Source organism: Lepidochelys kempii, chromosome 6 (genome assembly GCF_965140265.1).
Source record: "Lepidochelys kempii isolate rLepKem1 chromosome 6, rLepKem1.hap2, whole genome shotgun sequence".
NCBI classification, from domain to species: Eukaryota; Metazoa; Chordata; order Testudines; family Cheloniidae; genus Lepidochelys; species Lepidochelys kempii.
Window position 1 is genome coordinate 51606822 of NC_133261.1, and position 115802 is coordinate 51722623.

Genomic DNA, 115802 nt, shown 5'->3' on the forward strand with positions numbered 1-115802 from the left:
AAAATGTTGTCTTGAAATAAACCTTTGGTCATTTTACCTCAAAGAAAAAACCTGGCTTCTATAAAAGCTGGCCATTAAAAAAAGTACTCCTTCCCCAGAGCACAGGCCACATAAACAGGCTGTGAGCTGAGGAAGTATGCATTGAATCCATTTCCCTGGCCATAGAAAATCAACACACTACACAGTTGGTGTGTTTTTTCCCTCCTTGAAAGAGAGGAGCTATCTTTGCTGACAAGTCCTCTTTCTAGCTGTGAATGAAGGATTTAGGAAGTACCAGTGCAGAGTGCAGTGACATCAGTGAGAGAGAGATCATTGTCCAGTTGTTAGATCGCTCGACTGGGTGTCGAGAATCCTGGATTATATTCCAGACTCTGCCCTTGGAAGACCTTGTCCAATCACTCTTCCTCTCTGTGCCATGCTTTCTCAATCTAGGAACAGGTATAATACTTACCTAGCATACCTCATAGTGAGTGAACTCGGAAGGCCTGGTATTAAAGTCATGAAGTCAAAGGGAGGCTTTCCTAAGGAGTGCAGAATCAGGTCCATATGTCAAATAAGTTTGTTTGGCACTTGAAACATAGCAAGGAGGGTACAAACGCTGTCATCAGTTTCAAGCACAGTACATTACAGTACACTGAGCCATTTGGAAGTAAAGGCAAATTTTTTTTATAGAAATTGTGAAACTTTTGTTAGTTTAATTTTAAAATTGCTTATCTTGAATACTTAGTTGGAATTTAACAAAGCAATTTTCATGAGCTAATTAAATTAAAATAGACTGTTATGACTACTTATTATTATATGTTTATACTAATTGGTTACTATATAATTAATGTAAATCACTTTAGCATGGATAATTACACTTTTATTGATCCATTAAACCAGAAGAGTTTGATAACACATTTGAAAGGCTTGTTATTTACTTAGTATTAATTTATTTGGCATAAAAAGGACAGTGATAGCAAGTTAATTAAAATCAATTAACTGATTAAAAAAAAAGACATTTAAGCAGAACAATGTGTGACAGGTAAATTAATCTGGTACATGTAATTACAGCACCAAAGCACTACAGTTTGTTGACCCTTGTGGCTGATAGCATGGGTTCCTGCCAAACAATCATGGGAAGCAAAGGAAAAGATTATATGCAACTTCTGCACAAAGAACTTTGCACTTTAGGACCCATCTAAATTTACTGTGTCTGCCACTTTCTCACTGTGGGGAAATTCATCCCTATACAGAGGGACAGCAAAAAAGCTATGCACCACATAATACTCAAATAAGGCTTATAGGGTGCATAGACTTTGTGATGGGTCTCTGCACAAGGGGAGAATTTCAATTTATATGAGGTTGGAGAAATCATTTAATTTTTGTGCAGTTCAGATTCTCCATCAGTAAAAGAGGGTAATACTACTGATCAGCACCACAGCAACTTTGTGAGGCTTAACTTGTGAATGTTTGTAAAATGCTCTGAGATTCATGAAGGAAAATTTCTACAGAATTGATTGTTTTATTGCTATAATTACTCTTGGAAGGCATCTGTCAACTGCATGTTAAATTACAGTGTCTTTTCCTCATTCAAAAACAAGACAAACAATATACTAATCAGCATGATAACCATTTATTGTGTTTTAATAAGCGATGGAAGGAAGCCTAAAGCATGTACTGCCCACAAGGGGGGATGTGGTGTAGAGAACCGCTGATACTTATCACTGATGGCATATCATGAGTGTACTCAAAAGCATTTGCGATGGACAATAGAAGGACCAGCTTCCTCATATTCATCTTTGCTGATCCACATTTGCTGGAAGGTAGACAGGGAAGCCAAGATCGAGCCCCCAATCCAGACGGAGTACTTACGTTCTGGTGGTGCGATCATCTAGAAGGGGAGAGAAGTGTAACATTTTACGAGCAGAGTAATGAGTAGCTCACACAATAACATCTCGTCTGTGCAAATTTACTAGGTCAAAGCCAGTTCTCCATTACAGCAGTGCAATACCATTGAAATAAAACATCCAACAGCTAAAAAGCCAGTCATCTCTTCAGCCTTGCAGCTGCAGTCAGAATTATTTCAATGTAACAATTTGGCTCCTGACTATATGGGCCAGATCCTGAGAGGAAGCCAATGGAGTGGCAGATACTCAGCACTATTCTGAATCAGACCTGAAGATGGTAATGAAAAACGGGCAAGGACCAAAACAGTCAGCTATCTGCAGATTGCCAGGGGGTTTTAGTAACTTGATCCACATTGAAGCCAAGAAAGTGCTCATCAGCTGTTTATTACATGTTATCTAGATGAAAAACAACCACTTGCTATGCACGTACCTGGGTGTCCCAGCTAAAATCCCTAGATGGCCTTTCCTTTAAGGTGTGTTGTAGTGCATTAACGTTCTTTGGATGCATGTGGGCCAATATACTTAACTAACTGACTTTCAAGTAAGTTGAGATTGCACGGAACCTCACAGGATTGGGCCCCATATACTTTTAGATTTTCAAAAATGATTGTGTTTGGGTGCCCAATTTGAGACACTTTAAAGGGGTCCTAGAGGGCAGGTGCTCAGCACTTTTGGAAAATCAGGCCCTAATAAGGTGTCTCCAGTTGGGCCCCCCCAAATCACTAGTAACTTTTGAAAATCTTGGCCCTAGTTGTTCATTAAGATTTAAATGAGATGCTTATTTAATTAGATTAAGGCTAAAGAGTTGTGCTGCTGCTTGTAATTATTCCTATTTCATGAGAAAGTTACCAGAAAAGTTTGATTTAATGAGTGTTTGATTTGGGCAGCATCTTGTAGGGGGTTTTGTTGCTGTTTAACAAACCCAGAGTTGGTCCCCAGAGCTTTAATATCTGAGAATAATTTTTGGCACCCTCACCCAAGTCAAAGTTAATTGTTCATCTCTTCTCAGTGTGATCTAGTAGACAAGGACCTGGACTTACTGCTTGACCTGGGTTCAATTCACAGCTCCGCCCCGAGCTGCTGTGTTACCATGGGCAAGTTTCTTCACTTCTGTGTGCCCCTATTTCCCCTCCCACCAGTTATCTGTCTTGTCTATTTAGATTGTACATTCTGTGGGGCACGTAGTGGAAAAGTCTGATGACAGCTGGCCTAGTGGCCTCATGGTTTCTGCCAATTCGGTCATCCCAGAGGGAGCTCAGACTGCAGCCTCAATCACCCCTCATGCTCCAATTGCTCCTCCAGAGATGGGTCACTACAAAGGAGTGGGTGGAGGGGTGGGGAACAGTGCAAGATAGAGGAACCTGGGCCTACCTATGCCATCAAGTCCTGACCCAGGGTCCTAGCGGTTTATTAAAGCGTCCAGCCCTGTTACTGAGCTACCTCAAATTATGTTTTCCCCTGGGTCATTTCCTTCTAGTCTGGAGTTCCTCAGTTGGAGGCACGGTCACTGGCTTAGCAGACTCTCTTTGGTCTCTTAGCATATGTCTACGCAGCAATTAGACACCCACAGCTGGCCCATGTCAGCTGACTTAGTCTCATCAGGCTTGTGCTAAGGGGCTGTTTAATTGTGGTGCAGACATTCAGGCTCGGGCTGCAGCCCGAGCTCTGGGAGCCTCCCACCTGATACGGCCCTAGACCCCAATCCTCCTTTGGTTTTTGCAGCTCCATCCTCTCCTGTTTCTCCTTCTACCTCTTTGGTTGTTTATTCAGTCTCTCTTTTGATGGGTTCTCTCTTCTCCTATTTCAATTTCCATTAGAGTCACAGAGGGCTCTGTTGTTGGCTCCCTCTTTACACTGTCTTTAGGAGACCTCATTCACTCACACAGTTTCAATTACCATTTTTATGCCAATATCTGACAAATCTGTCTCTGAATCCTGAGTGACATTGATAAAATAAGGAAGAAAGGTTAGATGACTTGCCCAAGGTCACAAAAATCCATGGCACAGCCAGGAACAGAATCAGCTGCAGTAGCTTCCAGTCTTCTGTTCTAAGCACTAAACACTTGTTCTCTTGTGGTCTGATTTCTTAACAAAAGAAACTCGAAAAAAAATCTGTATAAAGTGCTAGGATTACCTTAATCTTCATAGTACTTGGAGCCAAAGCTGTGATCTCTTTCTGCATGCGATCACCAATACCAGGGTACATTGTTGTTCCCCCAGAGAGCACATTATTAGCATAGAGATCCTTACGGATGTCAATATCACATTTCATAATGCTGTTATAAGTGGTTTCATGAACACCTGCAGATTCCATTCCTGTTTGAAAATAATATTTCAATACATTACATGTATATGTTTAGGAATCCATTTCACCTATTTCTTTACTACTGTCAACATGGAAGGATGACTCATACAGATCAGGGTCAATGGTCCCTAAACATACTGTATTTGCTGACATAGCTCCCTTAAGAAAATTCCAGGAACAAGCTATGAGATGCTGGGGGGTGGGTGGGGTGGGAAGATAAAGATAAGTGCAATTTTTTACCTTCCCTGTCAAATCCGGGTGGGAACAGGATTACAAATGGCAGACATAAAATAGACTTGAAAAGAAGAAAAATTCTCTCCTACTGTGTTCTAATGCTTGGGATTTAGATTGCCTCAAGTATAAATTGATGCCATCATTTAGCAAACAAAAAAAAGAGCAGTTTGAGCTGTTCCCACAATAGTCTGCTGTTCCTGCGGTCAAGTATATTGGTATTAGCAAGAAGTAAGACCCACTCTCAACTCCAGCTGGATAAAACGATTCTTATAAGCCAGTTTGAATAACTGGGTAACATGAAAACACAGTAAAGCCCACTTATGGTGGTGATATTTTTCCCCCAGAAGAGATACAAGGAGTTTCCCTGTGACAGAGTACAATTTACACAGAGTCATGCTTTCAAATAATTCAGAACTCTCATTCTGACACGGACTTGTGTGCCCAAGAACTGCTGGGCATCAGTGGTGGTTCTGCTACTGTGTATCCTCAAATCCCTTAATCTTTCCACATCCCAGTTTCCACAGAGGCCTGCTCCTGCTCCAGGACAGGGGCTCAGATACCGAGATGGGGGCTATACAGGTGCTTCAATGGACAGACTTGTTGATAGAAATCAGTGAGAGTTTTACCACTTCCAGGGAAGCAGGACTGAACTGACTATGGGCCAGTCCTGCTGTCATTACTCAGGCCTCGTTGCTGAAGTCAATGGGAGGAAGGCTTGAACTACCATACACTGAAGGTGGATTTTGACTCTGCAAAGGGTTGTAGATAAACTACTGGAAAATAATAATACATGGGTTTTATACTCTATAGCTTGCTGAGCTGAAGACTAGGGAACTGATTGTGGAGCAGAGGCAGCATCTGGATGAGAAATATTTTTTCTTACATTCTCAGATATTTATCTCACCTAGCACTAATGTACAGCTGTACTGATATCAATCCGTCTGAACTGGAAGCAGTATCTTCTCATGGTACTAAAGTACTGGCTGGTAGGCTTTGGTCTTAGTCTGGTGAACTGGTACAGGTGTTTGACACAAACATGAAAAATCACTGTCTTAGAACCCTGGTACTTTCTAGCCTGATAGGCAAATTAATATATAGCAAAACCACCAGATCTGTCTACATTTTCCAAAGAGTAACTTCCCCATATATCAGAGGGGCTGAGCAAACCCAACTCCTGATGGAGTCAATAGAAGCTACAGGTTCTCAGGACATAAAAGTATCTATATTTTAATGTTTCCCTTACAGTTAAACACAACATTATTTTCCAATTCAGCCACGCCCTTTGCAAACACCGCCCAGGCCCACCTATGAATGAAGGTTGGAAGAGAGTTTCTGGGCATCGGAATCTTTCATTCCCAATGGTGATGACTTGCCCATCAGGAAGTTCATAACTCTTCTCGAGAGAAGAGGAAGAAGCAGCTGTTGCCATTTCATTCTCAAAATCCAAAGCCACGTAGCAAAGCTTCTCCTTTATGTCCCGCACAATCTCACGCTCCGCTACAAACACCCAACAAAAAGAAGAAAGAAATGTTATTTTAAAAAAAGGATCACATTAATTATATCTTTTATCAGCATTCAATATGGCAGCCAGAAGACACTCTCGGGACAGATTCCATCACACGTGTGCGTGCGCGCAGGGATGCAGTATAGTCTAGTGGATTAATCACAGACTTGTGACATAGGGACTCTTGGGCTCTAGTTGTAATTCTGACATTGACCAATGTGTGGCCTCCAGGAAATTGCTTAACATTTCCATGCCCCAGTTTCCCCATCTGTAAAATCATGCTGATTGTGTCATACTTCCTTCTAGGGGTATTGTGCAGATGAATTCATGTTTGTGCCACCAAACCTCCAACAAACATCACTAGCCAGAACACAATAGTAAAAATATTGCCATATACTAGTTCCCCTTGGGAGCAAAATGGCTGTGACAATACATGGACAAAAAAAACAAAACAGCTTATTTATGTTGTACATTTCCTGCTCAGCCTGCAAAGCACCAGCATCCTGGACCTTAGAGATGGAAGAAGCCCACTAGCTCACACTGTCTATGTCTCTGGCCTATCGAGGGTTGTACCTTGCAATGCAGCTTTGGTGTAGCAAATCACATACACACTTGAAGTCCAATATGACACCAAAAAGAGTTAGTGTGCCCATGTAAGTTGCATATGGAAGGCATCTTATTACCAGTGGTGACGAAAGAATAGCCTCTTTCTGTGAGAATTTTCATGAGATAATCGGTGAGGTCTCTCCCTGCCAGGTCCAGCCTCATGATGGCATGGGGCAAAGCATAACCCTCATAGATGGGTACATTGTGTGTGACACCATCCCCAGAGTCCAGAACGATTCCTGGGAAAGAAAAGGAAAAGCTTGGCATTCTCAGCCAACATAGAACCCACAACTTCTGCACATTCTAAGAGAAAGCTGAAACAATAATAAAAGGACTTTGTTAGGAGATGTTCATATGATAACCCCTTTTGTCTTCATTATAAGTGGAGCTCTGCTTGTGTGTGGTGGAAATTGTTAGCATACACAAAGAAGCAACTGCCTTTGGCAAAAGCATGAAGCATTCTGCAATTGTACTGTATTGTTCTCTCTCAACTGATGCGAATGATAATGATCTTACATTTATACAGAGCTCTTCATCTCAAAAGACTCAGAGCACTACATGGACTAAAAATGATGTAAAATTGCACACAGAGATCATCTCATCGACAATTAAAATACAGCCTCCTCAGGGCTGAACACAGCAACTGTTTAACAGTGCATTGCATTGCACTGTGTAGTGTTGCTGCACTTTAGGGCAGGAAGTGAAGAACATCTTTTCCATTGAAAAGTGGATGAAAGTTTCCAATATTAAATACACACAGAATGGAGTCTTTTAAAGGAATCAACAATTTGCCACAAAGGTTGATTCCCACAAACGGGTGATCTCTTTTCACAAACTAGACACGGGGTGGGCAAACTTTTTGGCCCAAGGGCCACATCTGGGAATAGAAATTGTATGGCGGGCCATAAATGCTCACAACATTGGGGTTGGCGTGCAGGAGGGGGTGAGGGCTCTGGTTTGAGTATGGGCTTCGGGGTGGAGCCAGAAATGAGTTCGGGGTGTGGGAGGGGGCTCCAGGCTGGGGATTAGGGTGCGGGGTCTGGGATGGGGCTGGGGATGAGTAGTTTGGGGTGCAGGAGGGTGCTGGGACAGGGGGTTGGGGCGTGGGGAGGGTCTCAGAGTGCAGGCTCTGGACAGCGCTTACCTCAAGCAGCTCCCAGAAGCTGCAGCATGTCCCTTCCCCGGCTCCTATGTGGAGGCATGGCCAGGTGGTTCTGCACTCTGCTCTGTCTGTAGGCACTGCCCCTGCAGCTCCCATTGGCTGTGGTTCCCAGCCAATGGGAGCTGTGGGGTCAGTGCTTGGGGTGGGGACAACATGCAGAGCAGAGCCCCCTGGCTGTCCCTAGGCATAGGAGCTGGAGGGGGGCCAGGTCGCTGCTTCCCCAGCTGGAGGGCCAGAGCAGAGCAAGCCCCAGACCCCATTTCCCAGTAGGAGCTCGAGTGCCGAATTTACATGGCTGGTGGGCCGGATCCTGCCCACAGGCTGTAGTTTACGCACCCCTGAACTAGACTGAGGCACCAGGTTGTAAAGCCAGATGGTATTTTCAATTTTTTTCAAAATGTACCAAGGCCTCAGTGTTCCTGAAATATAATTTATGGCCTTAATACTTGATCAGGTATTAAATGGTTGTCATGAGGGATCTCTCTGCTAATGCTAATTATCTCTTCACAGCAGACTCTGAGTTAGATAATTGACAAGTATAATGTTTAAACAGGATATTTTCTTATAATGATTCAATAGTATTCTTTTGTCAGGAACATGTTTAATGGTAAAGATAACATGGAAATAAATAAAGTGGGGATTTGGAACATGAGTTGGTTAAGTGTTTGCTTCTTTTATCTGATGTGCAGTTAAGTGGAGTCTCAAACTATATCGTCTTTCTCTAATATAAACATAGGTTATATGCTCCTCAGAGAAATTCTCCGATACATGAACAGGTAAAGGGCTAGTACTTTTGGAACAGAAAGAGAAGAGTTCTATTCTTGTAATGGCCAGGGCCATGATATGCTTGTACAGTATAGGGCAAGCATGCAGTTCCTAGATGGCTATAGCTTCTTGACAGAACATATATAGTGTGTCTATATCAGCATACATGAGAGAGACAGACAGTAAGACTGACACCCACAGAAACTCACCAGTGGTTCGACCAGATGCATATAGAGATAGAACTGCCTGAATTGCTACATACATAGCAGGTACATTGAATGTCTCAAACATGATCTGCAATTAAGAGTTTAGGAATCTTTAGGCTATACAATCAGGAGCATTTGAAGAGACAATAAGTCTTCCCTTAACTTATAGATCACTTGCTAGTGCAGATTTATACCCAGATAACTCATCTCCCCAACAACCTACTAAAATTAATTTCATCCATTCACTGCTGTGTAAACAAAATTCTGTGTCAACCCAAAGGAAAAAAATAACCGTAACATGTATATTTTATCCCTTTAAAATATATTCAGATTATAAATAGGATTTAGAACACAATGTAATTAATACGTGTTTGAACTTAAAAGTTAATTATTGTTGTGTCAAGCATTTTCAGCTGGAAAGAAATATTATTTAATGATGTACTTTTCCCAGTAATATTACTCTTCACATAAATAAGATACATCTTGTAGGTAAAGTTCACCCACTAGTCTAAAACAAAAAGGAAAATAAATTACATACATTTTATATTGTTTCTCTTGCATTTTAATGTTACTTTTGTATTTAAAAGTCTGGGTTTGGGATTTTGTTTTTTTTTTTTAACCATTAAACCCTATGCATCCGCCCTCATCCTGGTGTCAAAGCACCATTAAAAATATCACAAATTTCCTTTGTTTTCCACACTTGTTTCTCAAGAACTTGCAATAGCAAAGAGTTATAAACAATATACACTTCTATGGCCCACTTCCTCTGATGATTTTAAAGCTTTATTAAGCTGCACATCATTCCAGTGAAGTGGGTGTTGTTATATACAATTTATAGATAGGGAAACTAAGGCAAAGAATGGGGAACTAACTTTCCCAAACTCACAAATGTAATTGTAGCCATGTTGGTCCCAGGATATTAAAGAAACAAGGTGGGTGAGGTAATATCTTTTAGTGGACAACTTCTGTTGGTGAGAGAGACAAGCTCTGTGGATCTCGAAAGCTTGTCTTTCTCACCAACAGATGTTGGTCCATTAAAAGATATTACCTCACCCACCTTCTCTCTCCAAACTGACAAAAGAAGTTAGGGGCATAATGGGAATGGAACCCAGGAGTCCCGACTCCTAGTCCCTGCTCTAATCACTAAACAAGAATGACTCACTGTCTACCTCCCCACTCTGATAAAACCTTCCCAGCTGCCACCACTTCCCCTGAGGTATTAGACCCCGAGGCCCCCAAGACAAATGATACCATTTCTTCAAACACTGGCAAAGAATGTCCCTAAAGCAATGCACTCACCATCCCTTTCCTACAAACTGAGAGCACCTCCTCCTTTATTAGCTACACTTGCAGTGTTCTTGAGTTCTCTCCTGATCCAGTTTTACCGGGGGGGTGGGGGGGGCAGCACACTGTACTTGCTTAGGGTTTGATCCAAAGTTCAATTAAATCAACTGAGTCTTCCAACTGATCTCACTAGGATTTGGCTTAGGTCCATATTGGGCCATATTCAGTGTGGCAGGCACACGGAGATGTAAACTACACTTCCATCTCTGTGGTAACCTAGCCCCTTGCCCTGGAGGAGGATTAGAGGGAAACACAGGTGAAGTTCTTCTATAAGTACCTATAGCAGACATACCCATTGCTATAGTATCAGAGAACCTTCTATGTTCCAGGGCAGATCTTCAAAGGCATAAATGACACTTAGGTACCTAATGTGCCATTTGCATCTTAGAAACTATGCGTCTATGTACATACCACAGGTTCTCCCTCAGGTTTGCACCAGGTGGAGCAGCTTTAGTTTCCAACTGGCCTTGCTAGGATCTCTGCTAGTGAAGGCTGTTTGGGGCAAGCACTGATAACATGGGTGCATCCCTTTCCCAGTCAGTGCTTCCCATGCTCCTGAGAGCAATTTGTCCCCCCTAGTGGAGGGAATGATATGGCCACTTTCCATCATTACAACTTCCCTCCCGAACCTGTACCTACACCAGTGGGAGCCAATGAAGACAGATGGGTTAAATTTAGACTCTTGATTTCATATGTTAGCATCTCTGCAAAGAGACTATGGTTTAAGAAAAAGATTTGTTCCTTTCAGTGACAAACTATATTTTAATTACTGGCATTTCATTTCCAATTAATGACTTAATGTAATAAGTGATAATCTTTTTTTTTTTAAATTGAATTTATTATCACTGCATAATGGCAGACACACACTACCAGGCATGTCTTGCTGTGAAAGCAACAATTGTCTGGTTGTTGAAAGCAGCTATCTTGATCATGTTCTTTGCAATACCTCTTTCTTTGTATTACCTCCCAGTAAGGGGCTCTCTCAGTTCTTATTGCTTAATTAACTCATTTACATTGTCATTACACACATAAGGGTCATATTAAATGTATACCAAAAATGTGCATGAAGGGAAATGCAAATCCATGTCAATTTTTTCTTGGTACTGAGCGTGTATATATCTATATTTGTGTTTAGTACTGGTGACTCCGCACTCCAATTTTTGAGGGAAGCAGTATGGCCTTCTGGATGGAGTGGTGCTCTAGAAGACACAGACCCCTGAGTTCTAGATCAGGCTCTGATGCCAATCTGCTAGATGGCCTGGGGGCATGTCGTACAACAGAAAAATTTTCAGAAGTGCTATCTAAGTTTGGATGCCTTTAGACCTATTAAATCCCCAAACTGGCAGGGAGAATCCCATTTTTGAACACTCTGTCCCTGGTTCCTGAAATGCTGTTTCAGCTGATACCACTGCAGAGCTGCGGGCAAGATACCCTAGGCTGTGTGTCAATGCTTAGAGCCTAGTCCCCAACACCCACATTTACCATATGGCTGGAGTAATGCCTCACCCAATATGTAGGGTATCGCTCCAGCCACATGGCAGTGGGCAGACAGGCTGGGAATCATGCAGGGGGCTGGATTAGAGGGAGTAGAGGGAGAATTTGAAGCGAGAGCTAGAGAAAAAGTAGAGAAAATCATGGTTTGATGTGGAGCCAAGGAATGGATTTGGTTGGAAGGGAATTAATGCAAATAACATATTGCATATTCAAATATTAATATAACTCATTACATCATGTGGATGTGTGTGTGATGACTGCCGTCTTGGCCAACACCGGGGATTGAACTGGAGACCTCCAGCAGAGTTAAAGGTTTAAGTCCCTACAGCCCCAGCTACAGAGTCTGGCTCTTTAACTCCAGTTGTAGCAGACTCACATCATCTGTGGAGATGGGGAAACACAAATCATGCACTAAGCAGTGAATTACATATTTCCTCTGGATGGAGAAAGCTCAACCTGAGTGTATAAGGCCTAAAGCAATTTGAATCCTAGGCAAGTCCCCACTTACATGACAGCTGCATCTTCTCTGATACATTGGGGTTTGACCTGACAACCCGCAGAGGAGAAGCAAGGAGTCTCTACAGCTGGAGCTAAAGAGCCAAACTCTATAGAGGGATCAATAACAAACTCACATCCTCTGTGATTTGGACGCAGAATGACACATAACACACCAACCAGCTGATTACACAAATTCTCCAGATGTCCAGTCCTACATCCTTAACAAGTACATGCTTCAGTTTCTACGTGCCCAAAACCAGACACTTAAAGGCCTGAGTTTCAGAAGTGCTGAGCACTCACAACTCCTGCTGAAGGCAACGAGAGGTTCGACATCCCAGCCCTACTGAATATCAGACCACAGTTGTCCAGAGCCAGGCATCTAAAATGAGAGACTATTGTGAGAATGTGGGGCCTAACCTCCTTACCTCACATTCCCCAGGAGAAAAATGGGACAATGCAACAAACCACCCCTGTGAGGGAAGATTACTTAGGGTTTGTAAGGCACTTGAGAAATATGAATCACTTCCAAACGTAATAACTAAACATTTTCTTCTTATCCACAGAAGAGGAACAGCATAGGCAGCAGAAAAACAAGCTTTTCCACATGTCCCAACCAATGGCCATTGATCCTACCATGGAGGCACTCCCTACAGGAAGAAGGGGGGAGTAGCATATCTAGGACCGTTTAACTTTTGGCTCCTATGCTGAAACAACCTGTGCAGCACAGCATTAACACAACAATATCCAAATTGTTACCTGAGTCATTTTTTCCCTGTTAGCCTTAGGATTTAAGGGGGCCTCAGTCAGCAGCACAGGATGCTCTTCTGGGGCAACACGAAGTTCATTATAGAAAGAATGATGCCAAATCTAAAATGAAAAGACAGTTTAGGGCAACATTTTGCTGACTGCTTCCTTTCTTGGTGGGTCAAAACTGTGTTGAAAGAGGCATTTCTCATTTCAAATACAGTTTCAATGAATTTTAAATATACTTGCACAAAAACATATGCAGGACAGGACAAATTTTGCTGTTGTTTTTAGCTGAAATCAATGGGTTTGCAGGAGTATAACAGAGTAGATCTGGGGCCAAATTCTATACCATAGAATCTTTTTACTTGGGATACCACAGATAGGCAGCCTATCATCCTTATTAAGTGGCTGTGCCCATTAAAATCCAGATGCAGTAGCTGACCTAAGAATTGGACAGGTATATGAGGGAAGGAATTCTTCATTCCAGACTGCAAAGCTGCTCCATGGCTTCTATGGTAGCCAAAGTGTCCCCATCCATGGGGATCAAGAGTCCTAGCTCATGTAGGCTTTATAAATGAAGTCCAATGATTTCCACCATCTTTGAAAATCAGACGACTAAACCTGGACCTGAACTCAGAATTGAATTGTCATTAATTCTACAGTAACTGGAGTTTATTTGCCACATAATCCGTAAAGCACTTTGAGATCCCTCATGGTGGACAGTGCTATCTATATTTAGCAATGCAAGCTTTGACAGTCCTTCAAGGCTTTGGTGACCCTTGTCTCTCCAATGTGTTCTCCAGCAGCACAGCTCAATATCTGTGCCCACTTTAGGACCTTCCTTTAATGGATACTCCATGGAAGAGTTATAAAGCCCATTAGATAAATACCAGGAAAATCTTACTTGATAGGAAATAAAGAAGCATTATCACCTCGGGATATTTATGGCTAAACTGGAGTCCTCAACAGAAAAACGTTCTATAGGGAATAAACCTGTGCTCAGAGGCCAGAGTGGGATTTAAGAACAATTTCCATCTTTTCTGCTCTAATATTTGGAATTCCCCAATACATTTTGCCTACATCATCCGCAGCACTGAGAGAGCAACATATAAATACAAGGCAAAGACATCCTTTCATGTTTTCTTGCCTGTGAGGCCAGGAGAAAGGATTGGTCCTTTCTGTTTTCTATTTTTGTGTTTCTAGGTTAAGGAAGAATGTTTTAAGGTTTCTTCATTGGGATTCTGGGGATCCCAATCTAAAACTTTTACTTTGACCAAATTCCAATAGATGTAAAAAAGCAGCTTTGCCTAAGTTAGGACTTCAAAACTGGTCCCAGCACTCTGTAAATGCAGCAGATAAAGTCAGTGTATTTCTAGATCACACTATCAAAGCTGAGGAATAATTTTATATGCATAATAATTTGGAAAAATTAAAAAGCCTCAGCAACCTATGACCGCCTTATTATTGCCAAGACAAGACCAATCACCACCTTGACTGTTCCACTAATGTATTGTACAACCTTCCCCATAAGTTCTTTGTGTCTGTTCTTTTATGGAGGCAGGGATTGTGCCTTCTTTCTGCCACACATTGTGGGTGCTACCCAAACAAATTAATAATGACTCAGACAAAATGAAATGAAGAAAAACACTCACCTTTTCCATGTCATCCCAGTTAGTGATGATCCCATGCTCAATGGGGTACTTCAGTGTCAGGATACCTCTTTTACTCTGGGCTTCATCCCCAACGTAACTGTCTTTTTGACCCATTCCTACCATAACACCCTGGAACATGTAGTTGTCAAAAAATTAGTGTTGTATTGTGTATTTTAAAGGGACACATCTTGAGAAAAAAATCACATTTTTGTCTGAAAATGTTGTACCTACTCTAGTTATCATCCTTAGTTATTGCGAAAAGCTATAACTGAAAAGTTAGAGAGGAAAGAATATTTCTCTATTTTCCACTTTTTCTTGCATTTGGCAGTGCTTTGTGTAAAGTCAGTTTCATCATTACCCCTTTTTCTCTCTTGTTGAAAAGGCCCTTATCCACACACCAAGAGAGATGAAAAACATTTATACAACATATTTAAAAGGAAGTTTTTAAAAATACTTTCAGACATATTATTTACATGGGGCTGTATCCAACCCTGGATAGTCTTTTTACATTTGTCTTGATTGTAATAGCCACTGTATCTTGTTTGCCTAAGGTAATGTGAACAGCATATTTGGGACAATATTATTCAACTGCCATCAAAATCTATTCCATGTGTAGCTGGATATTCATTAATTTCATGATTTAGGAGATGTAGTCATTGAGCTGCATGCATTTGTGTAACTTAAAACTACATGCTAACTCTAATGATTAATAAAACTCAATGTGCAAGACAAATAGCTAAATAATATACCATGTTTTGTGCATACAGTATTGCAGGTTTTCAGTCATCATGTTTTACTTACAGCTACCAAGACACATTTTAGTTTTCAGGAATCTAACATCCTGACCTTGAATTCCATGCATTCTTTTACTGAAATAAGTAAACCACTTTTGACAAGTAGAAGAATATAGTCTACATTTTGTAGCAAGCACTCAATTTTGAAAATTATTAAATTGTTGAAAATACAGATATTTAATTAGGGATTGGTCCTGCTTTGAGCAGGGGGTTGGACTAGATGACCTCCTGAGGTCCCTTCCAACCCTGATATTCTATGATTCTATGATATTTTCTTTTAAAATATATAGAGAGGACATTTAAGCAGTTAAAAGAAGCTGCTAGCCACAAAATTACGCTTATCAGCCCTGCTCGGATTGATAAAGGGATGTTATTAAGGACTTTAATTGGAAACTTAATTGTCTCTACCAGTGCTTAATGTAATGATAAATGGATCTTATCTCTACTATAAATTTGGTTGCTAGTAGTATTTATGGTCTCCCAGCAATATATTTTTTTTTATGCTAATAGTCCTCTATCAGCTAAGGATCATTAGTCATTTACCCTCATAGAAGGTTCACTAGTCACCTAATCTAGGATTTAAGGTCCCAGGGTTCAGACAGTTTTATAATGGGAGGCAAAAAAAGGACTATCAATGTCATGTTAAATAACAATGGTAAATCGTGAGACTAGATGGATCTTTCGTTTACTGACTGGCAGGCAGTTTTATAAAGCTGAAAATATTTACAATGAAATTTTGAAGAGATCACTGCTACACCCACTCTTCATGATATTGAAGCACCAGTTCAGTTTCACTTGTGCACATGAATACCATTGAAAGGGCTATCAGAATTCTCCTGCAGATCAATAATTGACTTTACAGCCCAGCAATACCTTTTCCAGAGAACTGGCAAAAATATTCCAACAAGGGCAAGATAGCTTACTCCCATAAAACCATTCAACTCAAATCTTCAGTTTCTAAACGCACCAGTGTCCCATGGAAACATGTGAAAGTTTGGCCTCCCTTAGAACTGGATCATTGGAGAGGAGGGATCTCAGACAAATCTGAAAAACTTTGGTCTAACTTTTTAGAAAACTTTGATTAATTCCTAGTGGATGAAAACCAAGATATGTCTTTCCTTTTCCTTCCCTGCCCCCTTGCCTTCCTTTCATTTCCCATTCTGTAAATTCTTGTCTTTTTTTTTTTCTGTTCTCCCTGATTTTGAGGGGAAAAAACATGAATACAATAATTTTTTTACAAAAGAACTACAGGCTCAGACCGACATTATGCTTATATCATATCTAACACAGTTTTCAAGGGCGGTATAAGAGAAATAAAACCTTTGTCCTTTTGGAACAACTAACCTGGTGTCGAGGACGTCCAACGATCGATGGAAAAACAGCCCTTGGCGCATCATCCCCTGCAAATCCAGCTTTGCAAAGCCCAGAGCCATTATCACATACAAGAGCAGTGGTTTCATCTTCATCACACATTGTATCTCACAGTTCTAGGCTGTAGCAACAGCAACTTACTGCAGGTGGCTGGGGGCAGAAGCAGCTCTTGATCATTTAGAAATTACATTGCTGTAAAAGAGAGTCTTGAAAAATAATCCTAAACAGTGAAGACTACCCTAAGATCCCAATCTAGCAAAGCACTTAAGCATACGTTTAATTTTCAGCAAGAGTAGGTCCCATTGAAGCTAATGGAACTACTCATGCGTAAAGTTAAACATATATTGAAGAGGTTTGCTAGACCTTTTTCCCCACATCCAAAAGGCAAACCTTTATTTCACATGACCTCTAAAGCAAGAATCCAGAGACATCCTGGTGTTATTGAATGACCATTAGCCACATTCAGTCAAGGCAGAAATGTTCATCTCTCCCTGGCTATGCCAGGGCTGAATTAGCTATTCTAGATGATCCACTTTTCCTGGTACTTGGACAGTTAAGACTGAATTCATTTTTTTCATATTTTATATATATGATTTTTCCTCTCTGTTGATTTTCCTCTCTGTTGATTCAGTTAAGACTGAATTCATTTTTTTCATATTTTATATAAAAGATTTTTCCTCTCCGTTGATTTTTATATATATATATATATATAAATCAACAGAGAGGAAAAATCTTTTTCAAATTTTAGTACTTCAGATCAGCATGGCTCTATGGAAACCATAGAGGGGGGTTGTTTGTAACAGGTAATGACTGCATTCAAACAGATTACTCTGAGATGCTGTTTTGGGAGATTTTTTAGCACTAAATTGCAAGTGACAGTGTCAAAGTAACATGATCAATTGTACTAAACACCATTTATGTGGTCTACAAACATTTCGCAAATTCCCCTTCTCCCCCAGCGTGTAAGAGCCAATTTGAGAAATGAATGACTAAAAATAATCCTCCCACAAAGTCGCAGGAAAGCGTTTGCTGTGTGTTTTTAAATGGCAGCTGCTCTGTTATGTTAAGTGCTTGCTACAGGAACTATTCTATATTTGTAAATGGTGAATTCCTTATCAACGGGGCTATTCTAAGAAGTGGCGTGGGACATAACTGGCTCAACTAGCCAAAAACAATTTGACTCCAGCAGCTCGCCAACACATCGGGTGAAATCCTGGCCCCATTAAAATCGATGGCACAACCCCACTGATTTCACTGGATCCTCGATTTCATCTATAGACTTCTGTTTGGGAATCTCTCAAGTTTACTTTTCAGACCGGGCATTCCCCTCCATTTACCACAGGCAGAAATAGAGTAGAAAGAACATGCTTCTCCCTCCATGGCAACTCACAGAAGCCCTATACCTCCACTCAGGTTAGAGTAGTGAGATTCAAGGAATAACACTACCCTGGCTCTCTACTAACAGTCGGGCCAAAATAAATGCTGCTTAGAATGACTAACTCCCAAGCTACATCTGCACCCTCGCTGGCATGGTGGATCTTTGGCAGGCATGGACAGTGAAGCCAATGCCAGCATGACCTCTCGGGGAACCACGGTGCCATGGAGCAGCCCCTCTGTGGAGCAGAAGCATCCTTTCCCCAAGATTTCTGCAGTCCCAGGGGTTGGCTGGCCATGCACCAGGCCCTTTCCATGGCCCTCAAACCTGTCCACCAGAAGGGAACGTTTGTTTTAAAGTTTGAACTCCATAAGTTTCCTGGGCTCTCCATCCCTTCCTGCAATCAATACATTAATTAATAAATTGGAGGCCAATCAGAAAAGAGTTAGATTTCTGAGAAATGGGGATGCTAAAATTGAATAAATTACTCAAGCCATGAAAGTTTAACAGGGTTTCCCTGCAGCTGACACAGAACAGGATCAGTACATTAAATTTCTTGATTCTTTTCTTCACAAGTCGTCAGGACGACAACATAGCAGCACCAGCACAAAAGTCACTACCCAACCTTTTCTGTGAGGCCTGACGAGAATGTAAAGAACTACTAAGATTTTACTTGCCTGTTTCCTTCCTCCCTCTTCCCCACCCCAAAATACACCCCTGTGAGCAAATAAAATTTTGAAAGGGTGATATTGATAAAACTAAATATAAGACTGGTCAAAAAAACATTTGCAAGAAATGGGATCATGATGCAAAGATATGAATTTTAAAATGTCATAAAAGGAAAATCATTTTAACTTTTATGGACTTATCTGTATCCAAAAATTCCTTTCCTCTGTTCATTAGTGAATGGGATCATTTGATCACTTGATTGTTAACTGTACTAAATACATTCACTTAGGAATGTATTTAATTACTACTCCTAGTATTGTCTTCTCTTTCTGAACAGCCAGTTACACTGACTTTGATTGCTGTTTACTGTCTTCTGAAACTAGGAGGACGGTATTTGATAGTATGTATTGAAAAACTCATTCATTGACATGACTCCAACAATATAAAGATTAGTCCAGATTTTGATTTTTCCTACATGGGTGTAAATCTGGAGTCAGAACAAGTGACATTTTAAAGCACACAGCAATGGAATTACCTTAGGTTTGCACTGGTGGATATGTGATAAGTTGTGATTCTCAAAGCCTAAAACTGGGGAAACCCTTTCACAAGTCCAGCTCTGCCAAAAGTCTCTGCTAGCCCATGCTGCTTCAGGCAGAGATGCAGAGGACATACTGCTGGATTTGCTGTGCAATATCTTAATAGTGAAACATACATGGCTCCTATTCATACATATGCTATGTATTTTTTGTCCATAACACTGTCAGATTAAGTGCATTAATATTTAAAAACTAGATTAACCAGTGTGTTCAAATAGCATCACAGAAAAATCTCAAGACAACTCTGAGTTACTCTTGTAAATACTGACTGTGGATCAAATTATGTCCTCAGTTACTAATGCTCAGCTCCCAAGTAATTGGGTTACTGTGTAAATATAACCGATGGCAGAATTTGGCCCTTTATCTTCAGTCAGAAAGCTATGCTTTGCTTATTATTTCAGGATTATAAGGCCCCAAATGCTAAAGCATTCAGCACTTAGGGCACATTTGTCCAGCCTGCAGTGGAGAGCCTCTCAGCCTGGGTTAACACCAGACTTGGGCTAGCGTGGCTTGAGCTAGCCCTCCAAAAAATAGCTGCACAAACCATGCTTTGAAGCTACAGCTCAGGTTCTGAAACACCCCCCATCCCGTACTTCCGTAGGCTTACAGTGCGTCACTTTCAGAATACTTCCAAGATGGAGTCATGCCTGCATCTTTCTTTTTGCTGAACCTACAGAAGCATTAACAATTAGCTCCTTTCCTCAAAAGCAGCTTTTTGGATATCTACTGTAGGTATTCAGAACAGGAAGGAGAATTTCCAGAAATTAGCTGGATTGCAATTTTATTTCCAATCTTAGCTCACTTACAAAAAATGCTACTAACGATGTCCACTAAAATACTGGGATAATTTAGGAGGAAATTGGTTTAATGGTCTTCCGAGAAAGTTATGAAAAGAGAGTGTGCTGATTACAACTTAGGGATCCCAAGGTATACTTTTATTCTTATCGTTTTTACCTTTTTCATCCAATGGAAAAAAAAAAGATTTTAAACATGGCTGCTGCTTAAGCTTTTAAACATGGCTGTAAATGTTTGCTTCAGGAGTTTTATATTTAGACCATACAAATAATTCAGCTCAGGGCTGAAATGTTGCAAGATATATTTGAGCTTTATTTGAGAGGTTGTGTGGGGTTTTTTTTCTTTTTTAATAAAACCAACAAAGGAACAAAAACAGGAAGATTTGCCTTGGCTTAAACATGAATTTTCTGGCTCTTGCATCTCACTTTTATTTTTGTTTTGTTTTGTTCTGCATTGAGTATTTCACTTGCTATTCTTTACTCTTTATTCATAAAACAGGGTGTAAGTCTTCTAGGACACTATTAAGTATTTCAATACCTTACTTAATATAATTTGAAACTAAATAACAAATTCTGACCAACATTTTTAACCAGTTATATGACTGGTATTTTGTACCTGCACAGTAACATAAGAAAGGGACGGGGGTTTTATGACTGCCTTAAAGTTAACTTAGCAGGTGAAGGATGGAGTTTTTGCTCTCTTCCCACAATGTGATACTGAAAAATCCACTGCAGGTTAGTTAACAGTTTCAGCACTATTTTGTAATGTTTGCTCAATGTATATGAGCATTAAGAGACAGAGCATTAAGTGCCTTTATTCCTGAACCAAATCCCATTAAAACACAATGGAAAACTTTGCATTCATTCCTTGGATTCCAATGTGGTCCTTATCCAGCCAGAAAACACTAGTAAGGTTCTAAATCTACTGCAGTTCAGTCCTAAATAAATCTTTCTGGAAGGTGTGTGCAGTTTCATCATCCATACAAATGGACTCCCATATGCATTAGGAGTACATAATTCCATTCATATCTAATTCAAATCTTTAATATTAAAAATGTATATGACATTAAAGTCTTGTTAGTATATACACACAAAAACCCACTCATCTCTCTCAAACTTGCAAAATTAAATTAAGTACTGAAAAGGTCTTGTATTACTAAGACATTATTACTTTTACAAAAGATGCAGCACATTTACAGTTGTACTATGAAATGTCAAATAACTGCAAGCAACAGAACACAAAGTTCATTTTGTGCTCTGTTATCCTTCCTTTTTTTATTTTGGTTGCTCACTAACTGGCAGTTCAGTTTATATGCACCAGTTCTTCCAAGTCACAAAGGAAGTGAAGTTCTATGGCACACTACTTTTGAATAATTCTGAGGCTCAGCACATAATAACTATGGCGTTACATCTTGATCACTTAAGGAATAGCCCCTTTGGGATTACTTGCATGACTGAGACAAGCAAGATCTAGCCCATAGTTTACAAAGGAGCAAGAGCTTCAGGTACTTTTGAGATCCTAGACCTGTAGCATTAAATCATCAAATACAATGTGAAATTATCTCAGGGCAATACTTACTCAAGAGAACAGGAGATGGTGAGGATTCGTAAAAGCTCCTTTGTAAAAGTGAAATGATCTCACCTTCTATTACATTTATATCAGCTTGAGGAATGGAGTTCGCAGAATACCTACATCTGTCAAGCCATTTTTGGAAACATTTGTTTTCAGCTTGTGCTTATCAAAGTGTCAGCTTAAAGGACAGGATAAATTAGGGCAGAATTTCTGACAACCCTGGATTCTTTCCCACTAAGTTGTTCACTACGTTATGGTTAATAGTAAACTTTCCTCCCACTAAAATACAAAAAAGAACCTCTCACACAAGGGTTGAATAAGGCTGAAATAATCCGTACATCCATTGCTGTCATTGAAAAGCTTTTTGCTTCATTACACCACAAATAACTAAAAATAGCCTACTATCATTCTCTTACCAGTCACCTAGAAGCTGCCACTGGTTAAAGGAAAAGTTCTTACCATGTACAGTACTGGTGTTTCAACTGTACACGTTATCTGTTTTTGTAGTACAGAGACAGAAAATAGCCAGCTTATCTTGGTGCTTGGATGACTCTGTACCTGAAAATGGGGGTTGAATCAGCAACAAGTCACCCAACTGAGTGATAACTATTTTACATCTAAAGAGGGTTATTATATACAGTGTGTCTATCACAAAAGGGCTGTGACGTTCTTGAACTTTTATAAGATCACGAAATGGTGAATCCAAATAGAAAATAAACAAAAACAGTCTTGGTCAAAATCCAAGAAATAAAGACTCATTAAAGGGAATAAGCAATAGCTTTGTTGGCTAATGCACTTACAATAGTTGCTATTAAGGAGTCAACACTTACCTACAGTAGTAATTCTGCATTATTTCCCTATTCTCCAAAAAGGAAATAACTAAAGCAGCATCTCAGACACTACTGGGGATGAATGTTGACTTTGTAAATATCAAGATCTGAACAACTGTCCTACTCCACCCTGAATGTAGCCTGTGATAATGTAGCAGAATTCAAGTACAAGATTCCTTCAGCCCACAGTCGATGATTCACTTCAGTTCATGTGACATATGTTCTAACAATCAGCTTTGTATCTGCCACATCCCTGTAGCCATTAAACTCTTTCCATTTCAAAACTCACCAGGTGTTCAATTTTCTTCTCTGTCTAGAAGTGCCTCTCTAGAAGAGGAAGAAAGGCTATTCACATGTGTTCGTATGTATCCCTTTGCCTGATTATGTAACCTTTCCTGATCTCTGAACAGCTGTCACTCTTGCAGTCAGACTGACTTCTAAACTGTTCATCCATCATTCCCTTTTTCTTTCACGGACAGAGGAACAGCAGTCATTTTCAAACTTCCAGATGACATTCCGCCACTTACACGGATCCTTTTCTACAAAAGGATCACAGCATTTTGCAAACATCTAGTTTTAGGTCCTCCCTCTAATTTTGTGTCAGTCATTAAGTATATCCCCGTTTTACAAATAGAGAAAACTGAAAAAGACAGTACAAGCAATTGTTATGCAAGGTCACAGAGGAAGTGGCAGAGTGAAGAAGTGAATTCATGTGCCCTGAATCTCAGTCTCAAGTTCCAAACAAGGTCCCTATTTATTTTAACATACGAAATAGGAAACCATTTCAAATCAGCCATATAGTGAACGACACAATACCCATCCATCTCCTCCTTCCTTCCTTGTCTTCAAAACAATGGGCACAATTCTGTAACCATTTACACTGGTATAAATCAGGAGCCATTCCATCGAACGCAGCAAAGGTACAGCAGTGTAAAAACTGGTAAAATGAATCAGAATCAGGCCCACTATTTGACGCCATTTGAAGCCTAACACCACATTTTACAAACACTTCTGAATAGATAATCGGTCAAATTCTCAGTTGTTATAATTCAGCAAAGCTCCATTAAGAGTAGTGGAGCTATGGCCTTTTATATGGTGAAAGCCTAAACTGAACAGTGCCCAAGTGCTATCAAGGAGTGTGGTGTGGAATAGCCTCAGGTCCAACAATAATCTCATGAATGCTCTGCACTCACAGCATACTGCATTTCTGAAGACGATTAGGAAAGCTGCTCAGTTCACTTATGTCACCAGAAACCTGGACAGTTCTGCTTGTCTATAAAGTATTGCTAAATCAAAAGTAATTTAGACAAGTGGTTTTAAATGAGGATTCCCACAGCAAAAAGCTGAAAGCAAGTTGAAGACAAGAGCATTACAGTTACACAGGCCAAATTTGACTGTGAATCCTGGGTATTGCAAAGTCCACACTAGTTGAGAGATTTTTATGAAATCTTGCATGCATGCAGATCTTTTATCAACTAGATGATACATTTTCTTGTGTTGGCACCTACAAAGATGGGTTAGCCATTTAATGACAAAGTTAAAACAACAACAACACACAATTAAGTATAACCTGGCCTTTTTCCTAGGATTTCTAAACCCACATATGCATGGCAGTGCCAAACTTGGAAAGGAGGATCAAGTAAGTCCTAAATGTATCTCAGTCAACTTGACCATTTAACAGGTTTCAGAGAAGCAGCTGTGTTAGTCTGTATTCGCAAAAAGAAAAGGAGTACTTCAAGTGAGCTGTAGCTCACGAAAGCTCATGCTCAAATAAATTTGTTAGTCTCTAAGGTGCCACAAGTACTCCTTTTCTTTTGACCATTTAAGTATCACTGTGTCACAGAGGCTCATTTGTAGCTCACTACTCTGGTCAGTAACTCGTCAGGCCTGACACACTCATAGGTATCTACAAGATGTCATGTCTTTGGAAAATTCACTGATCATTAATATTCTTGCATGATGTATGTACACAATGGGTATTATGAGTTATGGATATATGGTAGAACTATGACTAAAATGTGTTTAAACCAGACATATCAGGGGCAGCTAGTAAACAAGTCTGCCCTAGACAAAGGAATAAGTCTGCTTCTCTGAGCAGTCCAGACATCGGGCAGAGACAATGAAGGTCTATTTACATATTAGGTAAATAAAGCTATCAGGTTAGCAAGCATAGGAGGCGACAGCTTGGCATCTACACTCCGCAGGAGAGAGAAGCCTGGTCTCCATTTTACTTTTCAAAATATACATCGGCCTATAAAGACAGAGGGCTGAACCTCAAAGTGATAAACAATAGAATCAACTGACTTATACAATATTATTGTATTATAAAAGTGCACTGATCCTTTATGAAACCTTATGACACACTACTGATTAATAATGTGAACTGTATGTACTAACTCTACGTAAGGGATAATGAATGCTTATTAATATTATGCTTTACAGTCTTTTACCCAAAGGGAGAAACTGGTCTCTCGGAGACAGGAGGGAATGTCACGTCTTCTGATGCATGGAGTGGGTTTAGCCCACGAAAGCTTATGCCCAAATAAATTTGCTAGTTTCTAAAGTGCCACAAGGACTCCTCGTTGTTTTTGCTGATACAGACTAACACAGCTACCACCCTGAAACCTGTCACGTCATCTGACTCCAAAGAAATTAAGCAAGGTGTGATCAAAACAGTGGAAGCCCAATTTACATATAAATTAGCAGGGGTATGGAAAGACCAGAAGGGAAGAGGAGCATGAGGTTATCCTCCCTCTTGAAGCAAGGTCAATGAACTTTGAGAACTATGCTTTTCAAAGGTTTACTGAACTATACAGGGACGGGCAGAGAACCCCCACGTTATCTATCATTAGACCAACATAAGGCAACAGAGCTCTTGCAAGCTGAGGAAGATGGGTCCTTTAATGAGGGTGGGAGGAGTTTTAAATCTCTGGAAATGGAATATAGGTAAGAAACCTATACAGATATTTCATTTAGTAAGACAAGGGAAGCCAGCACCTTGTATTTCTGAGGAAGATCCTAACTGAGGGAAAGCCAGGGGTGGGAAGAAGGAAGATTGGTGAGAGAGAGAGAGAGAGAAACCATCTTAAACAAACCCTGTACCTTGCTGGATTAAGCTTTAGAGTTTTAGATGTGCTTTTTCACTTTTACTTGCTTGTAACCTTCTCTACTTCTATTTCTTGGCATCACTTAACCTATGTCCTAGTGTTAATAAATTTGTTTTATTTTTACTATGCAGTGGAGTGTTTACAAGGAAGGGTGCATCTGACCCAGTTGTAAGTTAGAAAGCTACAATGTACTTTTGTCTCTTTAAAGGAATAAGCAAACTATTATTTCTCTGAGCTGTCCAGGAGAGGGCTGCACACTGCAGAGCCCATGGTTTTGGGAACACTGGGGACTGGGAGTGTGTTGGGGTCACTGCTAATATTAACCAAGTCTGGTAAGACATGAGCGTGTTTGTGATAACTGCTGACAGGCTGTTGGATTCAAAGTGTTGAGTCAGGTGTACAGTATACAGAACATGAAGTGCATGCTGGTTGTGTCCCCCCCGCACAGGCAGGGAGCAGAAGCATTTTGGGGCACTCATGGTTGTAATACAGTGACAATCTCTCACTGGTCTGAAATGCACCCCAGAATTTGACAAATCACAGTTAGAGTTCACTTAGACAGCCTTCCCCAACTGCAAGCACTCCTCTGTGATCCTTATGAGGAAAGTTAAGGTGACCACAATTTACTCCTTTTCAACAACGTCATTTGATCAGCTAACCTTTTTCTAATGTGGCTCTTTTAATGGGAATCACGTCTAACATAGCTCTTCTGGATCAGATAAATATTTGTGTATGGCAAAAAGCATGGCCTCAGCTAATTAGTTTTCTGGCTTTCACTGAAACTTTAACCTGTATTGCTACTCTGAAACCTGTATTGTGTGTCATATGTAATTAGAGTGTATACAAACACAAATACAATTGCTATCACTATCAAGCTGATTGAAAGTGCACCAATATCCTATTCTGGCTCTAATTAAAAATGATTCTATAAATAACATATGGAGCAGGCAGCATAATGTATCTGATGAAAAGATAAGAACGTTTAATGAACTGAAGAAAAACGGCCAAAAAGGTAGCAGGACAGCAGCCTTTGGTGGTAAAACTTGAAGAAAAAGAATCATATTTGTCAAAAAAGAAATTAATCTGATTTTGATGGGTCACCCAGTGTCTAAAAAACTACATCTCCAAAACTTTAACATCAGCATGGAATACTACATTAAAGGACTTTTGTGATCCTAGCTAAAGCCTCAACTGATATTAATGTCCCATTTACATTTCTCATACACAGGAACCTGTTTTTTGCTAAAAACAGGTTCAGAAAGTGAACTACTCTGCTACAGATAATGTGTTACAGCTTAAATCACTGGTAAAATAATGCAAAACTCCATTACATAGTAATCATCAGGTCACAGCATTAACAGCAGTCTCTCTTCTTCACAAAAAAATAAATATATTTTTGGACTCAGAAAATTTCACTCAACTTCAGTGTACATTATAACAAAGCATGCATATTTTTATACAAGATGCTTCATTATGCTCATACAGAAAACAGCTGAAAGTATGTCTCCGCACCACTCACTTGAAAATGTATTATGTGCTTCTCACTTAACTGAATCAGAAGAAATGTTCTGAAATGTGTGCATGAACACAACCTATTTATCGAAAGGTTTAAGAGAACATAAGAAAACTTCAAAAGCCAGGAATCCAGAGCCCTACAGGGATGCGACTCTTAAGTGTGCAGTGGAGCCTGATCCTGACTGGGGGTGCCAGAAGCTAGTATAACAAGAAAAAAATAACAGTAATTCAGCTAACTGAGATAGGTTAGAGCAACTGCCATTTGAAGTGATGTGATCTGGCTAAAAGCAAAAGGAGGAATGTCTTAATTTTGATTCTATATTCAAACTCCTAATGTCAAAGTTCTCCTTGTTGTTAGCTGTCAGCCTTTTCTCGTTAATATAATTACTAAATTGTGCATCCTGTTAGCAATAACACAGACAATTACAGGTATTTACTCTTCACACACCCACAGAGCAGAGTTCAGTTCTTAAAGTTTTATTTCCAGTAGAGAAACCCACAATGAATCCAGCTTTTTTCTTTTATTGCACTCTGTAAAGCTTCTTTACAAGAAGCTAATAAACAGTAATAGTTGATATTCCTTTAAAATTTATATTGTAATTTTCTTAAAATAAAATGTATATAGAAAAGATACCATTTACAACCCAATTCAATAGTATTCAATTATTATATATTCCCAAACAATATAATGCAGCAGTTTTTTTATAGGTTGCACTGAAGGGGAATATCTTCTCTTTAGCAAATATAATATTCCATTGTTAAGGAGCAATTCAAGTCAACTTTGGAGTAACCGTGATATACAAAAACTTCTTACAAGAAGCTCAAAATGCACATATTGTAATGAGGATATATACAACTGTGTCCAGTGCATAGTTTAACAACAGCATGTGAAAAGTCCATTATCTTGAGTTGGCACACCATTATCTAGAAGAAAATAATTTACCCAGCAATTGCGATGCATTTAGAGAATGCCAGTGAGGCACAGAAAAACAACAACATGTAGTGTCACCAAGTATGTGAGGAATAAATAGCGGGATTTTGCTCTGGAGGTCAGCAGCTTGGAGCAGTAAAGGCTTCGCCCTCGAAGCCATCTTTTGAAAGAAAGGGCTCCTCCTTTCATCTGCAGGAAACAAACAACTTCAAATAAATAATCATCAGAAAAGATGCAAGAGAAGCTCTCATTATACTCTAGATTTGTGAAGTACTGTAATCCTTCCAACTGGGTCTGCACACATGGCATTAAAATAAGGGATTCGTGGGGAAAAGAATGGAGCAGTTACAAAAGATATGGGGGGGAGGGGAAAGAGGCTACAGGGTGAGTGTAATATTTAATTACATACACAGAGCAGAGATATAGACAAAATTATATGCACACACACAATTTATATAATACATGTAAATATCCAATATACACCCAAAATATACATAAACGGTATACATTTTATTTAATTGACATTTGCATGAAAGTACAGGTTACCATCCATAACACAGCATAACACTGAAAGGTAAAGTCAAACATACTGTTTTATTTTCAATATTTTACTGACATTTTGAACGTACACATATGCATCTCTCCAGGGTATGCCCATCACCATGATCTCTGGCACTATAAAAGATGTATCTTAGATGTCTGATTTTTAGTACAGAGGGAGATGCTGGCCGATTTCAGGTGTTTGATTCAAAAATATATTCAGTAAATTCATTACATTCCCACAAACCTGTAATATTTCTCTTCTAGTTCATCCCTTGAAAAGGCTACCTCCAGATACACATATTTACAACAGCAACCTCTCACCTGGGAATGTTTACACATACAATGGGCAGATCCTCAGCTAGAATAAATGAAGCCACAGGAGCTATGATGATTTGTACCAGCTCAGGATCTGGCCCAATGTGTTTAGCTGTTCGCAGTTTTACTCTTTTATTATTCATTTCAGCGCACTTGTAGTTTACTGCTCCATTCTTTTGGGTTATTTATTAAAAATATGATTTAATTAAAAGAATTTGAAGAGAAAAGACTTCCCCGTTCTCTCAGCCATTTGCGACTGGAGGTGTACAGTGTGAGCACCCATTTTTAGGCAACTTACGACTCAGAATTTCTTCAAGGTTACACATTTCCTTACCTTACGTACAACAATGTGTTCGCTAGGATTGATGATCAAAGCCTCTCTTTCCTCAGACTCCATCTGAACAGTGTATTCTCTAGGTACAGACCTGTAACTACTCATTTCAAGTCTAGAGAAAAGAAATTGAAAAGGCAGGAGGAAACATTACTGAGTTATCTACTCTTTAGAAATACCATTATCAATTATCATCTACCTACGGAAACATTCTTTTGTACAGCTCAACTAGTGCTTACTGCTTTTGGTAAAGAAAACAAAAGGAAACTATTTGTCATGTCTTTTTCAGTTTCCTCTTTTTGATTCTGGATGTTTTACTTATTCATACTAACCCTAACTTTCTTTTCCTCTCTCTAGCTGATTGTTTAGTACTTCTCAAATTAGGATGGTGATTTTATTTATTTGGATGTAATTAATATATGACTTTATCTCTCTGAGTGTATGTATAAAATCTGTTATACGTGGAATACTCTGCTAATTCAAGGGGAGAAAACAGTACTGACTAGTGAGTTCAGCTAGGAAATCGGTAGACATTTTTAAATTTAGATCAGCACAAAGACCCAGCAATTTGCGATAGAAGTTTTCACTGCTGTCAAACTGGTTCTGTGCCTAGCCACGAAAATCCAACATTTTTCATCACTAACATCACTAAAGGACAGTGGCAAGCAACAAATAAAAACTTCAAGCTAAAATTTTTAGACACACTAGACACTTAGTATTAACATCAGCCACAGTAACTCAAAAGGAAAATTCTTACATTCTTCCAAGAGGAAAAAACCTGCAATTGGTCGTTTAGGCCCTGATGCTACAATTAGATCCATAGGAATGAATCACTGTGCCCATGTGGAGCTCCCCCGCCTGCTGATTTCAAAGACATTCCCTGTGAACATAAGGGTTTGCTGCATGGCTCCAACTGTATGGTCGGCTCATATGGTCTGAAAAGGGAAAAATATTGTGCAAGTATCTCCAACCTTTTACATTGTTCCTCAGTGAGTCTTAAGGCATCTTCTGCAGCTTCTCTCCTACTCCTTTCTTCTGACAGCGTTTCTGTCAGTTGCAACAGGGCCTGTTGCACTGAATCATACTGCTGCTGTGTCTCTGCAAGCCTATGGCAAATGCAAATACTAAATCAATTTAAGTACAGAAAGGAAGATTAAATTTTCTGATCATCTTTTTATGTAATTTACTTGTATCTATTACAGCAGTTCAGGTATGCTAACTAGAGATTGCATTTTTCAGTAAAAATATTTCACCAGTCTCGGCTTACCCAAAACTAATCACAAATTCATGTTGAGTTTGCTGAATAGTTTCAAGCAAACCAAAACACTCAAAATGTTTCTGTAATGTTAAAATATTTTGTTCTGACCAGACTCAAAATTTCTCTTTCTGATTTCACGTATTTTGACAAAAGCAAAGGAGGACTAGAGTCACAAAGGCATAAGGCAATTAGGTCACTGGGCCAGGGAAAAAGAGTGGGAATGACTCTATAGCACAGTGGTTAGGGCACTCTCTAAAGAAGTGGGAGAGCCAGGTTCATGTCCCTGCTCCAGTGACTAATTATTTATGAACAGTGGAACAACTTCCACAGGAGAGACTGAGAAAGACTCACACCAGAATATCCCATGGTCCAGTGGCTAGGCACTCTCCTGTGACCCAACTGCAAATCCCTTGTCCACATCAGGCAAAGGGAAGAATCAAGCCTGGGTTTCTCTTCCATCCCAAGAAAGATTCCTAACCACTGGCCTAAAGATTACAAGGGAGGACTCCTCCTCCTCATTTCCCTAGCCTTTCTGTGAATCTAGTTCTCCTTAGCTCGTCAAAATCCCCAAAATTGAAGCAAAATGCTCAGTTTTGACCTGATTCAAAAAAAAAAAAAAAATTGTTTTGATTTCCCAGAAGTTTCAAAAATTTCCTTTTCAGTTTGACCTGGGGGAAAAAACAAAACCAAACAAAAAAAACCCCAAAACATTTTGTACATTTTTTGGAATTACCAACTAACTGAAAAATCCATTATTGCCCAGCTGTAATACTGAATCGGAGTCAAAGTCAAGTCACTCATAACATGAGTACGACAGGTCTGGTTTTAAAAGAAAATATCACCAAATATACCTCAATTTTTTTTCACATTTAAGACCGCTAATTCAATTACACTCTTAATAATTCCTATTTCTTATATACGCTTATCAATAAATCTCAAAGTGCTTATAATTATAACTCAAAATGATCTAGACAAACTGGAGAAATGGTCTGAATAAACAGGATAAAATTCAATAAGGACAAATGCAAAGTACTCCACTTAGGAAAGAACAATCAGTTGCACACATACAAAATGAGAAATGACTGCCTAGGAAGGAGTACTGAGGAAAGGGATCTGGGGGTCACAGCGGACCACAAGCTAAATGAGTTAACAGTGTAACTCTGTTGCAAAAAAAGCAATCATTCTGTATGAGTATTGTAAGCAAGACACGCAAAGTAATTCTTCCACTCTATTCCACGCTGATTAGGCCTCAATTAGAGTAGTGTGTCCAGTTTTGGGCACCACATTTCAGGAAAGATATGGACAAACTGGAGAAAGTCCAGAGAAGAGCAACAAAAATTATTAAAGATCTAGAAAACATGACCTATGAGGGAAGATTGAAAAAATTGGGTTTGTTTAGTCTGGAAAAGAGTAGACTGATAAGGGACATGATAACAGTTTTCAAGTACATAAAGGTTATTACAAGGAGGAGGGAGAAAAAATTGTTCTTCTTAACCTCTGAGGATAGGACAAGAAGCAATGGGCTTAAATTGCAGCAAGGGAGGTTTAGGTTGGACATTAGGAAAAATCTGGTGGTTAAGCACTGGAATAAATTGCCTACAGAGATTGTGGAATCTCCATCATTGAAGGTTTATAAGAGCAGGTTAGACAAACACCTGTTTGGGATGGTCTAGATAATAATGAGACCTGGGGACTGGACTAGATGACCTCTTAAGGTCTCTCTAGTCCTATGATTCACAATCTTTTTAATGTAATTATCCTAAACATCCCTGAGACATAGGGAATCATTATTATCCTCATTTTGCAGATGGAGAACAAGGCACAGAGGTGGCAAGGTCACACAGGAAGTCCATGGCGGAGAAGCAAATTGAACCTGGGTCTCCCATATCCTAGGTCAGCACCCTAACCACTGGACCATCCTTCCTCTCTGATAAATTCACTGTAAACATTCCCTTTCTTAAACATCAATTTTATCTTCCAAAAACAGCCTTGCACAAAAACAGGAGTGTGAAGCAGTAGACCAGAAGTAGCATTGGCATAAACAAGAAAAAAAACCCCATCATAAATTGATGTCATCAATCCTGACCTTTTTCTGAGTTCATTTAGTTCCATATTGTCTATTTCAACAATAACCGCAGCTCTCTCTTGCGGAGCTCCTGGGGGAACTTCTGCTCTAGTTTCAGCCTAGAAAATATAAAATATTAAAATAATACTTTTAAAAAATAAGAACCTGATGACCATGTTTCCAGTTACAAAATCTGTTCTGCCAGTTGAAAAAAATTAGTTCCACAACTTAGTGGTGTTTGTATCTGATATTGTGCCATTTAATCCTCAAATTCTGGGGTTACAACGTCCCAAATGTACACACAAACCGAGTCTCTTTTTGCTGCCAGGAGGACATTTCCTATGCAAGCCACAAGACTCAAAGATTCCATGACCTCCATTTGCACATTTATTGTTTAGCCTCCGGGGATTTCTGCATGTGAATAAATAAATGGGGTGAGTGAGCAGGCTGAACACTTCTACAAAACAGAGAGAAAGTCTTAAAACAACCCCCAAAGAAAGGCCTTCAGTGAGCAGGGGATCAGCAGCACACTGCAGACACACATGGTGGGTTTACACTAAGGGATCCCTACCAATAAACCAGCAAGGTAGTGCAGGATGACTAGTTCAAAAAAAAAAAAAAAAAAAGAGATTGTGGTAAGGCACCCTTCAAAGCTTTAAGGCAATGTTTGTTAAGAACAGGAAAGCAGAAGAACTGAAACGTCATAAGTGCGAAAGAGGCCTAAGGGTACAGCTGGCAAAGTGTTCACTGTTCTATAACAGCAACTCCTACCAGGTCTGACAATCTCACTACACCTAGCACACTGCTTTCATAGCAGTTGTCTATTAAGAATATCATTTGAGATCTTAAATAAAGCCAAGATCACAATGGTCATTAATATCGGTGTGAGATTCATGTACAAATACATGTAAGAAGTTATATGTGCACATGGACATCTACAGACACACACAAGAGAAAATATACTTCTAAATCACACACACACACAAAATAGGTTTTGTAAAAATGTGTGAATCAAGGAAAAGTTTACAAACAGGTTTCTTCCACACAAAACATGTATATTCGCCTGCCTGCCTCAGTTCACAAGTAAATTAAGCATTGTAGGTCAATACAAAGGAAGCCCCATTTGCATACAATGTCAACATGAGAACATGAAACCAACATGGAGTCAGCAAACTAGAGAATGAACCACAGGGGATCATCCTTACTCTGGGAACAAAAGCAATGGACTTTGGGGGATATAAGGAGAAGGAAAAAGGATACCATTTGCTCCTTCACCGAGGAAACAAAAATGAACAGAGCTTTTTTGCATTCATGAAAGAAGGTTCCCAGCCATATTGGTTGGAAACACTGGGAGACTGCTTTAGGTGAGAACAGACTTCTTTAGACAGACGGTTAACCTGTTAAAGTTAAGTTTAGTCTCTAGAAAGCATATATTGATTTGTTTTATATGTAACCTGTTTCCGTTATTATCCTTACTCGCGCTCTCTAAAATCTTAGCTTTTGATAATAAACTTATGATTGTTTTCATTATAAATATATCTCACCGCTGTGATGTTCACGAGCTGATCCTCAGTTGACAAACAAGCCACTGTGTACTCTAGCCCCTTGAGATAGCAACCTGGTAATTTCTGTGAGTGTCCAGGGTTCAGGGCTGGATACTGCAGGGAATGCTCTGAGCACCAGAGGTTGGCGGGTGCCTATCCCTAGCCAGCACAGAGACAGCAAGGTCTGTGGAGACCTGGAAGTCAGTGCTTGCGTTGCCAAAGAATGTTAGTTTCAAGGAGCTGAGCTACAGAAGGCACAGACAAGACCACTTCATGCTAAAGGCTGGTAGTGGGGATTTGCCTCACAACCGTGGGTACCTTGAATGTCCCAATATATATATGTATGCAAAAGATGACAAAGGGTACCAACTTGTTGATCAAAAAAGAAATTTAAAAGGCTGGCTCTGCAAATGTCGTTCAGTTAGCACAAAACAGATCGGACTTTTCATAATTTCCCTAAGCATTACCCTTAACATCTTACAAAATTTACTGTGACAAAGCTAGAGCCCCAGACATCATTATCCAATTATCTACTTTTGTCACATCCCAATGCAAAATGAAGACCTCTTCAGAATGCCAAAGGGACTGATCAGAAATGGCATGTGTCAAATATAAAGGGAAGGGTAAATCCCTTTGAAATCCCTCCTGGCCAGGGGAAAGCTCCTCTCACCTGTAAAGGGTTAAGAAGCTAAAGGTAACCTCGCTGGCACCTGACCAAAATGACCAATGAGGAGACAAGATACTTTCAAAAGCTGGGAGGAGGGAGAGAAACAAAGGGTCTGTGTTGGTCTATATGCTGGTCTTTGCCGGGGATAGACCAGGAATGGAGTCTTAGAACTTTTAGTAAGTAATCTAGCTAGGTATGTGTTAGATTATGATTTCTTTAAATGGCTGAGAAAAGAATTGTGCTGAATAGAATAACTATTTCTGTCTGTGTATCTTTTTTGTAACTTAAGGTTTTGCCTACAGGGGTTCTCTATGTTTTTGAATCTAATTACCCTGTAAGATATCTACCATCCTGATTTTGCAGGGGGGATTTCTTTATTTCTATTTACTTCTATTTTTTATTAAAAGTCTTCTTGTAAAAAACTGAATGCTTTTTCATTGTTCTCAGATCCAAGGGTTTGGGTCTGTGGTCACCTATGCAAATTGGTGAGGCTTTTTATCCAACATTTCCCAGGAAAGGGGGGGTGCAAGTGTTGGGAGGATTGTTCATTGTTCTTAAGATCCAAGGGTCTGGGTCTGTAGTCACCTAGGCAAATTGGTGAGGCTTTTTACCAAACCTTGTCCAGGAAGTGGGGTGCAAGGTTTTGGGAAGTATTTTGGGGGGAAGGACGCGTCCAAACAGCTCTTCCCCAGTAACCAGTATTAGTTTGGTGGTGGTAGCGGCCAGTCCAAGGACAACGGGTGGAATATTTTGTACCTTGGGGAAGTTTTGACCTAAGCTGGTAAAGATAAGCTTAGGAGGTTTTTCATGCAGATCCCCACATCTGTACCCTAGAGTTCAGAGTGGGGGAGGAACTTTGACAGCATGTCACACTGCTCAAAAACAAATTAGCACGTTCATAGGTAAGTTTAGCCGAAGTTGGCTATGATAGTGCTCATTCTAAGATCAATCTTAGATGATCCATGATATGATACAAGTGCAATAGAGGCTAAGTGTACGACTCCTTCAACATTGCTTTTTTCAACATCATCTCCACCACTTTCCCACACAGGTCACCTATTTGGCAGCTAGCTTTTCAGGGGACTTGCTGCATCCTGCACTGGTTCTGTGGACGAAGGGAAAGCAGTGGATGTATTGTTTCTTGACTTTAGCAAAGCTTTTGACACGGTCTCCCACAGTATTCTTGTCAGCAAGTTAAGGAAGTATGGGCTGGATGAATGCACTATAAGGTGGGTAGAAAGCTGCCTAGATTGTCGGGCTCAACGGGTAGTGATCAATGGCTCCATGTCTAGTTGGCAGCCGGTGTCAAGTGGAGTGCCCCAAGGGTCGGTCCTGGGGCCGGTTTTATTCAATATCTTCATAAATGATCTGGAGGATGGTGTGGATTGCACTCTCAGCAAATTTGCGGATGATACTAAACTGGGAGGAGTGGTAGATACGCTGGAGGGGAGGGATAGGATACAGAAGGACCTAGACAAATTGGAGGATTGGGCCAAAAGAAATCTGATGAGGTTCAATAAGGATAAGTGCAGGGTCCTGCACTTAGGACGGAAGAACCCAATGCACAGCTACAGACTAGGGACCGAATGGCTAGGCAGCAGTTCTGCGGAAAAGGACCTAGGGGTGACAGTGGACGAGAAGCTGGATATGAGTCAGCAGTGTGCCCTTGTTGCCAAGAAGGCCAATGGCATTTTGGGATGTATAAGTAGGGGCATAGCGAGCAGATCGAGGGACGTGATCGTTCCCCTCTATTCAACATTGGTGAGGCCTCATCTGGAGTACTGTGTCCAGTTTTGGGTCCCACACTTCAAGAAGGATGTGGATAAATGGGAGAGAGTCCAGCGAAGGGCAACAAAAATGATTAGGGGACTGGAACACATGACTTATGAGGAGAGGCTGAGGGAGCTGGGATTGTTTAGCCTGCAGAAGAGAAGAATGAGGGGGGATTTGATAGCTGCTTTCAACTACCTGAAAGGGGGTTCCAAAGAGGATGGCTCTAGACTGTTCTCAATGGTAGCAGATGACAGAACGAGGAGTAATGGTCTCAAGTTGCAGTGGGGGAGGTTTAGATTGGATATTAGGAAAAACTTTTTCACTAGGAGGGTGGTGAAACACTGGAATGCGTTACCTAGGGAGGGGGTAGAATCTCCTTCCTTAGAGGTTTTTAAGGTCAGGCTTGACAAAGCCCTGGCTGGGATGATTTAACTGGGAATTGGTCCTGCTTTGAGCAGGGGGTTGGACTAGATGACCTTCTGGGGTCCCTTCCAACCCTGATATTCTATGATTCTATGATTCTTTAAATGAGATAAAAATCATAAGATCCATTCCTTTAAACACTCCAGAGACAGAACTTGCATTCGTTTTTAAAAAAAACAAACAAACTGTCTGTAGCATGGAAACAGTTTACAATTACAAAGACAAGTAAATCTGTGAACCCTAACAAGAGAAATCAAGTTCCAGTGACCGTAAGTAAAGCTGCATATCGCTACAAAAACAAGAGCGCTATTTTCCTTACCTCATAACTGAAACATGAATCAGCAAAAATACCAATACCATATGAGCTGTTTACATCATATTAAGACTACAGCAGGCGCGGGCAAACTTTTTGGTCCGAGAGCCGCATCGGGTTTTGGAAATTGTATGGAAGGCTGGTTAGGGGAGGGGGTCGTGGCCCAGCCCCCACCTCCTATCCGCCACCACCCCCTCAAGACTCCTGCCCCATCCAACCCCCCCGACCGCACCCGGACCCCCACCCCCTCCAACCCCTCCTCTCATTTCTGACTGCCCCCCTGGGACCCCTGCCCCATCCAACCACCCCTTCTCCCTGTCCCCTGACCGCCCCATCCAACCCGTCCTCTCATTCCTTACTGCCCCCCCCCAGGACCCCTGCCCCATCCAACCACCCCTTCTCCCTGTCCTCTGACTGCCCTCTGCTGCCCCATCCAACCCCCACTCCTTCCTGACTGCCCCCCTGGGACCTCTGCCCCCATTCAACCCCCTGTTCCCGCCCCAATCCATATCTACACCCCTGCCCTCTGACCACCAGCCCACACCCCGCTCCCTTCCCCCCTACCGCACTGCCTGGAGCACTGGTGGTTGGCGGCATTACAGCCGCACCGCCCGGCTGGAGCGGGGCCACTCCGCTGCCACCACCCCGCAGCACAGAGCACTGGGGCAGACCGGGCTCTGCAGCTGCACTGCCCCAGGAGCTCACAGCCCTGCCACCCAGAGCGTTGCTCTGGTGGCGGAGCGAGGTGAGGCTGTGCGGGAGGGAGAACAGCGGGGAGGGGCCGGGGACAGCCTCCCGGGGCAGGAGCTCAGGGACCAGGCAGGAGGGTCCCGCAGGCCATGTGGCCCGTGGGCAGTAGTTTGCCCACCTCTGCACTAGAGGAGAACTAGGAAAGATCACAACCCTTTAAAATCAGGAGTTGGGTCATGAGACTAAAAAGATAGCAGAGAGAAAAAAACCTTACTATGTTCACTTTACCTGAGCAGTATCTTGGAAGGAACTAACTTGCACTGTCTGGTATTCCCTTTCAAGTCTGAAATAACGATTTTGCAGATCAGTGTAACGCAGTTGATTCTCTCTTAGAGTCTGGGATACTGTCTTCAATTGGGCAGACAATACAGCATTCTCTTCTACTGAATGGATTACCTGAAACAATTCAGCCTTTCAAAACAAGAGCTAAGAATTCTCTCTCTAAAGAGATATACTGTAGAGATGAGATTTATAGTTAAGAGCAATTGTATACAGGCTGAAAAACGTGCATCAACAGACACTGTGATGGCAAAGACACAGGTTGACAATTTTCAAAAGAAAACAAAGGAAAGATTTTAAAGGGATCCTTTTCCAAAGATCATCTATAAACATACATGTACAAATAGAGTTTTGCTCACAAAATGGTGCAAGATAGAAAACTTCACACACAACTGCTTGTGCATACATGTTTGCCTGATTTATAATTGCAACTGGATTTCCCTGCTGATTTTATGGATGCATTTTTAAGGTACTTTGAAAATTTGACACAATATGGCTCAAATACTGTACTAAGTGTGGAGGAATTTCCACTGATCCCGTCTTAACTGTAGTCTTTTTTGCTTTGAATGTGATATAGTTTTTTTGCTGCAACTTCTGCATTGCAAACTGTGGAGGTCAAGTGGACCTGTCTCAGTCAAACAACAGCTATAGTTCAAAGATATTCTAGATTTTTAGCTTATCAGTTCCACTCTGAGCCAATTATGTTGTGTGATCTAATGTTGTAGTAATATAAACACACAGTACACAAATTAAATATGTCCTCTTCCCAGATTCAGGTAGATGAAAATATTTCTATATTAACATTAGCTATGCTCCACATTTATCCAGAGGAGTCACAGCAATCTCCTTCCCTACCTTTGAGTTCATCTGCTGGAAACGCAGCTCCCTCTGGTGCATCTCCTGAAGACAGCGTTGCAGTTCATTCTGAAGCTGGCTCCTTTCAGCTAAAAGATGTTTCACTTGCTCAGGACTGTTCGTACTTCCGACCAGAGTGGCTGTTTCTAATGGCTTAAACACCACCCAAAAATTCAAGGTTAAATCTACAGAAATTGATAATGATATAGAATCCATTGTTTTAACACACATTTTAAATCAGTGATGTCTACAGTCCCATTATTATTTCCCTTTCACAAGCCTGTCCCAAGTTTCCAATGAAAACTGTTTTTATTTACATAAACCAGTGGTCCCCAAACTGTGGGGCACTCCCCCCTACCCCCGCAAGGGGGCCCAGGCCAACCCCACAGGGGGTTGGGAGGAGTGGGCATGGAGGGAGTGCCACCCAGCCCCGCTCTGCCCCCAGCTCCATTCTGGCCCCACCCCCAGTGACAGCTCTGCTCCTGGCCCCAGCCACAGCTCCAACCACAGCCCTAGCTGTGGCCTTCAGCCCCGACTCCTGACCACAGCCCCAGCCCTGACCATGGCTCTGCTCTCGGGTGTGGCGCAGACAGGTTCTATTATGTGTAAGGAGGGGTTCAACACAAAAATGTTTAGGGAACACTGACATAAACTAACATCCCACTGGTGTTTCCAATCCACCCACTGCGACACTGAGAACATGAAGAGAAAATGACTCTAAACAAATGAGACTAACTTCACTGATTTTAAGTGTTTAAGTGAAGCAAAACACAGAATATGAACGAAAGCATTTTTAAAGTTCTATCCGTTTTTAGTAACACTGATAAAGAAAGGTGGTTATTTTGAAAGTATGCATTTAAAGCAGACAGTATCCCTTTACAAAAATATACCATCACTCATTACACTGTCTCATAGAAGTTGAGCCGTGTCCATCTCTATTTGGCCTGCTAGTCTACAATCCTATCCAACTCCAACAATGAAGGGCAGTGTCCTACCTATCATTTCTAGTACCAGTTTTACATATATAATCATACAATAGGCCTTCTACCACTTCCTTCAGGATACTATTCCAGACTCCAGCAATCATCACTGTTAGAATGTTTTTCATATTACTCATGATTTGATGATCAAAAATGGTTAGCATGCAATAGTCTTAATCTTGGCTACTAACTCTTATTGTCATTAGCCAAATTAGAAGGTTAACCTACTCCAACTTTCCTTTGGGTCAGAAACATCAAAGATGACATTAGGTTAAAATCACACTTTTCCTTAGATCGTTATTGTTCATACACAAGATCTGAGGAACAGAAGAATTACCAGACTAGATGAGATCCGTGGTCCATCTAGTTCTGTATTCTGTCTGCAACAGCAGTCACTACCAGATACTTCAGAGGAAGGTGTAAGAAACTTTGCATTGGACACATGTGGGATAATTTCCCCCTCACATCTGGTCTCTGCCTGATTTCCAACAATTAGAGATTGGCTTACACCCTGAAACATGAGGTTTAATATCCCTTCCAACATCTGTTAATATTTATAGCTCTAGATGTTCTTGTAAACCATATAAATGACCAATCCCTTTTGGAATTTTGCTAAGTATTTTGGCCTCAATAACAGAGTGTAGCAATGAGTTTCTCAACTTAACTAAATTTTGTGTGAAACAGAATTTGCCACCTTTTAATTTCACCTTGTTCTTGGGGCATGAGAAGGGAGAACAGAAGCCCCTGATTTACTTTTGTATACCATTCATTATTTTATATACTTTTATCATGTTCCCTCCTATTTGTTTCTTTTCTTATGCAAACAATCTCTCTTCCTAAGAGCAACGCCTTTGATCATTACTATCACCCTCTTTAGTTCTGCAACATTCTTTATGAGATGGGGTGACCAGTACTGCACATGATATTCCAGATGAGGCCACACACCACTGATTTATATAAAGATATGGTAATATTTTCACTATCATTCTCCATCTCCTTCCTTATGCAGCCTAGCATCTTGTTAGTTTCTCTGTCCTCAACAGCCCAATGAACAGAGCTCTTAATTGAGCTGTTCACAATGACAACCAGGTCATTCTTGATTTGATACAGTTAATTCAGAATCCTGTAAGGTGGAAAACTAGTTTCATATTTTCTCTCCAATGTGCATTATTTTGCATTTATCAGCACAGAACTGCATCTGCCATTGTGTCGCCCATTCACCTAATTTGGTTAGCTCCCTCTGAAGTTTCTCTCTGGACTGGTCTAAATAACCTTCGTATAATCTGCAAATTTTGCTGCCTTCCCGCCTCACTCCCCTTTCTAGATCGTTAATAAAGACATTAAGTAACACTGGACCTCACACAGAACTTTGAACCATTCCACTGTTAATGTTTGGCCAAGATAAAAATTAACCATTTATTACTAACTCTTTGTTTTCTGTTTCTTCGCCAGTTTTTGACCCATGACAATACTTTGCTTCTTACCACATGACTATTTATTATTTATATTATTGTAGCACTTAGGAGCCTAGTCATGGACCAAGACCCCATTGTGCTAGGTGTGTATAAACACTTCGTTTTTTTAGTAGACTTTTGTGAGGTACCCTGTCAAAGACTTTTTTACAGTCTAATTTTGTCAATTAGTTTTCCTTTATCCACTGCTTTACTGAGACATTCAAAGAACTCTTACAAATTAACAAGATATGATTTTCCTTTGCTTAAACCATTAAACCCAATACATCATGATCTCCAGACATTTTACTATTCTATTTTTAATGACTGATTCAACCAGGTACAGATGTTAGCCTTATTGATCTGTAAATCGCTGGATCACCCCTTGAGCTTTATTTAAATATACATACAATATTTGCTATCCTCCAATGCTCTGACTTCATAGTTTGTCAGTTCTCTTTCTAGAAACAGCTTTCAAGATTAAAAATATTAATTGACCAAGTGCTTTTGTTTGATTTTTTTTAAAAATTTGGTTTGTTTACCTTGATTGGGTAATTGCTACCAATGGACACAGATTCCTTAACAATCACTTCATGCTGTAATTTCTGTAATTCTGCAATCTGCCGGTCCTTGTCTGCAACAGCCATCTGGTACTGATTTCGTAGCGCTTGGGACTCTGTCAGCAGGAGGTTTTTTTCCATTCTGAACACAAAATATTAAACGAGCTGTTAATTATTACATACTGAATAAAAGTTAATGTGAAGAATGAAGCTGGCCTCACTGATTTTGAAAAACTCCATGTTGTGCACACACTCACAGATCAGTAGCTGAAAATACACATCCATGCTCCATCTCTTCAAAGACTTCTGCTGTTAGAAAGCCTAGAGAACAAGGCAAGGAAAAACATACTGCATATACTTTGCTGACAAGGTGAGAGATAGTGATGCTGGCAGATCAGGTGTCAGCTCAAGCCATGGCCCCAGGCCTCTCTGAACACTTAGAAATGCACAGCTGGAAACCAGTCTTGCTTACCTGTGAGTTAGCACTATCAAAATAGATATTAAATGCTAAGTTGATAAGCAGATGTTTAGACTTTATAAAATGATTGCAGGATGCTGCATATACTGATCTCACTTATAACCTCTCTAGCCCATGGTGTAGTTATACTGAGTATTTGCACTGTAATCCTCTGTAATTGTATAATGTACTAAACAGGAAAAGAATAATTAAGGTAAAGGGCTCATCTTGCATACTACATGACCCAATAAAGCCAAATGAGGTATTGTGTAGCATCAAAGGAGAGAAAAGCCCTGTTGGTTGCATTCCTAATTACCTCCAGGAATGAGAGACTTACACATGAACTCATCCCATCAGTTTAGACTCTGGAGTGGAGGGAATAAAAATCTTTGACAAGGAGAAACTGAATCTTTTATGCTGTCTGGGGCAAAGATTTCTAAAAATAGCAAGGAGTCCCATGCTGCTTGGCATGGGTTAGCCCTGAAAGACATTTTGAATTGACAAATTACTACAACTTTACCACGTTTTGAATCATAGACAAACTCATTTCTGTATAGATGCTTGCTTGCACCTGTAACTAACTCTTTCATTTCTTTTTCCTAGTTAATAAACCTTTAGTTAGTTTATCACAAGACTGGCTACAAGCATAGTCTTTGGTGTGAGATCTAAGGTACAGATTTACCTGGAGTAAGTGACTGGTCTCTTGGGACTGGGAACAAACTAAGCATTTTGTGATCTTTGGTGTAAATGACCATTTATCACACTGTCCAGCCTGCCTGGGTGGCAAGATGGACTGAAGTGTCCAAAGGGATTGTTTATGACTCCATTATAAGACTATTGTTGTACTTTGGGAGTTCATGTTTATTACTGGGTTGGTGATATCTAATTATCGAACATACAACCAGTTTGGGGCATCTGCCCTGCTTTCTGACAGTCTTTCCTAAGATTGGCACTTTTGGTCATGAACCTCTCCATACAGCACGACAGACATAATGAAGGCGTCTACTAAACTTTAAATGTACTGAAATCCTGATGACCTGGATAACTTTCATGCAGACTCAAATCACTTTACTAAGGAAACAAATTGTATCTCTGGGCAACAGTGTCATGGACGACATCAGGGGAGTGCAAACCCTTCCCACTTAAGATTGAAAGTCATTTGTGAGCTATGTAAGGGAACTGGTGGGCAGGTTACTTTGGAATGCTCTTCGTTCACATCGCCCAGTGATTAAATCTCATTGCTAGAATTAGGTTTGATAGATTCATGTCTGTTGGCAAGTATTTACTAGTACCAAAGTGGGGTTGGGCCTCAGCTTGTCAGCAACAGGAGAACTCCAATCTCAAGGAAAGGAACTATTTCTTATAAAAACACTGAGATCCTTTATTTGAACCAAAATATCATTAAGATGAGATGGCTTCCAATAACCACTGGGAAATGCACTAGGTCACTGCATACCAGTCTCAGATACACAGAGTCCAAATGGCTTCTGCTGAAATGAACCATCCCAATCCATTTCTCACATCCAATTGTATGGATGAGTCTTAGCCAGTTAGAGACAGAAAAAAAACCCTGTGAATTTCAACGTGTCCTTTCTCACAGGCTTGAACTAGAAATACACCCTGACCGGCATCCTAACAAACATTCAGATCCAGTGGGGTGCCTCCTGAGGGGTGCTAACCATTTAAAAAATTCCCTCTGGTTTCTATCAAGGTGAAGGGCACCCAGTTCCCAAAGGATCAGGTCCAAAGTTTACATATACCCATGTAGCGCCAAAAAGTTTTCCAAAAGTTTGAGATGTGAACAAAATTCAAGGGAAACCCTGCTGGACCATTAATTCAGCTCAAATCTGAACCTGGGCTGACATTCAGTATTACCATGACTTGAGCTGAGCAGTTTGCACAGCTTACAAACCTTCCAACACCTCAAGCCATCTTATAAGAGCAGCTACTGTTTGTGGGAAATGCATCTTTTGCATAGAAATGATTAACGGTTAACCTTCTAGGGAGAAATATACCTAGTAAAGACATTAACTACAGAGACCCAAAGTAAAATTTTACATATCAAAGCCACCAAACAAGACAGAAAATTCAGCTCCCAAGTAGGCCCATTAGAGTCCTTTATGTTGAGCAAGATTTCACGATATAAAGGAACGAAGTTGATGAGTAGCAAAAGAAAACGGCGCAGAAATAGAATGTTACACATAATGGAAACCATTCTATAGCACTTTTTGGTGAACTGTAAACCTTTTTTGTTTCTTTGTCAGGTAATTGTATAAGGCTGTTTCATTTTGTCTACTGTATCCCACTAAAGATTATTTCATGTAAGCAATGTATACTTTTTGTTCAATCCAATATTTGTACCTTAATCCAGCTAGTTCATTCTGGTATGATGATATCTGTATCTCAGTTTCCTCTTGGAAGGCTTTCGTCTGATGCAAGGCTCTCTCAAGATCATCTACCTTGGTCTTTAGTTTCGCTATCTCAACAGATGCAAGGCTAGCTCCTTCTTTAGCCTACATGAAAAACAGGTTTGGTAAACAAAAATAAAATCTTAATGATAGAAAAATCCCTGTTAGTACCAAAACTGTATTTGTAAAAGCATGGCTTCCTCTCATTCCCCTCTTGTTTGTACTCGTCCCTGTTGTCTAAGATGCCGGTCTGATTCTAATTGTACTTTCCTTATTCAACCTGCATTTTTCTTAATATTTTGCTAAATTAGTAAATTAAAACTTCACAAGTCTCCAAAAGAGACAGACTAACTCCTTGCATTTTTCTTTGAACTTTACATCACACATCTAATCAAAGTTTACCAGTCACTCCCTATCCATCTGAAGTATTTCCAAATTGCTCTTAAGATAATTTATCTCATTGATGCTGTCAGAGGCAATGGGAAATGAAGCCATGCCCTGTTTAGCTTCATGAACTACCTTTGACTTGCTGAGCTCCTGCAGCAATCTGTCTCTGTCATCCTGAAGACTAGCCATGGACTTGGAAAAGGCATCGATCTGCTGAACATAATTCCCACACTCTGAAGAGAGCCTGGTAATCTCAAATTCTTGGGTGGTTAATGTCTTGCACAAATTTTCTATTTCATCAGTGAACTGATCAAGAGTGATCTTATTTTCAGCATCAATAAGCACTGGGTTCAAAAAAGCATGTTCTTTGAGTACAGTGAAGAGATTTGATTTAAAATATTTCAGGTCAGCTTCAAGTTCATCTGCTCTTTTTTTTTCAGACTTGAGTTCAGATGTGTATTTACTCTGAAGTACCCTGAAATCCTCTATTAATCTGTCTCTATCATCTTGCAAAGCAGTCATAGCTTTTCCAAAGGACTCATTTTGGGATCTCAATTTTTTATTCTGAAATTGTGCTTCTAATAGCCTCTTCTCTGAAGATGCATCAGTTTCCTTCCAGAGGAAGTTAGCATTGTGTTCAAATGCTGTCATACTGTATTTATCTTCTACATCTTTTGTATTTTTGCCTACTACATTCTGGACTTCTTGAAACTTATCCTGAAGTTTTTCACAAGGTTGTACACGAGCCTTGAAATCTTTATTCTGATTATGTTGCCCGCTCCCCCTTGTTTGTGGTTTCTCTCCAGATTCAGAAACTAGCTTCTCTTTGTTTATTGATGCAATTAGAAACTCTAAGTCTTTAACTTTGGAAGTTAATTTTTGATTTTCATGTTCTAAAGATTCTGTACTCTCCTTTTGCAATTTATTAGTCAGCTGCATTTCTTTGATTTGTTTTTGAAGATCCATTTTTCCCTGTTCAAGGTTCTTAATGCTATCCAGTTGCTGTTTAAGCAACTCTTTCAACTGATGATCTTTCAGTGACAAAACTTGGTTAAGATCTTCCCTGTACTTTATTAGTTGTGCACTTTGCATTGCATTTTCAGAATGAAGATCATCTATCCGATTCAAAAGTTTTCTTAATTGTTGTTTCAGGGCACCGTTCTCACTAGCACCATTCACTAATAGACTGTCTTTCTGACTTAAAACATTTTGGTGACGATGCTCCAGATCTTTGTATTTAGAAAAGAGATCATCTCTGTCATACTGGAGAGATGACATTGATTTTTTAAAGGCATCAATTTCACTGGCAATCTCAGCCTTATCTTGAATTGCTTTGTCTGCTTTCATCTGGAGATTTTTCAATTCATTTTCCATCCTCTGACAGGCTTCATTAGATTGTTCTCTCTCCTTTTGCAGAGACCTTATCTGCTGTTCATACTCATGAATCTGCTTTCTGTGCTGAGTCTGTATCTGAGTTAGATATCCAGAAATCTCCCCACCCTTAGAAGAAATCAGTAGAGAAATTTCTGTATCTTTGTTGTTCAGCATTACCTTCATTTGCTGAGAAATGGCAATCTGTTTTTCCAACTCTGCATGGGTCTTCTCCTTTTCAAATAGAAGTTGTTGTAATTCCTGTTCTTTTCTAGCAAAATTACTTTCCAATGCTTTTATCTCTCTTCCTGCATCACTACTATTCTCTACAAGATGATTAAGAGAATTATTTTCTTTAAGCAGTGCTTGCAAAGTTTCTTCTTTTGACTGAAGAGCAAACTCCAGTTCTTGTTGTCTGTTGATAAGAGTCACATTTTCTTCCTTTATTCTACACAGCTCACTGTAGTGTTGTGTATCTACAGATTTTTGCCACAAGTGCATTTCATTCTTGGATTCTTCTAACATGGAATACTTAATCTTAAGTTCCTGTATCTGAACCACTTTGTCCTTCATTTCTTCTTGTAAGGACATTATTTTCTTACTACTGTCATCCATCTGTTTCTCTTTATTTTGAATAACCTCTTTGAACTGTATTTCCCAGGTTTTCATTTCACCAATTACCCTGTCCCGGTCATTTTGAAGAGAGGACATACATTTTGTAAAAGCTGCTAATCTGGCCAAAGTTGCATTCAAATCAGCTTGAAGTTTCTTGTTTTGAGAGTCCTTAATGTTGATTTCCTCTTGCAACTGATGAAGCTCACTAACAGCCCTGTCTTTCTCCCTCTGAAGAACATTATGTCTTTCCTCAAGGTTCAACCATTCTCTTTTGTGAACTGTTTTCAGTTGCTCCAGGCCAAGCTCTAATTCTTTCTCACATTCTCTCCTTTGAATTTGTAGTTGGTCTTCTTTCTTCTTAAGTTCTCTTTTCCCACTTAAATTCTCAGCTGTAAGCCTCTCCAGTTCACTCTTTGAATCATCCAGCAAAGCTTTTTGGGAAGAAAGCTTTTCATTCAGATTGTGTATTTCTTCATTTGACTTGGCGAGCTTTTCTGTGGTATTATTTAAATCTTTTTCAAATTTTTCACTCTTTGACTGTGATAATTTCACAGATCTTTGCAAGTCCAGGATCAGTTCCTGGAATTTAATAGAATCTTTTTGCAACTGGTTAATTTCTTGCTGCTTTTCCTTTAAGAGTTCTTGCAATTCTTTAGTTTTGTTTTTTGTACCACTATTGTTCCTCTGGGCACATTTCACTTTCTCCTCAAATGCTTTTACAAGATGCAACTGTTGTTCCTCTTTTTCCCTAATCACACTGCATTTCTCTGCCTTTAAGTCTTCCAACTGTTGAATCAGCAAACTGTTTTGTAACTGTGCAGATTTCAGCCTGTCTGTCAGCTGATCCACGTTTTTTATATGGTTGAGCAACTCTGTCTCCAGAAATTCTCTCTCATTTTTTACTTTGTAAGAAGTTTCTTGCACATTTTCAAGTTCTTCCTGTAGAAGACACTTGTCATCTTCTAAAATCTTAACTCTCTCATTTAAACTAACAATTTCTTGTTTAAGACTTCTAGATTCATTTTCTAACTTTGACAGACAGTTGTTTTTCTGGTCCAAAAATTCTTCAGTTTCTTTAACTCTTTCTGAAATCAATTCTCTCTCCTGCTCTAGGATGCGCATATTTCTCTCTTTTACTGAAATATCATCATTTAACAAAGCAATCTGCTTTAATAATGATTCTCTTTCATTTAATACATCGCTGATTTTAGACTGCATATCAGTCTGGGACACTTCCATTTGAACTTGCAGGTTTTCCAAAGCTAATTTAGTTACATTCATGTCATTATGAAGGACCTCATTTTCATTCTCAGTTTTCTCTAAAGCCTGCTTTAAGTTTTCAGAAGTGTGTTTCAATTGCTCATTTTCCTCCATTAGCTGCTTGCTCTGCAGAGCAGCTTCATGAAAACGATGCTGGTGTTCTTCCATCCTTGACGCATGTTTACATGTTTGCCTTTCTGCTTCACTCTGTAGTTCATCAATTTCCAATTGTTTGGATTCAGCAAATCGTTTCAATTGGTCCTTTATATCTTTGTTTTCATTAATGACTTCTTGAAGCTGTTTCTCAAGCTCATATTTTTCAGATTCCCTTTCACTGAATCTGTGAATAGCTTCTTGTTTTTCTTTTCTAGTGACATCAATAACCTGCCTCATTTCTGCTACTTTGCTACTGATATTCTCATAGGCTTGCAGAAGTGACTCATATTCTTGCTTTAATTCATTATGTTTAGCTTTCCATCCTGTTAATTCAACTGTCTGAGAATCTTTTAAGGTATTGAGTTGGAAAGAAAAAGCCTCTTTCTCCTGAACTATAGTCTCCATGGTAGATTTAAGACTTTCACATGCAGCAGTTAGGTTTTCATTTTCAGTTAACAGTCTAGCATTTTCAGAAACAAGGGTCTCATCACACAATGAAGAAATAGTATCTGAGTTTTGTTTTTCTCTGCCAAGTTCAGACAACAAGCATTCCAGGGTATATGCTTTATTGGTCAGTTCTTCTTTTTCTAACATTATTCTGTCAATCTGATCTTTCAAAAATTTGTTTTCTTTCAGGGCTTCCTTGCGTGATATTAAGGCTGCTTGGAGCTTTCTTTGGAGACGTTCTCTGGACTTTTCATTGACAGCATTCTTTTGCTCTTGTGGTTGAAACTCATCCACATTTATATTTTTCTCCATCTGCTCTGGAGTTGTTTCTGTTTGTTTCTGAATTTGATATTTTGTTCTTTCTATTAGCTTAGCTCTCCCAGAATGATCATGTTCCAGTGACTGAGTGCAGATGTCTCGGACTTGTAATCTCCCTTGGAGCAAATTAATTTCTGAATGTGACTGTAGCAGTTCCTTGTCAGTGGCATTTTCATCTTTAACTTTCTTGTATAATACCATAGTATTGCTAACTTCAGAAGCTTCTACAGCCTTCTCACGTAGCATACTTAACTCCACCAACAGTTCTTTGTTTTCTTTGCTGAAATGTTTTAATTCCTTTTTCATATTGAGTAATTCTTCATTGGATTTCTCCAAACTGTTGATGAACTCCTCTCTCTCTATCTTCATGTCTTCAAAGGCCATTTTAAAATGTTTGGCTTCTTCCTGGCTTTCCTGTAAACTGAGCTGTAACTGCACAGTTTCTTTCTGTATTTCCTTTTCCTGATCAAACTTATCTTTGAAATCCATTAGAGTACAATGCAGTTCCTTAATTTCCTCATTCTTTTCTGCAACTTGCATATTGGCTTGTTGAAGATCAAACTTCAATTTTTCAGATTCCTTCTGGATAGTCTTGCAATCCTCTACACTCTTTTTAATTACAGTTTCCTTCTCATTATTCATGCATTCAATCATAGTTTTAAGGTCCATTACCTCAGTCTCAGATTTTTCCAACTTTTCTCGCAGTTGACCTATCTCTACGTACAGGCTGTCTTTGTGTTGCTCATAGTGCTGTTCTAGCTGACTCATACAATTCTTCAAGTCTACCATTTCTTCTGTTTTCTCACCAAGTTCAACTGATGTCTCTCTCAACTCATCCTTTAATGTTTTTGTTTCTTCACAAAGTTTTACATAGTCATTACTTAGTTTCTCTAACTCACTGTCTTTCATTGTCATTTCAAACACTGCCTGTTCTGATTCTCCTATGAGATCTTGAATCTCATATTTTTGTTCATCTGATTCCAACTTGTTTTGGACAATAGTTTCTTGTTCTTGAAGTGCTGCTACATGAGACTCCAACTCTTTCTGTAGAGAGTATATTAGCAACTGTTTACAATCAAATTCTTTACACTTTCTTTGATGAACTTCCTGGAGTGCTCTGTGTTCGTTTTTGAGGAGTTCAAAGTCTTTAGTTTGTTCATCAAATTCTGCTACAAGTTTAGCATATTCTCTCTTTTCTCTCTGTAATTTCTTAATATTTTCTTTCCAGGTTAAAAGTGATGCCTGAAGTTTCTTTTGAAAGATTTCTTTATCTCCTTCTGATAGACCTGGCTGACTAACTTCATTATTGAAATCCACAGAATTATTACCAATGTCCCCAGCATAAGATTCTACCAAATCAGTATCTTTCAATAATTCCTCCTCGTCTACAATTTCAGCCTTGAGATTTTCAAGAGTCTCAAGAAGTTGAGAACGTTCCTCTCCATATTCTCTCTCTTTCTCACTAAGTACAGACTGCATGTGAGCAAGCATTGAGTCCTTTTCCTGCATGGACTTTAGATTTTGCTCAGATACTTTTTCTTTTTCAGCAAGGATATCTTTTAACTTTGCAACTATGTCCTCAAGCTGCTCCAAACTGGTTACTTTGGCAGAAAAACTTTCATTCACGTTATTTATCTTGGAATCTTTCTCAAACAGCTGTTGCTTCAGAGTTTCAAGATGGGACTCAAGATCTTTATTTTGTGTTTCAACAAGTTTCAACTGATGTGTTAACTCATCAAGCCTCTTCAATAATTCCTCTGTTTTTTTATGCTCTTTTTCTATTTCTTCCTGTCCAATCCTTTCAAGTTTTCCAATTTTTTGCATTAGGTCTTTTCTTATTATCAATGCAGCTTGAAGCTTCTTTTTCAGGATCTCTTTTTCCTTAACTAGTTTCTCAAGATTAAACTGCAGCTGTTCTTTTTCACTCATTAAGTCTTTAAATGCAGTTTCTTTGATGCTTAATTTAACCTGATTATGTTGCAGTTCTGTCTTACAATCTTCAAGTTGCTGGGATAATCTATTAATATTTTCTACTGAATTACTCTGAAAAGCTTCCAAATGCTGTAGTTTGGTGTCTAATATACTTCGCTCTTCAGAAAACTTCTTCATTTCATTAGACATGGATTCCACGATTTGAGCAACAAAACAATCCTTTTCTTTCAGCTGCTGATTTAGAGCAGAAATTATATCGTTCTGCTGGTCAGTCTGTGAAGTTAAATTTTCTACACTCAGGTCTTTTTTCTCCATTTCTTCTAGGAGACGCACTATTTTTTTATCTTCGATGTTCAACTTCTCATGACTGATTTGGAGTTCTTTTTCTGATTTATGTAGCTTCTCTTGAAGCAATTTAACTTCCTTGTTCATTTCTGCTAATAATTTTTCTCTTTCTTCCACAAAAGACTGTTGTTTATACAACGTGTCTTTGACAGTGGCCATTTCTTTTGATAGACATTCAATTTCAGAATGACAGGTATTCTTCACCTTTTCAAGATCATTCTGCAACAGCTCCTTTTCTTTCTCTATCGAATGCATACTTTTTAACTTATCTTTTATAATATCCATTTCTTTCTCCTTTTCTAAAAGAAGCAGTTGAAATTCCTGTCCTTCCGTTTCTTTGCTCAGAATAGTGGATACCATGGCAGAGAATTTTTCCAGTTTAGTTTTACTACTACTAACCTGCTGACCAACATCTGAAGTCTCTGCATCCTTTTCTTTGAAGAAGTGTCTACTACTAAGTAATGCAGATAGGCTTTCAGTTAGCTCCTCTTTTATAACATCCAGTTCTTGTTGTAAAGACTGGATTTTACCATCCTTTGGTTTCATTTCACTTTCTAAACTGCTCAGCTGCTCTTTAAGAATGGAATTTTGCTGAGTTGCCCTATCAAATTCTGTTACCCACTTGTTTTCTGACTCAATTAGACTTTGTTCTAACTTTTCAATTTTAAGCTTTAATTCAGAGACTTCTTCACCCTTCACACTAACCTGCAGCTGTAACTGCTCTTTTTCATTCTTCATCTTCAGTTTGACAGCATCTATCTGCATTCTTGAGTAATTCTCAGTGACTTCTAGTTTTTCATGAATTTCTTGCAGTTCTTCTGTTTTTTGCTGTAACCGATTTTGGTATGTAATAAGTTCTTTGTTTTCTACAGTAAACTTATCAATAGTCTCTTGTAAGAGAATTTTCTCCTTTGCTAAAGAATCCACCTGTTGCTGCAATCTCTCTATTAAAAGAGCGCTGTCACGGCAGTCTTGAGAGGATTTGGAACGTACATTGTTCAGCTCAGACTTTAAATGTTCAATATTTTTAGCCTGTTCAGTGCATTGCATATAGAGAGTCTGTAAAGTTAATTCTTTTTGCTGTGTATCTTGTTTCCATATATTTATTTGGTCCTGTGCTTTCTGATGTTCACGTTTTACAGAGTCCAGATCAACTGTCAGAGAATCAATTTTCTTCTGGTTAATAGCAAAACTGTCATCTTTTTCCTGCAAAACACTAGTAAGGCTTTTCACAGCTGCAGCACTTTTCTCTAGTTCCTCTCTAAGCATCTCTATCTCATTAGTAAGAGCACAAATGTTGCTCTCTGCCAGCTGTATACTGACATCTTTTTCGTTTAACGAATTAAGTAGCCCAGCTATAACTTCCTCCTTCTTACTAAGTGATACATTAAGTGTGTTTCTTTGCTCGTACTGAGCTGCAATTTTTTCCTGCAGATATAAGAAAGCATTTTCTTTTTCCTGTGCCAGTTCTTTGGACTTTTGTATTTCTTGTGTCAGTTCATGCATCTGACTCTGAAGCTGAGAAACTAACTGTATCTTCTTTTCATCTTCACTAGATTTGTCACTTAGCTTTTTGAGGAGGCTTGTTTTTTCTACAAGAGAAGATTCTTTTTCTAGCATGGACTGGCTAATATCATTTATTACTTTCTTCTGATCATTTATCTCTTTTTCTAGTTTTAGTGTGACTTCTTCCAGATCTGTAGCCTGGTTCTTTAAGACCTCACATTCTCTCTCTTTGTCATGAAGATCTGTCTTCAATTTATCATTGACTAATATGGCATTATTGACAGCCAATTCCTTCTCTAGAACAATTGTTTTTAACTGTTCTGCTTCAGAGGTCAAAGACTCAAACTGTTTTTGCTGCATACAGGAAGACTCCTGTATTTCAGAAATGTGTGCTTTCAAATTAACATATTCATCTATCTTTTGCTTTAAAGACTCATCTTTCTGTGTAACTGACTGATTCAATTCTGCTGTTTTTTCCATCATATTTTTAAGCTGACACTGAAGGTCAGAAATTATCTCCATATTCTCAGACAGTTGAAATCTAAGCAAATCAGATTCCTCAGATTTATCTTTAAACAACTTTAAATCTTGGGCTTGCTTCTTAAATTCATTCTCTTTTTCTTGTGCTGCCTGTCTAAGCTGACTGGTTTCAGAGCTCAAAGCTTGTACCTGGTTTTGCAAATCTGAAATTATTTTCAAATGCTGCCCTTCTCCTGCCACTTTCTTTTCTTTCATTTGCTGAATCAAAGCTTCCTTCTCAGAAAGGAGAGCTTCTTTTTCCTCAACACCAATTTTTAATTTTTCATTTTCAATGGTTAGGCTATCAATTTGGTGCTTCAAAGCTAAAATATTATAATCTTGCTGAGACACGTGTGAAGTCAAGGCAGTTATTTCATCTGACTTTTTCATTACTGCAGCATTAACTGTTTCAACATCTACTTTCAATTTTTCATTTTCTAGGTTTAGTATGTGTGCTTGGTGCTTAACTGACACAATTTCTGACTGGTGCTGCGTCAACTGAGACTGAAGATCAGCACACTCACTTGACTTTTTGCTGCATATAACTGAAATGTCTTCCTTTTCATGTTTTAGCACATCCCCTTCTTTCCTTAGTAGTTCTACTTGGTTATTTAACATTGCACTTTTTTCAGTTTTCTCAGCAACCTGCTTACGTAGATTCTCAAGCTCTACATCTTGATTTTTTATAGTAAGAGCTCTCTCTTCCAGCGACTGAGATAACTTTATATTTGCCTCCTTAAGCTTTCGAACTTCATTCTGTAACTTTTCCATATCAACTTTATTTTCCTCTACTTGCTTACGTAAGGAAACATTATGAAGGATTTGTTCTTCTTTAGCTTCAAAATCTACAGTTATGTCTTGAATTTGTTTTTGTAATAATAATATTTTTTCCTCACTCTGGCTGAGCTGTTGGAGTAGCGTGTTACATTCAGTCAGCTTATTATTTAGCATTTCTTCTTTTTCTACTTCTCTGTCTTCCGCATCCTTCAACTGAATGACGAATGATTGTATTTGTTCATGTAATTGTTGTGTCAGCTCCCTGCTTTCAGATAGCTGATTGGTTAGCACATTGCATTCCTTTGTTTTTTCTAGCAGCTGCTCTGTAACTGAATTTTCTTTTTGCTCTACAAGTGTTGAAAGTTGCTCAACCTTTTTCATTAACACTTCTTTATCATAATTTAGCTCTGAAAGTGTTTTTTGGTACTCTGTTTGACTGACAGATATCTTATTCTCCATCTCTGCTACAGCCTTGTTTCTCTTCAACAGCTCACACTCCTTCATGTCCAATAGTTTGGACAAACTCTCATTTTCACTGACTAATTGTTGCTTTTCTTTTTCCACAGCATCTATGATATTTCTCAGATCTTCATTTCCTTTTATTTGCTCTGACAAATCTTTTTCTTTCCCCTCAAGAGCTGCTTGCAACTGCTTATTAATTAAAATAATTGTTTGTGTCTCTGCTTCCATCTTACTAACTATTTCTTGTCTTTCACTTAAGTGGTTCTTAAGTTCTTCAAACTGCATCTCTTTGGCTTTCAGATCTCCAATTAATTTATGTTTAGTCTCTTCACTTTGCTGCTCAACAATCTGAAGTTTTTGCTCTAACGATGTAATCGTCTCTAGTTTCTCTTGTAAAACATTTTTAACTGTTTCTTGATGTTCAGTATGTTCTGCAAGCTGTGTGGATAACTTAGCCAATTCTTCATCTTTAGTTGCAGCTTCCAAAACTAGTTTGTTGTATAAATCTTTAACTGATTTTAACTCCTTCTCAAAACTCTGTTCTTTGTTCTCCTTCTCTTTAAGCAAACTCTTAAGTTTCTCTTTTATAGAGCTGTTTTCATCAAGCTGGGATTTCAAATATTTAGTTTCTTCTCTGTGTTTTGCCTCAGTTTCTTGTAGTTTTTCCAAAGTTTTATTAATTTGTTCTTTCAACAAAGTAATCTGTGACTCACACTCCATGAGCTTGTTATGGTATGTAATCCTGTTGGACTTGATTTCAGAACGTAGATCCTTAATTGTTATGCTGTTCTCACTGATTTGCCTTATCAACTCCTCGTTTTCTTTTGTTTTAGCTTCAGTCTGACTTTTAGATTTCTCCAGTTCCAACCCCATTATATTAGTCTGCTCAGAAAGTACAGAAATCTTCATGCTTGTTTCTCTTATATCAGCTGTTTGAACTTCTTTGAGTAAGTGGGTTTCCCTTTCAGCCTTCGTCAATGCTTCTTCCATCTCTCGTATTTCTTCTTCTTTACACTGGATCTGGTGTTTTAGAATGACAATCTGTTCAGAATAGTCAGTCATATTGGAAGAGAGGGCAGACACTTCTTTGTCTTTTTCCACTAGTACTTCCTTGAGGTTGTCAATTTCTCTTTCACGTCGCTGGAGGTCTTGAATTAGTTGAGATCTCTCCTCTAAATGGTTTGTGTTCAATCTGTCAAGTTCTTCATTTGTCTGGGCAAGTTCAAGTTGCATCAATTCTACCATGGCATCTTGTTTCAAGGTCTAAACATCAAGAAAACAATGTTACAAAATATGCTATAACTTTCACTTAAAGCATTTTAGAGGAAACTGCTCTCCCCCTTATGAGACCAGTACCCAAAGCTAAGTAATCAGTCTCATTTAACAATGCTTGATCTAAAAACCTGTATAATGATAGAGTAACAAATTAACTACGAGTTATTTTAGGATGACTTTCATATTCCAAAAAGTTTAAATGGTGAGCACTTTTAACTCTTACATATTCTGCTAGACAATTATAATAGATCAAGCCAAACTAAGCACATGTAAAACAATTTCCACATCACTTTAACGAGTTACCTTTTCTTTAAATGTGGCAACTTTTCCTGTTAGATCACTGACAGCTATTTTCTGTTCTGTGCACTCCACTTCGTATGCATTGTACTTCTTCAAGACTTCCTCCAACTGAACATAAAAGAAAATTTTCACTGAGATATGTAATTACACAAAAGAAATAATGCCTGCATGTCTGTAAGTTACAATCCTGAATTTAAAGTTTACATAATTCTGATTTACGAAGAAACTGATACACAGTCTACACACAGGGACCTTTTATAATTGACCAATGAAACACAGATTTGTACGGATAAAGCACAGCAACTGTATAATGAGTCACAGCAACATCAGACAACAGTTCAGCACAAGCAAGTAAGTAATACCACATTCAATTGAAAGTGCAGAAGTTTCTAAATAGGAAAAATGACAATAGTATTATTGGAATATGACCAGGAAGTCAAGGTAAACACCCCAAAATTTTGGTCATTTACATCTCATTCAAAAAACATCAAAACAAAATTTATTCACAAGAACACAAATTATTATTCAAAAGGAATGTAAAATGGGATAGGATTAGATGGGTCAGGGAATCAGTAACGAGATATTGAGCCCATCACCTCCAAGTCACCAGTTTCAAGATGGCTGAGGTAATTTGAAGTTACTACCATCTGTGAAAGGGCACACCCTCACACAGAGAGGGGACGAAAAAGCTTCACTCGGCCTGTTCAACACCAACAAAGAGCACCTGCAATGCTTCTTCTGCCGGGTGGGTTGGGGAGGGTGGGTAGCTTAAAAGGAAAAACCTGCCACAGGAAGGGGCAGCGAACAGGGAGAAGGCTACCCCAACTCAACAACCGAGTTGTTGTTCAGGCCCACTGAAAGGGAGACAGCAACAAGCCTCACTGCTCCCAAAGCTACAGGACACAGACTCAGAGCAGCACGCACCACGAAGAGGGGGACCCTGGGTAGACTAAGCTCAAGGGGCTGACCCAGGAAGACTGCTTGAGTTCCAGTTCATCCTTGCTTCTTTTCAATTTCCCATGGCCTCCCCTCTCCCATATGGGAAGAAAGAGGGCAAAGGACTTTTCTGTTTGCTTCAGGAACACTTTGGGCATTTGCCATGGGGGGAAAGAAAAACAGTCCAAGGACCTGAAGAGGAGTCTGGAGGGGAACCCTGCCCCTATACCATCCAACAGATATTCAGTGGCCTTTCTGAAATGAACTGCTCCAAGTGAGCAGATGCCAAAATCACAACTAGCATCCATGTTAGCAGCCTCAACTAAGAAACCAAAGTTGAATAAGCAGGGAGATTTAACTATTTTACTTCCCCCATATGAAGGAGGAGCTTCGGAAGAGGTGGAGTGTATTGAGATGGCAATCTTGGGAAGACTGCCATATCACTTCCCAGAATGTATGCATCCAATATATCATTAATAAAAGGGTTCAGGTTGCTAGTGTTGTCACTCCTGTACCTTTTCCAGATATTGACGTTTACTTCAAATTGTAAAACACATTTTAAAAAAAGGCTTAAAACTTGCATTCAGTTAGGAAATTGTTACCCAATATAACAGGATTATATTTTCTTTCATTATATCTATTAATTCTTTGCAAGACTTTTACAAAAGAACATTAGATTCCAAAGCAAAAGAAGGCTGCCTGAATTTAAATTCAACATTGTTCCAAAAGTAATTATGTTCAGTGCCTCATCATGTGTTCAACTTACCTTCTGTTCAGTTTGCACAAGCTTTTCACCAAGTTCCTTGTTCTGAAGATCTTTTTCTTGAAGTAACTTCCTCAAATTTTCAATCTGTTCCAGTTTTTCTGTTGTACTCAACAGCTTTTGTTCCTTCTCCGCAAGTGAAGTTTCAAGGAAGCTTTTTCTATCACTTAATCTAGCAAGAAAATATTTATTTAGAACTCTAATACTCAATGTTCATTTAATTAAGTAGTATTTGAAAACAGAGCACGTTATTTTCCAGTCTTAACTTTCTAAAGCCAATGTATAATTTTTAGGGCTATCAAGAGATTAAAAAAATTAATCGAGCTGTTAAACAATAGAATACCATTTATTTAAATATTTTTGGATGTTTTCTACATTGTCAAGTATATTTATTTCAATTACAACACAATACAAAGTGTACAGTAATCACTTTATATTTATTTTTTATTAAAAATATTTGCATTGTAAAAAACAAAAGAAATCGTATTTTTCAATTCACCTAATACAAGTACTGTAGTGTAATCTCTTTATCATGAAAGTTGAATGTACAAATGTAGAATTATGTACAAAAAAACTACATTCAAAAATAAAACACTGCTATAACATGAAATACATGGCAGAATGTGGGTAAAATAGAGCAGGAGACATACAATTCTCCCCCAAGGAGTTCAGTCACAAATTTAATTAACACATTTTTTTAATGAATATCATCACCAAGGAAGCATGTCGCCTGGAACAGTGGCCAAAGCATGAAGAGGCATATGAATCTTTAGTGCATCTGGCACGTAAATATCTTGCAACGCCAGCTACAACAGTGCCATGCGAACACCTGTTCTCATTTCAGACGACATTGTTATTAAGAAGTGTGCAGCATTATCTCCCATAAATGTAAACAAACTTGTTTATCTTAGTGATTGGCTGAACAAGAAGTAGGACTGAGTGGACTTGTAGGCGCTAAAGTTTTACATTGTTTTGTTTTTGAGTGCAGTTATGTAACAAAAAAACCCTACATTTTTAAGCTGCACTTTCATGATAAAGAAATTGCACAACAGTACTTGTATGAGGTGAACTGAAATATACTATTTCTTTTATCATTTTTACAGTGTGAATATTTGTAACCAAAAATATAAAGTGAGCACTTTACAGTTTGTATTCTGTGTTGTAACTGAAATAGATATATTTGATACATCTGCATATAGAAAAATATCAACAATATTTAATAAATTGGTAGTCTATTGTTTAACAGTGCAATTAATCGTTATTCATTTTTTAATCACAGTTAATTTTTTTGGGTTAATCACGTGAGTTAACTGTGATTAATCAACAGCCCTAAAAATTTTCTAACTACAATTTATATTATTATGAATTCACTATATGTACAAATCCAGAAATAATCTGATTTTACTATTGTAGTGGAAATCAAGACTTATTTTCCAGCTTTCTGAAAATATTATATTCTTTATGTTTCACTGCAAATGTAAATGTAAAGCTGCAAAGAGACGTGTATAATTGCAACTGGTCCTGTACTGAATGTTTTTAAAAAATTGTTTTACCCTTTAAGCTGCTCATTCAAACTGGAAACAAGCACTTGGTGCTTTTCTGCATCTCGCATTTGTTGAGTACGCAGTTGACTGAGTTGGGTCTGCAAACGTTCATTTTCACTCTGCAACAAATCAATGGTGAACATGATTACAGCTCACAAATCCAGAATGGCAATAAAATAGACATCTTGAAAATCTGCCCCATAGCATTTCACATTCTACACACTGTAAAGACTACTGTTCTAGCATATTAGTGATTACCAATTCAGGTCTGAAATATTACTGGTTCAAACAGTAGATGTTACTCACCTTTGAGAGGTTTCTCCCTTAGTTATTCCATCATAACATGAAACTCAAGAGACTCTAAACACTTTACACAAAAAAAAGAACAAACACACATACTTGTACTGTGTGAAAGCAGCTTATTTTTCTGTGCTTGCCTTCACTGCATTGTTAGCTTGAGGTATAACTCACATTTTGCCCCTAACTCAATTCCTGTCCACACCCAAAATCTCTAGATCGAGTAAAGTGGTGCTTTAAGTGGTGAGTTAGTTGACCCATAAGGGAGCTGGTTGGTTGAAGCTTGAGTGCTGATGATGCTAGTAATAAAATGGGAATTCAGCAGCTGGAGTTACTACTCATCAGCTGCTAATTAACGATTTTGTGGTGCCAGTCAAGTCACTCTGGGTAGCTGGAGTGTTGTTTCAGAGTGGCTGCTCTCATTCCTTTCTCACTCAAAGCTGACTAACTTGAATGGAGTAACTCTAATGTATTTACTCAAGCTAACTGTTGCAGTGAAGAGAAGTTCTAAAAGGAGAACACCAGAGACAGCTCATTGGTTGAAAACATTTTCCATTTTGGTTTGAACACAGTAATGAATTCCAACTGTTTCTCTGCAGATCTTTTTAAACTTTTGTTGTTGCTCTGATCAAAGGCAACCAGCAATCTGCAGTAGACTGCAAAATAATCTGTGGAAGGAGGTGAAACGAAAAATAAAGCAAGCTCCATTGACACAGTTTATAACACAGTAATACTCCGTTATTCTAGCCAACTTCACTGCACCAGTTCATGAGTAAAACTGCAAAACAAAAAACAAACAGGAAAAAAAACAACCCAGCAACCACAACCAAAAGCAACACACACAAATCCAAATCACCAACAAGAGTTGGCAGGACAAACAATATGGCAAACCTGTCAACTCTAGGGAAAATATGTTATCACTTTGGAGTGGGCAGAACACACCTGTACAGCCCTCAATGGCTGCCCTTCTTCCTCTACACCAAATGTTACCTGTATTGAAAGGCTTTGTTACAAGATTCTTAAATATTAACATAAAGTTGTCTGCCTCTTAATATAAACAACTTAATTGTGAAAAAAAAAACAGTAATTTAATATATGCATTTTACTAGGTAAAGGAACAATTAGATATATACTACAACTGTGGAGTTTTAGGGAGAAGTTAGTCATGTCATTTTGAAAGCTTCAGAAATTGTGAAACAAAATAATTTATGGACCAAGAAACTTTTAAAACATCTGTTTGGACTGAAAGTTTTTAATTTATTATTTCATTTGGTGTCTTCATGGATTGATTTTGGGAGGTTTCTAGAAACAGTCATTAATAAGTGAAACAATGATTGTGATTTTAAAAAAAAAAATAGTAAGCAGTTACCGTAACAACCCAAATACCATACCATATTTAAAAAGGGTAATAGAGACATTAGCTGCTAAGAAACTCCCTTTATACTTTGAAGGTGTAATTTATTGTGATTTCAATCTTCAATCTTTTTGGGGTGAAATCCTGACATCACTGAAGTCCATGCAACTTTTGCCAGTAAATTAAATGGGCCAGTATCTTTCTGTAGGCTGGTAGCTAAACATCAGAAGCATACTCACACCCAGGTTTTAAACTACATGAAGGGATAACTACACCCTTTTGTGGAGTAGATAAATTAAAATCCTTACACAGCAAAGTTATGGGTTTTAAAAAATTTAATAGATACTACCAACCATTTTACCAAGGCAGGGAATAATACAGATCAACTACTCTGTACAGGACATAGTAACAGGTTTCAGAGTAGCAGCCGTGTTAGTCTGTATTCGCAAAAGGAAAAGGAGTACTTGTGGCACCTTAGAGACTAACCAATTTATTTTATAAATAATAAATAAATTGGTTAGTCTCTAAGGTGCCACAAGTACTCCTTTTCTTTTTTAGGACACAGTAAGTTACTCAAGTGTCAAAAGTGAATGTTCAAATTATTCTCCATAGTGTCCTCCTACTTTTTAGATTTCCATGTGTATTTACTTCACACCCTATTTGCCTGCCATCTGCTATATCATCTTGGTTTACACGTGTCTTCTGCTTGCAACTCTCATAAATATGGGGGTTGCTCTACCACTTTTGCAGCTTCCATCTAGAAAAACTCTCTCCTCCCTTCACCTACAGGCCCTTCCCTGACTTCAATAATTTCATTTTGTTATTAGCCTTTAACTTCTCTGACTATGAAGTATTATGCAACCTCCCTTAGACTATGAGAAAATGATATAGTGTTGATATTAGAAGTGATATTAAAGATAAGTAGTTATTAGGGCTCGATTCCTCACTCACACCAGAATAAGCCAGAAGTAACTACTAAAATGCAGATGTAGAGTAAGTGAAAATACATTTGTGTCCGTGACAAAAGAATCAAGTTCTTGACCTCTGAAACAGGCCCTATACTGTTGATGACAAAAATGATATTGAATTTCAACATGTTGCTGCCACTAGCTACAGGCATCTAAACATTTTTTTTACTGAATAATTATTTTCAAAAATATTTTTCAGTTTTTGCAGGGTAAGAAATGTGTGTGACTTTTCCTTGCAGTGAGCAAAATGGGTGCAGTTTTCCACTGTTCAATACCACACAATATAGTAGGAAGAAGAAAAGGAGTGCTTGTGGCACCTTAGAGACTAACCAATTTATTTGAGCATGAGCTTGAAGTGAGCTGTAGCTCACGAAAGCTCATGCTCAAATAAATTGGTTAGTCTCTAAGGTGCCACAAGTACTCCTTTTCTTTTTGCGAATACAGACTAACACGGCTGTTACTCTGAAACCTGTCAATATAGTAGGAGTACATCGTATTGTAATATTACCTACACAATATTTTTGAAGTACAAAAATATACTGTAGAATCTTTTGTTAATCTTCATTTTTGCTTTACTAGAGACTATTTTCATCCAAATATGAAGAGAACACTAAATGATTTTCCCTACATCAGCTTCGGCTCCTAACACAAATATAAAAGATCACCTGAAGGGATTCCATTCTGCCCTGCAGCTGTAATCTGTCTTCCAAGTCCTGACAACGTTCCTCCAGGAATAGAATTTGTTCCTGTAGTTGATTTCTTTCCAATTCCAACTCTTCAACTACTGTCCGCAAACCTACACAGTTTCAAAGGAAAAATATCTATTTCAAGAACGGTTCCAAACAACGTGTTTCACATGTAGATAATGTCAGATAACAGAAGTCTAGCAACTACCCACACCATTATTGGCTTAACTTTCACAGGTGTGGAGCACCTGCAGGTCCTGGATTTCAGTGGGAATTTTATGGATGCTCAGCACCTCTGAAAAGCAGGTCATCATATTTATAAAGGATTTAACGATCATATACTCCCTGAACTTTTCAAGTAATGGGATTAAGTTCACAGTTCAAGATCCCCTATAAAAATTAGCAAAGTTATCTTGCTTTGGACAAACAAAGGGCCAAATCCTGTGAATGTTTGTGAACTGAATAATTTTACTCAAATGAGTAAAGTTGTTTGTTTGCAGCATCCAGCTCTAAGCACCATTAACCTATACCAATTGAAGTGGACTATCAAAAGCTGGGAGCTCATCTGTTCAACAGAATATAGCAATTCTATTTTAAAGCAGACCTGACAAAGGAATATTCACTGGGTACGCTGACTTTGCAAAGACTAAAATTAGCTATCCTGTACAAGGACTATGCTCATATTTGTTAGATGTAGTGTAGCTGCAGCTGTGTCAGTCCCAGGATGTTAGAGAGACAAGGTGGGTGAGGCAATACCTTTTATTTTCAGCCCAGTAAAAGATATCACCTCACCCACCTTGCCTCTGGAATTCTCACATTTGGAAGTTTTGCCTTATGGAGAGTGGGGTAGGAATGATGAGTGGCTGAGCCAATCCATGCTAGACAGGAAAACACAGTAAATGATAACTGACATGTGGCATCTTCAAACCATTGCACAGTGCTCTAGGAGGAGTGAGACTGCAGCCCTTGTGCACCAGTATATTATTAGCCAGACAAAGCCATATGATGGTTTAAGAAATGCTTTGGGAGTTCAGAAGGCAACACCTTCCAGATAGGACTGTCATCAGCATAGGTCAATTTTACAGACTAACATGCTGTAATAATAAAAAAAAAAAAAAATTAAAATATTTAAAAAAAAATCTGACTTAATTTAAATAAAAAAATTGAAACAAGTATAGGTTTTTTTTTAAAGTAAACCTATTTAAAATTAAATGTGAAATTGACAATCTATTAAAATAATTCAAATTAAATACAAAAATAATATTAAGCAGTACATGGTTTGCTGCCAACCGTTAAAAGTCAAATCACTGAACTGCTGGAAGTCATTGAATAAGCATCTGGAATCAGAATTTGCGGAAGTGTTAAACCAGCTTTTACAGCAGCCACTCTTCATTTCAATTTATTCAACCGGTTCAGTTCAATGACTAGTTCATTCAGAGTTAAGAATCAGTTAAATTCACTAACTACAGATAAGACTTCCTTTGTTTACTAAATCAGTTAGTGTTAAAATGTAAAATATGTTCTAATAAACTTATTGATCAGTAAAAAGTTTATGTATCTAGCACTTAAGGTAGTCCTATTTAATTAAAAAGTTTTAAATGCTGTTTTTGTGCATTTTAAATCAAATTTGAATTTCCATTCAACTCACATCACAAGTAAAAAATTAATCATCTTCTAACATAAAAATGTAAAAATTAAGAATTTGTATAAATGTAAGGTAAGCTATATAACCACTTAAATAAATATGTATAAATATAGTATATCCTCCTGATTCGCAAAAACACCGAATTTAATGTACAGGCTATATTTAGCTGCAAATCACTATTTTTAATGGTTATCAACTAACGAGATTCAACCTTTCTATAGGAAAATAAAGTACACATACAAAGCACAATTAAATCAATTATTTAAATCAAGGTTTCCTGCATGCTGATTTTAATAACCATTAAATTGGTGATTAAATCACTGATTTAAATCAATGCATTCTGTAGCCAAACTAAGACACTGGGACAAAATCGTTTCCAGTCTTACGCCAATTAAGTAAAACTGTCAATCAAACTACATTTCCTTCCATTTCTATCATATTTCTTCAGGTCAAGTTTCATCCTAGTTGAGAAGCATCAGGGTTTCACATCTACATATTCCTTATGCTATTCTTGTTCAATCATCTCCTCGATAAACACAAAGCAGCCAGTTCTGATGGCACAGATTATTAGCTTCTTCAAAAAAGTTTTACCTAAGAGTGCCATATGAAAAAATAGATGCTTTTTAAATGGATCAATAAGCTAACAAAACAAAACTCTGGATTGATGGTTCACTACAAACAGGTCAGGATTCAGAATTAAAGATAATAATCATGTAATTAAGAGGTATTAGGCTAATAAAGATGGATCTTTCACTATTACACTGTATCTACATAATATTTTTAAATGATAAAGAGGGCATATATGGCTCCAAAGCCACCAGCTAGGATGATGACAATGGACATTTCACAGTACAACTGAATTATCTGCTCAACATTTGTGTGTTGCAGTAGTTAATACACACATTTGTACTCACAACTTCTGGTCTAAACCAATACCTGCTGTAAAAGGCTGTTGATTTTAAATCAGGGCTATTTAAAACTGTAAGTATCTGTCCCAAACACTAAAAACGCCTTCATTTTCCTACCACGTTTCCGGTTCCCTACCCAGCAACCTTGCAAGCTCCTACTCGGAATGCCAAAGCAAAAATCAGCTGACTTGAGAGAACACCACACAAAAATGGCTGCAATTTTCTTCAATAGTTGAGATTTTCAATTAAAACTTTATCTGTCGAATTAAAAAAAAATCCTATATTTCAAAAAATTTCAAAACCAAGATACTCTGTGTGTGTAAATGATTGAAAACTATTCATCTAAACTGAATATTCCATTACTTATGATAGCTGTAAATTTATTTTGATACAAGATTACTTTTCACCTAATCTAAATTATTATTTTGAGAAAGATGTAGATGAAAGGGTGAACGTAATGTTTCTAACAAACGTGTCCTGGGACTATATATTTACTTTGTAGTAGACCCTTGCAAAACAGCACTAAGAAACGCCAGTAACAGTTCTTGATTTTTTATCATAACTAAAGAAACACTTGGAACACATGGACTTGACTGATAAACTGCCAATAAAATACAACTACTATCTTTCACAGATATAAAAATAGAGGAAGAAATAATGCACATACATATACACATCAGCATTTAATCTTAAAACTAAAATGACACAGAAGTGGAATATAATGGTTTGGTTGGAAAACAAGATTATATAAAGTGGAGCCACTTCAACAAGAACAAGACTAATAACTTAAAAATATATATATATATATATATATAATCTTACCATACAGGACAATACATTTTGATGGGGACAAGGACTGGGAGAGTTCCAGGTGTTAAACCATGACTGTGCTCTAGTTCTGAACCAAAACTAGACAGTTCATCCAGCACGCACATGCTTCAAAATGAAATGGAAAAAAATGCAAGCCAAAAAAAAATTCAACAAATATTAGAATACACCACAAAATGGGTTGTTAGTTAAATTTGAAAAACAAAAACAAACACAAAATACAGATGCTGTGCATGCTTTAATAAACGGTCTAGCGGTTATCACACCTGCATTAGGAGAAGCATACTCTGGCCACCAACCTCCCATGTTCTCTCCTTCAGCTGAATCAGTGCTATCCAAGGTGACATTCAGCTCTTGAAAGCATTGTTTTCTATCAAAGCTGTATTCCTCCTACACACAGGACGTGAAAGCAGAGATCAATAAAAAAAGACGTACTTAAGATACACACACAGTTGTCAAAAGGGACAGTTGCAAATAAAATTATATGACTGACTTCTGTATTAAGGCCGAACTTTGCTAATGAATCTAAGTTTGAGATATCAGAGGTAATTAAATATAGAATTTTTTTTTCCTGTAAAATGTGAGCATGATATTGATGTCTCCTAACCCTACATACACATTAATAGATAAAGATCACAAACATCTATAAGAAACAACATAAATGATTACCCCAAGGGACACCAGAATTAATTGATGCTCTTTAGAGATCATCCCACTGACAAGAAAAATAAGTAAAAGTTGTTCTTAAGCTGAAAACAGCCCTGATTCACTAAGGTATTTAAATGCTGGCTTAACTTGCAGCATATGTGTTGTTCCATGGGAAGTTTCTTAATGACTTTAGAATAACAAACATGTAAATTTCATAACCTAAAGAGAAACCTATGATGCTACTAGAATTTACCTGTATCCTTTATGGCTATATACACCTTTGTTTTGTTTACCTCTGTAAACCCTTCTTTGCCTCCTGTCCTTCAGTTATATTTTTGTAACTGTATCTTACTTTCAGCTGTAAAGCACCATGCATATTTATAGTGCCATATAAATAACAGAATTACTAATGTCCCTGATTAACATATAGGTAAAATGTGTTTCTTATTTCTACCAACCTACCTGATGTTTCCCGCTGGCCTGGTTGCTCTTCCTTCTTGCCTGCTGCAGCCTGCCAGTTCTTTGAACTGTAGTCAGTTCCTCCTCCAGCTCCTGCTGCCCTGAGACTATGGCTGGATCAGAGCAGCCAGGAAAGAACCAGTCATCCTCAATCAGTTTTGTGCCACAGGAAAGCAATTACATTTACACATGACACACATACTAGATACAAAGAGATCAGTGACAGACTGAAGTCCCTATGAATGACTGACAGGAATAAGATTATCGGAGCAATCCATAGCATTCACCTTGTGATTTCCCTCAACAATGTTACACAGAATATAAGAATAATTTTCATGTAATTCTTTCAGAAGTCTATTGAAGTATGATTTTACTTCTTCAGAAGCATTTTAGAAAGACTGAAAAATAAAAAAGAGGGATTTATATTTTGACACTACAACAAAAATGCAGCCAATTAAATTGCCAAATTACAATTCAGTTCAATCTGCCAGGTTAAAATACAACTAATTTGTACGATAAAGACATCAGCTGAAATTGCTGTATTTGTACAGCTGAACAATCACATGCATTTTTATGGAAATGAAATGCTTCTTGCTTACATCTTTAATTTTAGTGTGAGCTACAATGCCAGATAATTTGAGGAAGTCACAAGCATGTGTTACACTGCAAACTGGCATCAAATCATCTTATCAGACATTAATAATATGATTCTTGGTAAAACAAATACAGAATCACTTGTAAACAACACACCTGAATAAATTCAGAATATGAAAGCTTAAATATGCATCCTGTCCAGTGTTAGAAATGATTTTTCCATTTTAAGTACATTCCCATCTGTTTTGTGATATGACAAAACGTGTGATAGGTTGGGGAATAGATGTTTCATGCAAAGCAGACGAAACAGCATGAAGAAATAAAGATAAAGGTGGCTCCATACTTTAATCACTGCAGAGGCCATATCTACTCTCAAATTCAACACTCAACAAATTAATCCAATTCAAAGTAAACTCTCCCCACAGTCCATGATGTTCATAGAAAAACTTACATCCATGCATTAATGAAGTAAGAAATGGATCAAATTCATTCCTAGTGTAACACTGGGCCAGGAGGATTCCCACTGGAATGCCCCTGACTTAACCCAAGTTACAGTACCCAATACCCATAAAATTTATTTTTGTCACATTTATCTGTTGCATGTTGTTAGGAATTCTTTTTGCTTTTTTCCCCCCAATGACAGAATTAAAGGAAAACTACAAGGTAATAAGAGATCCAATTATTACAACTCTACAATACTAGGAAGAATTAAATTACTTTTTTAAAAAAAGTATTTTGCATGGGAAACTACTGAGTTAAAATTCACATATTTTTACAATATTTCCTTACCTACATTACAACCACCACTTTAAACTAATAAAACTAAAAAGATCTGTTAGACACCTAGTTTAGTGTGGGAGCTTGTTTTTGTATGTTTTGCCATTTATTTTGGTTTTTTACTTCTTGCATTTTACTTAATTTGGAGAGCAAAAATAAACTAGTCATTTTCACTTTTGCTTTTAATCATGTTTTGGTTTTATGCATTACAACAATAATTCAGGGTTGAGTTGCAAACACAGCTTGGGAATCTTCATTTGATTTTATTTAAACATGGTTTCCACTAGAATAAAAAAAAAATAAAAAAAAATATGCAGGCTTTTCTTAGGTTTTGTAAAAGTGAAAAATTCTCATACCCATACTCACATTGAGTTGTACCTTTCTTTGCAAATAGTCCCATTGAAGTCAATGGAACCATTTGTGAAGCAAGATGCTATTCAAAGTGAGTATCAGAATTTGCTCTTTACTTTTGTAAAAAAACAAACAAATGTTTTTTTACGTAAACTTGACAGTGTCCCAATAATTTGGCAATGCAAAGAAGGAATGAAAAAAATAATAATTAGGGCTGTCAATTAAGTTTTGCACTGTTTTGTTTTTGAGAGCAGCTATGTAACAAAAAAATCTACATTTGTAAGTTGCACTTTCAGGATAAAGAGATTGCACTAAAGTACTTGTATGAGGTTAATTGAAAAATACTATTTCTTTTGTTTATCATTTTTAGAGTGAAAATATTTGTAATCAAAAATAATATAAAGTGAGCACTGTACACTTTGTATTCTGTGTTGTAATTGAATTCAATACATTTGAAAACATAGAAAATCATCCAAAAATATGTAATACATTTCAGTTGATATACTATTGTTTAACACTGCTATTAAAATAGCAATTAATCACGCTTAATTTTTTATCACAATTAATTTTTTTTAGTTAACCACGTAAGTTAACTGCGATTAATAGACAGCCCTACTTATCACTTAAGAAATTATATCAATAGCAAAATTACTAATGACTTTCCCCATTACAAAGCACCAGAAATTGGAGGATTTTAGATCTATCAGGTAATTTTATTACAACATTTCTGGTTAATTTAACAACTATATTAACAATTGTTGTTAATAGTTTTCTAAAGTCAGATCATGTCACAACATCGAAAATCTGATCTGCAATTACTTCTAATAGAAAAGCTGATCGTTTCAGCCTCATGATTTGATCTTGCAAACATTTATATACAATTTTCCTCGCACAGAGAGACTGTCATTAACAGAACTATGAATAATAGGAGTATAGTTACTTGCATAAGTGTTCAACCTGCATCAGTATTCTAATACTAAGTATCATAATGATCTCAAATCTGCAACTGGATCCAACAGCATGGAGCTCTATACTCATGCAGCTTCCCACTGCACCTAATACAGGCGTTCATGCTAGTACACCCTATTACAAGATAGGGGCCTAAAATGGCAACCTCCAGTGAAAGCCACCATAGTCCCACTCTCTGGAGTTACCAATGCTGTGACAAGGATCTCTGCAAAGGGCTTTGAAAGATACTATTCAAATATATAGTCATATTTGGTAAACATTTATTCCAAGTTTTGTCCTTTGGTGGAGGGAATATTCAAAGTGTGGGGTGTTTTTTTATTTTACATAAAACAAAACAAAAACACCCACCAACTTATTCCCACTAGAATTTTTTTATGTAATCTCTAAAAAAAGAGAGGTCAGAATTTGATTTTTAGCTATTTATGAAAATTAATCACTGCAAGTTGTGCAGTTTTTCTTAAAACTAGGTTATGAGGTAAATATGGAGTCAGCTATTAATACAAAGGAGAATGAAGAAAGATGATTCTGTTAATATAAACAAAGAAATAGGCATTGCAAGAGGAAAACAACCAGCATTTATAAACCAGCATTTGTTACATGTATTATTAAAAACCACATACCACCAACAGCAGCTGTTATAAGGTACTGTTGGCGATTTCCTCCAAAGAAAGGTCTACAGAGGAAAACAGCAACAGTACATCACAGGTTGTCACGGCTGGAACCTGCATGCACAAAACTGATGGGAAACTAAGTTCTCAGTGGCTGACCAAATCGCAGTGTAGGGTAGGAGTGGAGGGGGAAGGGACGTTGAGGGCTCATCAGGTGTAACGGCAGAAAAAAAGAAACAGAAAGGTCATGCATATCCCAAGGGGGAAAAACTGCAAAATTAAACACTGACTGGACACGGATGAAGTTTTACAACTGTTAATATTATTGCATAAGGACCTGTTGACACTCATAAGATAAGTAGTACTTAAAATTAAGAGGGTTTATTATCTTCTCAATGCCCAACGAGTTACGTGTATAAATCTCTCACAGAGAAGAGAAATGGCTCTTAAAGATTTTGGGACTTACAGGATCAACTTTTTTGATATCCATCAGCTGAATCTCAAAAACATTCAAGCTACAGATTAACAAAAGCCTATGCAAATTAATTAACTGGATTTATTTTATTTATAGATGGTGCACATTAACCTTTGTACCTTCAATTCGCATTCTGATACCAAAGAGGAAAGAAGTTAAGGTAAACTGCCATGGGGGAAGGAGGGGAATAAAAATTAGTCTGAAATCTAATACGCAGACTTTTTCATAAGTTTGATTTTTCAAACAGAAAAGACTTTAAAAATGTTTTTACCATCATTGGTGACCATAAAAATCTCAGATCACCTGTAATGTTGGTTTTGATATATTTAACATTTTAAACTAGCAATCTGTTGCCAGTTCTCTCTGTCTGGTCAGTATCAATGGCATATTTGTTAGTACATCTCAAAATCTTTTTAAAATCTTGATGGTTATTGACATTTACAGAGAAGCTCCGAATTTCATATATATTTTGCCAAAGCATAACCTTTGATCCCATCACCAAATTTTAAACAATGCTACAACTCCTCACATCTTCTTCTCTAATTTGAGGCAAGCAGCCGCCATTTTCATCGATAACTCAAATGCAGACATTAAGCTTCTGAAACAAATCCAATAAATGACCCCAAAGATAAAAAGCTCAGATTGCAAAAGCTAACAGAATAAAACATCCACCAATAAACATGATGCAAAGCGATGAATGTATGAAACAGATAGAGTCAAGGAAACAATCCAACATACAAACTGAATTACAGTAACCAAAAAATTCTGCTAACTTCACTAGCTGCATAGATCTCACTTGACTACAGAAGTGAGACATGGAGGAAAGATCTCAATTTTGTCTGAACTGCACAAACACAGCAGATTTGTAATACCTGCTATGCTGGCATAATGATCTAGTTTCATCTTAAATACTTCAATTCACCTTCTCTCTCTTCTTCAATCTGTGCCATCCTCAGGGCTATGGCAGATTTCTCCTCTCTGACTTGGTCATGCACCTCCTCTGATTCTGGTACAATCTCCTGCCACTCCAAAAGCTGACTCTGAAACTCATCCACACTGCCCGATTCACTGGCCTACAAGAGAAGGTGGACATGAAAATAACATTTACCAAAATAAACGTAAGAGTTAGATTGTAAACTATTCAGGAACAGAGGTTTTACCTCTGCGCTTCACATACAGCTTTGCATAAATAATAAATACAACTAAGACCAACAAATAAAGTAGATAATTTTCTTTAACATTAAAGACCATGTGAACAGAAGACCTTGCAAGTTGATTGCTAAAAAAAAAAAAAAAAAAAAAAAAAGCCAAAGCTGCTTGTCAGTGGTGGTCAAAGGTTGTTTTTTTTGTTTTACTGAAAAGCTTTTTCAACAAAAATGGCTTATTGACCAGAACAAACATTTCCATTTAAAAACTTCATTGTGGTCAAAATTGCTCACTTTTTGAAATTAAACATTTTCTTTTCTTTTTTTTTTTTAACAGGAAAAATACACTCACACCTTTTTCCCCCCTAAATCACACACAGTAAAAAAGTGAAGGTTTTTTGTTCCCCCACCAAAATAAAGTTTATGGGGAAAAAATTTAAAAATAGTTTCAAAATTTTGCCATTAAAATTTTGGAACAAAAAAATTAATTTCCTTTGAATTTTTTGCAAAATACAGTTATGTTTTTCAGCCTGCTCTGCTGGTTGTACAGATACCAGGATTAACAAACAATATCCATCATTCTCAGAGGCTATTTAGCAGACATGTCTAAAGTACCCCCTCCCTCTCACTTTTATGTCTCAATCTATACATCTGTGATGGAAAGAAGATATATTAGTTGATTATATCAATTTGGTTTTTACATTAAATAGCACTGTGCTGACATCTCTTGAGTTATCTGTAATTAGATGAACACTAAACTGTTGAAAATTACATGGATTTTCTACATATGCAGGAACTCAATAGCACTTTCAAAACAATGTAAACCTAGAGGCTTTTTAGCTGAATGAATCATAACTGGGGTCTCAATTCTGTATGCTAGTAAATTTAATTTTAACTCAAATTCAAGTTTCCAATAATACTGTTACGAAGGCTACAGTTAGCACTGTGAAGCTAATCAACAATTCACATGAATCAACTTTGAACAGAAAACCTGTGAAGCTGCCCTCTTTGTAACTTGTTCAAGATCAGCCTGCAATTTTCGCTGCTGCTCTTCATAGACTTCCAGCTTGGCCAGCAGTTCTTCTGCAAAAACAAATGAATTGGCTTCATTATTTGATGCCAAAATAACATGGTAAACCAGCAAATACCTAAAGAAAGAGTAGAAGCCCAAACTGAGACCACAGAATCATTTGGCTTAGAAGATATCAATGATGGGCTTTGCAGTCTATCTCCCTACAAAATTAACTCAGATTATTATTAATACTGTCAATGTTTTAAATCTACATCAGTGACACTCAAAACTACAAAGGGAAGCACTATTATCCCCATTTTATAGCTGGGGAACTGAGGCACAGAGATATAAAGAGAATTGCCCAATGTCAAACTGGAGCAGAGCTGGAATCTAAACTCAGATCTCCTGAATCCATGTGCAGTGCCTTGTCTACATCACAGAAAACCACAGAACAGTTCGCTTCAGTGATACTTTCTGCTCAGAGAGGCCAACTCCAAAAGTGTGTGCGTGTCAAGGACTCAGGTATAATACGCAGGCAGTACTTAGGGGGGAAGCTTACAGAGTAAGTATCTGAAATATATGTCGCTGTATCCCTTGCGGCTATTCTGAATTTCATTAAGAAAATTTAATTTTGTAATCTCTGTAGAATAAAGCAGAAGAAATAAACAAACTGCCATTATGCAGTGTATTTCAATTTTAAAGCTACCAAGTTGTCTTCCTTTGAAACGTTACCATAACAAAGACAAGAAAACTCCTTTGTCTTTATTTTATTACAAGTCATCAGTTCAAAATCCAAGATGATAGAGTAAAACAAAAAAAACAGCACTATCGCTTCATTGATTATTTACCATTTTGAGTTCTGAGTTCTGAAAACGCTTTCAGTTTTGATTGTAGTTCTTTATTTTCAATTTCTAATTCTGAGATACAGTTGTTTAAGGCAGATATGTCATCATTCTTTGATGATAACTATAAAGATAAACATTGTTAATTTCCGTGAAATGTACTGAAATGCCAAAATCAAGATAAAAAACAAAGCTAATACAATAATTTCTTTAACTTTTTTTTTTTTAATTAAGATTTTGAGTAACAATGTTTCTAAAATAGTCAAGTGCAATAGGTTACTGTAAACTGGTAGACCTTTTCCTTTGTGTTTAAGTTACAGACTATTACACTACTTATTAGAACGTTCCCTTGTATAAACGTTTTGAATTCAGGAACATCAATCCTTTTCTATTCATATTTTAGGTATTTTCTAGAACCCCACTTAGTGGACCTTTTACACTGCATTTTAGTTTTTTAATCAAATCTACAATCACAACCCATTGTAAAATAGGTATATAATGTTAAATTAAAAATGTTACATGTACACTTTTCAGTTCATCCTCCAGCTGTTTGATTTTTGATTTAGACCAAGCCTTCATTTTAAGGAATTTAGCTTCAGATTTGCTGGCCTCTTCTGTTTTCAACTTCACTTGAGCTAGCAAACAAAGACAACAATCATCATTTAGAATTCTAGTAAAAGGATCAATGTAATTACAAAACATATTTCAGGATTTGGCATGTTCTATTTACTCGGCTACGCCTGCAAAAATGTCTATGCTGTAGTCTATCTAGTAGGGAAAAGAGATTGCTTAAAAATGCTAGGCCAAATTTAGATGTAATGTAATGAATGCATCAAGTTTATTTCTAGGGTCCTCTTCTCCATAGCATCTAAGCATCTCCCAAGTAATTAAACCAACAACTCCTCCACTAAAGTCAGTGAAGCTGTACCCAGTTTATATTTGGTCTGAATTTGGCACACAGTATACAGTGGAGTGACAAGGAAGCTTTTCAAATATAAAAGCTACGCTTTGATGCAATACCTTCTAGCTGTTCCATCTTTTGTTTAGTTACAGTATCTACATCTATAGCTTGTTCTGAGTTACTCTGTCCATTATTTCTTAATTCTGCCACTTGTTTCTGAAGCTGCAGCAGGGCTTGGTCTTTCTCCTGCAGCTCAGTTTCATGCTTCTCTTGGATCTCATGCACTTCAGCATTATGTTTCTCCTGGACCTTCATCATTTCAAGTTCATGTTTCTCCATCATGTCTCTTAGCTGGGCTCTCATTACATGTTTCTCAGCATCCAGTTTAGATTGGAGGTTCTCCTTCTCTGATTGAAGACGTTTCAAGTTTTCATTAATTTCCTGCATTAAAAAAGAAAATTGTTTCAGATTTTCTAGCTATACCCCTATCTGCTCCTCTGCACATGCAACACACTTTAAAAAGATCACTCTCAGGGCTGGTCAACTGGCAGCATAAGGCTCTGTCACATATCTCTAAGGTCTGAACTCCCTAGCAATAGCCTGAAGATACACTGGAGGGTCTGCACTGCTCTAGTGCTAACTACATCCTGACTGGTTCTGTAGGAGGAAATGTCCCTTTATAAATAAGAAAGGGAAAAAAAAGGGAAAGAGGTCCTCTGGAAAAACCACATATCATACGCTGCTGAGTTCTGAAAACCAAAAATAAAAGAAGTTGACAATACCTGGCTACAGTCCCCTTCTAAAGTTCTTACTCAGGAAAATAGAGATAGAAAAAGTCTAAGGGTACGTCTTCACTACCCGCTGGATCCGCGGGTAGCGATCGATCTATCAGGGATCGATTTATCGCATCTCATCTAGACGTGATAAATCGATCCCTGAATCGACGCCGGTACTCCACCTCCGCAGGAGGAGTAAGCGGAGTCGACGGGGGAGCCACCGTGGTCGACTCGCCACCGTGAGGACAGCCAGGTAACTTGAACTAAGATGCTTTGACTTCAGCTACGCGAATAGCGTAGCGGAACTTGCGTATCTTAGTTTGAACCACCCCCAGTGTAGCCCAGGCCTAAGTCATTTATAACCTACCCGTCTGGTCTTTCCCCTACATTATCTAGTCCAGGGGTTATCAAACTTCATTGCACCGCGACCCCCTTCTGATAACAAAAATTACTACATGACCCCAGGAGGGGGGGACCGAAGCCTAAGCCCACCCAAGTCCGGGAAGACAGGGGGGCGGGAAGGGGAACAATGCCGCCCCAGAGGGTGAGGGGGGCACTTGTAACCCGAGCACCGCCGCCCAGGGTGGCGGGCCTTGGGCCCTGGGCTCCAGCAAGTCTAAAGCCAGCCCTGGCAACCCCATTAAAACAGAGTTGCAACCCACTTTGAAGTCCCAACCCCCAGTTTGAGAACTGCTGGTCTAGTCCTTTCTAATTTTGTTTTCAGTAGTTTCACATTAGCTGCTTGAGGCAGAGCAAGACTGCAGAATATATTTATAAATGAACAGCCAGCACAAATTAGACACCTATATAAAAACAAGTACTTTTGTAATGAGCTCTAGACTATGCACCATCTGGTAAACCTTGATCTAGAATGTTTGGGACAGGAAACTAACAGCCCATTGTGTATATCTGAGAATTAGGAAAGCGAATAGGATAGCACGAATGGAGAGCAAGATGGAAAAGTTAACTTGCTGAAGATGAAATAATCACTGGTGGAAACCTTCACACGCGCCCAACTCTTGGCCCCCCCAGTGATTATTCCATCTTAAACTGCTGAAATTTTCCATCAGAGATACAGTAGACAACTCAGTCAGTGTGTATCAAAATCACAAGGGAGATCCTGGCATACATACCCAATGACAATTTTGATTACCAGAGTAGAAACTGCTACAAAAAATATCTTTCTTGGATAATAATAGTCTATCAAGTGTTCCCGGTGCATGCAAATTCAATGAAGGATGTGTATCTATATTCATGACTCTGGAAAGTCCTTAGAAGATGCTGTTCCAATAATTATGCAGTTGGTAACAAAAGTATAAAGCATGCGAAAGATTGACAGCTTTCTGCCTGTATCAACAGCATTCACTTTAGTCTGTTAAAGAACACTTTAAATAAATGTTCTGCAGTCCCCAACAAGTATTTTAATCTGGAAAATTTTCAGATGTAAGTAGGTAAGTGGTGTTTTCCTAGCTCTCTTCTTGTGTATGCAAATATTTTCCCCAGGTTTCTTTAAATGCCATGAGATTATATTGGTATTCAACAAGCTTTACGGTGATTTGTTAAACAGAACTGCTGCACACTGACTCCATAAAATATTATCAAGTATAAGCCTTTTTTTAAAAAATTATGTTAAAACTAAAAAATACTCCATGAAGTATTCCATAAGGTGAAAACTTCAAAATAGAAACAATGACAAAGGGTTAGTCAGTTTCCGTTCCTGTTCCACAAACCTTGAAATTGCAATAGGGAGAAATTTTATTTGATTAATTGTATAGCAGCAGTAATCAAGCCACGTTTTTTCAATCTAAATCTGGCCAATTCTGACCTTGCTATGATGATCCATATTTGTGTCACCTCAGGATCAATCTACTGCAACACATTCTATATCCTCAAAACCATTGAAACTTATGGAAAGTGCGGCAGCCCACCTAATTAAGTGAAATTTCCTGGAAAAAGCACTTAGCCCAGTGCTCCAGGACTTGCACTAGCTGCTCCTATTGGTTTCTGGATAGAATTTAAGGCGTTGGTTTTGGCCTGCGATAATCTTACCTAACTTCCCTGTCCCCACCCCATGATGTTTGTTTCTATTGCAGTAGCACTCAACGGCCCCAATCAGGGTCTGGGTTCCTTTTTACGAGGAGGCACTGTATATACACAAAGGAAGACAAAGTATCTTTTCCTTGGAAAGCCTACAGTCTAGTTTGCTATTATAGTTGCAAACAAGAGAAACGCTCAAGCTGGAATCCTCTCTCTTTAAAAGAGGGCTGCTAACTGGGCATTCTGATGAAGAGGCCCTCAGTTTTGCAATTCACTCCTCCCTCTTTGACCTGAAATAACCCCAATCTGTTGACTTTAAGGGCATACTGTAAAACTCTCCTCTTATTCCATGTTTCAGAGGGGATAGGGGCAAGCTAAGGGCTGGTGTTTGTGAGTGGGATGGATTATTTGGGGGAGGGTGAAGGACGGGCTAATTTTTTGTTGTATTTTCAGCTTGTTATTTTCTGATTTGTATTTATACTTGTTGGTACAAATGATTACTGTGTTTTTAACAAATGGAACCCACATAAAGTGTGTCTGCCCAGTGCTGTATGTATAAATCAGAATAAATAAAATCAAAGAACTTGGTTTTTAATTCATTAATTGACTAGACTATGAACACTCCATGTACAGTTCCTTACTTTCAGCAGCTGGTCCTTGCCATCCAGTTCTTTCTGCAGCATGACTATCACCTGTGTCCTACCCAGCATGACTTCCTCCTTTTCATGTAGCTTCTGCTTCAACGCCTTTAGTAACTAGCCAGGGAAATAAAGGAATTACATTTTACAGGAAAGAAAAAAAAGAAATTTATATATATATATATATATATATATATATATATATAAAAAGAGAGGCATTTCTTCCATCTTCCCAAAATATCACCTGAGCTGTTCCTCACAGAAGTGCATTACCTATAACCTGCATTTTCTTCCTTGCCTATACTCCTGCAGAGCTGCCCAAATCAAAGCAAGTCAGTTAGTTCCCATTGCCAACATACCTGTTCTAGATCAGCACTGGCATCAGATTTAGCAATTAATTTAAAGAGCTCTTGCTCATGTTTCTGGGCTTGTCCAACCAGTTCCTTTTCCTTTTCCTGGATAATATTCTGAAACATGCGTATCTGAAAACAAATGATAAAAACTAAGTTTGAAACAACGTCTAAAGTACACATACATGCATGACAGCATCATTAAAAAAAATACTACCAATACTAGTATTGACCATTCCAAGGACCAGATTCCATTCTCAGTTACACCAGTGTAAATCTAGCATTAGTAAGAGTAGAATTTTGCCCCGAGGGTATATCACAGTGTAGTGAATGGAATTACAAATATAATGAAAGTATCTGCTTTTGTTTGGCCTCACACATCTTGACCCTCTTGCCTTGGTTGTTTCCCTTACGATTGTTTAATCTTTCACCTCTACACATGCCTGACCACATATACACATGCCTGACCTTTAGTCACTTCTATCCTGGCTCTCCCAACCCTTCCCAAATTGAAGCCACGTAGGACAGCTACGTCCCCCTTAACTACTTGTTTTACATTTCCAAACTTGTCTTTCCTGGTTACCTCACAAGTTTTGTCAGGAATAGATACAAAACCACAGCGGCCTAACCGTTAATGAATATTTTAAAAAAAAAATTTCTTTTTAAGATGAACAGTCACGTTACCTCCAGTGTCCCAGCTAGATTTTTATTTGAATAATTACATTCTGCATCTTCAGAACAGCTTCTGTAATTTCACCTGGATATATTATTCCTTATTTCCTGTCCCAAAATGATTAGCGGTGCTGCAGGCCATTAAACGGCTGCAGTGACCTCTGTGGTGAAAATCAGCATTTCTGATGTGTGTAACTTAATATATAAATATAGTCCGTAAAGCACTTTGGGAGTATTGAGATGGAAAATACTTTACCAATATAATGGCTTAATCTTGGAGGTGCTCAGCAAACTCATCTCCCACTGAAATCAGCGAGCTGATCTCAGTGGGAGTTGAAGGTATTCAGCACCATACAGGAATGGAAACAATTGTTACTACTACTTGTATACTGATTTGCTCTTTCACTTCCACATCTTTAAGGCACTTCAAGACTCTCTTGCCCATTCTCCCCTTAGTTAATCAGCGTCTCAGTTCTAGCTAAGTTCTTTTATAACTCTATACAGCTCCTTTAGCAGCTGAACAAGAAAGCTGCTTTGATCAAATGAAGCAGGAAAAAAAGCACTAGTTTTATTTAATTGTGCTCAAAAGTGTACCAAGGTACTTCACAGAACAAATAAAAAGGTCTGAATAGCTAGTTTTAGACATGCTTTTAGGCTAGGGTCTAAACAACTAGAAGAAGGGATGACAAAGAGGACCAGGGTTACAGTAATAGGATGACACTATTTGTCATGACATGTACACATTTTGGTGGTAAATTTTGGGAGGGCAGGCAAAGAGGGACAAGTAGCTTTTCGATTTTAGCTCAGTTCAACTCATATCATCACCACTGTTATCCATTAGATTTCCTCTTCCCACCATGTTTAAATCCCCATTCATTTCAGTGACACAAGCCACCCACAGAACACTAAAAACTGTTTCCTAATTCACTGTTACATAAGGTCTAATTACCATCTAGATCACTGTTGAAGGGATTTTCAAAAAAATCAAGAACTGCAGATGTAAATTAATTGTTGAGATATAGTGGTAACTGGCACATCCACTGTATCAACTCTAAACACCAAAGAATTTACAATTTGTTCACCTACATTTTCTATATACATGGCTTCTCTTTCCTGGAAACGATCTCTCTCTTTGCTCTGAAGGTTTTTAAGACTCTCAATCTGTTCCTGGAGTAGGCTACATCTTTCTTCGCTATCTCCAACCTTCTTGGTAAGGCTCTGAACTAGAATCTGCATGCTCTGCAGTGAAGACTCTTTCACAGACAGCTGATTCTTTGGAGTGCAAGATATAAGACAATTAGAGAAATGTAACCTGGGCTAAAAATAAATGACAGCATCGTGAATTCGTTAGCCTCTACAAAGCTAAAGCTAGCTTAGATTTAGATTTCAACTTTTGTTTTATGTTGTCAGTGAAATTTGCTAGCTCATTCCAAAATACTACTAAGAATTATTTCAAGATGTTTTTGCAAGTTGGACTGGAAAAAAGTTATGTACAAATAAAAATTCATCAGCTTAACTAGAACTCATCAGAATAGGACTTTTATTCATCTAAGCAATGGTGCAAGACATAGGGGTATGCCCCCTAGTATAATGGAGCAGGATCCTTTGACTCTCGCATCTGGGGGGGTGGAGGAAAACCCATATAGGTCTATGCAGATTCGCCACTTCAGATGCCATGAACATAAACATATACTAATGGTATACCTTTAATTCTTCACTAGGAGTAAATGTTTCTTTGGCAACATTGCTTGAGTCACATGCTAGCTGCAAATCAATGATATAGGCTTCTTTTTCAGCTAGTTTCTTTTCCTTCTCTGCAAGCATGGCATCCATTTCAGCCCCTCGCTGATGCTGGGCCTCCAATTCGGCAATCTGGGAATGAAAAGATAGCTATACTTGTAACTTACATGTCTATCACCCACCCTCTTCCAGGTTACTGAGACCATGAAAGTCAAGTTTCTGACATGATCAAATTTTGACTGCAATGGTATAAATATTTAGCCTGGTATTGGCCCTCTCAGCCATGCAATTTCTGCACAATCAGCATTCCTGCAGCTCTCCATAGCCAACAGAAATGTTCACAGACAAGGCCTCTGTACAGCACAGCTACAGTCTGGGGAAAGCCATCACTTGTTTACATTTACTCCCATTGTTGCCAAAAAAAATAGGCCACAAAGAAAACAGAAGTCAGGTGGTATTTTGAGACAAAATCAGAGAGTTGGCAAGCTACCATTATCCCTATTCACAGTGCTCCCAATTCCAACTATTTGTAAACTACAGCAACAACAAATTTAAGGCCTGACTCCTCACCAATAAAAGGAATGGCAAAACTTCCATTTCCCTCAATGGGGCAGGATCTGGCATTTAGCCTCTACTGATATCTCTACAGGCTATTTTCACAACGCATCTGTTCAGTCTTAAAAGTAATTAAATTAAAAGTAATTCTACACTGAGTAGATGAAAACCCCTCGTTAACATCACATAATATCCTACCTTTTTTTGTAGTTCTTCATTTGTGTGTGTGTTCTGGAATTCTAGTTCTTCAACCCTCCTTCTAAGTACTAATAATTTCCCACGGTTAGCTGCAGCATTTTCCTGGTCACCATCTCTAGATACCTATATGGAAAGAGAGAGAGATTTTAGCCTCTAAAGGCAAAATAAAAGGTTTCCACAACTCCACTAATTCAGACAATACTGCAAGGCAAATTGTCATTCTACTTATGAAATACTACTGCACATTTCAGAGTTCCTCTCAGGACCCCCGTATTTTCAATGTCCCAACAAAATACTAAACAAAGAAGCCACAGAATTTATGTCAAGTCTGTGCAAAACCTTCAAAATTTAAGTATATCATGCTGACCACATATGCTGGATGGACATGCATTATCCTGTAAAAAAAAAAAAAAAAAAAGTCCACACATTTCTCCTGGCAAGCACAATCCACATAGCCAGAAAATGAAAGGGATGGAGAGAAGGGGTAAGGGGTTATTTTTTAGAGTATATATCAAACTATCCTGAAGTGAAACATTACTACCTGGAATTCTGTTAAAAAAAAAAAATGTACTAGATAACTAATTTGTATAAATTATTTACAATTTACAATCACAAAACGTGCATCTACAAATCTGACAACCTAATTACATGCTTTCCAAGCAAGGACCAGTGATCTTCATCACAGATCACAATTGTATTAGTAAGTTAACTGTTAAATTATCAACCACCATATGCTTTGGAAGACATGCATAAAATCTATTAGCCCTTTAAAGTTATGTCCAATAGCAGCACAGTTTTCTAAAACAAAAAAACTATAAAGATTGAAGCATTAATCAATTCTTTTACAAGCTGCATGTACAATTGTACCAATGTGTCAAACATCATGCTGTTTTAAAGAAATACTGATTTTTTAAAAACATTTTTAAACCCGTTTATGATAATATTTCGATTACTGAAATGAAAGATTCTTATCTAATTTAATTTGCCATTTGTGTATTTTTCACATTTGGCCTTGGATAATAAAAACTGACTAGGCCCCTTCACTTTTGCAAGTAGTTATTTTTAGGGCTGTCAATTAATTACAGTTAACTCACATGATTAACTCAAAAAATGAATCACAATTAATTGCACTGTTAAACAATACCAATTTAAATTTATTAAATATTTTGGATGTTTTCTACATTTTCACATATATTAGTTTCTAAAACATAGAATACAGAGTGTACAGCGCTCACTTTATATTATTTTTTATTACAAATATTTGCACTGTAAAAATGATAAACAAAATAAATAGTATTTTTCAATTCACCTCATATAAGTACTGTAGTGCAATCTGTTTATCCTGAAAGTTTAACGTACAAATGTAGATTTTTTTTTTTTTGTGCTATGTAACTGCACTCAAAAACAAAACAATGTAAAACTTTAGAGAAGCAGTTCTCAAACTTCATTGCACCGTGACCCCCTTCTGACAACAAAAATTACTACACAACCCCAGGAGGGGGGACCAAACCATGAACCTGCCTGAGCCCTGCCAATCCGGGTGGGAGGGCCAAAGCCCAAGCCCCACTGCCCCAGTCTGGGGGGCCCAAAGCCCCAGCAAGTGTAATGCCAGCCCTGGCAACCCCATTAAAATGGGGTCATCATCATCTCTGGGATCCCAAACCACAGTTTAAGAACCGTGGCTTTATAGCCTAACAAGTCCACTCAGCTCTACTTCCTGTACAGCCAATCGCTAAGACAAACAAGTTAGTTTACATTTATAGGAGATATTGCTGCCTGCTTCTTATTTACAATGCCACCTGAAAGTGAGAACAGGCATTCGCATGGCGTTTTTGTAGCCAGTGTTGTAATGTATTTAAGTGCCAGATATGCTAAACATTTGTATGTCCCTTCATGCTTTGACCACCATGTTTCCACGCTGATGATGTTCGTTAAAAAAAATAGTGTGTTAATTAAATTTGTGACTGAACTCCTTGGGGGAGAATAGTATGTCTCCTGCTCTGTTTTATCCGCATTCTGCCATACATTTCCTGTTATAGCAGTCTCGGATGCTGACCCACCACATGTTTGTTTTAAGAACACTTTCACAGCAGATTTGACAAAACGCAAAGAAGGTACTAACGTGAGATTTCTAAAAATAGCTACAGCACTCGACCCAAGATTTAAGAATCTGAAGTGCCTTCCAATATCTGAGAGGGACGAGGTGCGGAGCACGCTTTCAGAAGTTTTAAAAGAGCAACACTCCAATGCGAAAACTACAGAACCCGAACTACCAAAAAAGAAAATCAATCTTCTGCTGGTGGCATCTGACTCAGATGATAAAAACAAACATGTCAGTCCCCTCTGTTTTGAATCTTTATTGAGCAGAACCCATCATCAGCATGGACACATGTCCTCTGGAATGGTGGTTGAAGCATGAAGGGACATATGAATCTTTAGCGCATCTGGCACATAAATATCGTGCGATGCCAGCTACAACAGTGCCTTGTGAATGCCTGTTCTCACTTTCAGGTGACACTGTAAACAAGACGAGGGCAACATCATCTCCTGCAAATTGTAACCAAACTTGTTTGTCTAAGCAATTGGGCTGAATGGACTTATAGGCTCTAAAATTTTACATTGTTTTGTTTTTGAATGCAGGGGGTTTTCTGACATATTTGTAAGTTCAACTTTCATGATAGAGAGATTGCATTACAGTACTTGTATTAGGTGAATTGAAAAATACTATTTCTTTTGTTTTTTTACGGTACAAATATTTCTAATAAAAAATAAATGTAAAGTGAGCACTGTACACTTTGTATTCTATGCTGTATCTGAAATCAATATATTTGAAAATGTGAATAATATTGAAATAAATGGTATTCTATTATTAATAGCGCAATTAATCACAATTAATGTTTTAATTGCACGATTAATCGCAATTAATTTTTTTAAACGCTTCACAGCTCTAGTTACTTTCTAACCAGTTTCCTCTTCTAGTTCTCATGTGTTAGCAACATGGAGGAAAACGTGGGGTGCAAACATCCAAAGGGAATCATTATTCCTTTAAAAATAGTTTCCATTACATTTTGAATGGAATGTCCATGGAAACACTTCTTAACTTTTGTAAAAAGCTATAAAAAAGTGGATGGGTGGATGAATATACAAGATGGATGGAAAACACACACACACACAGCCTTAATTTGACCCAACTAGTTCATCTCAGATCCTGGATTTTAAAATCAGGTCCACCCATGCAGATCTGATTACAGGATCGTGGTAAACTGAAGTCTAACTTTAAAAGTGGAAGGACAAACTCACTCTCTTTTTTTGCTCTGCTTTTTTCTCTTGTCCTTCTGATCCTGATAATTGCTTCTTAAGTTCTTCCAGTTGTGAGGTTAGTGATGTTACCTTGGCTTTGTTCTGCAGCTTTATCTTTGAAAGCTTGGCTTCAGAAGCTTCTTTTTCTTCCTACCAACATCAGAGTATATATATAATATCATAAATCTAAAACAGTTACCAAGAACTTCTACCTCCACAAGGACATTTAACTTCCTGACCAGAAGCCCTGCAACTATAAAGCAATTGGATAAAATTCCTTTCATTACTGCGAAGGGTCTGCATTGGGCTACTATGATACTCACAGGTATTGAAACTTAAGGGGCAGCATCACACTAAAAATTATATATTAAAGAAATTTTCCTTTCCTTTCCTAGTAATACTACTTCAAGGCCTAAACCTTCAAAAGTACATAGTGATTTGGAGTGCCTTAATTTTCAGATGCCTGACTGCAGACACCTAAATGGCCCTATTTTTGTAAGGCAGGTGACTCAGCTTACACTATCTCAGCTTTTTACTCAGCTGGGACAATGTAACTGGGATGAGGTGCTCCACTTCCTTATGACAAACTAAATACTACACCGATATTATGAATGCTGGTCACTTGATCATTTGTGCCTCTGGTCAGCTACATTTAGATTCACAACACTGCAGTGGAATGTTTCATTAAAAATAGTTTAGTTTGATTTGTTTTAACAAAAAAATATTTGTTCAATATTAGGTTTTGTAAAAGGCCATCTTTTGAAACTTATTTTTAGACTAACATGAAAATGTCCCATTAAAACAGAAGGGTGAAAACATATCTTTCAAGAACTCACGACAAATATGAGCTCTAATCAAAGAAGTTAATGGTGAAAATCCCTCAACAGTCTATAGCACATCTAGTATACATTCCTTCCATTTACTGTGGCCAAAAATCAAGGGTGACATGCAGTACCTAAGGAATACAGAAATTATGATTGAAAGAAATTTGGAGGGAAAAGTAATTTTTTTATCTAAAGCAGCTCAGTCTGGGATAAGTCTGCATCCTAACCAAATGCGAAACAATATTTTGGACAATATTAACCTAAAAGGAGGAAAAAGTCCCTCTCCAGCTTTGCACAACCTTCAGTTTGCAACTGATAATAGTCCCCCACATTTATCAAGAGCATCTGTTCTTTCTTGGGGATTGCCTATGTAATACCCAAAGCTGGTTACAATTCTGGAAACAGGAGGTAAATTGGTAGGAAGCTGTAATGTATCCCCATGGACCTGCAAACTGTGATCACTGCTTCCTTAGTCCCTAATATTGATATAACTGACTCTTAAGCCTGTTTTTAGGAAAACAGCTTATTCACCCAAGAAAACATGACTGCAGTTCATTTTCTTCTGCAGCTGAACAGTCAGTCACATTGATGTGTACACACAGTACCTTTAACCGATGATCTCTATTCCGAAGTTCATTATCCTTCTCTCTGATAAGTTCTTTGAGCTGTGTTACCAGCTGTTCAGTACGTGTCAGCTGTTCAGTCAAATCAGCCACCGACATGTTTGCTGCATCTTGCGAGCCATGAGCCTACAGACATTAAGTATACTTTTGATCAGACAAAATGGTGCAGACAGAGCTGGCTGTGCACAAATCACAGTCGTCAGCTTTTCAGCCAACCCAATCAAATTTAGGCAGAGGGTAGTATTTTTAAAACTTAAACATACCGTCTAGACAGCTTCAGGATAATTTGTCAAATATGAGTTACAGAAGCAGCACTGAAATGAAACCTTGGTAACTGAAATCTCTGTAACACACATTGTTCCCTTCAGTGCAAACTAAACTGTACTACAATACAGTGGAGACACTATGCTGTTATAACCTGACATGATAAAGAAATCCCTGATTGTTTTTCCCCTTCCATTACTCTATGCGTGGCTGTCTTTACATTCTGAACTCCTTGGAGCAGAGACTGCCCCTTTTTGTCTGCCTGGAAAGCAGCTAGCACATTGTAGGTGCCACCATAAACAATAAAATCTCTCATTTCCAGTCAATTCCACTGCAAAATTAGAAGCCACCTCAACTGAAGTGTGATCACTTGCCAAAAGAAGGCTTGGCGGCAGAAATCTAGGCTGTGGGTGGAACGCATGCACCTGTCAGGACAAGGCTCAAGGGAGAGTTCTTGAAAATATCCAAGGAATCCACAGCACCCTACCCTTTTAAAACAACAGAACCAGCTGAAAAACTTAAAAAAGTAAGGGGAGAAAAGAGGCATTTCTCCTCCCTCTCACCACAAAAAATTGTTTAAAAAAAAAAAAAAGGAGTTGGCACAAAATTACAGCACTATTTACTTTACAAATCCATTTGTGTTGTTTTTAGAAACTTTTCTTGTATAGAGGGATGAGAAGTGATACACAGAGATTTTTACCCATTACTAGAAAAGATTAATAGTTTCACTGAATGTTGCCTAATTTTAGATACCTGGCAGTACTTTCAGCAGAAGAGAGAAAAACTCTTCCCATTACAAGCTATAAGATTCATACTATTAAATATAATAATCTTGAAAATGGCAAAAATAATCCAAAGCCTCAAGAGTCATGCATTTTAAATCTAATACTGACGGTTAAATAGTCAGCATGATTTTAATTCTTGAGGTTCGCTGCTGGTGTTAATGCAACTAATGATATGTACAGCCAAGTGCTAGTCTGCAAAAAGGGATTAATTTAATGTTTACGAGGCTTCTGCTGATCTTTTCTTAACTCAAGATAAACACGTCGAAAGTGAGCAGTGTAGTTGTGGCTAGACTCTGAAGATTAAAGCTAATTGGACTGGAAGCATTGAAGCCACCATTACCTTTAGTGACTATCTTAGAAGAACAGTTTAAGCAAGTTAAACAACAGCCCTTGCAAAAAAGCAAATACTTATTACCACATCTTGAATTGAAATTTTTAAAATTCACAAGTTTTTTAAAAAGTCAGCACTTACAAAGTTTTTGCTTTGTTTTGTTTTTTAAAATACTTACTACTGCTTTAGGGGATGAATCATCTCCAGTGCTCCATTTCCACATAGTTTCAAGATGGCTGTGAGAAGGAATAAGGAAATACAATTATACTGCAATGAATATCAGTACCACTTAGAAAACTATATACATAACAGACTTGTTTTCTGGTATTTTTTCTCCAGACCTTTCAGTTCAAGATAATTCAAGCTAATTTAATATTGTTTTAAAAAAAAACAAAAAAACAACCCATTTGCTGAAACCTGATAGGAACTTTGACACCCAAGTCACATCACGAGTTGCTATTGATTATGAAGAAAGCGCTGTTTAATTCTTTTGTACATTATGTTACTTCTGCAGACAGGGAAGCCTCCGTAAAGTACCAACATTATCATCCCAAATATTTTTGGAAATTAAACTGAAAAAGACAATCTTAAAAATATAAGTGCCTTAAAGTACTTTTTGGCACTAGTGCTATTTCCACCTACAAATAAAAGGTACAGACTGTACTCAGTTTGCTATCATATAACCTGACCTTAGACTCATGCTGTATTTGCCTCTGCAGTATGACAAATATTATTCCAATTCATATTTCTACAGAATGAACAGATTGCTGTGCACAAAAAATAAAGACATTGTGGCTTTCTGAGACTTTCTGCAACCTCCATGATTTCTGCAGGGGCCAGTGTGGCTGACCCCAGGGCTGGCCACACAGCTGGCTCAGGGGCCAGCTGTTCAGGTGGACCCTGGGGACAGCCACAGCAGCCGCTGCTCCAGCCGGCCGGAAAAACCACAGCCCCAGGCAGCGGTCCCCGGCTGGCCAGAACAGCTGCAGTCCACGGCTAGCCAGCCGGCACAACCACAGTCTGCAGCCCTCAGCAGCTGGTGCCGCTGGCCCCCTGTACTCTCCTATCATGGACAGGTCACGGTCCGTGAGTTTTTGTTTTTTGCCCATGACCTGTCCATGACTTTTACTAAAAATACCCATGACTAACTAAATCGTAGCCTTGACTATGGCATATCACACTGTACAACAACTGAGCATCTCCCACTCATATGCCTAAGGGCCTAAATCTTGAGAAGGGCACTAACTAGGAATTGCAGGTGCTCAGCACCTCTCTGGTTCAGACCTAAACACAAGCTTTCAAAAAGCCTGATACCTAAATTATAAGTAATTTTTAAATTTAGTAGCCAACTTGATACGATGCAGCTTTGGGGCTCCTCTATTTCAAACATTTCAAGGTCTCTGAAATGTTTCTCCCCTTGATGCAGGAGTTACTCACACTAATGGCTCTGCCACACATTGCAAGAACAGGCCTTCCTGAATTTAATCACATCTTTCTAAAGCAAGTTTCCTATCAGATCCATTTTGTCAGCATGTACATGAAAGCTAATCCCACAGTACAGGCAGCTCAAATGTAAATTTATATGTACCGCAGCACTAAGAACATCTGGCTCATCTGACAGAATTTAGTTAACTCTTCAAGAGAGGCCTGTGCTATAATTTATCACATTTGGTTTGATGGCCTGCATTAAGAATACTACACACATCTTGCTGTACTTCTGACTTTGGCCAGTCTTTAAGTTGCAACAACAAATGAGAAGCCAAACAGCATCTGTTCAGTCACCTGTCCCACAAGCAACACTTTTCAATGGAATGTAATTTGCCTTTTCAAATCTGCATGTATAGGTTTCAGTAAAAGCACAGCAGAACAGCTGTGCTTCTGAATTCAGCAGATCAGTTTATTAAAAATGCTGGCACATACTTTATCTGAAAGGAAATGAAGAATGAGAGCACAGACTGTTATTAAAGCTGAGCATTTACCACTGCTAAGCTAGAAGCAGGGATCAGAGTGTTATGCAGGAAACATAACAGTCTCTTCTGGCTTTAAAAACCTATGAATCACAGAGGGACCTGGATGTGGATATCATTACTTTTTTTTGTTTTTAAACTCTCCTTCCTGCATCCCTCTTGAGTCACAAGACCCAATTTTGCCTTCAATAATACCTATGCATTCCTAGTAAAATGAAAGGGTATAATGAAGGCAGAATCTGGCTCAGTGTAGCTTGGGGCTGTGTGTAAATTTTTTGTACTTGTAAATGCTTTAAAACCCAACAAGCATTAGCTGATGCAGCAAGTTTAGTTCACTACATACCACATCCCCTTGGATACCCTGACCAATACTTTTGACATGTTATTTACATTACGGATGTTAATTAAGGAGCTTTCAGGAAGGGCAAGAACCAAAAACAAGTTGGGCAGCACACCTGCACTGGACTCTCTTTACCTATCAAGTCAACTGGGAGATACTGATGGGAGTTGTTTTTCTTAAATCAGCCAGAAGAAATGGTTTTTAGGAGTATAAGCATCAAGTTTATAAGAACTGAACCCTTAGGAATCAAATCCTGGCAAACACAACTCAATTCTTTCTCCTTCCAAAGAAGTTAAATGGAGCTCCACTTCATTTACCATGTGTGCATTTTTCAGATGTGAACTTAACCAGCAAATGCCTATCTGCTACGCAGAACATTAATTATCTATAGGCCCCAATGTACTTAGTGACCATTCCTGAAGTTATAAAAGTTCTCATTTCCTCTCTCTTTCCATATCAATTCCAAACTCCTCACACTCATTTTCAAATCTCTGCACAGCCCCAGTACAGCATCCATCTCAGTCCTTATTGCCTCACCTCATGCACTCTGCTTTGACAACATCTTTGTTTTAACTGCACTATGTACCACTTCCCACTATGCCAGGAAAACCTCTTCTCCACCATGGAAAATTGGGGAAAGCCCACAAAACCTGAACAGATCTTGGGAGAAACTACAGAGGCCCTGTGCCTCCGTACAGCCTCTGGGACATCATGTTGGTCTCCACTGAGCCACGGAAGCAGTACGGCCCGAACTGAGTGGTTACTGTAATACACCATGAGAGGGAGGAGCAGAAATGATTGCTAACGAGGGTCCCACTCCTACAAACACTCACATGTGCTGTACGCATGTGGATAGTATCACTTATGTATTTGTAAAATTGCCCCAACCCTAAATATTACTTACAGAAATAGCTCTATATGCATGAGTAGTCATTTAATTGTCCTCAAGGGGCTGTCAGGGAATTATGTGCTTCTCTCTGACCCTCTTCCATAAATATGGGGATGGCAAAGAAGGATGCCCTAAAAGGTACTCCTTTCTACCCCCACACTAGATGTGAATGGTAGTTCTCCCCATTCACCAGTGAGGGCAAAGGGGCACACTATGTACATTGGTGGAATTTGTAAGTAAGACCCTACTAAGTGTTTTTAATGTAAAATATCCTTTATTTTGTACTTGATATGTGTAAATTTAGGGGGAAATATACACTTTCAATAGTTTGTTCATTGCCATAGCATTATCTTGCTTCCATCCTCTCTACATTCCATGAATCCTGAATTTGATGTTGCCTGCTTGGGCAGTTATTCCTCCACTTTGTGTCTGATGCCAAAAAAACTATGTTAAAAGACAACATTGTGGTTGAGAATAAAAATGAAGTCAGCAAACTCAAGGTTATGAAACCTACAGCAAAAGGTAACTCAGATATTTGTGTGTATGGTGCATTCTACATTACTGAGTACCTTCTTTTATTTCTTACATTAACACAGATGGAGTAATTAAACACATGTATTTGAGCGTGTAGGGCACCAGAAACACAGCACGTTTCCATACATCTGGAGCGCCATCCTTAAATATGCTCAGTTAATGGAAAGCTGTGCTGTATGTTTGTTATCAAACAAATGTTATCTGTAAGTCAAGATTTCTCTACAAATGCCAAATGGCTTTTGTCCTCATTGAGAATGGTCATGGAAAATCAGACGCTCAAAAAAAACTGGACACTATATTAAAAACACTACAAAATTGTCTTTAATGTATTAAAACTAATACCAAATATGAAAACTAATAGGGTGTCAGACTGAACAGTTCAACCTTAGGCTAAGAACAAACAAAAGCAGTCAACCTAAGGGTCTTTAAGTTTTCAGTCCCAGAACACAAGCTTATGAAGAGAAACAGTAATGTTTTAATCTCAAGTTATTTTTGACTGTTTTGCATAACTTTTACTATTCTGAAAGAAGGGTCATAAGCTAGGAATGACAAGTAGGCTGACTATTTGTAAATAGGGGAGATAATTATTCAAACTGGTCCTTTTGGCCTACACACGTTTATCTGACTTCAAGCCTACTCCAAGTTGCAAGTACACCCTAAATTAATATAACTGAAAAATTAGAAAACACTTTATTCGCAATATGAAGTTTAAAGCACTTGGTAGTTAGTTTCATTACTTCTCCTCTATAGTAACTTCACTTTCATTGTCCACAAAGGATTTTCACAAAGCAGCAGGGAAGAAAGACCTTTTTCAAAAAATAAGAAAATATAACTGTAAAGCTACAGTGGAATTCAGGTGGGTGTGAAGTGCCTGGAATTATATGTAACTTTTACTTTCTTGTCTTTCTGATTTTCAAGTCATTGTGTCCTGAAGGAGCCATATTGGCTTCTTCTTATTCTTCCTTTCTTTCCTTTAATTGGGATAGTTTGCTGTTGTGCCTTTAATATTATCTAAAAATTATTATTTAATATTAACAAGAAAAATTGCTGGCTCCCCTGAACTCCTTTTCTTCTTCGATTTTCCTCCCATGGGACCTTATCTATTAGTTGTCTGAGTCTGGTAAAGTCGGCTTTTTAAAAGTCCATTGTCCTTAATTTGCTGCTCTCATTCTTTCCTTTCCTTAGAACCATGGAGCCTATTATTTTATGAATGCTTTCACCCAACTTGCCTTCAATGTTCAGATTTACAACAAATTCCTCCCTTTAGGCAGAATCAAGTCTAAAATGGCTCCTCCTGGTTATTTCCTCCACCAGCTCAAACAAGAAGTTGTCCCCAACACATTCCAAGAACTTATGGGAGATTTTGTGTTTTGCTGTATTACTTTTCCAGCAGATATCTGGGTATTTAAAGTCCCTCATTACTACCAGGTCTTGTGTTTTGGATATGTCTATTATTTGTGCTAGAAACGCCTAATTCACTTTTTCCTCCTGATTTACTGAGCTTCCTTCCCCCATGCTACACTGGGCATGCCCTTTATTGTGAGATGCCCCAGGAATTCAGATGCAATGGATTACGCTTCTCCTGAATATTTCCTGTTCAATCATGACTACACCACAGTCCTGGGAGCCCACTGCAGCTCTAGCCTGAGCCTATAACCAAGGCAACAGCTACACTACAGTGGCCCTCCTTTCCCAACCGGGTTTCCAGGGCACATGCCATGTTTGGGGGAGAAAGGGGTATTCCCCAATGGCGGTGTCAACCCCGGGCGTACTGAAGTCGCGTGTCCCAGCACGGGCCAGTCTCTTGCGCTGCCAGGGCGCCACGGAGCAACGCAACAAGAGCGTCCCGAGTTACCATCAGGATCCAGGAGACTAGAGGGCACCGCCGAGTGCTGCCGCCGGCCCAGCCACTACGTCCTTGGGGGCGGACGGGGCCTGGCTGCAGACAATAGGAGCCCAATCTCCGTCCCTCCCCGGACCCGGCTGAGGAGGAGTCATCCCCCTCCCCAGCTGCGCCCAGGCCGGTCCGGGACCCGATGCTGCTCACCTGCGAGCCGCACCGGGGGTGGGGGAGGGGGGAGAATCCGGGTCCCGCTCACCTGCGAGCCGCACCGGGGGTGGGGTGGGGGGGTAATCCGGGCCCCGCTCACCTGCGAGCCGCACCGGGGAGGGGGAGGGGGAGGGGGAGGGGGGAGAATCCGGGCCCCGCTCACCTGCGAGCCGCACCGGGGAGGGGGAGGGGGAGGGGGGAGAATCCGGGCCCCGCTCACCTGCGAGCCGCACCGGGGGGGGGGAGGGGGGAGAATCCGGGCCCCGCTCACCTGCGAGCCGCACCGGGGAGGGGGGAGAATCCGGGCCCCGCTCACCTGCGAGCCGCACCGGGGGGGGGGAGGGGGGAGAATCCGGGCCCCGCTCACCTGCGAGCCGCACCGGGGGGGGGGAGGGGGGAGAATCCGGGCCCCGCTCACCTGCGAGCCGCACCGGGGAGGGGGGAGGGGGGAGAATCCGGGCCCCGCTCACCTGCGAGCCGCACCGGGGGGGGGGGAGGGGGGAGAATCCGGGCCCCGCTCACCTGCGAGCCGCACCGGGGGGGGGGGGAGGGGGGAGAATCCGGGCCCCGCTCACCTGCGAGCCGCACCGGGGGGGGGGGAGGGGGGAGAATCCGGGCCCCGCTCACCTGCGAGCCGCACCGGGGGGGGGGGGGGAGGGGGGAGAATCCGGGCCCCGCTCACCTGCGAGCCGCACCGGGGAGGGGAGGGGGGTAATCCGGGCCCCGCTCACCTGCGAGCCGCACCGGGGGGGGGGAGGGGGGTAATCCGGGCCCCGCTCACCTGCGAGCCGCACCGGGGGGGGGGAGGGGGGTAATCCGGGCCCCGCTCACCTGCGAGCCGCACCGGGGGGGGGGGGAGGGGGGTAATCCGGGCCCCGCTCACCTGCGAGCCGCACCGGGGGGGGGGAGGGGGGTAATCCGGGTCCCGCTCACCTGCGAGCCGCACCGGGGGTGGGGGGGGGAGAATCCGGGCCCCGCTCACCTGCGAGCCGCACCGGGGAGGGGAGGGGGGTAATCCGGGCCCCGCTCACCTGCGAGCCGCACCGGGGGGGGGGGGAGGGGGGAGAATCCGGGCCCCGCTCACCTGCGAGCCGCACCGGGGGGGGCGGGGCCGGGCCGGGCCACGAGGGTATCTGGGGAGGGGGAGCGCGCCCTAGGGGCGGCGGTGCCGGCTGCAGCAGCGAGGGCTCCGGCTCCTCCTCTTCGGCCCGGCCCAGGTGCTGCAGGGACAACAACTCGCCACCATCCCGGCGTCAGCAGCACCACGGCCGGGCACACGTCAGCGCGTCGTCGCCTCCCAGAGCGCAGCCAATGGCGAGACGGTCCCGCTCGCAGTCGCGTCATCGCCCCCTGGAGAACGCGCGGGGGAGGGGAGCTGCCTGGGGTGGAGCCTCCGCCAGGCGGGCGGGGCTTGTACAAAGGGCCGGGGGAGCTGTCCAGGGGCGAAGGGAAGTAGGTGGGGGGGGGGGTGTTCCCACCCTTGTGTGAAGGGAGGGGAAAGTCAAGTGTCGTTTCCTCTGGGGGGCTCAGGGCTCGGCATCCCTGACCCCAGATCCAGGGCATGTCATGGAGCTAGCAGGGGTCGCGCTTGCCCTTGCGCTTGCTGAGCAGATGTTCCTCACACAGACTCTAGTCCCAGCACTGTGTCACCGTAAGTGCCTGTTCCACCTTATGTGCCTCAGTTTCCCCATCAATCAAACAGGGATAACAATCCCTTTACAAGATCCTGGAGACCCTCCTCACCAGCAAGGCCGGCTGTGTCTCAGCGCCTTGTGGGCCTGTGTATCTGGACCCATCTTTTTATTTATATAACAGCACTTACATATGCCCCATGTGCAATCAGTACAAAGCTGACAGGATTCCTGATCACTTAGTTCAGCCACCCAAACACCTTTTCACAGATACGTAGCCATATGGGCCTGGTGCTGACTTCATTCCCACTGACTTTAACAGGAGTGGTCAGCACTTCTGAAGAATGAACCCTGTATATTTTAACTGTAGGCAAAGCACCTGGCTGGATTTGGACCTATGCTTCCAGGGAAATTAGTTTACTGCAGATATGATGCTTAGATCTTTTAAATTAAACCCTCAGGCAAAACAAACAAACAAACACCTAAAGGAAGGAGCTGTTGCACAATCAAAGTGAAAAATTTCCTCTCAAAAAGGAAAAAACACATAAAAAATGCAACGTTAGGAGAAATGGTCACAAGAGAGGTAAAGATGATTTATGCAGATTTAACAGTTTAAACAAGGCAAAAGCGCCATCTTCTGGCATATAAATGTATTTAATCCTCTGCATGCATCCGATGAAGTGGCTTTTAACCCACGAAAGCTTATGCCCAAATAAATTTCTTAGTCTCTAAAGTGCCACAAGTACTCCTTGGGTTTTTTTTACGTAAAAAAGTATGTTAGATAGCAAAACTCTTCCTTACTGCTAAAATACTTGCTGAATATCCTATAGAGTGGGTACTGCTTATGGTGAATACATATTGTAAGGAGAGTGATCACTTTAGATAAGCTATTACCAGCAGGAGAGTGGGGTGAGGGGAGAGAAAACCTTTTGTAGTGATAAACACCCATTTTTTTCATGGTTTGTGTGTATAAAAACATCTTCTGTATTTTCCACAGTATGCATCCGATGAAGTGAGCTGTAGCTCACGAAAGCTTATGCTCAAATAAATTGGTTAGTCTCTAAGGTGCCACAAGTACTCCTTTTCTTTTTGCGAATACAGACTAACATGGCTGTTACTCTGAAACCTATGGTGAAGTAGTTTTCTTTACTGTATACACAATTTTCCATTAACCTGAAGTGCAATTTGTACAATGCTATCCATACAAACAATTTGGGATTTTTCATTCCACTTCACTACAGAACTAAAAGAAATGTAGGGCTGGCAGACTTCACGAGGTTATCTAATCCATCCCCCTGTAATAAGACAGGACCAAGTATACGAAGACCATCCCTGACACACGTTTGTCTAGCCTGTTCTTAAAAGCCTTAAATGATGAAGATTCCACAACCTCCCTTGGTAACCTGTTCCAGTACTAAATATTCTTATAGTTAGAGATTTTTTACTAATATCTAACTTAAATCTTCCCTGCTTCAGATTTAAGCTGTTTACTTCTTGTGCTACCTCCAGTAGGAGGGAGAACAATTGAACACATTCCTCTTTATAACAGCCCTTAACATATTTGAAGACTGTTATCAGGTCCCCCCTCAGTTTTCTTTTCTCAAAACTAAATTTACCCAGTATTTTTAACCTTTTCTCCTACATCAGGTTTTCTAAACCTTTTATCATTTTTGTTGCACTTCTCTGGACTCTCTCCAATTTGTCCACAGCTTTCTTAAAATGTGGTGTCCAAAAGTGCCTCCCTCCCATTTTTTCAATCCCACATATTGATAAATTATATACTGTTCCAAACACTGCAACATGACATGAAAATGGTTTCATCCTTTGTTTCTGAGTGAATAAAAGATTTGCAGTGCAAGGACTATGTGTTCCCTAATGTGTAAAATTATAACAGGCTTCCTCTCTGGCTTGACAAGGTAAATCACATATAATATGTACACTGGAGTTGATGTTCTGATATCTCTTTTGTTTTTATTTTTGTTCTTTTGCAATTGCATCACAGATCACCTCGCTTTTCTTCTGTTGTCTACTTACAGTATTTTCAGCACCAAGTTATTTTTTTGTGCTCCTTCAATAAACTCATTCAGTGAAAGCTTTCTTGTACAAATAAAGAAAATTGACGTATTGATAGTTTGATCAAATTGATTTAAGCTTCTATGCAGAGATCTAAATTACACCTTATATTAAAACACTATGTTTACATGCAGACATGTTTTCCTTGGAGTCTAGGGACTAACGGGGCTCTTACATCAGTGTAAAGCAGGAGTAACTCCATCAAAACCAATGGAGTTACTTACATCAGGGTAAAACTGGCATAAGATCAGATCAAGCCCTGGGTTTTTATTGATTGTCAAAATTTTATATACTTTCTCCAAAATAATTCCCAGAGGATGTCGTTCTAGCAAATCCATAGGACTACTCCTGTGTGCCAAGGTTGCAGAATAAGATCCTAAAATTGTATTGAATATTATGCAACACAGTTAAAATCTTTTGCTTTTTATTTGCCCCCTAAGCTCAGAGTAAATTTAGACAGCATTGTGGTAAAAACTGGCAATAGATACCTGTGCCCTGACTACACAAGCACTCCTGCTATTGCTACTTCTGAGTGGTAGTAAAACAATTGGCAATTTTTCTATAAAAGTCTACTGCAAGCAACAAGGCCACCATGTCTTTCGTATTGCTGAAAGGAGCGGCATTATTGGTGAAGTTTCCTACGGACAAGCCATCCTTACCTAAATGGCACTAAATAATTAATGTTTGATTTTCAGAAGCACTGAGTAAATTGAAAAGTGGTTGCACGGTCACAGTCTGTGTTGAGTTAGGATCTTACAGCAATAAATCACTTTCCCCAGGGTGGTGTGAAAACCATCCACTGTGTGGGGAGAAGAAATATTTTCCACCTCTTAGGCACAACAATCTTGTTGGTCCCATGATTTTCAGGTTGCTGTTCAATGTTCTGCATTTTTAATGCAAATTCAGACCAAGCATAAGCCAATACAATCCCCATGGAAACTTTTAGGCCAAATGCTGAAATGGTGAAAATAATAGTGAAATTACACATTGAGTCTAAATTCTACTTCCATTTACACTGGCCAGTGGAGTCACTTTGGACTGATGCCAGCATAACAGAGAGCAGAATTTGGCTCCAAGTATAAGTAGACTGGGAAACAGATGTAAGTGGTAAAGTAGTGCAGTTTGGAGCAGTTTGGTATCTTAGCCTTCATCCTTCACATGCTTTTGCAAATACTTAATTTTACTACTGTGACTAGTCCCACTGAAGTCAATGGGACTATTCATGGTAGTAAAGTTAAGCACATACATAAGTGTTTCAGGGAGGGGGGTCTTAATTGGTGCATAAAATGAGTGTAAAGGCAAAGTGAAAAGAGACTGCAGTGGAAAGAGCAACTGTCTGAGACATGTAGTAAAATAGAATTAGGGCTGAATCCTGAGAGCCCTGGCTCCACAACCTGTATTCTAGCCATTTAATACTTTTCTATGTTGCAAGTGAGAAGCAGATATTGTTACTATGTTTAAAAAAAAATCCCATGCAATCAAGTTATGCCAGTGTTATACATTTAACAAACACTGGTTATATGAACTTTTTGTTGTTGTTACAAATGTATAAGGAATAACCATGACAAATATTTGTCTGCATTGTCCTCTTAACTACTAAAATAATTTATCTGAAATGTTGTGATCTATAATCGCTAGTTGCCCTGTTCAATGCTGATTTAGTAGCTTCTGAGGCCAGCATGCAAGTTGTACCGTCTTTTCAGACCAAACAAGACTGGTCAAGCTGCCCCAAAATATCAGTTGACTGTCTAAAATCCCACATTACTGTATATTATCAATAGAGTATTTTACTCCAGGGACAACACAAAACGCATGTGTGTGTGTCTGTACATGCATGAAGCTGTGTTACTACACCTTGGGAGATCCCCAGGGGAAAAAAATATATTTACCATCTCCATTTTCATCCATTAGTTGAAATACACTTCATTGGGGTTAAAAGCTGGATATCCATATTCCTTGTCCATCTTTGTCTGACACTGTAAATACTTTGACGAGAAGACAGGTCTGCTATTTTTTTTAAGTATTTATGACAGTGATTAGTGCCTTTATAGTGTGTGTGGGAAGGACAATATATTTGAGCTACACCTACTAGAACTCAAACAACTCGCTCTTTTTAAAGGAGCTCAGTGTATTCCCTGAGGTCCAGTACAGGATGAATACAACGCACATCAGGATGTGTTTCAGGAAACAAACATTTACTTCCATGCAGTTCTGTGAAGAGTGTATTACCTGACCTTGGTTTATATAATTAACCTCCATAAATTAGCAAAAGAAATAACTTCGTACAGCGTCTTATGATGCATACTGTGCCTCAGTTCTCTCTCCGGAAAAGGGGAATAAAAGCACTTGTGTACATACCTCACAACAGTTTTGTGAGGATAAATGCATTAAAAGATTCTGAAACGCTCATATATCACAGGGATGGGGGCTATACATGTACCCCAAATAGTGGTAATGTAGCAAGCAGTTAAAATGTTGAAGAGCACTGAAATGGGAAATAATTAAGGGACTAATACTCCACTCCCAAAAAGCTCTATTAACTTCAGTGGAGTTTTGGACACACAACAACTGTAGGATTGGGCCTACAATTACAAAGGAACAGCTGGAGACGCAGGTCCTTTCAGGATCGTGCCTTTGCTTGTACGTCAATTAGCTTTGAAGAAGGCCAGACAGCTCATGAGAAACATGGCACAAATTCAGAACTGGTTCTCTGTTCTTCCAATTTAAGAAGCATGGGCCAATTCTGCTTTCATTTGCATCCGTGCAACAGAGCTTCCTTAAGTAGAGCTGGTCAGTTTGTTTATCATTGAAAAAAAAATTAAAAACCTAACATTTCATTTTTTCAAAACTGCTCTTTTTTCCATTTCTCTCTCTTTTTAAACTTTCACATTGGAAAAGTGAAAAAAGTAGAGAAAGTGTTCCAATTCTTTCATATTTTTAAGGTTTATTTTAACTTTTCACACTGCCAGTGGAAAAGGGTGAGTTTTTGGTTGTGTGGGGTTTTTTTGGTTTTTTTTAAGGAAATGGGTTTTTTCCTCCATTTTCTCTCACTTCTTTTTTCCCTTTCACCAAGTAGGAAAAAGTAGAAAGATGAGTATGGGTTTTTTTTCCTCATTTTCTCTAACTTTATTTTAATCTTGGTTTCCTTTGAAAAAAGGGTAGACAAGTTAAAATTGAGAAAGGTAGGCATCTTCCCACTATTTCAAAACAAAAGTCCTCCTAATTATCAATAAGATTTTTTTTTCAAAAACCATTAATTTATTACTAAAAACGTTTGTGGTGAAACCCCATTTTCAGTTAAAAAAAAAATTCAACCAGTCTTAACTGTAAAGGAGTACAAGACATGGCTCTAACTATGGTTGCTTAATATATAAAAATGGAGGCTAAACGTTTTGGAAAGAAGGCTTGAGAGCATTATACAGCAATAAACTACAACCTGGTCTTTAGGATTGGATTTTTTTTAATGGAAATTACTTATTCACTTTACAACAAAAATGTTTACAGTGATTCTTCTGTGTCCGACTGATTCTTACTTCTATAGTTTTCCTTATTTCTTCCTTATGAAGATAGCCATTCCACTGTGTCATATACTTTGAATGACCACTTCAGTCTGTGCTCAAACTTGTCCCTTAATGGTATAGTTAAGACTGCTACCTACTCCAAAAAGTTGATTATATTATCCTGAAAACAAAGAAAGAAAACCATATTTCTGCTATTCCTGTTGTGAAACCTTTTAAAATATTTAGGAGAACAGCTTTCAGGTAATGCAGCAAGGTTCTTTCATATACATGTAATCTAATCTATGAATTTTATATATGCAGTTTTGCTGTAGCCATGTCAATCCCAGGATATCAGAGAGACAAGGTGGGTGATGTAAAATCTTTTATTGGACCGATTTCTGTTGGTGAAAGACTAAGAGACAAAGTTCTTCTTCATCTTGAAAGCTTGTCTCTTTCACCAAAAGATACTGTTCCAATAAAAGATATTACATCACCCACCTTGTCTTTCTAGGTATTTCTAAGACACCTGTTGTTATGGTATTTAAACTCCATACATAATTCCAAACAGAATGTTCATTGTAAGAGAAATTCATCCCATTTCTGTCAAAATACTGAAATACATGTCTGCAAGTACTGTCTGCATATTCAGCTGCTTCATTTTGGCCAGGGTTTCCAAAGAATTGTTTGAATTTATGTAAACAGAGACCCTTGCTGGGACATTTCAAAACAAGTTTCCTGTGCATTTCCTTCAACTTTACCACATCAATTCCTTTCATGTTACAACTTTCACACCCTTCAGTGGCAGTAAACTGCTTGCAAAGACTCCATGAGGATTCCTTTCCCTAGGGCTTTTCTATGCAACAATGCACCCCTCACAGAAATTCTGCTCTTACCCTCTTTACCTAGGGCTTGCTCTAGAGGAACACTCTCCTGAGCAACAACAGACTCTTTCTGGGTCTCACTTACATCCAGAATTACCTCTGGCCCATCAGGTGGATTTCTACACAATCCCCTTTCAGGCAAACTGACAGACTTCCTAGATCAGAAGCATTCTGCTTCCCTTTGCCACACACTAGCAACAGGCAAAATACAAGCACCAGAATTGTCTGGTCTCTGGGATTTTACATAGACACTAACTGGATGAAACCTAGTTACAGGGCCATTCTCCCGAGCAGACACAGACTTAGGACCATTCCCTTCCTGGGCTTTAGCTGAATCCAGAACCAACTCTGAGACAACTGCACTACCCTCAACTATCACAGGCTGCAAGGCCCCTTCTGTCTGCTCCACAAAGAAGAGCCGGACACACTTTCTCCTTTCCCAGACACACAGCTTGGGATCTCTTTCCCCTTGTCCCAGCACACAAGGCTGGTCACAGACAGCTGCTTGGAGATCAGGGTAGCTCCCTCCATAGGCAAGTCAATACCTCTGACAGACGCAGGCACATTTCCTTCACTGTCACAGTTCTCCACCCAGCTAACAGGTAAGGTCCAGGGACGCTCTTCTTCCACTCTCCTCGCCTTCCCCCACTGCTGACTAGACACAGCCATCAGCTCACAAGGCTGCCTACGCTCATCCAAACTTTCATTACCAAGCACCTTGCCACTCCCAACAGATCCCCTGCCCTGCCTGTGGGTCCCCCCGCTCAGCTGGGGTCTCAGCTCCCACTGTGCTCAGCGCTGCCGTTGCTGTCCCAGTGGGGGTAGGCAGCGAGCTCGCTGCTTTCCTCACTGCATCAGAACCAGCCTGAGCCCCCTGAGCCCCCCTCTCCGGTGTGCAAGGGGGAGGGGAGCATCTCTCTGTCCCATCCAGCCCCAGGGTCTGGTTACAGGCAGGCAGGTAGCCTGAGCCTAGCTGCTCCTCCCTGCTGCCAGATAGGTCATCTGCATTTTCACTGACCATTTTCCTCTCCACGGATTGGTTCCCTGGATTCAAATTCAAACCCTTGGCAGTTACCGGAGCAGGATCTGGATCCTGTCCCAAAGAGACACAGTCACCCCACAACAGGGTCTTGCAGCTGGTATCCGATGAAGTGAGCTGTAGCTCACGAAAGCTTATGCTCAAATAAATTGGTTAGTCTCTAAGGTGCCACAAGTACTTCTTTTCTTTTTGCGAATACAGACTAACACGGCTGTTACTTTGAAATTTTAATACTGCCATTACTTGGAAGGATTGGAGAAATTGATATTCTTCTTTGCCATGATAAATTGTGTTCCTTTGCTTTTACCTGGAAAAATAGGAAGATGCTTATAGTAAAAATAATTCAACAAGCCAGCCAGGATTTTTCTTAGTGAATTGCAGCAGCTTTATACCTGCACTATTAGAGACTATGCATTTCACTGTCAGTTTTCTAATCCAATCATAACAGTTTTCTTGTTGTGTACAACTGAGTAAGAACCTTTTTCCTGCTGTGAACAATAGATTGCATTTTGAAAATGTGTTTTATTGAAGTCTAAGAATTACACTCAGTATGAGCTAGCGAATAGGAGATCCCAAACAGGGAAGTTTGAGAGGGGGAGAAGGAGATCCCCCTGCCAAATGAACAAGGTGTGAATACTAACCTTGGGGTGAGTGAGTTTGTTTGGCTGTTTGTATTTTTCTCTCTCTTTCAGGTTATTTTAGTTATTTCAGTAACAGGGTCGGTTGGGATTGTGTGTCTGGGGACTGTCTGAGCCTTTGTTTTCTGGATCATCCTTGATCAGCCTCAATCAGCCTTGTGATCACCCTCCCCCGTGTGATTAATGGGGGTATAGGGCTGACCTAGGAGAGAAGGCCTTAAAAGCCAGAGGCTAAGTGATCAAGAGACCGCAAACAGGGGAGTTTGAGGGGAGTTTGTGGGAGGAAGACGGTAACATAATTGCTATGGTTAGGAAGGGGCATATTGCCAGTGCCTACACTGCTCCTGTCTCCTCCACCTGCGCCTGTATCCAGACAGATAACCTAACCCTGGCTGCCTCTACCCAGATCCTGGTGTGAATTTGCAGAGACTGTAGCCTGAATTTCCCACTCTCAGAAAGCTAGGCTGGGGTGACCATCCAATGTGAAAGGTGCATGCTGGTGGAATCTCTCAGGAAGCAGGTGGGAGAGCTACAGGAGGAGGTGGCTAGGCTGAGGAGCATTCGTGCCCACAAGGAATTCCTCAAGAATATTCACATGGAGACATCCAAGGCTGAGGAAACTATCCAGCTACAGAGGATTGTTGTCACACCACCAGGGGAGGAGCATATGGCTCTGTCACAGGGAGGACACTGGCTGATGGTTATTTCTGGCAGCAGGCAGTGTTCTACTCGTGCTCCCAACGCACCCACCATGGTGATTGTAAACCCAATATGTTGCCCTGGCAACAAGTGATGAGGAATAACCCCCAAAGATGGAGGAGGAGAAGCCATGTACCCACAAGGCTGGGAGGATTGCAGCCACCACTCCCAGGAGGAAACATAGGGTAGTGGTGTTTGGTGACTCTTCTGATGGGAACACAGGCACCCATCTGTGGCCCTGATATGGCATCCCGAGCAGTATGCTGCCTGCCAGGGGCCCATATCAGAGATGTTATGGAGGGATTGTCAAGGATCATTCGGCCCTCCGACTACTACTCCATGCTACTCATCCATGTGGGCACTAATGATACTGCAAGGTATGACCCTCAGCAGATCAAAAGTGACTACAGGGCTCTGGGAGTAAGGGTGAAGGAGTTGGGAGCGCAGGTGGTGTTCTCCTTGATCCTTCCAGTCAAGGAGAGGGGCCCAGGCAGAGACAGATGCATCCTGGAGGTGAATGCCTGGCTGCGAAGATGGTGTCACTAGGAGGGCCTTGGCTTCCTTGACCACAGGATGCTGTTCCAGGAAGAAGGACTGCTAAGCAGAGATGGGGTCCACCTATAGGGGACTGGGAAGAGCATATTTGGGTACAGACTGGCTAACCTAGTGAAGAGGGCTTTAAATTAGGTTTGAAGAGGGCAGGTGACCAAAGCCCACAGGTAAGTCAAAAATATGGAGACCTTGGAGAAGGGTCAGAATATGGGGGTGTGGGAGCATGGGCTATTATAGCAGGGATGGGGAATCAAATCAGTATCTTAGATGTCTGTATACTAAAGCGAGAAGTATGGGGAATAAGAAGGAAGAACTCAAAATGCTAGTAAATAAACACAACTGTGACATTGTTGTTCTCACAGAGACTTGGTGGGATAATACGCATGACTGGAATATTGGTATAGAAGGGTACAGCTTGCTCAGGAAGAACAGGCAGATAAAAAAGAGAGGAGGTGTTTACCTATATATTAAAAATGTGTACACTTGGACTGAGGTTGAGATGGAAATAGGAAACAGACTCGTTGAAAATCTCTTGGTAGGGATAAAAGGGATAATAAAAACAAAGGTGATGTCATGGTGGGGGTCTACTATAGACCACCAAACCAGGAAGAAGAGGTGGATGAGGCTTTTTTTAAACAACTAAAATAATCATCCAAAGCACAGGACTTCACTTCAGCATCCAGTAAGCGAGTTGCGGTCGTTCTGATATTTTCCTCTGCCGGAGAGGAAGCCCTTAATTGCTCCAATTGGCGGCTGGGCACCAGGTACATTTTTTTCTGCATACTCCATTATCGATAAGTCAAAAGACCCGTTATCAGAGGGATAGCAAAACTAAACAGAGGTCCTACAAACCCCCCAGACTGCTTCACCAGATGCTTCTTTCTTTTAAGTGAAACCCTTTTATTACACAAAGTTTTTATAAGTGTGCATCTCTTTTTCAGCATGCGCACTTGATTCTGTATCAAAGGTACGTTTCCTTTTAAGGTATTGAGCGCTATTTCTGAGATGGCCTCTACTAAATCGTCAGAGGCCGAACACAGTATAGCCCTCCTCTGCTGCGGGGATGATTTGCTAAGTAATTTTAAAAGGACCAGGTTTCTCTTCACACAGCTTGACATGTTTTCGGTCAGCAACCCTGCCGGTTAAAAAGGGGCCTGCCAATAATTCATCTCTTTTTATACCCAGCTGTTATTCTTTTCAAAGTATAAACTGCCGGCCAGTCTGGAGGGAAAAGACCAGTTCTTAGTCTGTAAGCTTCTGGTGTGGAAGCATTTAAATCCACCACCAGGTAGCCATAAGGTCTTTTGGTAGCATCCTCAAAAGCTTCTAGGAAGAATTGAGCTTTGCCGGGGTACATTTGCTGAGCAAGCGTATGATTTGTAATTTATCCCTGGGGGTTTTGGACAGAACCATGTACTTTGTGTTTAGGTTAATCGTGCGACTCTTTTTTCCCTGACAAAATACGTTTTGAACTATATACACAATGCTCAGGTTTCAGTGATGCACATACTTAGTAAAGGCTTTCTCCATTTCATCGCTTTCACAAGCAGAGTTCATCAGATCGTCTATGATAATCATATTTACTTTATTGGTAGGAAACAAACGGTTATCGTCAAAAGCATCAGGCATCCCCTCCACAAAATTGATAAAGGGATATTTACAGAGCAGTTTCTTATACAAAGGTTGCCAACAACTGTAACACCACACAATATTCTCAGGCATAACAGACAATGTTTGTTTGGCATTATCCAACACATTTTTTATAAAGTAACTTTTCCCACAGTTGCTAGGCCCCACGAGAATTGCAGAAAAGGGGTGTTTCCACCTCGTATCCATTTTTAAAAGCCGAAGAGCAGGGTTTTAAACTCTTCTCCTAGGACCCTCTTGTTGTAAATGACTTTCTGCGTTTTCTTAAGGGTTTTTATCTCTATTTTCCACTGATTTTTGTTCCTTACGATAGAGGGCTGCTGCACCTCCAACTTTTTTGAGGTGTTTCCCACGCAATAGTCCAGAACTAGATCTTTCAAACTCTTAAACTTGATCTTTTCACAGTTTGCTACATTCAGGGTAATACCCTTGACTTTCATACAGGCCTTTCCTCCAGACAGCTTATACCCATATGTTTTCGGGCCTGCCAACACAAACTCGGTGATGTGTTGATCTGGCGGGATCTCGCTCGTGCGGTCCCCTAAATAATCCCCCAGAGGGGGATTCCAGTCACCCTCCCTTTTCACAAATATCACCGAGTCAGTGTCGTGGTACAGGCACCGCTCTTGCAACCTCTCTAGGAGGCTGTATAATTCTAAGCAGGAATAAGCGGTGGTGAAACAGGCTATGAAGACTTTGGTATTGCCAGAGACAAAGTACCGGTCTTTTGCATGCTTCAAAGACATGCACGCTGTTTCTTCATCGATAAACTCGCAGGATGAAACCTTGTAATTGGGGGAAAACAGGTACTGAAAGAGTTCATCAGGGTCTCTCACAATGCTGGTGTTGGGTAGATTTGTTCTTTGGCCGAATTTACCCCACAGAGAACTTTAAAACAGTTTAGTGATTTGACTTTTAGTGGGGTTCGACCTGATCTCGTGTTGGTGTAAACGCACGCCTTCTTTCTGGTAGAAATTGTTAACGTACTTATTCTGTTTTTCTTCATCTGTGCACCAGCTGGCATACCCTGAAGCCTCTTGTTTCTGGTGGAGGTGTAATTTTATGTACTCTGAAAAGAGTTCATCAGATTTTTCATTAAAATGCCAGATTTCATAGATTTTAGCCACCGTGTACCCCTTCGTTATGGCAGCATTCAATTCCACTGTGCACCAAGTCCCCAGGATGGCCCTCTCTTCATCAATATGGGTGCATGTCTCCCGCTGCTTGGTTTCTGCACAGGTTTAGCACAGTGGAAACATAAGCTTGCCACTCACTCTGACAGGTAACAATGTGGAAAAAAAGAGGCCTCATGGGGGGTACACTTTAACTTTTGCAATTCCAAAATAATTTGCAAGGGGTCCAAATTTGTCATAAACTATATCGGGGTGTCCGATAGGGTATTCTTTGGTTTTGTTTATGAAAGGGTACAGGCTGGTAAAATCATAATAGTGGATTTCTTCCCCAGGATTAGGTTTGTAATACAGGTGGATAGCATTTGTCTTCCCCCCAAAAAGAGCATCCCTAGGCATGAGAGGCTGGGGCAACTGGGCTCGGTTTAAAAAAATCTGCGAGCTCCCTGTCTGTTTCTGTCATCACCTCCCACTCGTGCTCCCAGAGAGTCCTCACTACAAAACCAAGTCTTTTCAGATAGTCGGTCTTGAGCTGCGTCTTGTAATAAAGAAACCAAAAGTTGTCCCTGTCATAGGATTTTGTGCTTTTTCACAGTAACAGGTGACACAGCCATGGAAAAAACTCCTGTTAAACTCAAAGGCCAAGCATACCCCGTTAACAAAGGCATAACCGTCTAAAAAATAGGGGCCTACCTGTAGTTCCCCACCCTGTAAAGCATGCCGTATCTGTATATTTTCTTTGTGAGAGGTATACAACAGCCACTGAATAGATGGGGTCGAATATCTCTTTTTCTGCCTGTGATAGTTGTCTGGAGGGAGAAGAGCTACCGTGTTAGGCTCCAAAAACATAAACCTGTTCATAGCCATGCAGACAGATGCCGTCGTTATGTACCGGAATGGATCTATACACAGTTTTATCTCAGTGAATTTACCAGGTTTTCTCTACTATATCCCCCATCTCCATCATTTTCATAATCTCTTTTCTGTATAGGATACAAGCCTGTCTCAAAATGTTGACATCCTGCTGGCAGTAATACATGAGCTCTTTCTGCAAGTCAAACATCTCATATCTGTGGTCCCGATACCAGTTAAGAAACTCTGCTTTCTCCCTGGGCATCATGATTTCTACACCATAGTGCTCCACACCGGGCATAGGCCCCACGTAATTTTGATTTTCTAAAGTGTTTAAAAAAATGTGGAAAGTATCCTTTGCACCCTTCAAACCCCATTGCCTGCGGGAGCTTGCTAAGCTTCATGGGCAAGAAGTTTAAAAAGAGTCTATAAAACGAATGCCCAAGGCCTTAACTTCAACACACATTAGTTTACTACCCTGAGTGACCAGTTCTATGCACATCTTTTCCTTCAGTAACTGTCTAACTATGAAGTACGCATCATAACCTTTGGAATTGTGAGCTAGGAACGTGTAGTCCCAGAACTTTTTGCCAGTAAAGGTCTTAACAAACATAGAAAGACACTCATTGCCCTTAAATTCCCAGGATTTTTCCGGCTTTAGGGACATAACAAAAATGTAAGTAGGCTTGTGCAACCCAGTCTCCTGCATGCATTCAAAATCATAAATATATATATATATACACTTTTCTGATGATTCGAGCTTTCTAATGCTGTCCATAAAACAGAGGTGGCTGTCTACATCACCAGTGATCAAACCCTGACACTGCTTACAGCGCCTCCCTTTACACTTGTGCCGCTTGTCCACATAAGACTGACACTTATCACACAAAGTTTTAGACAGGCATTCGACTTGTTTTTTCGATGCACAGTTGTCATAAATGTAAAGGGAAGGGTAAATACCTTTAAAATCCCTCCTGGCCAGAGGAAAAACCCTTTCACCTGTAAAGCGTTAAGAAGCTAGGATAACCTCTCTGGCACCTGTCCAAAATGACCAATGAGGAGACAAGACACTTTCAAAAGCTGGGGGGAGGGAGAAACAAAGCCTCTCTCTCTGTCTGTGTGATGCTTTTGCTGGGGACAGAACAGGAATGGAGTCTTAGAACTTAGTAAGTAATCTAGCTAGATATGCGTTAGATTCTGATTCCTTTAAACGGCTGAGAAAATAAGCTGTGCTGAATGGAATGTAGATTCCTGTTTTTGTGTCTTTTTGTAACTTAAGGTTTTGGCTAGAGGGATTCTCTGTGTTTTGAATCTAATTACCCTGTAAGGTATTTACCATCCTGATTTTACTGAGGTGATTCTTTTTACTTTTTTCTTCTATTAAAATTCTTCTTTTAAGGATCTGATTGCTTTTTCATTGTTCTTAAGATCCAAGGGTTTGGGTCTGTGTTCACCTATGCAAATTGGTGAGGATTTTTATCAAGCCTTCCCCAGGAAAGGGGGTGTAAGGGTTGGGAGGATTTTGGGGGGAAAGACGTTTCCAAACGGGCTCTTTCCCAATTATATACTTGTTAGACATTTGGTGGTGGCAGCGATAAAGTCCAAGGGCAAAAGGTAAAATAGTTTGTACCTTGGGGAAGTTTTAACCTTAGCTGGTAAAAGTAAGCTTAGGAGGTTTTCATGCGGGTCCCCACATCTGTACTCTAGAGTTCAGAGTGGGGAAGGAACCTTGACAACAGTTGACGTGTCTGTCTAAACACTCTTTGGACCAACAATACAGTCTACAGCTAGGACACCTCAGCTGCACGCCCACACTGTCTGAGCACGTTATGCTCAAACAGAGGCGGCAACGATATCTGCAAGAGTGGTCGTGACTGTACATCGTGTGGCAAAATTCACAATAACCTTTTGCATCAAACAACTTTTTCACATCCAGAACCCCATAGTAATGCTCATTGTGCAACAGGATGAAAAAAGTCTTGGGGTAAACTGGGCCCCCTGTTTTAAAAAAGCCCCATCCACCTTTTGCCACATACAGCACCACCTGTATGTTGACTCCTAAATGCTGTTCAAATGTTGCTACGACACTGAACAGAACCTTTTTTTGATCTGACCACCCCAATTTCTTATGCAACTTTCTCGCCCCTGCTAACAATTCCGCGTCCATAGGTTTACGGTTGGACGTGGCAGCCAAGAGCCCCCTGCAAAACACAGATTGGTACCGGTGTAAATCAGGTCTACTAAACACCGTCTCTTTTTATGGATTATTTGACTACTGAGGATAGAATTTAAAACTCTACGAGCACTCCCACCCCTGTTTTTTACAAATGTCACAACATCCCATCGACATGCAACAACATCCCATCGACATGCAACTCTCTATTGCTCTATTGCAGCTTTGAGGTCTGATTTAAGAAAGCCTCAGCAGACAGCTCATCCCTAGTTCTTCTGACCGAAAACAAAGGGTTACTTAAATTTCAGCTCTCTAAACATAACTGAACATAATCATTAGGGCCTACCCTACCATCAACATCGAGAACTAACTGTATCCCCCTATGTATGGCTTCAACAACCTGCTGAGCTGAATTTATTTGCTCAAGACTGACAAAATGAAATTCCTCACAATACGCTGACCCCCCAAATCTAGGTAATTCCCGTTGCCAACTTCTCACTTTCTCCATATAGACCTCTGCATTTTCAGGGTTACTTGGGGATTCCTCTACAGGACCATCAGCGGCATCTTCGAGAGTCAGATTCCGAGGGGCCTCCGTGAGAGTCATCAGGAGTAGACGGGGACCCGTCCAGAAAGCCCTCTGGGGAATTTTGTAAAACAGACTCTGCGTGAGAGTTGGGTTCCGCCTCCCCATTTTCCGACAAGCCAGTTTGAGAACCTCCAGGAGGGGGCATCTCTTTTTGTTTTGTTTTTCCTTGTTACCTCTTTAGCCTTTTTTAAAATTTTTACAGTGACCCTGGCCTGGAACTTTTTGGCAGCCATCTGTTTATCCCCCAAGTGCTGTCCCCCCTTTTGTTTACACCTGAGCTGATGTGTACCCTTGAGGGTGCCCTTTTTACCCAGGCCCCTTTCCACAGCTAGTCATACCTGCTCAGAGCCACCTTTTGGAAAAATTTAAGTATTTTTAAAAAAAAGTCGCCCGCCAGAGCTTTTGCATCTTTGATGTGGTTTCCAGCCCTCCTTTCTTTTAGACCCCTGAGGATACAGCAGCCACCAGTATTCTGAAGGAAGCGTCATATTTTCCCAAAATCTTTTTAGAATACCATTCTTTTAGAACCCCCGAGGATACAGCGTCCATCAGTTTTCTGAATTAAGCATCATACCTTTCCTAAATACTAGAATATGGGGGAGCTGTGACGAGCTTATTGTGTTGGGAGAATAGTTTGTCAGTCCTTGGTTTTTTATTCACAACCCTAGAGCGCGTGCTCCGGGTTTGTGAATGTGGGCATTTTTGCTCAGAGTTTTCTCAGGGCTTGGGGCAGTGGTGGCTGCTGAGGAACTGTAGTTGTGTTTGTGTGGTTGGTTTTTACCGGAGTCTTTTGTTTTGTCCTTGGGTTTGACGTATATGAGGTTTGGACTGCCCTGATGCTTCATCTGCACTCTTGTGCTGCTTTGCGTTAGCGTTGTTAAAGGTCCCAAAGCAGATTCCTGGTTCTTTGGTGGTTCTGGTGGAGGTGCCCTTGTAGCTCTGACTACAGCATTGTCAGGAAAGCTGCCCATACCTATGGGGGGGGGGGGGGAAACATTTTACAAAACTGAACTTTACCATCTTTCTCACCCACACCTATGTATTTACATAAAATACAAAACCTCATAAAACAACCAAACCAATAAGCAAAATATATTTACTGGGCTTCATCCATCCATCAGTCACTGATGCTGGTGAATTTTCCTTTTCAGCTATCTCTTTTCTTTTTCTTTTGAGCTTGTTTACCCTCTGGTCTAAGGATCTCTCATGTTTTGACTGTACTGTGGAGCAAACAACATTATTATAAAACACATGAAACTGTCTTGTAAACTTAAAAAATAAAATATTCATTAGGGTGTTTTTCTATTTAAAAAGTCACAGCTTTAAAACAAAATAATCCATTTCAGGCTGTACAACAAACATAGGTTTTGAATTTATTTCTACCACTTAGAAAAACAAAACAAAACAAAAAAACCCACAAACATTTTTTAAAAATACATCTCATTTTGCAGAATAAAAACCAAACTGCTTTGAAAATCCATTTAAAAACACATTTTGCACAGAAACCCTTGTTAGTTTGAAACACACCATTACCATCAGTTTTCAACCATATACTTTAAAAAAACAACAACCCAGCAATGTACTTTAAAACACACGTACCAGCAGTTTAAAACACCAACAGTTTGCAACCAAATACTTTTCAATAAACCCACATGTATTTAAAAGACACACGGTTGTTCTGTTCCCTCCCCCCACCGTGTGTTTGGGCCTTCAGATTAAGGAACAAGCAAAAATGTTAGTTAGTATTACCTCCAAATGCATCAAACCCCTATAAACAAACAACCCATTTTAAAAACACAGCACATTTGCACAGTAAAAAATCCTATTAGTTTAAAACAAACAGTTTGCAACCAAATACTTTTTAAAAACCCACACCTATGTCTTGCACAGACCCCATCTATCTCTCTCTCTCACACACACACACAAAGTCACACACACACAAACAGCAGCTTTAAAAACCCACCAAACCAAGTTTGCAACCAAATACTTTTAAAAAACCCACCTATGTTTTACACAAACTCAGACACACACACACATACATACCAGCAGTTTAAAGCACCAACAGTTTTCAACCAAATACTTTTCAATAAACCCACATGCATTTAAAAGGCACATGGTTGTTCTGTTCTCCCCCCTGCCCCACCATGTGTGTTTGGCCCTTCAGGTTAAACAACAAGCAAAAATGCTAGTTATCCCAAATCCCTATACAATCTGTATAATACCTGAAGGTTTTTTTGGTTGTTTGTTTTTGTTTTTAAATTTAACAATATTAAGCACAACTATAGTTAAAAATGGTTTTTACCTTGGCCTGGTGGTGAAATGCAGCTTAAAGTTACTGGTTCCATGCTAAACAGATCACACTACAATAAAGATAGGCACCATTATTTACTAAGACAGCATGGCCAAAGAGTGGCATTATATAATATATATTTTCAGAGTTAAAAACAGGGAGCATACTTCTTCTTGCAGTCCAGCAGCAATTCAAGAGAGTTTCTGTTGAAAAAGACAGTCACCAAAATATCTGAGGTTTTTATACCATCCTAACTCTTTTTTTCAAACAGACTTCAAAATAGTAGTTAGCAGGTTGATTCGATCACCACAGCTCGGAAATAATAGTTACTTAAGGACTTTAGGCACCCCTCCCCTAGCATTCCCTTTTGTGATCTGGGGTGGGGGAATCACATTGTCTGCACAACTGGGTTGCTTTTTCTTTTTCTTTTTTTTCTTTTTTCTTTTGCTTTTTTTCTTTTAGTTAAAATATATTTTTCTGTAGGGCCTTCTTACAGTATTAAACAGTACCCATTTCCGGGGGGGGGGGGGGGCGCCCTTTGCAGATATCAATGACTGTCTTGAGGCTTGTTTTTTTTAAACATCTTTCTTTCATGCTTAAAGTTTGGGGTGGGGTGTTTTCTAGAAAGAGTGACCCATAGCATTCAACCAACTCCTGGGGTCATATTTAAACTGTCCAATAGCATCTGTGAATTCCTGAGGTTTTATTTCATTTCATATTAATCAGAATCCATCATCCTCACCCAACCACCTCCCTTACTGTGGATGCACGACCATCAAATTTAACCCTATGGCAACAAGGGTGAGTAATCACAGTCGCCCTGGCTATTCAGTGGGGGTGTGGTTAAAACCATTCAGTACAACTGGATAAGTCAGCTCTATTGTACTCAAACACATGTCTGAACCTTGTTTGTTTATGTTTTATTGTAAATACATTTTTAGAATTTTTTTCCTTCCCACAACATACATTTCAGCTTTTTGCTGTAATTGGGTCTCTTTTACACAAAAACACAAGAGCTACGTTCTCACAAACAATTTATTTTTTATTTAAAAGATATACAGCTCCTTGAAAACAAACCAAGATGCTTCATTAAAACTTTTAGCTCACTTAAGGACCAGACACCTTCTAACAGAAACACAGATAGTCACAAAGCCCTTTTCAATAGTTTTTTTTTATTTTTTACAGCTACCAAGTTTTATATTGCATGTTTGTCCCCTCAGCATTCTCTAACTTAATCCTTTTAGATTTCTTACAAATAGTCTTTTTCTTAAGCAGGGTTCTGTAACTTTTTGTGTGGACTAGATGGTCAATATAACGCTGTAAGCAGGCATCTTCCAGTTTGGTCATTTTCTTTAAAACACAGTCAGGGTCTCCACTGAATTGCACAGTGTTAGGATATAGATATTCAGGCCTGTCTGTAAAGGCCTGTACTTTAAGAATTTAGGTGTATTTTTATCACTTGGCTAGTTAGAGGTATAAAAGAAAGAATCAAAATCACTGTCTGCCAATGTAAGGTCCTTCTCTTACTGTGACAGTCTGGGGCCCTGTTCTTAGGCTAAGGCCTTTGGCTAAGCGACAGAGGCAGCCATAAGCTGGAAAGCAACCGGTCGCATCCTCACATTCCAAAGTAGTCACATGGAAAGAAGGTGCTATTGGGCTGTTAGGAATACAATCCTGTCCTGATAGTGCCTATCAGCTCCAGAGAAAGGGAAGTGCCTAGAAAATGTAAAAGAAAACTTAGTTTGATAGCATCCTGTCTGGCAAGAACTCACTGGGATGTGAAATCCTCACTTCTGTATTGTCTTGCCATTATAGTTCCCACTTTGCTATTGTTTGTCTGTATAATCTCTGTCTGGTTCTGTGATTGTTCCTGTCTGCTGTATAATTAATTTTGCTGGGTGTAAACTAATTAAGGTGGTGGG

The 115802-nt window shown here is 39.5% G+C and overlaps 2 protein-coding genes across 5 annotated transcripts; both read right to left on the bottom strand.

Annotated features, from left to right (window-relative positions):
• Window positions 1-1668: 1668 nt before the first annotated feature.
• On the bottom strand, window positions 1669-19793 carry LOC140913850 (actin, aortic smooth muscle-like). Its single transcript, XM_073350661.1, has 9 exons — window positions 19756-19793; window positions 16545-16721; window positions 14407-14535; window positions 12764-12874; window positions 8675-8759; window positions 6616-6777; window positions 5734-5925; window positions 4024-4205; window positions 1669-1873 (listed from the first exon to the last, which is right to left on the bottom strand). The coding sequence occupies exons 2-9, from the start codon at window positions 16671-16673 to the stop codon at window positions 1730-1732; spliced, it is 1134 nt and encodes a 377-aa protein (XP_073206762.1). The 5' UTR covers window positions 16674-16721; window positions 19756-19793; the 3' UTR covers window positions 1669-1729.
• A 6680-nt stretch (window positions 19794-26473) lies between these two features.
• LOC140912808 (uncharacterized) lies at window positions 26474-95531 on the bottom strand. Of its 4 annotated transcripts, none has more exons than XM_073347899.1 (29): window positions 95271-95531; window positions 88585-88642; window positions 87009-87152; window positions 85580-85729; window positions 82280-82402; window positions 81491-81658; window positions 80873-81058; window positions 79124-79246; window positions 78768-78881; window positions 75433-75754; window positions 74938-75047; window positions 74419-74536; window positions 73550-73641; window positions 72336-72486; window positions 67643-67752; window positions 66799-66922; window positions 63131-63261; window positions 59856-59965; window positions 58306-58474; window positions 56607-56711; window positions 45453-56291; window positions 44887-45038; window positions 42051-42210; window positions 39078-39230; window positions 38172-38339; window positions 32495-32592; window positions 30122-30256; window positions 29154-29265; window positions 26474-28150 (listed from the first exon to the last, which is right to left on the bottom strand). In XM_073347899.1, exons 1-29 carry the CDS (start codon window positions 95528-95530, stop codon window positions 27992-27994), a joined length of 14844 nt encoding a protein of 4947 aa, XP_073204000.1. In that variant the 5' UTR covers window position 95531; the 3' UTR covers window positions 26474-27991. The 4 variants fall into 4 exon arrangements, with proteins under 4 accessions (XP_073204000.1, XP_073204001.1, XP_073203999.1 ...); XM_073347900.1 differs by having other exon boundaries at window positions 66832-66922; window positions 74932-75047; XM_073347898.1 differs by having other exon boundaries at window positions 74932-75047.
• Window positions 95532-115802: the final 20271 nt, after the last annotated feature.

Bases quoted from the DNA above. Each gene is read 5' to 3' on its own strand.
- LOC140912808 (XM_073347898.1), bottom strand. From the start codon at position 95,530: ATGACGCGACTGCGAGCGGGACCGTCTCGCCATTGGCTGCGCTCTGGG. The intron at 85,730-87,008 runs GTACTGTGTGTA...TGATGTTGGTAG, and splicing joins ATAGAGATCATCGGTTAAAG to GAAGAAAAAGAAGCTTCTGA. The intron at 78,882-79,123 runs GTATGTTGGCAA...TTCCCTGGCTAG, and splicing joins CCAGTGCTGATCTAGAACAG to TTACTAAAGGCGTTGAAGCA.
- LOC140913850 (XM_073350661.1), bottom strand. From the start codon at position 16,673: ATGTGTGATGAAGATGAAACCACTGCTCTTGTATGTGATAATGGCTCT. The intron at 14,536-16,544 runs GTTAGTTGTTCC...TACATGTTCCAG, and splicing joins TTGGACGTCCTCGACACCAG to GGTGTTATGGTAGGAATGGG. The intron at 1,874-4,023 runs GTAATCCTAGCA...CTCCCCTTCTAG, and splicing joins CAAGTACTATGAAGATTAAG to ATGATCGCACCACCAGAACG.